This window comes from Etheostoma spectabile, chromosome 8 (genome assembly GCF_008692095.1).
Source record: "Etheostoma spectabile isolate EspeVRDwgs_2016 chromosome 8, UIUC_Espe_1.0, whole genome shotgun sequence".
In the NCBI taxonomy this organism is placed as follows: domain Eukaryota; kingdom Metazoa; phylum Chordata; class Actinopteri; order Perciformes; family Percidae; genus Etheostoma; species Etheostoma spectabile.
Genome location: NC_045740.1, coordinates 9,507,039 through 9,629,769, shown reverse-complemented (window position 1 = coordinate 9,629,769; position 122,731 = coordinate 9,507,039). Strand labels below are relative to the sequence as shown.

General features: G+C 40.4%; 2 protein-coding genes across 13 annotated transcripts; both read left to right on the top strand.

The window, feature by feature from the left end:
* Positions 1 to 8,180: 8,180 nt before the first annotated feature.
* On the top strand, positions 8,181 to 71,783 carry mef2aa (myocyte enhancer factor 2aa). Of its 12 annotated transcripts, XM_032523204.1 has the most exons (13): positions 12,238 to 12,412; positions 14,869 to 14,996; positions 30,013 to 30,217; positions 37,754 to 37,957; positions 55,275 to 55,376; positions 55,474 to 55,608; positions 56,977 to 57,190; positions 61,022 to 61,063; positions 64,431 to 64,615; positions 66,037 to 66,060; positions 67,579 to 67,708; positions 67,866 to 67,989; positions 68,180 to 71,783. In XM_032523204.1, exons 3-13 carry the CDS (start codon positions 30,164 to 30,166, stop codon positions 68,514 to 68,516), a joined length of 1,551 nt encoding a protein of 516 aa, XP_032379095.1. In that variant the 5' UTR covers positions 12,238 to 12,412; positions 14,869 to 14,996; positions 30,013 to 30,163; the 3' UTR covers positions 68,517 to 71,783. The 12 variants fall into 12 exon arrangements, with proteins under 12 accessions (XP_032379094.1, XP_032379105.1, XP_032379093.1 ...); XM_032523203.1 differs by lacking the exons at positions 12,238 to 12,412; positions 14,869 to 14,996 and adding an exon at positions 8,181 to 8,447; XM_032523202.1 differs by lacking the exon at positions 14,869 to 14,996 and having other exon boundaries at positions 12,235 to 12,412.
* Positions 71,784 to 72,464: 681 nt separating this feature from the next.
* On the top strand, positions 72,465 to 106,363 carry mctp2a (multiple C2 domains, transmembrane 2a). Its single transcript, XM_032523886.1, has 21 exons — positions 72,465 to 74,683; positions 75,197 to 76,077; positions 76,963 to 77,022; positions 77,105 to 77,216; positions 79,635 to 79,777; positions 79,881 to 79,957; positions 80,058 to 80,172; positions 80,278 to 80,301; positions 83,048 to 83,224; positions 83,936 to 84,066; positions 84,173 to 84,359; positions 84,647 to 84,740; positions 84,838 to 84,940; positions 85,047 to 85,149; positions 85,258 to 85,359; positions 85,480 to 85,554; positions 85,822 to 85,941; positions 101,711 to 101,820; positions 101,944 to 102,053; positions 103,263 to 103,360; positions 105,491 to 106,363. Exons 2-21 carry the CDS (start codon positions 75,208 to 75,210, stop codon positions 105,548 to 105,550), a joined length of 2,871 nt encoding a protein of 956 aa, XP_032379777.1. The 5' UTR covers positions 72,465 to 74,683; positions 75,197 to 75,207; the 3' UTR covers positions 105,551 to 106,363.
* Positions 106,364 to 122,731: the final 16,368 nt, after the last annotated feature.

Genomic DNA, 122,731 nt, shown 5'->3' with positions numbered 1-122,731 from the left:
TCAGCCATGTGAAATTTTTTCTACCCGGGCTAATAGACATCATGAAAAAAGAATATTAAGAGTAGGCTCCTTACACTTAAGATTTGAGTCATTTTAAATGCTGTTTCCACATGTTTGCTAAATGAATGTGTCATTATAAAAACTCTATTTCTACAGTGTTTAATTGAGTAATACGCCCTACCAGAATGGCTGCTGATGTGTAAGTGTTATCCTCATGCACCTGATTATAGGGTCAAATGTTGCACCTTCTATGCCTGAAGATATTTTTTCTTAATCTCATATGATTACGCTTTGCCACTAGGTAGTGGTCATTTATTCTTCGTCCTATAGTGAGTGACAATACATTCCTGCACTTTGTCCTAAAGACAGCACAACCATTTATCACTTGGTCACGTCTCACAAGGGACTCACTGGTTTCCATTTATCCACTGGAAAGAAATGTTAGCATCCACGACCATGTATGATAAACTAAAGAAAAAGCAACAATTGAAAACCCCACAGAAAGTGTAACATGTTAAATTTGACCTGTTAAAATGTTGCAACATCACTTATTAATGATATTTAAGATATCCATTATACATTTAGGAAAATATGAGGAAAATATGTAGAAAGTAAAGACAACATTATGGCAGGGTTTGCAGTTTTTTTCATGGTTGTTACCAGTTGCTTGATGTTTTATAGCTCACGGAGGGCTGATACCATCTCTTTTCCCCTCTCTCTTGCTCTCTCCCCCTCCGCCTTCCTCGCTGACATTCACTCTCTGCCACCTGCACATACTCACATATGCACAACGATGACATAAAAAGCCAGCTTTATGATGAATAAATTTGTATATTTTAGAACCTTTCAGCGTTTCAGCAAGTATTCTCCAGAGGCCCTGCCTTCTCCTCTCCTGAGTTCCCCTGCAACCCAGTGGAGTCATTAGTCTGCTTGCAGTGTTGAACTCTTTAATCATCTGTGTGTTACATAAAAAGAGGACTATTCCTCAGTGACACACAACGGCATGCTCGGCTTGGTTAGGGCTTGCTTTGATGTGTATAGGCTGTTGTGTCTGCACTATAGACTTCTTCAGGCTCAGTTTTTTCCATTTCTCTGTGGAGGTGAGATAAGATGTCAGTCTTCCTCTTGTTGCAGTAAAACATGTGATTGTTAGTGTATAGTTTGCTACTAAATGAAAGCAATGGGCCTTTGTAGACATACATCCTACAGTGTAGTCCCAGGTTTGTTCCTCTGCCTATGGTGCCTGGATCATGTTATTTTTTCCTTGTGTGATAGTGAACTACTTGCATGGTTCTGGTTGCCAAAAGGTCCTGATTGTAATTCACAGTATAATGTTTTACATTATATACTGTTTTCTTCTGGTTAAGAAGTTATAACCACAAATGTTTTACAAATCAATTACAACACACACACACACACACACACACCACACACACACACACACATATGCACGTACAGTATACATTCTGCATCAGTGTTCCACAGGGACAGAGGCAGGCGCCTGCTGCCATGGTATCAGGTTGCAGGTCTGTCAGACACAATGGTGAGGAGTTGCCCCACGGCTCGGCCTGAGAGGGCAGAACAATGGAGCCGCAGTGCAGACGGAGCAGCAGAGGGCACGACAAGCCGATCTGTCAGCCTGGCAAAGCTGCATAGGCTACTCCAGCCCCAGCCCCTCTCCTCGCACATACAATGGAGAGTGGGAGGTCAAGAACATGAGGAAATGAAGGGGAATTCCCAGCATGCTATAATAAAATGGAGTCCTCTATTTTGGTGACTGAAGCAATGGGACACAGTTAGGCCACACCCAGAATACAACATAACTTTCAGCGGTTACAGTGAAGTCATTTCAGCGGGTCAGCGTGCAGCTGGAGATAATCAATTCATGGGTCAGTGGTTCATTCTCTCGGACCACTGCTCATTACTTTTGCATAAAAGTAAATGGCTTGTCTGTCTGACAGCAGAACTTGTACCATGAGACTATTACCATGCTCTCGTCATGGTTATCAGAACTTGTTACTGTAAAATCTGGTTATAAATGAAATCCTGGTTTAAAAAAAAAAAGATACAAATCACATTTTAAATTGTATTAGAATAATGTGAAGCATTTTGTGGTGCAGATTTAAATAGGCAGTTCAATATGTTGAAAAATAAAATTGAATCACATCAAGCCATGAGATCCAATAAAGCTGCGTGTGTCTGATCTCCTACGCCAGTTACAGTAAGAGTCATATGACTTTAGACCAATTCTGCCATGAGTTTATGCAGTGCAGCCATAATATCTCCATTCTCGCCTTTTATCTGTCGCGCACATGTACAGTGCTTCGATCTGTTTAGGGGGACCAGGCGTTTTAGATGGGGCTGTGTACAAACCAAGGTCCTAAAGACTGCTGCCCTCAGAGTGGTGACTAAGGGGGGCTAGTGAAAGCCAGATTTTGTTAAAGCTCTTAATAAGGCACAGTGTGATATATAAGCCTGCAGGCGGCAAAGCTCTGTGTGCAAACACTTCAACAACTCGTGTGATAGGGCAATCTGTGTACGGAACAGCGGATGGCCTAACAACTCTGTTATTTTACACACAACCCTATTTGGCCTCTCTGATATCCTTAATTTGGGAGCTGAATTTGATATAGTGCAGCAAATATTTGCTTAGGCACACATTAACTCTGTTTGCCTGGTTTTTTACGATAAACAAACCGCAATGGTGTACTGAATGTAATAAATGCTAAACAGTGCTTGCAATTATATACTTCACATATCTGGCCCTCCACACTGAAAGCACACTTTGTGGATCTGGGCTCTATTTTGACAGATCGTTATTCCCCTTCCTGACCACCTAGGGTTACGTTTAGAAATGAACTGTTTATGAGATGCGTAGGGTAGAGGGCAAATTTACCTCATTTGTCAATGAGAGGAAAATATAGATTTTGACGTGAAAATGTCACAGTTTCAGGGAGCAGAGAATACGTTAAAATGCACTGAGAAAACAACAGAAAAGATACATGCAGATTTTCATTTAGATCAGAGTATGTACTGTATAACTAAGTTGTTTGTGCTTCGCTCTGCTTTCTGCTTTGCGTTCTTTTCCAGATTTTGTATTTTTCTTCTACCTGTGGTCTTTTTGTGCTCTCATCACTACTGTACATAGTGGCTAATCCGTTCCAAAATAGCCACTGCCCCAGCAATAGAAGAGTTGTTTCAACACACTTCTGTTCCTTTGTTGTCAAGCCAAACACTGTGTTATGAATGGTATGAAAATAATAAACATACTTTTAAATGTTGTACCAAAACGTTGAAGGCCAATGCAATGTGTGTGTGTGTGTGTGTGTGTGTGTGGTGTGTGTGTGTGGTGTGTGTGGTGTGTGGGTGTGTGTGTGTGTGTGTGTGTGTGTGTATGTGTGTGTGTGTGTGTATGTGTGTGAGAGAGAAAATAGATGATACTTATTGATAAATGAGATGAAAAGCCTGTGTTGTCAACTAAAGCTGGGACTCCAAACTTTCCCTCATGTTCACAACTTCCATTTACTAATTATATCATACCAATCATTACCAGCCAATTAGTGGCCTAGCTGTCAGTCAAAATAAGTGAATTAGAGTTTCAACCAAGAAATATGGAAAGTCTTAAAATAACTATTATTCTTTTAATAAAAAAGTTTTAAAAAAATTGCTATTTTGGCTCCCACACTGTACACCATGACAAATTTGATATCCTTTGTGCATTGGCTTTTTCCACCTCTCTGGTCTCATACTGTAAACTATTTTCTTCCTTCCACAGGATCGCTAATTATTCCTATTATGTTCATGAAAACAAGGGAGGTTTTTGTGTTAGATAAGGTTTGATAGGCTTTTGCTATAAGTCATCCAATTTTGAGGATCACGGAGAGTATACAGGCATAGTTTACATCTCACTCGCAACTAACACAGATCTAGTTGTTTGTTTCAAAGAGCTACACTTCCCCTTTGTTCCCATGGAAGTTGAATGCACATACTGTCTGTTGCTTTGGGCTAAAAGATCAGCCAAATGTATGCGATGTGATGTGATCACAACGTTTTTTCTTGAAGTTCAGCTATGAGTCAAGAATCACCCAATCACCCTCATATATGATCTCTAATATAACACTACTGCTGTGATTAGATTACTGTAAACTAAAGAACCAAATGGAAGAAGTGTGTGTGTGTGAGATCCGTTGAAAGTGGGGCATCAGCGGTCAGCTGTATTTGGATTACAAGTCAACATGCTTTTAGCTGTCCTTCTTGCTGAATCAGCTGTTTCTTTGTAAGGATAGGGAATTATTCTAATCCTGTATACCCAGGTAGTTTCTCTGAAGGAGAAAGAGTAGAAGAATAGTACAGACATTATAGTAAGGCAATGTCTAGACAAAACCACAACATGAAACTACTCATACCTGAGTTTAGGATTTTTTTGGTTTTATAGCTTCTCTCCCTTCAGTGACTGGTAGAGATGCTGGCATACAACAGCTGCCATACTGCGAAGAGGAAAAAAAAGTAAACCGTCCCATTTTAGTGTTGCAACTTTATACCTTTCTCTGTGGGAATACATATATACCCTGTAGTTTCAGAAAGGCACTAGCTGTTTCTCTTACTTCTTGATAGTTGTTCTGAAGTAAGCTTTTCTCAGGATGGTGACAGCTTGCAGAACTAGTTTGAGAGGAGAAGACAAAGCACTCTGTACTCTAAGGCTGTGTGTGATTAATGACAGAGGTGTGTGTTGCAGTGGGCACCCTCGGAGCAGCTACAGATCAGTCTTCCTGTAAGACAAATCTGACACTCACCAACCCACCGCCCCACCTGCTACCCCCTCACCGCCATCAAACCCTCAGCTCCTCACAGCCAAGTGCACCCAGCACGACATCGCACTCATAAATCATCCCAAACAAAGCATGTTTAATCTGTGACGCGCAGGCCTGAGACGCAAATTTATTACCTGTTGTAGGAAAACTGCATGTGCCCCACTGAGTCAAGCCTCTATTTACCTTTGAGAAAGCAGTAAAATACTGGAAAGACAAAGTCTGCAACAAAGAAAGCCGATGATGGCAGTGTCTTTCAGGCAGAATTTGGGAGACAAAGCCCTGCTTTACTCAACCAGCCCGCTGCCTTTTCATGGCGGATGACATGCTTGCACGACTTTCTCGACTGCACTTGCCAAAAAGATTTAGGGATTTTTTCTCAAGCACATTTGTAAAACATGAATACCAAATTATCTCTTGTGGATTACAGTTGGATAGCTTCTCTGTGCGCTGGTATGAGTCATAATGCTAAGTGGGAACTGGGCACCTACTACCTACAATTGTGCGATAGGGTAGGTTTTTAGAAATCAACCGAGCAGTAATAGAGCATTGTGAGTGAATATGCATAGAAATATTGTGCTTATGTCCAAATGGAGCCGCGTAGAAGCAATTCAGAAAATATGATAGCAAAAACAAAAGTTAATATGATGAAATATTCTATGTGTTTCGAAACAATGTGGACCTACAGTGTATATCAGGCCTCATTAGTGTGCCAACTATCAGATAAAAAGGTCTTTTGTTGAAAAAGAAAACAGCATTTGGAGTGGAGTGGAGAACACTGTCATCTCTAAATGCTGCCTACAGGTAAACAGTGACAGTATACTCAGATATCTTTAGCTTTCTTGCTATACAGTCTGACATACTGAATTACAGTAGTATTAGCTTGATGAGGAATCGTAGCTAAAATGCCAAAAAGAACTGGCTGAAAGGCAGAAATTACAAAGTGGTGTCTCCCACACGTTCCCTCTGGCAGTCTCTCTTGATCCTGTTCGTCCTCAACATGTCTTTACACTGTAAATGGTGGGAATGAAAAGTGATGGCACCTGCTGACTGGCTTTGGCGATGTCAGAAACTCACACGTACACACACGTACACACACGTACACACACGTACACACACAACACACACACACACACACACACACACACACACACACACACACACACAAACACATGCTCATGATGCAATCATCAAGTCAGAAAATCTGTGAAATTAGCCAACAGTGAAACGCTTAAGTACATAATGATCGTTATGCCTCGTAGAACATCAAAGTTTTATCCCCTAAAAGCCAGAGAAGCAATCATGAATGTTGTTTTTCTTTTCATAATAAGTGTAATCAAAGACATTTACAGATGGTTCTTACTTCTTTTTAAAAAAGGAAGAAATTAGTGTCTTGTTCCATTTCGCAGACAAAATGTACACCTATATTTGTAAGTAGGAAAACCGCTAATATATCCCAGCGACTTATGACATTGTGAATTATTTGAGTCATTGCAGGTGATTAATTAAATAATACTTGAAATTAGGGACAAAATGAGTAATGGTAAGAGCAGTATCATTCCTGACCTTGGTCAATTTTTAATGAGCTCAGTACGACAGAGACTACATTTTCATAAATGGAGCTATAGGCTCATGTGAATATTGGAGATAATTAAAGAGCTTATGTTATTATCTGGATCTCTGTACATCTGCAGGAAAATAAAGGGGGCCCATCAAGCAAACTACTCCACCTTGCAGTTGATAAATTCAGCGGTGTGATAAACAGAGAAGAATACTTTAAGAAACCCAAGAGAATGGTAATCCCGAGGGGGATCATCAGCACAGACACTCCACAAAACCTACTGCACAGAAGTGTACAGAAGTGTGGTATAAACAAGATGAAAAACATCACAGAATGCTTGAGAAGTCGCGCCTATCAATAAACCTGTACAGTACGACAAATGCACTGCAACTTCACCGTCTTGATTTGCAAAAGAACTGTGGTTGACCGCAAAACCTAACTGGACACCTATCTACTGAACCACATTTAATGAAAATCTCTTGGCCCCACGTTATCTGCTCCACTTTCCTCAGCGAATTGATATCATGAGGGTTTTCATTTCAAGTGTCATTCCCTCACATTAACAGTTGTGTGCTATTCTATGCTATTTGGAGACGGCAGGCCTTGGTTACTTTTAATTACAGTGGGTAATAGGAGAAGACCTCCAAATGGTGAGACATGGAGTATTTTTAGATCTTGATCTTGATTATCTAACACATCGCTGCCTCAGATAACGACTCTGTTGGAAGAGTTTTGTGCCATCAATGTGATCACAATCACTGTTTTAACACCTTGAAACCATCAATTTAATCATTCAACACATTTTAAGTACTTCACTTTAATAACCATTTAAGTTTTTTTTTTTAAACTTTTGTACTTTTAACTTAATTTACTTTAACAACTGCTTTTATTTGTATGATAAACCCAACTAGTTATGTAAGGAAGCCCTACTGCAGAGTATGTAATGGGTAACTTTATATTTCAAAGTCGTTATCTTAAAAGTCACTGAAACCGCAGTATGGCACTTGTTGGCAGTGTGTCCCATGACTGTAGTGTGCAGCGAGTGGAGGACCAGGGATGGGTTAGGGGTGTTGAGGGCTTTTCAGAAAGGCCGTTTTAATGAGCTTTAGATAATGAAATGTTATTTCAGAGCTCGATGGTCAGATTGCTGTCTCAGAAAATTGGGTGACTCAGTGATCTGTTTGTGCTTTTCTCATTTACAAAATAAACATCTATTTCTTTTCTTGCTATGGTATTGCAGATCAAACTTGACTTATATAGCCTAATAAAGCTTGCTGCATGAGACGCGTGTTTTAGTCCCTTTTATAATTGGAGAGAAAGAGTGTCTGGGTCTATTTGTGGTCTAGTGCAATGTTGGAAATGCCAGCTGTCGCACTTCAGACCCCTGCTGAAACAAACTGCTATTTGGCATGTATCTGCAATTTGTTGAAAAGCATCACATACTATGTCACAAAAAATGTTTCCCCCCCTAATTTAAAAAGGCAAACTACCTTGCATGGACATTTGGTAAATAAAGTTTATAAAACATGTTGTACTATGAATACTTATTTTACCTTAAACCAAGAAGAATCACAGATGAACTATTAGTAATTTTTTTCTTTTAAACTTTTCACTATGTTGTAGAAAATTACATGTTTACACAACTCCCAGCCTTCTGTGGGAGATAGGAAAAATCTTTAACACCTTCTGGAGTTAGGATTGACAGCTGTGGCTGGTCCAGAGAGCCCGGAGCCAAGCCCTGTCACATACCGCATGCTTGACATGTCTATGTCCATCTGAGGTTCTACCTTTCAAACCTCTTCCCCCCCTTGCTCTCTGTTGGCAGAAAGACCAAGGGACAAGAGGAGGAACAGCGTGTGAAGACGGGCCTCTTAGGGCTCTGAGGGAAGCATCCAAAGCCAGCTGGTCTGGCTTTGAGGTAAATCAATGGGCAGAGTGAAACAAAGGCAGCAGAAAGAAGAGGAAGTGTTGTAGAAGGAAAGAAAAGGAAGAGATCAAGAACGCCAAACCTTGTAGGGGGGGAGTGGAGCTTGGAACAGCAGGTTCTGTGAAGGTGTTTGTGCAACAACAATAAGCAGGTGAGACACAAGTGTCAGGACAGGTCTTGACTTCTTGCACATGATGTGATGCCAATTAACACTAATGTAATTTCAAGATTGGTTAGTTATGTTTTTAATTGAATCTAATCCAAGATTGTATCTTTTGTGTGATTATGTGGATTTGAGAGTTTATCTTACCACGTATGCTGTAGCATCATGTTGAGGTGAAACTTAATGAGCTGATGTATAGCACTACCTTAGTGCTGTTCGTATTTTTGCTAGCATCACTGTTCTTTGTTGCTGGTATCATTTTGGGAAGATGGGAAGGGGTGTTTGTTGACACAAAAGCGCTGCTAAAGGAGATGCTGAGAGCAATTTGGATCCACACTGTTGTCAATTGGCATCAGCCTGAACCCACTAAACCACTGCACAGCAGAAACTTCACTGATTGAAAACACTCCAAGAAAACAGCTGGGGACGGCTTCTCTTATTCTTTTTTTTTGTGACTATGGTTACTCACATGAAGAGGAAAGAGCAGAATATGTGAGATGATAAAAACTGCGGTCAGTTGTTTTTGTTAGAAATAATTGTCATACTGTACCACGTTTAAATAATAAAATATTGCTTATAGATTTTCACTTTAGTACCAAATACTTTAAGAAGACGCTAACTAATTTACAAATGTTGCTTAATTACTAGAATACGACACTCACATGATGTTGCTGCAGTATTAATGACAACATATGTCTTGATTTGTAGATAACAAGAAAAGCTGAATGTGTCTGAATTTTAAAAAGCCAATATTATCCATGTATCCCACAGATATACTTTTTGGACATTTAGATGATGCTTGGGCAGGGACATTGGTTTGAAGAAAAGCTATCTGAGCTGGGGTCCGGGACCAACAGTTCTTTACGTTGATACATTTTACAAAATCTGTATTTTTTGCGGTAGTTCATTAAGTACCATGTGAATACTTTTTGGTGCCACTGAATGCAATTTGAGCCACTGACATAACAGAGAAAATTAATTTGTCATAATCGTAATTACCATATGGATTACAGATATGATTAAAAATGTGCCTTCATATTCTTAATGGAAACTTGCTAAAACTCTTCTTTGTTACTGTTAAACAAACTGCCATTGGGAAAATTATAGGGAAATAAGCATAATTCAAAAGCTACCCAATAAACAAATAAAAGTAGCGCAGCGCTCTACAATGCAGCTGCAATCTTATGACACAATGTAAAGGACTGGGGTGGGTGTGACAAGCACAAGGGAGTACTTCAAATCAAGCATCACTGTGGTCAGCATAAGAACAATAACAGTTCCCTTCTGGTTTGGTATTTTGCCTACATGTTTTTTATTTTAGTTTGAATGGGCATGCATATGTGATATACACATTCATTTACATGTAATGTGCAGTTATCCTCAACTGGCAGACAGAATGAACAAAGAAACTCTTATGTCTCTACTGGCTTGACATGTGTCTTTTGCTTTTGGCGCCTGATTTTGCACAGTAAAGCATAAGGGGACCAAGGCTCGAGCAAACTACAGGAATAGTCGGCCCACATCGCCTCATGTGGTCAGAAAGCACGCCCTCTTTTAACCTGAACATACGTATACACAAGAGCCGAGAGCAAGATCATGCAGAAAAAAAGTGATAAGATATGGGTTTTTTGACAGAAAATTCTGAGCAACAGCAAACTATCATGCAGACTAAAAATGACAGTAAATAAACTTCAAGCAATCAATTTTTAAACTAGAGTACATGTGTGTGTGTGTGTGTGTGTGTGTGTGTGTGTGTGTGTGTGTGTGTGTGTGTGTGTGTGTGTGGTGTGTGTGTGTGTGTGTGTGTGTGTGTGTGTGCGTGTGTGGTTAGTAATGCAGGAACTGTGTTGGATGGCCATTAAAAGCCATTTAGGACAGTTGTGTGACTCCTTGGCTTAGAGCCCGAGGAAACAGGAGAGATGAGGAAGACTACTATGGCTTTTTCCTTTGGGACTGGGACTAACTGGTGAAAAAGGTAACACAACACACTAGGGACCTGGCTATACTAGACTAATACAAATGAGCTACATACAGCAGTATCCATGCTTTATGAAAACCCCTCCCCTTCATTGGTGAGCATGCAGTGTATAAAACAGGATGCCATCAGAGGAGGATGCCAAAATAATCAGGCAGTTTTACTATTTAGCTGTGACAATGGTGCCATCAAATCTTTGATCATGTTTGCAGAGTCACCAGATTGCTTTGACTGCTATTTCTAAAGCACAGAAAAAGAGATGCAAGCATATTTAAACTTACGCTTTGTAGTTTCAAATTTGAAATGACACTAAGGAATCAGTAATGTGTCCATGAAGTCCTGTGACCTAAATGATGAAGAAGGTCATTCGAAAGCAACATGGCATGCTCTTACCACGAGATTAGGAGCAGCCTAATGTGTGAAGCTTTTTTGCAACATGTAGGATTTAATTCCTTTAGTCCCATGTGATAACAGGCAAACTTGGCATGCAAGCTGTTGTGGAAGCAGAGGATTCAGATAATTTACTTAAGTAAAAGTGGAAATATCACAATGTGAAGATACTTCACGTCTGAGTAAAGGTCCTGCTTTTAAATTTTTACATGAGAAAACTTAAGAATTATCTGCAAAATGTACTTAAACTTTAAAGTTTTTTTTAAGTACTGATTATGGAAGCAAAATTACACCTTGTTTATGTGTTATATTATTAGATCATTTTTACTGATACATTAGTAGGTTTGTACTAAATCAATGGACTCTAAGATTTTATTAAAAAAAATCATGTATAAATAAATAAATAACATTTGTATCTGCAGTAAGGGTGTCAGAAATAAGTAGGCCTACAATATTTCCCCATACAATGTAGTGGAGTAGAAGTATAAAGCAGCAGAAAATGAAGTAAAACTATGAAGGCATAGTTTAGTAAATGTACTTTGTTACTTCCCAACACTGCATTCAAACCCTATATGTGAATATGTGCATGTCTTTATAAAATGTGTCCATGTGCATGTTGTTACTTTATCTAAACCAGGCCACACGTTCGTAAATCTAAACAGTAGATCCGAATTGAGCTTATTTTCTCTCGCACCTGCTTCCAAACGCCAGTAGAAACAGCCCAGTTGGCCGAGAGTGGACAAGGCAGGCCCACACCTCCTCTGATCCTGCACGTACACGTGACATGCTCATATGCGAGTCCACCAGGTCCCTCCTTCCTCCTCTAATTGGCTGCTTAACAGACGCTGCATATTCTCATTGGCTGTGGAAAAGTGCCCTTTAAACCAAATTCCATTACTGTTGTCTTAGAAATATGACGTCAAATGTATCTAATGTGATGAGGCCGAGCCAAGAAATATGGGAAAGTAGTTGTCCAAAAGAAAAGTTAGTGTTGAAGAGTGTAGGCTACTTCAGTAAGTGTTTCAGATAGTTGTACTTTTGTTTTTGTTGTGTCTTTTTTCATGTTTGTTCGGCCAAAGCTTTCCTAAATTCAGTCAGTTTTAAATGCTTTAACTGACTCATTTTAAGGGCTATTTGAAACAAAGTTGTTGTGAATGTAATACGAGTCAAACAACAGCAATAGCCTATATTAACAACCAATGTATGTATAACAGCAATACTCAGTAAACTATGGCACAATACATGTGGCTCAGATTAATTTTTTACTGTATTTGTTTACGAAGTAAAACAGGGAGTTTCCTACTTATTCTAATGTTTTGACGGCGGTGTGTTTGTGTTTGTGTGTGTGTGTGTGTGTGTGTGTGTGTGGTGTGTGAGAGAGAGAGAGAGAGAGAGGGATGGGAGGGAGGCAGTTTGTCAGATTAGGGGAGGAGTCTCTCGCTGACAAGAGGGACACGGGCTTTTTCACTGAGTTTGTCAGCTCCCCCTAAAATAGCAGTCAGCGTGTATATGTGAACTGAAATAACGTTTATCCACTGGAGCCACCGATATAGCGTGTCTATACACGGCGAGTGACTTGGGAGTAAAGGTGAGTAACGGAAATAGAAACAATGTTGCGAAGTGTGGCAGCGGTACTGTAGCTACAGTGAATGAGAGTAGAAAAGCGCAAGAGGGAGACGTAGAGAGGATTTGAGAGACGAAGACATTTACTGTACATCTATCTGTCTGTTTATCCGTCTTCTCTGGGGTGCGCGCGGAATTAGAGATGTAAAAGCTGTGTCGTGTCATAAAACATCAGTCTTGTTGTTAGGGTTTTAATACCGTAAAAAACAAACAAAACAAAAAAAACCAAGTATGTGTTTGAAGGGTGCAGTCAGACGCGCGCGCGCTGTTGATATCAGTCAATTACGAGAAACTTTTACTGGATTCATCGTCAACAGTGATGTCGGTCCATATGTGGATTAATGACTCCTAAAACTCCCTCACAGTTAATCCCGGGATCAAATGTGTAAAGGTCAAACTGTACTATGTAAAACAGGCGCGATGCTCTTGCATCGTTTGGGCAAAATAGTAATGTGTATATAATAACACAGTTGGGCCATCACAACAACTGCAGGTTACCGTTCACACAGTGAATAACCCGGGGATAGAAGTTGAGGTCTGATATGAAGTTCACAGCAAATTGTATGTTTGCACATTATCACAACTTCTAGAAAAAACAAGTTTGCCATTATTTTTTTTAAAATAAAGTAAATTTGTGTTTTATTAATTTGGGGGCCTTTTTTGGTGGTAAAGGGGGTTCCCATTTTTGTATTTCTTTCGTGATACTAAAATTAGATGGGCGGGGGACGGTGACATCAAATCGCTTATTGCCAGTTTTGTGTAGATCTGCCCCCCAATTCAACAAGAAAAAAAAATTGCAGCTTGGCCAAGCTATTTTATTTTGGCACTTTAACGTGATATAAGGAAATTCCTTATATTTTGATAATTTTCTTGTTTAAGAAAACCCTTTGTTTACTTTATTTAAGGATAATTTTGGGGTTTAATTTGTGTTAAAGGGGGCCCCAATTAGGTAAATTTTAAAAAAATTGAAGGTAATGTTGTTTTGATAACTTTAAGATCCCACTTTAATTTTTTTTATTAATGTGGCAGGTTATGGAAAGTGTATACATTTCGGGAGCAGTATGGTCAGTTTGGTAACAGAGTTTGAAAGAAGGGGACTTGCTGTTGGTGGTTTTTTGAACGGTAACACTTTTGGTCCCTAAACCCCTCGCCAGAGTGGGCAACGGCCAACAGTAAGCTGACCTTTTCAAATGTTTTTGAGCGTATGTCTTCACCATGCATGCTCTTAAAAATTGACAGAAGGAGCAGATTTTATTTAATTTGAGCAGAAAAAACAACTAGCATAACCAATATGTGCTCTATTCATTCCGTTTACAAATTAATATTTTTATGAAACAAGTTTTAGAAATGTATGGTTTTGGGCGTTTTCAATGTAAAGGTGTTTTTTGTTTTAATAGATAAAAAGTGGGTGTTTTTAACTAAAAAATTCCAAAATTGTGTATTTGCACCCCAGAAGGGTGTTTTTTTTACCACTATGTTAAATTAAAATTTTTACACAAGTAAAACATTTTTCTCTTAGTAACCCGTTTCCATGACAAAATTTTTTTTTTTAAATAATTCTTGGGACGGGGTTGTCAGCAGATTAAAGGATATTTTTTTCATGTCCTTTATGTTTCGCTGGCTGATGAAAAGTAGGCCCAATTCCAAAAACCAGCGGTTGTTAGTGATTTTTTTAAAACAAAGAGAAAGCACCCTTCAATCTGTAGTCATTCTTTTGGCGCCCCCGGGGCTCGCCAGAAGGGCCTTTTTGCTCTGACCCATCAGTGAGTTTATGGTTAAAGGTGGTGAGGGATCTTTCAACCGCGAAAAGAATATCACTTTTAACAATTTTTGGTGTTTTTGTCAAAGGGGAAATTTTTGGGCTGGAAAGGCCCGTGAGCCCTCACAAATGTCTCTCTCATGCATGTGGTGAACTGTTGCTCTCACCTCAGAGACCCAGATGTTCTTCTTTGCCATTACGCAAACACACATAGAGAGGTTTGATAATATGTCTATAGATTCCACCCTGTATCATTTAACCAACGATATGGTGATGAGGTACATAGATGGATGATTTTCTACGATGACTACCACTGTTTATTAAATGTTTTAGCCTTGTTACATGTTATGTTTGTGTGCCCCTGCACATCTCTGTATATGTGAGTAAGTGCGTGTTAGCGTCTTTAGCACAAGCTCTCAGTGAAAAGGGAGAAATGAGAGGTGGTGACGGTGTGAGGAACGGGCAGCTGCAGCATCTTTTACTGCACTCCTCATCCCACTTCAATCTCAGTGTCTCAGCTTCTCCTTCCAGGAGAAATGTGGAGTGTGTGGGCGAGTCGGATCTGCAATTAACGCTGGTTGTCAGAAAGAGAATGCTGGCGTTTACATGATGCCTCTGAATCACTGAGTGAAAGTCTTTCTCCTCCACTCTCCTCCTCCCAGGACATTTTTCCAAGGAGGACAAAAAACACCAGAAAGCTGAAAGCCAAGGATGTATTGAGTGAAAAATATGAGATAGAAGCTGAACATTCTTGGTCCAATAAAGAGGATAGTGTTTCTTTGATTGTTTGGTAAGCCAAGATGTTCTTTTATACTGCAAAGCTATTACTGTAGCTATTAAATTACAGTGATTATGGATATAACCATAGTTTTAGTATTCTTTCTATATTTCTTAATTTTTTCGATGATTGTGAATCTATTTTTTCAGTCTACTGGCTTTATTTAAATATTTTATTTTGCAATATTAAAATCGCATCTATATAGGGCTGGTTGTTATCTAAAAGTGAGCTTTAAGTATTGTTGAGATTTCTGGTGAAGAGTGGACAGTTTCTTGGTTGGTTTGGCTAATGAAACTTGCTATAATAAGGTACTGAAAGTCCGGACAAATTCACAGGCATATGCATTGAGATGATTGGAGACACTTCTTTTCTGTTAAATGAATGACTGTCCTTAATTTTTCTTTGTGCAGTTTATTTTAATTTAAAGATTTTCCTCGAAGATCACAAAAAAGTGACCTGATAACAATCAGTGTCACATTGTAACTATTCAGCATTCTCTTTGACTAATAAAAACATCTTAGTAACATGATTCATTGTTTATTGGAGCTCTATCATCAATATGGAGATTCCAGCGTTTTCCTGTGAGACCTGGAGGTTGGATGCAGAATCTTGAGCCTGGCAGATAATGTTTGAGTCTGCAGTACTGGAGACCGTCCCCTGTAGACTAAGAGAAAAGGCTTGTGCAAACAAATAGCTGGCCGTTGGTGTACAGAAAACCAATAATCAGACCTAAACTAAACATTTAGTGCAGAACATTTGACATAATTTGATTTCAAGTCAAGAGACACATATTTTTCTCAATATTTTTGTAATGGGTTTGGTTACTGCTATATAGGTCACTGGGCCTTTGGTTAGCACTGGTACCTCACTGCAGGGAGGTCCTGGGTTCCGTTCCTGGCCTTCTCTCTGTGTGTGGTGTTTGTGCTGCCTGTATTAGACAAGGTCTTCATGTGCTGTGATCTTGAGCCACTGTTCTGGGTGTGAACTGACAGACAACAGCAACGTGCTAAATACTACTTTCTGTTTTACATTGAGTAGTTGATTCAAAGTTGAAGGAATTTTCATTTAAACTTTATTAAACTTACAGTGTACAAACTACAGTGCATAAACTTCTATACCGTTTTTAAATATCATTGAGTCGATTAATCTAGTTCATACTAAGGTGATGCTTATCTAAATATGTATATATTTTTACTTTCCAAATATCTATAATTAATAAAAGCCCTAGTTACTGCTATTAAAAATCATATAGTAACTCTTACATTAAATAACAAAATATCACTGGTTTTAGAAACTCTCCTGTAAAATCTCCAGTATTGTTGAGTCCATCTAATAACCTGAGGGAAGCTCAGAGGGTGAATGTATTACTCGCTGAGGCACTGTTTGTATAGTGAGACAGCCAGCAGTGACCTTTCACCAGTCCTGGCCTTGACTGAGACCTCTGGTGGTAAGCCACCCCGTTTGGCTAACTCAGCACATGTGCTGCTTAGCAGGGCAGAGAGCTTAAGGCCCCCTGCTCTTCCAAACAAGGCCTGACTGGAGGTCCCTTCACCTCTACACCCTGGACCACACAGGAGAAGCAGCAGGACGATCCTCAAGCTCTAAATCCGCTGCTGATCTGCTTTCGCCACTATGATCCCAGCCTGTCTCTTGCTCCACGTCCATTCTGTACTGGTCTGTGAATCTGAATACAAACACACAAACGCGTGGTGTCATATAGCCACTGTAACCAGAGTAGTGTCCCAAAAATAACACCCTCGTATTTTCAACAACTGGGTATCGCCAATGGTTTCCCAAATGGATCCAAATCTGATTCACAAGGTCCTGATACAATTACATTTCTGATTTGTTTCTATATCAATTGGGTTAGGGAAATTTCAGTTACAATACCAATTACAGTATGCTTAGATATAAAAGAGATTATTTTAGATGATCTATGAGAGAACCTTTGCTGTAAATTGCACAAACAGGAAGCAACACTCAAACATGCTCACAATGCACCAGGTTAATGTTTACATAAAGTATTGACCCCCACAAAGTTTGTGGTGGGTCATACATCCATGGTGAAAAGGCATATATTAAAAGAGGGATTACTGCATTTTAATAATCAATTTAAGATCACTAAAACAAAGATGGATTTAAATTGGAGAATCGATTATTTTAACCCAGCTCTGGTATTTTCTAATTATTGTGTTTTTAGCCTCTATTTTGCAAGGCACCGTGCATCATGACTTCTGAGTTCCATCAGTTGCTGGCCACATTCTCTATCGAGAAGAAAGACTAGCACATACACACTATGTGGTTCGGGAGGGTAAACTGTGGAAGCATGTGGTGGATAGGTGCAAAGGTGATGACTTTGAGAAGTCAAGTCATTTAGCGCCTTTCTAAGATGCCTCATCGTCCTCTGGCTTTTTGTAGTGCAAGAAAAACCACAGTGCCGCATGTACAAGGCATATAACCCAAATGTGTGTGTCCTGTGGTTGATTAGTCATGTTTTTTTTAGGTTATTTTCTTATTGTTGTTTACATGAAACATGAAGCCTGCATGGAGACGTTCTAATAGTGAGTGACTTTGTTGCTACTCAGTACTCTGGTGATGTGAAGTTGAATCATGTACAGAGCTGTAGTTTTACTAATAGTTGAAAAGGAAGTTAAGAAAGACATCTCTTTGCTGAGTTGCATTTAAACTGAATTTTAATGTGCTTCTGAAATAAAAAACATAAATCAAAGGAATATATTATAATCTAATTTACTAGATCAAAAGATCTCCCATGATTGCTAATATACCCCACTGTATTGAATTCCTGATGTTCTACTGTAGATCTTAAAAAGCATCTCTCACTGGAGATTTAACTTCCCTGGCTTTGTACAGAGTCAATTAGGTAGAAGTATCAGGAAAAGAGAAACAATTGAATTGTGTGCAAAGTAAACTTTCAAAGTCTGGTAAGCTCTGTGTGATGAAGCTGTTTACACCGTTGTTAAGGGGTGCTAAATTAGGTGATTTGAAAACATTTTAATCTAGCCTCCTATTATGTTAGCTAAGATAACAAGAAGTAGAGTCCATGGAAAAGTTTTTATCAATGGCCGGTGTAGTAAATACAGCTGTGAGACCTGGTTGTCACATCTCTTATCGCAAATGTGATGACTTAAAGTCCTGTAGCTGCTGGAAGGAAGACTTGGACCTAACGCAGCTGGAGTAGCCCTGTGGCCTCCTTAGCTGCAGGAAGGAGCTCCGGCCCACGATATCGTTGTTTTTCTGTTTGTCTGAGAAGCTTGAACCAGGACAGCTGGGGGGGATGTGATTCCTCCCATTATTCCGCAGCTCATATCAACCATAAGAACAGGGTAAGGGAAGTGACACAGCCCCCACCACTCTCTGGAAGCCCACCACAGGGCTCTGACTTGCAGTTCAAAGTTGTCTTCCTTTCTGCTGTAAGGGCTTAGCTCTAGCAGGGTAAACACTGCAACGCCTCATGTATGTTCTTTTTTAGCTAGGGCAGCAGTTTCCGAACTATTATGCATTAAAACGAGGTACAGTTTGTTACGTTGTGTGTGCCGATTCAAGGATTACCTTGCCCACTTTAGGGGAACTGTAAGTCTTGCCAAGTATCACTTTTACTAGCCATGATATCATTTCTACGCTTGTAACAAGTTACGCTGTAACGCTTGTAAGTTCAGACTGCATCCTAAATGATAAACGTTACTCCTCTTTACTAATTGAGAGGTCACAATTTTAAAATCTTTGTACTTTGCAATTAAAATTATTCTTTTAATATCAAGAACATTCAGAAAAGTATTTTCATTGCATCTCCAGTCTTTAGATCCCAGCGCTCTAGAGTGTGACTGTGATTGTGAGTAAGGTGTTATGTATGCCCGCTGTTAGTGCGTCTGCCCGTCTATCCTCTCCCCCTTTCTCCCAGTCCACTTTCCATCTGTGTGCTGTGGGCTGCAAATGTAGTTGAAAATGGTGTAGTGTTTCCACTAGTGAGCTGTTGCCAGCCTGTATTCATGTCAGACTGTGTTGTTCTTGATTTAGTTTCCCTCTGCCCCACAACCTCTGTCACTGGTCCAACTGCCGGAGGTGTTCAGAAAGTATATAAGGGTTGAGAAGGGAGGAGCGGGGGCATCCATCACCAGCCGCTGGCCCTGAGACTCAGGACCAGAGGGCTATCAACAGTTTGACTGAGAAGATTCCTGGAGAGGCGAGCAGCAACAGGGCCTGTAGAGGTCTTTCTCTCTTTCTCTCTCTTTTCCTTTCTCTGTCTGACTCCCTCTATCTCTATCACACTGTTTGCACACAGTGTTCATGTGACAGCTAGCACACATCATCTGATTCGGGAGAAACTGTGGGCTGTAGAAATGCCTCTAAGATTATTTGCTTGGTGAATGCCGTTCATTGATGTCAATAGATTTTTCAAATTGAGATAGACAGGAGAAAAAGTCTTTCAGATTCAAGTCAATTTTCCAACTTGTATCAGTGATAAAGACATGATGATATGCCATGCACATTCCTTGTACCTTTCGCTCTCTGAAGGGGTTTGAGGTATAGTCTTCTATTGAAACAACTGTTTACTGTTAAATCCTCATCATTCACAAAGCAGACTGATTATTCAAAATGAAAACTGCCTCTCAGTGTGACATTATAGAAACTTTATAATATAAAAACCTATGACAAACATTCACAAACCCAGATTCTAAACACTATATGTATGTGTCATACTGTACACACATTTTCCAGAAATAGATGAGTAGTGGCTTTATTTGAAATGTTTTACATGAAATGAAATGTGTTAATAACCAGCCTGTGTGAGATCATTAACGGATTAATTCTATAACATGAAATTGTAAGAAAAAAAAAATCAATGCTACTTTAGCTAGCCCCTTTCACTGTTGTTATGAGTCATGGCCATCCTCACTGCTCAGATTGCATAAACCTTTTATGTAATGGAACACTGTGGGAAAGAGGCATCAAGTGGAAGATAAAAATGGGGAGAGAAAATCAAATATTTATTCTGAGCTTTTTTAATATTTTTTCCCATTAAAAGCAGACATTTGCTGAAGTTAAGCAGTAACTATAACCCTAAACAATATGGACATGGACTGCATGTATACCAAAAACGGTTGTCTTTCTGCGGCGCTCACTATTTATTTACTTAAATCTGCCGGCAGATCATCAAACATTGGGGGTTTGAGTTGAATATCTGGAATCTCAGTGTCTAATTTGGATCCACAGTGTTTACAAAGATGTGTTGAGATCGGGTAAATGTGCTGCTGCTGAGACACATTATGCATGACGTCCCTAATATCCTTACACTGTGGATTCCCCCTGGAGGAAGATCTTGGTTCATCTTTGCTGTTTACCATTTCTGAGTTGCGGTCTGCGCAACATCAAAAGGCTGCCATGGCACTTAACACAGCTCGCAGGGTTTCCTGGGAGGGTGGGGTACTGTTGTTCCCTGTGGTGTTGGCATTACTATTGTTCCCTGGTGAGAAGTCCATCTGATGATAGACAACCATGCAAATGGACTCATGCCATCGAACCACATCAGACAACAGCACGATACTGCAATGCTATGCAAATTTATAAACCTCTAGGATCATGCACGCATTAGTTTTATTTGTGCGCGAGTGTTTATTTGTGCAAGTGTTAGACAAACAGAGCGGCCAGAATATTTTCTCTACCAGTTTACAGCAAGTTATCTCTCAAAAACAAAAGTAATGAAATAGTTTAAATTGAGATTCAGATGTGTAACATTTAAATTGGCGTCACAAAAGTGTGACACAGGAAATGTTCATCCAGAAAGAGTTCTGAATACTGATACTGTGCCATGTCAAGACATTGACTTGTTAAAATGACATTCTGTCATAAGGAATGTTGGTGATGGAGGGCTTTTGCTGAGAGACATAGTTTGTTAAACCGATGGCACTGATATGAAGTGAGTAGTCAGCTATTAGTCTGTCAATTGCATTGTACTGATATATCATGACTTACGGTAGATTGGCTTATCAGAAATTATGTCTAAGGTTTAGGAGGTTAACCTAATAGATAAGGTCTGAGAAATACTGTAATAGTTTGAAACTCAAGGAGGACACTAGCCCCAGACTATGTCTCTCGTGTATCACCAAAACATTCAAGTCACAGAGCTGAGCTTCCATGTGTTCCAGAAAAAAAATACCCAGCAATTTTTTTAAATTCTAGAAGGTCTTTTAACACTTATTGTTGTTCTGAAGGTATTTTCAGAATGCTCAAAGACTCTTCAAACCATCTGGATAGAAATATGTTCAGTTAAGAAATGTTTCAGCCCTTTTCTCAAGTTGCAACTGGATTTCCTAATTTAGGAAACCGGAAATGACACACGTCTTTGCTCTTTTTGTAAAATACAAGCAAAATATAAATGCGACATTTGACATGAAAGCGAGTAAATATGTAATTTCTAACTACCATCTTTATTTGGATTAGAAAAAAAAGATGAAACAGGTTAAACACTATTTTTTAAGTTGGGTCATCTCGATGGTTAGAAGATTGGTGTTGTTAATTGTTAATTGTTGAAAAACCTTTAAGTTTTTCAAAGATGGCTGTGTAATTATCGTTCGGAAAGTCTGAGGCTTAGCTCTGTGACTCCAACGTAACGGTAATACTAGACGCATAAACCAGGGCTAGTAGGACACTATAGCAACTGGACCGTAACGTCTATGATTTCTCAGGTGTCAAGCGCATTCATTTTTAACGAGACATAATTCCTCATCCTACTCTTGCATCAAGGAAGTTATCATCATTTTCTTTGTTTGTAAAAGTTTCACTCAAATATGCAACAAGGGATTTATGTTGAGGAGGAGAGTAGCTTTTCTACATGAAATGGATATAACTGTTAGGAGAGGGTCATCTCTTTATCCTTGAGAAACTGAGAATCCATTCATTGGCTGGGCTCGAGAACCTGACTGACGCAAATGGATCATTGGGAATAGAAGTGTCCCAGCAGTAATTATGTTACAACGCCGCTACCGCACACTTCCACTGAGGTGGGATGGGATGGGCGCGGGTTGCTTCTTTTAGTCTTGTTTCCCTTACATCTTTCCACATAGTTAACACAGTCATACTGTCCTCACTCTCCCACTCTGTCTGACTCTCCCTCCCTTCCTCTCCTGTTTTCTTTCTGTCTCTTTTTCATACACACACCTGCTATCAAACCCAAACACACACATGAAGCGCAGTGGAAAGTTTCTAACGTTTATCCTGCTCCGTTGAGCGAATTCCTCCTCCCTCTGTTTAACGACTCTTAAAGTAAGGAAAAAGTTGGTAGCTGATCATGTCACCTATATGTCACTGTTGTCTTCCTGACCTCTGGATCCAAGCTGCCTGCGCCTCGAAACTGAAGCAAAAATGTCTGTTTCATTTTTTTTCCTTGGTATCCAGGGCTCTGTGGCACTAAGTCAGTTAAAAAAGAGACATGAAATTAATGTAATGTCAAAGGCGTTTTCATATGAAACCCCAAGGCACTTAGTCAAAGTCACCTTGCATAGTCCTCCTGACAGTACTGTGAGAGTGAGATGGAGAATGTCTGTCTGGTAATGCTGTCAGCACATGATGTCCTTTGGTTATTGGTTGTTATATCCACTCATTGTCATTCTGATTTTTTAGATTGGATACATGTCCAGTATTTATTTGAAGAGTGACATAATTTTCCATTCAGTTGGCTGTGTAACGTGGCCCAAAGTGAAACATTTTCTCAGTGAGAGCAGTTTCATCCTGTGGGGTTTTCTTTCCTTTTGATGTCATTTTGGAGGTGATAAGTAGCTTCCCGTCTCCTGGTCCCTGTCTTACAGCACCATCCCCCATCCCAAGCAAGGTGCTAGCAGCATGGAGAGTTGTTTGAACTTGCATCGATCCAACGTGGGATTACAGCTGGGTCATTGGAGAGTTGGACTCAGCTACCAGTCATCAGGGCAGATTAACCACTCGCTGTCTGCTTAGCGCCATTTCAGTGCAGGCTCTCACTGCTGTCATTTTGACTGTCCCTACTCTGCAGGTCACTGTCTCCTTTTGAACAGTGCATTTTTATATCTTACTTGATTGAGTTTAGGTTTGGACTGATTTTATATTCAAAAGAAACATTTTGCTTAATGAAATAAGATAAGAAAAATCCCTGACAACCTTCTTACATGTATTTAAATCTGTAAGCAATCATTGAAACATTTGCCAGTCTTGATTTTACAATGTCAACAGTTTGGCTTGCAGATTTTATATTGTGCGAACCATGTGTATGTTTGATTTTCTTTCAACATCTTCAAGGTATATCATAATCATTTAACCCTTTCCGTTAAATATTATTTAAATCATTCTCCGGTACGAGAAAAGTCACCCCAAGCCTTGCTTTACAGAGAAAGGGGAAGGGCTGCAGAAGGTCCATGTTTTGCAGACTGCCCCACCTCTCTTTCTACATTTCTCAAAGCCTCCTTTTTCACTTTTTCATTCACATGCCCTTGCGATAGCTCTTATTAATTATATCTCATTAGTTGCCTTGGAAACTGAGGTGAGGGAATGTATAACATGAGTTCAAAGAAAGAGAGAAAGAAAAAGGAAAGCAAGAAATTGAAGAAAAGAAAACGCAAGAAAGAAAGGAGGGGGAGGGATGAAAAGAAGGGATGGAGAAAGTGGTTGTTGAGGGATCAGCCGTGTGTCAGATTAGCATCAGGAGACATTAACACTAGTGATGCTGCTGGGGCCACAATCCTGCCTTTCACTGCTGGAAAGGGAGATAAGCGCGCTCTCACAAAAGGGAGAGCGTGAGAGGGCTGGCTTGCCTCCACTCCCCTCAGGCCAACAGTCCCATTTACAGGTACAGCACCTCCTGATGAAAGCGAGAACAAAGAGGTGGATGTTCATTTCCTACTGCACTGGTGTCAAAGCTCCATTGAAACAAATCTGTAAAACTGTGGATTTAGGCTGCTTCGCTTTATGTCTCCAGTCTGCCAGAAGCTAAGCACAACCGAGCCACAGTGTTGACACTTTGGGGGTTTGATACACTTAAGAACGTTGTCATGGATTATTTCACAGAATCCCAATTTGCACATCAGATTTCTGCGTGAGGCTGTTGCATCCTATCAGAAATGTAGTTCTGTCATAATCATGTTGTTTCAATGTATATTTACTAGTATTGGTGGAGCTGTGATTCAGTCTTATGCAACCGGTTGAGTGCTTGAATAACAAGGAAAGGTCTCTGCCTGCTAATTGTAAAGTGAGTGGCCGAGAGCTGGGAGCAGTGTGTGCACATCGTCCAGCCTGCATAATGATCCTTCCAGTAAACATAATAAGCACACAGAGTGAAGCAACAGGAGATGAGCCTCTGTTGTTGTTTAGTCTCAGACAAGTCAGGATGGTAATAAGGGGAAAGATCAGAAAGAGGTCCCTCCCTTTCTTTCTCCTTTCCATCTCCTACCGGCTCCCTCTGACTCCCCCGCGGAGGGCATGTAGAAGGGTCCTGAATAACAGGAAGTGGAGGGGCAGGAAGTTGAGTCTTGTCTGCCCACGGCCTGTGGTAGGATACTGAGGCTTATGCTGCCTTGCACAGGAAGCACAACTGTCACGGCTATGCTCAAGACTTTGGCGGCTGTCCATCACCTTTAAAGAAGTGGAGGCATGCCTGCAGCGCATAGTGGGGGCTTCTTAAACGCAAGTGAGATAGGATAAATCTATTGAATAAACTTTATTTGAGATGTAGAGCGGAAAGGATTATAGTGGTGTGGCTGATAGAATAATATACACGTACAAAATAACACTGGCCTCATTTTTTTGTTCGATCAGCAAAATCTGCAACATGAATCTACTATGTAATTTTATGGTACATTTTATATAGGACAACAGTTAAGGGAGTAATGCCTCAACTTTGTGTGGAGTGAACACAGGCTTACAAGCGGGGAGGGAGGAGGATGTGCTGGATCCAGTATAATTACACTGGGAATTGAGCATGTTTTATTGATTGTGAAAGGGCCAGGCCTGTCACCAAGCCTCCCAGTGTCTCCATGGTCCGTCTTAAGGGAGGAGGAGGCAGAATGGCCCACCTGTCATTCGACAAGTCTCACACCTGGTCATGGAGGATCAAATTGGCTCTGTTTAGAAACGATTGTAATAGTAACTTTCAAAGATACAGCGTGCATGTGTATTTAACAGAAGGTAGAGTGAGGCATGGACTCGTTCTGTTCGACATGTCATATTGACTTTCTGTCTAGCTGATATGGTTGTTCCTATGGCGACGTATTCTCTGCACATTGATTTATGTGTTACAAATGTTTGGTAAGCAACTTTCAGAAGTGCTGGACTGGTTTATATGAAAGTGGACCAGGTGTATTACATCAAGGTCTTTTAAAAGACTATATGACGAGATGCTGTTTGTACGTGTGTACAAACTAGGCATGTACAAATTTCTGCCCAAAAGACAGACCATCAAGTTTTTTTCTAGTACTGTATATGTAACACAAACACGCACACAGTTTGTGCTATAGGATTACTGGTGTTGTGAATAAATAGAGACCTTATAAATGGCTGTAAGCTGCTGTGAGCAGGCATGCTCAGGTGGTGCTCTGATGCTGCACTCGCTGTCCTCATAGAAAAGGCTCCCCTTAGTATAATTACATGGCGCTGCACCTGTTAGACAACGTAGTCCATTACTGTTTTTTAACTCCAGTTTCTGAAGGTTTGATAATAATAAGCTCAAAAAAGCCAGACAACGTCCATAATGTGTTACAAAAACTATATGGAGTAAATCATTTATAAATCATTATAATTAACGTTCCCAACATTTCTTACGTTAGCTAACCATGTAAGTTTCTTCTGATTTCACAGAAATGGCCGGCCACTGCCTTCATATATTGTTTGATGTAATAGTGGAAAGCTACATTGAACTTTTTTGGACGACTTTGAAGCCACATTGTGTAAGAATTTCTCCCATATAGCAGGGAAATTGTATATTACAACCAACTGAATATTACTTTTTAGTCCCTCCCATTTCTACGGTGGGCGTATTATTCCAAGGACGACTTCCTCCGTGAGTGTTCCTTCCAGTGTAATAATAGTTTTTTGTTTTTGTTATTTTGGTAACATTTCATTGCTAACGTCAGCTATCAGGTTCTCAAACAAATGCAAGTTAATGTTAGTATAGTATCAGTGAGCTCCTCAGCTTCAACAGGCCTTAACATCTGTCGGCAGATCGAGCAATCAAGTAATCTCCCCTCGGCATTCTTCACGGTGCCAATGAGTGTAAAAGTGTGAAACGTGGAGGTGTGTTCCTCTTTGGCTAATGTATTTTCAAGATGGAGGTGCAACATGGCAGAATATCAAGGGGGTAAGTGACTCTCCACAAAGCATACCTCCTAAGGAGCCATTTTGCCTTTACCCACCGTTAGCATTCCATTGACTTCCATTCATTTTGGCATCACTTTGCCAGTGAATATCTTTACATCTAAAGCATTTAAAGACTCTATTTGTCCATTGTTTATTTCTGAAGAAACACAACAATGAATAAAAGGCTTAATTACCTTGTATCTCACGTTATGGCTCCATAGCAGGCGTTTCTGTAAAAATAGGCTAACAATTGTGTCATAACCATGCAACTTTCTGTCGTGTAGTAGAGGAATTACCGCACAGGCACAAGAAGCTTGGAGGCAGTTTCGACTTACATTAGCTATTTAAGCCTGTGTTGAAGCCTGTGCCTATGTTATCTCCTAACATATACTTTCTGTCTCTGCAAGATTCGGACTGATTGAGATTTCTCTTTGCACAGCTACCAGAAGACTTACAACTTTCAGACAGGTTTCTCTCACATCTACGCCTTGAAGCTCAGTCTGCAGTTGCACAGTAACGCTCAGCCATTGATGGAAAAGTGCTTCTAATAGACTTCACTGGTCATTGGAAGTCTACGGCGTGGCTGTGTGCCTTATTTTACTGTCTATGCAGAATACATACAAGCAAGTTGCTTGTATGTATTCTAAATGATTCTGAATGGCAGATTCTACGCTTATGAGAATACTTTGATTAGTTGGTGGACGTAATTACATATGAATAAGCACATATTTGAGAAAGAACAAAGGTTTCAATCATGTGTCTGTTTTGTATCAATCAAGTATCAATCACGTGGCTGTGTCTCAATAGTCTTGTGTTGTCCTGTCTCTGCTTCCAGGCTCAGTTTGCCTTTTCTCTTTTTATGTTTATCTATTCACACAAACACACAAACACACACACGCACGCACGCACGCACGCACAGACAGACACACACACACACACACACACACACACACACACACACACACACACACACACAGAGGGCACATGATTTGAGCCATAAGCAGATACTCTGTCCCCTCCAAACACCAGAAAAGTCACCAGAAAGTCAATATCACGCACAAACATGTTCTCTGCTACAGTACAGGCATTGTCCTCCTTTGTAATCTGAGCATGTTCTGAAATGTCTATCTCGGAAGTAGTGCCAGCTAAAGTTTTTTTAATTTTTTTTATTGCGTTATTTGACCTAATATGAATGATATGATAAACACTGCATTATTTTGTTGTTTTGTTAGCGACTAACTTTTGATGAATGTGGACACATTAAGTTGTGAGCGTGGCACACCTGCCCGCTTGTCATATTGTATCTGTGTAAGAAATGTCATGACACAGTCTATTATTCCTCCAGACTTGAAATGGCCTGCTCCTCTGCATAAAGAGAGAGAAAAGGATGTGTGTAGGCTATGTGTGCATGTGAGAGAACTCAGGTTACATTGATGAACACACTTGCAAACAGAATTTGCTGTGGTTAATTCAGACCAGCCTCAACAGATGATTACAGATTAGTCCTCCTCAGATAAGTTCCTCTAAACCAACACAAGTTCACAAAAAGGTTCACGGAAACTGTAGAATACTGTAAGCCAATACATTCAAATTCAAAGGCAACAAATACAACTTTATTTAGGACCACTGAAAGCAAGCAGTGCAAACCCTCTCAATCAACACAGATCACATACTGTACTGTACATTATAATAACTTCTTGAATACAGTTAGTAATTCACCAGCATGCATCCCATTCTGGTACATTCACTGAGGGTTTTAATATTAAACAAACACAATTAAATTTAATGAAATCACTTCTTGCAACTTGAATTACTGTTGCTTTCGGGTGGCTCAGGTATGTCTTTGGGAGAGTTGAACACCCCCAATCCTCCTTTTCTTCGAACACCATTCTGTCAGTGTGTGTTTGAAATGGTGAATGAACATCGTCATTCTCCCTGGTCTGTTGTGATGTGGTTTGGGGAAATTCTTCGTGATCGTTCAGGCGGTTACTTTCCTGTCTCAGACAGCCATGCGTGGGTAGTTAGCGAGGTGATCTCAGTCAGGTTTGCCTACAGTGGAGCCCCGATTCAGACAGCCAGACACCATAATGCCAGTCCATCTGTAACCTATAATGACTGTGTGCCACTGGAACCGGTCATTTTCATTTTCACTGCCAATTCGGCCCCTGGCTTTCTCGCCTCACAACTGCTGACTGCATCTAATGGCCTAAGTTGTTAACCTTTCTACATTTGTACTCATAGGGGAAATGTAGTTGTTTAGACATTTTCTATTTGCTGGGTGTAAGTGATGGATCTGCCTCCAGGGAGAGGGCTATATCTCTTCTTGCAGAGAAGCAGAGACAGGACAGAGTTGGATGTCCCCTGGCAAACAGTAGAATCTGAACCACTGGCCAGGTTACAAGCTCATGTGGGAATACACCCCCCACCCTCCTCACCTCCATGGCTTCTCCTCCAGCCCAGGAGATTTTAACTACTGTCAACGCCAGACTGGGTGCTCTCTTAATCATCTTAAGAGCAAAGCTGGGACGGGATGAGAATGGGTCAGCTGAGGAAAAGCAAGGAAATGTGGCTGATCTGTTTCTGCAGGCAGGGGAATAGTCAAACTATTTATATTAAGGGGAACATAGCTTTTTTTTTTTAAATAGACATAGAATGAATCTATGTAGCAGCTCTGCTACATAGATACATCACACATTTGGGAAGGAATGTTTTACACAGCTCTTTATTTTGCCGACTTTACATAGACGGAGCGTATTGTGTCAGACAGATCTCACACAGTTCATTCACTCCCACCTGGCCCAAGGCTCTCAGTTGCAAATGTCCAAACTTCCCCTGTTCAGTCGCTCTAACCATAACAGTCCTTTTTCTCTTAGTGACAGCATCTTCACATCCCCCCTGCTCTGGCTCACTACTGCTTTTAAAAGGGAGAGCATGATTAGACAACTCGCTACAGGTGTGATAATCAGTCCCTCCCTGCCTGCTCACCTGAGTCACCACCTCCTTCCCACACTCTTTCTCTCCCCACACCTCCACAATCTAGTTTCAGAAGTTGAAGCTAAACATGTCAGTACAGTGAAAATGAAAGTACAGCCAGGAGTCAGTTAGCTTAGCACAGAGTCTAGACACATATTGTGTTACTGTTGGAGAGAGCCAGGCTTGCTGTTTTCCCTTTTTACCACTCTTTATGCTAAGCTAAGCTAACCTGATGCTTTCTGTAGACTCGCATTTAACTAACAAATAAAAGTGGTATAATCTTCTCAGCTAACTCTCCAGAAAGCAAATAAGAGTATTTCCTAAAATGTCAAACTATACCTTTAAAATATTAGCCTCTAACATAGCCTTTAGAATTATCAAGTTACTTTTCATTACTGGTTCCAACCAGTGGTGAAAGTATTTTTATGTCTGAACGTATGCCTTCAACAAGTGTATACAATTTACAAGTGAGTCTTGTATCGCTGCTGCCCTGTAAGTGTGAAGCCGTCTTTCAGTGACTTCAGCTGTGGTTCAAGTGCAACAGCAGAGAAGACAAGGGGACACCATGTGGGTCTCATACTTTCTGAATGTGCTTGAGAACAGAAAGCAGAGCCCTCCGGTGCTTTGAAGTGCTTAAGGAGACATTGTTGAGTGTCAAGTTAACTTTCTTCCCTCCTCCCTTCTCTTTCTCTTTCTTTTTCTTTCTGTCCTCTTGCAGATTGTGGTGTGGTCTGTCAAAGAACGCATTGCGAAGACAGAAGAAAGACAAGAAGAGAGACTGTTGCACAATGTGCTAGGAGAGTGCAGGAAGAAATCGTGTTGTTTTTCTGATATTGTTGAGGTGTCAGAGAGACTGGAACAACGCAGCCATGGGGCGGAAGAAGATACAGATCACCAGGATCATGGATGAGAGGAACAGGCAGGTGAGTGTCGAAATGACTATCTATCTGGAGCACTTATTTAGAGGTTCAAATACAGTTTCTGTACAATGAAGTAAATATTATAATCAAGTTAACTGCTACTGCATCCTTTCTTTGTGTCTCAGAAGACAATCAGTTCTGTACCTGTTTGAAGGTTACAGTCTTTGTCTATTTTCCTTCCTGCCTTGGACAAGAGTTCAGCAGCTGTCATAGTGTACATGGATCTAAACAGACATACCTCCCTCCCTAAAGTCCCGGCCAGCTGAACAGGGACCATGACATTTCTTTGTCAGTGCGGCCGTATTTACAGACATGAATCCCCTGCCACCCTGCAATTTCAGCCAGAGAAGTTGATGAGGCAGCAGGAGCACTGGGCTGAAGCGGGGGCCTCATGGCGTGGGAGTGAACTGAGGGTAGCAAGGAGCACAGCGAGCCGCCTGTGGCCTCCCCACACTGTAGGGCTTGTCCCCTGGCCTGGCAGTATGGCTGGGCCCCTTTGCTGTAGCCCTATGTGTTTGCAGCTGTTTGGTAGTAATTAGGAGCAGCCACTGCACCACAGCACCCTCTCATTTGCAGGGTGGGTCAGCAGGACACACAGCACCCTTCTCTGCCTCGGCTACACTGGTCTCAGCTAGCCGCAGAAAGGCAGAGAGCTGGAATTCACTCTGTCTGCTCATGTTAAATATAAACTCCTAAACAGCAAAACACTGTACAAAACAGCCTAGGTCTGTTTTGAAAGAAGAATGACAGGCTTGGATATCTATAGCAGGAAGGCTGGGTCCATTTCTTTTTTAGCCACGCTCTTTGATTTACAGAGCTAAGTTGAAGGAGCGTGAGCACAGTTTTTGATGAATTACGCCTATTAACAAAGATGTGTAGGTTTCCCATAGTCAAATAGAATGCAGCTTGTTAATGCTCCCTCCAAATATAATTTACATTCCTTTACAGGTGGAACAACAGCTACAGTGGTGCATCCTCTTGTGTGTGGTATTAACATGATACGGTACCAGCCAATCGGTACTCTGACCCTGTCTTTGTCTGTTACTCTGAGGCAAGCAGTTCAGCCAAAGTGCAAAACAAAAATCTACACCATGGGCCAATTATCAGTACAACACCTGGCTCTGTGTTGGATCCGAGCAGGAGAGTAATCACATTTGGCTTGCTGCTGGTATCTACACCATATACAATGACCTGGGACATCGGGTAAAAAAGGAACAGAGAAAATTACATGAAAACAGGTTGTCAAGTGTTCGCTAGGTGAGCAAGTGAACTCGTCTGACAATCCTTTCTCCACAATGCATGTACGAAGGGAGTGAGGGAAGACATTCAGCTGTATTGTTTCACAGAAAAGTGGAACTGCAGAGAGAGACGTTGGTTATTATTAATGTGTCTCCCAAAGTCGAGTGTTTGCTTCAGATTTTAAATGTCTCACTGTATAATTTGTAAGAAAGTTTATCAGCAGAACACAGGCATTTCCGTTTGCATTTAGTCATTTCTAGCTGGCTCAGCAGAGAATCTGCTGTGACAATAGGTCTTGGTGCAAAAATAAAGCTTTTCTATGAAGTGATGTATGCATTTGTATCTTTTTCTCTCTTTTTTTCCGTGGGCAATGAAGCACACACTGCCATCTCCCTAGGGCGTGCTCCTAACCAAGGGGGAATAACCATTAGCATATGGTCCCCATTGTCGGGAGACAATTTGAATCTTTATCTACGCCACTCTGCTGCTAGCTATCCATACGCTTAGCATTAAAATGAAAGAGGTCCGTAAGTGGGCTAATTAGATAGTATTGCTATACAGGATGTTATGTGGGGACAACGGGGGCTCCCTTGCATTATCACTGCAAGTGCTTTAAGAGAGTTGTTAACCTTTTAAGATTATAACACACAGTGTGGCAAAGGCTGAGAAGGTCTGTAATTGCACAATCTATCAGGAATTGTAAGTGTAGAGTTGATACAGGCAGTGAAGGTAGCTGATATTTTGCTTCAAGTCATTACTTGAGTAAAATGACATAATTCAGAGTAATGAAGTGTATTGTGCAAAAATGACAAGTAAGAATAGATAACATATTGCACAGTTGCATACATCATGTGTAAGGTAGAATGCAGCTTTTATGCAGCTTTATGTTCACACAAAAGTGTGAATCCCTATCTGCTGTGTGGCCTTGCAGAGATGTACAGAATGAGATGTGAAGGCAGCAGAGGTCATGTCATGCATACTGTAGGATGGTAAAAAGCCAGTTGCCTGAGCCATTCCCAGCATATGTTATGGCCCTACAACACAGCGGCACTCATCAGCCAGACTAACACACTGATTGCAAATGAATGCTAGATAACAACCATCATAAACACCAGCACGCCTTGGTTGATTCTCCTCATTTACAGTATTCACAGCAATTATTCCAGTTTGAGTCACAGACAGATATGCTCACATTTATTATACACTATTATCTAACATTCACATCTCACTCTGTTTCTATTATACCCACACATTACAGTGCCTTTAAAGTGGAATCATATGGACCAGTGACATTTGGCCCTAAAAAAAAGGAATATCTGTTGTGTTTTGACTTGACAGGTTTGAGGAACTCAATGAGCATTTATAGGGTCTTTTACCTTCTTCTCAGCAGCTGTCATGGTGTGCGTGGATCTGCAGGGGGGATGATGGTGGAGAATGGAAGGTACACATTAGTCTTGTAAGTTAGTGTAGGGAAGAGGCTGGTGTAGTGAGCAGTGTTCTAGTGACGTCCTATGGATGCCATTAAGCAGGCTCACTGGGGGTAATTGCCCAAGTCATTAAAGTTATATTTGCTGCTGGGTGGGTTGCTGCTTGGTGGAGGTTGCACTGGCCTTATGCCTGCCGCGCTCTCTCATCTCTTCGATCTTACTTTCGGCACTTCCGATCCTGTCAGCACCCGCTCTCTCGCCACGCTCGCGCTCTTCTCTCTCTCTCGCTCTCATCTCCTCTCTCTCTCTCTCTCTCCTCTCCTCTCTCTCTCTCTCTCACTTCCTCTCCTGGAGCAACACAGCACATACCGCCCATTTTTCAGCCTTCACCCATTCTTTTTCTGAGCGGTCGTCATTATTTTTTTGACAGGTAAAGAGCTTGTTGATAGACCATGGACAGAACAGAGAAACACTGTTAAATTGGAAAGCCAGCGCATACATTATCATTGTCAAGATTATTTGTAGTTTCCATAAAACTACGCTGAAGCAGCAAGACACAAAGTTGGGTGATGGTAATCGCATTTTTGCTTTTGAGCTTGCACCATGTAATACATCACTAAAATGTTCACAGATGATGTACAATTATTTAATATTTTATTAACACACCACACTGTCTCTTATAATCATTGCAATTTTCAATAAATCAAAAAAGCCAATTGTCTTCAAACAGGATCATTCTGGTTATTGATTAAGGATATTTCTTGGAAACCTACTTACGTTTAGTTAACTAGCATGTCATCCTCTCCAACAGAATCAGTCGTGGCTACTGTAGGTTTCAAGGTCAATCCCACCCAGTAGACAAGGCCTTTGTGCCCTCAGTTGTCCTCATGGGGATCCTGGGGCAGTCCTCTCTCCCAGAGAGAGTTGATCCAGGCAGACAGTTGCGGTGGCCCTGGCCTGTCTCCCAGGTCTGCACACTCTAGCACTGCATAGCCAGGGCAGCAGCCACAGGGCCTGGGTCACTCTGCCAGCTGGTGCCAGACCTCTCTGACTCTCAAGCCCACTCTCATGTCTGCCATGGGGGCCATCAGAGGTGACATGAGGTTCTAATAAGGCTGCTAGCTCGTCACCCCTCTGAAGGTGTTAGTGATCCAGGCATCTCCTGCCATGCCCCAGTCACAGCTGCACTCTGAGTCCCAGATGTCATGTTTGTTATCTTGGTACCCCTGCCTGAGGACAGACATTGATAGACCTTTTGATTGACACATCAACTCTGTGTGGATGTGTATGTCAAGGTTTGTTGTAGCATATGTTGTTATATACTATACAGTTTTCTGTTGCAGAGTCTGTCTTGTGGAGGATGAAAACGATACAATGAATATAGCAGTAGAAGCATGGGTGACAGGCGCATATACTTGTGCTAAAGAATTTAGATGCATTTGTTTCAGGAATTTTACACATAGATGGTTATATTTGGCAAACCCAGTTATTGTAATTAATTTGTGATTATTCTTTTAAAAAGTGACTAGAGCTAGTGAGTCTAGTTCCTCCAGTAGGCAAATTAATTTATTAATTTATCTATAATTGTGTCTGTAATTTCCACTTTGGTGTAATTCTTTCAGTTCCTGTGAATGATCAGTTAAGTGACCTCTCCAAAATTTTATTTTGGCATATAGGGTGAATACTGAACCCTGTCTATTATGTCTGTCTACATATTGACAATTTCTAAAGCAGCGCTCTGTGATTGTGACCAATATGATTTCTGGATTTTCATAGTGCACCTTAAAACACTTTTTTTAGAGCTTTGCTAGCTAAAACACGTACCCAAAGTATAAAAATAACTGAATTACCAAGCTCTATTACTTCAAATTCTGGTAATGATGATGGGGCACTTGGAGAGAAGTTGGTAGTGCAGAAAGTGCAAATTGAGAGCAGAATTAGTACTTCATCTTGAGCTTGTGAGAGCTTCTTAAAAGGTCAGGGTGTTTTCGCCTGGCACAGTCTAAATGAAATGCTATAGTCACTGATCTATCTGCTATTGTGTGAGCTGCTGTAATGACCTTATCAAAAGCAGAGAAAATTGGAATCACCCCAGTTCATTGGAAGTTTAAATCTGGCCTCCCTTCTCTTTTGCCCTGACATTAGATTTCTACGAACATGGTACAACTCAACTTTACAACACTGAGGCTAATCCTCTTCATTGTAAATTACATGAATTAGTTCAGGGAGCCTGACTACATTTGTACCACATCTTACTATAGGAGCGACTCAATTTTTTAAAACCACATTGAGTGTCTATGTGGGTGTCTTTGACTTGGTAAACCATAGGAAAGCTTCGCCAGTGAACCTCCCACTTGACCTCAAGGATGTCTGTGGGTTTCCACTGTCTCACCAGTCACCCCAAAGAAGATGTGGGTGGATGAAAGTTATATTTGTGTATGTTGATTTTTATGCTCAGAGCTGTTTTGTGTCATGTCATAACTTATCAAATTAAGCTGGTTACACTATAACAAAATGAGAAAAATAGTGCAAAAATCTCATTTTCTTATTAAAGGTAACTGTGTGAGTAAAGAAGAGTAATGTGATTGTCACCTTTAATGGTAGTGTGAGCAGCAGCTGGCTTTTATAGAGTTACTGTGTTTGGGGCTGGGGCAAGGACCAAGTCTCGGTGCTGCTGCTGAGGTGGAAATGAAGCGGTGCCTGGGTCAGCAGCCCTGCACTCAGCACTCTGCTAAGCATCCAGGTGGAACAAAGTCCTCGCTCAGCGTCTCATCCTGGGCTTCCTGTTGAAAGGTGACATCTCCATGGCTTAACAGCCACATTCATCTGCTAAAGAGCATACAATTTGTTAATCATTTTCCCACATGACGGTCCCTGCTTTCCAGTTGGTTAGGCGAACAAACAAATATGCAAGCAGGCAAATGAGTGGGTGGGTGGGAAGCCTTGCTGTTTAGTCAGAGGGAGTCTGCCATTGCCAGACCTGTCTCCACAGCACCGTGTCAGTGACGGTGCAGCAACCAAACACTTGCAAAATACTGTAGATCACAGAAGTGGAGGGACTTTCTGCGTAAGAGATGCTCCAGATGTCATGCTGTATCACAGCAATGTACATTTGTTGAGCCAGACTAAGTCCGAGGAGACTAGTATCAGCTGCCTGCTTAGAACTTTAGTTGTTCTCAGTGTTCTCACAAGGTTTGTTTCTGTTCCACCAAACTCACTTTAAGGCTTTATGTGTCTGATATTTGCAAGGACACATGTCATTTAATGCAGCGTGTATTTTAAACCTTTCAAAAAATGTCATGTCAGAATTTGGTCATATGGGCTTGACTAACATCAGTGCATTGAATACAAAATGACACGAGGACAGGCTCCGCCATGTCTAGAGCGGGTATAATGGCCCTATGTAATTACCTGTAGTGTGGAAGATTTGAAATTCATTCATCACAGTTGGAGTGACCCCACAGCCTGAGTGTTACATAGACACTGTGCAACACATAGGATTATACTGCTTTATATCGGTTAAAATGAGGGTATAGCTGCAAGCTGTGACCAATTAAAGTTGAACAAAGCCAGCTCATCTGCTCAACTCCTCTCTTAGTAGGTCAGTGAAACTGATGGAGAATACAGACGTATGCACTCCTCTGTGGCTCCAAGCACAGCTTTCACGAGTACATTCACAAGCCACGTTGTATAACACATTTGACTAGACACATGTACTAAAGAAAAAACATACATCTCTCTTGATTTCAAATATACACATTTTAAAACTATTTTCTGCAAACAACCATTACAAAACCAAAGGAGAAAACAGCTGCATTTATAGCCTCCCTCTTTGAGAACGATGTTTTTAGCTTGCAAAATGACTGTAGCATACTATAAAGAGGTGGTGTAACATAATGACATGTGTGTGTGGGTCTGAAGAGACCACAGAGACAGAGCTGCAGAGATACAGGACATAAAGTCACTTTGCAGAGAGGGTTGCGTTACCATTGGAGTGATGTATGACCCAATGTCCCAACTGAGGGCTCATGTTACAAGGCTTATGCTGCACTACAGAGATAGCTTTCCGTATATGGAGTCAGGGGCTACAGTAATGTATGGACCCCTGTTGTTGCCAAAGCTCTGACTCAGCTCAGTGACTCGTGCCTCTAACCCTGACCTCTGTCCTGATAACTAGACATTTCAGACATGTACTATGTCATTGCAATCATTCCTAAAGGAGGAATGATCTTGTTATCTGTCACCTTGGTTACAGTAACATTGTTGTAATATAATGAGACTGTTAACACTGTTATTTCCCTGTCTTAGCCTACAGCGCATAACTGTTAAAACGTAGCAGAACATTTTGCTTAGAGATTTCATACTAATTTGAAAAACATGATTTGCTTAAAGCATCCCATAGTATTACTGCAAGTTGCCACCACAAAGTACATATACATTTACTGCATTACTGTAGTTTTGCACAATTTCTAGGTAGGCCTACCTGTAATTGGAGTATTTTCCATTTTATTCTACTTTTCACTTCTACTATTTACATTTCAGAGTAAAGTATTGTATTTTTCTGCTTTATTAATTCGAATGCAAGACTTTTCTTGTAATAGAGTACTTTTTCTCTGTGGTTTTGCTACTTTAAGTTAAGTAAAATAATACTTCTTTCACCACGGACAATTGTCCAATAAACAAGGGTTGGAGGAATAAACTACTGCCTTCTGTTACATAATTTAGAATCTTGAATTAACATTTACTCTTGTGCAAATTGCGTGTAGTTGTTAAAATTTCTGTTTTGTCCACTTGACGCTTGATCTCCTTTTTAATTGAGAGAAACCATTTTTCTCTGTAATTTGATGGTTTTGTTTTCTGTGTTACTCCGTAGGTTACCTTCACAAAGAGGAAGTTTGGCCTGATGAAAAAGGCCTATGAGCTGAGCGTACTATGTGACTGTGAGATAGCCCTCATCATTTTCAACAGCTCTAACAAACTGTTCCAGTATGCCAGCACAGACATGGACAAAGTGTTGCTGAAATACACAGAGTACAACGAGCCCCATGAGAGCAGAACCAACTCTGACATTGTAGAGGTGAGTGAGCGTTGCTTTCCTATTTTGTGGGGGAAAAAAACTTATTTCAAATGCTACCTTTTCCTATTTTCTGTTCTTTATGATTTGTTATATCCAACTAATGTTGAGATAGATTGATCAGATTTAGGCTAAATTCATTAATTTAGTATTGGATTCAGACTGTAAAATAAATTGATGCTGTGACTGTAGGCTAAAAAGCTCTGTAAATGCGCCAAGGGTACTGTTTTTGTACAAACAGTCAAACAAGTGTAAGAAAGAAGTAACAGTTTCCTTTCAGTCACCATTCAGATAGGGCACAGGAGGTCTGCAGTCTCTGATAAGTTCAGCTTTTCTTGTGCGCATCAACTGACTTGGAAAACCTATCTCTGCACATGCAGGCACACAGTAGCTGCTGGCCACCATTCCTGACTCTGTTTCCCATAGATATTGTACCTGTAGGGCTCAGTTCTCTTGCTACTCCTCATCACAGACCATCAGCTTGGCTATTGCTGTAGTGAAACTACGGTGTTTAGTACATTCCATACTGCACTATAAAACTCAACAAGCACTTGAGTTTCCTGGCAGCTCCTGCATGACCGGCGACTAGCGGAAGAGTAAGCCACTTGTTATGCCAGCATACAGAACTGTCAGCCAAAAGTGAAAATGCCAAAGTAAATGAGAACGATTAGGGATACATCTGTTCCAAACATCTTTCATTGGCACATGTGTGGTTTCTCAGCTTATTCAAGATCTGCTTCAAGAGGCTGGTGTCTTCATTCTGACTAAATGAAAGCATATACAATGTATGTTAATGCCTATTGATAAAATCCTGATACCGCTAAAATACACAGTAGTGTATTTTTTTTATTTTTATTGCTCTTATTTTAAGTACCCTTAAATTAACTTCTTTAAGTAAGATACTTTTTTAGACAATGCAGACTGCTGCATCGCAATGGTGTGTTTTTTACTGCCACCTGCCCACTAAAACATACAGCATTTTTGTTACTGATGCCCAATTAAAAGACGTTAAGGGTTTAGAATGGGTGAGAATCCTAGCTTTTGGATAAGACTTTCACTTGGAGGAATTAGTGAAATTACTTGCAGCATAAAGGAGTCAGCTGTGGCCCATTATCTTTTATTCATGCTGCTGCTGCTTGTGAATTACCTGCTTGGCAGAGCTGCAGAAGAGTGCTCTGGCATCCAGTAGACTTATGCAGTCACTCCTCCATCAGGGGCCCTCAGAGCAGAGCAGGGACTCACCTGCATAAAAAATGCATGGACACATTCCTTACTTACATAACAGTGACCACAAATTTGTTTTTGCCGTGACTCTGGAAGCTGTCTTATTTTTAACCAGCAAACGCAACAACATCTTATTCTTGGAATCCGTATAGGGCTCTTCACTGACTATCAGTTGGGTCATTACCCTATATCACACAAATCACATATATCTGTGGTCCACCAGTGTATGTTTATGTTGACAGCATGGCGTAATTGGAATGTACAGTACATTATGCACAATGTAGCACCAGTAGTCTCACGCTGATTTCCCACTTAGCCCTTCTGGCTACTCTCAAGAAAGCTGCCCCGCTGCACAAAAGGCAAAAACAAGCCACTGTTGTCCCCGCTCACTCGGCCAGCATCTTTGCAGATATGCACAAATATCCCTCTGCCTGCTAGCTACGTAGTCAAGGTTCAGAAGTAAGGAAGCAGAGCAGAAGTAACCAACCCAGTCTACTAAACAACATCACCACACAACCCCACTATTCACTTGGCCCAAGAACCGGTGTCTAAAGTGGTTGATAATCTAGGAAATCTATGATTTGATCAAATTTTAAAGTGCTCATATTATGCTCAATTTTAGGTTCGTAATTGTATTTAGTGGTTGTACTAAAATAGGTTTACATGGTTTAATTTTCAAAAAACATGATGTTTTTGTTGCACATCACATTGCAGCAGCTCCTCTTTTCACCCTGTGTGTTGAGGCCTCCATTTTAGCAACAGAGTTAGGCATCTTACTTCTGTTTCATCTTTGTTGGGAGTTGCACATGCGCAGTAGCCAGGTAAGGACTACTAGCCAGTCTGAAGCAGAGTACGAGGGAGTGCCATGCTAGCATCAAGGCGAGCATTATAACGTGTGTTACAAAGTGACACACGTTTGTCACGGAAGTTAAGGCTGGACTACAGTAAAGCTGTTCTCTGGTAGATGGTCATTCCCTTTGGGTTGGACTTTGAGCTTTGTCACTTTGTAAACCTATAACATGCACAAAAATGGTACAGTATATAACACGATAAAGGAAAGGGAAAAAGCCAAAAAGCATAATATTAGCACTTTACGAGAAATCTCTAATCTGAACTGTTTTCCTCACGGCCTCTTTCTGCGAAATCTTTTTTCAGCCTTTTGGCTGATGCTGCTGTTGTTGTTGTTGTATCGATGGGGAGAATCCACCCCTCCCCCATTTATCTAGTGAAATGGGCCTCACATGAGGACACTTAGACTGGACACTTATCTCAATTTTTAAATTGTGTTAAACCAATCTTTGCCATGCAAACAATCATGTGCTCATTTGTCCAGTTTGGGAGGCCAGAAAAACCCTCTCCCGCTTTTCATTGTAAAGCTTGTTCCATGTGAGAAACTAAATCAAAGGTCACATTCCTGCTCAGTAGTACCATCTGTAGATAAAGGCTGAGCTGTGCAGTGTTGGAGAACAGTCTCCATGTTTTCCACAGATGGATGCATGCCTGGGCCACAGTTTGATAACCCAGTGGAGGGCTATGGACTTTGTCTTAAAAATTGGCTCGTAGTCCAAAGCACAGCAGTAGGCTCAGAGTGTGTGTTGGTGTGTGTGTTTGTTTGCGTCTGCGTGTGTTGATGCGCTTAACCTGACTTTGTCGGCCAACACTTCAGGCGACAGGTGAACTGTCATATGAAATCTCTCTGTTTATGCATTCAGCTGTGTCACTTTTTAGACATTTCTAACCCATGTTAAGGTGGAATTTCATTGTTTGAGCTTTTGTTAGATGTCCCTATTTCCTAAGTAAAAGAATCATATAGTAAAGAGTTACAGTGCTCACTATGACTTGCCTGCTGCGTACCTTTATACTGAAGGTAAACTGGGTAAAAATGTGGTCTTTTGTGGGTCACATTTGCCCTATCTTTATTCTTTTGTAATGCAGATAAGTAACACACTCCTGTCTCATGCTCATCAACATACAGTAATTTCTCTTTGGAATTTATGGGGTATTTGATATGGTTGTGTTGTTGTGAGTATTCATGACTTAAGGTTTTAGGGTGTTGTTCCTATTGTGTTTCTTATTGAATTCTGTTTATGCCACAAATCCAAATGCTGTCGTTAGTCATTAGATTGATCTAATAATATTTACTCCTCCTTCCCTCTCCACTAGTGGAGCTAATAAGATTTTGCTCATGCTCCACTATAATCTCACACCATTCTCCAGCAAACAGAAAGATCACTGTGTATGCAAGAGAAACCTTGATATCAGATGGTAACTTCACACACATCATTTGAATTATCTGTTCTCTCATTGAGCAATTCAACACAATTAAGGTATACGGTATAGATTAGGATTAATAAGGTTTGCCGTCATTAAATCAACACCTAATTGTAATCTTATACAATCACGGCTGTGAATACGCTTTAACCTAATTTGAAAATGCAATTTTTGTGAAATACCAATGCCTCATAATTGTAAACAAATGGGCTGCATCATATGCAAAACTTGACTTTTACACTGCACTTTTTTTGAAACGTCTTTTACCCTGATGATTTGTGAGAGTAAGCAACCCACATTCATTCATAGGGAAATTCTGCTTATCTTCCTCATAATAAAGAGGGTGGCCATTGTTGTTGTTGCTTGGGAAAAACAGATAATTTTCTTTCTACTTATGAAGAATGCCTTTCCCCCACAAGACTACTACAGTGAGGGGAAATGAAAATAAAATGATCAGGTAATTCCCATTCGGTTTTATCTCATGATCTCTTTCAGCTGTCATAATGGAGCCGTATTAATCATTCAATAAGAAATGTAAACTTTGACCATTACGGAATGTCAAGCCCTGTGTTTTCATCTGAATGTATTTTCTGTTTGAATTTCACGACGGCCTTTTGCTGCCTTTTACAGTGACTAAAGCAATCATCACAACTAAGGGTTCAATTTATCATCATGTGCCATATTCTGTGATTTAGTTTTTTTTTTATTCACAACTAATATAGGAAAACATTTTATTTTGGAGTTATGAAATGAATCCCTTACAGTTCTTTGGGCTGAATGGGCACCAGGAGTTTCAGACAGGGGATGTTTATGTTGTCAATCAAAGGCTGAGCAGTGATTAAGACTCATTTCTATCTTAATGAATGCAAATTGGCACATCTGCTATGGTGGGATAGCTGTCCAGACTCTTCAATTAGCATGATTGATCAATTATCCTTCTGCTGCCGGGGAACAGATAGGGTGGGGGTAGAAGAGAGATGAAAAAGCACAAGAAGAAAAAATGAACAGAAAACTGTCCAAAACTGAATGAATCAGATGCTTTATTTGATTAGAGTTGAGAATAATGGAATTTCATTTTGCTCAAAGAGGACTCTCACTGTAACACACCATTTTGTTTAAATAGATTACCATGAAAGCTGTCCTTTTATCGTTGACTTTTTGACAAAGATAAGTACCAGGTTGGCACCTAAAAGGGCAGGTTATCAGAAGGGGACATTCTACAGATTAAGACAGACATACATACAGTATATCACTGCAACTAACTGGTTAACAAAGTTTTTGTGGCTCTGAATGTGTGATCTCTTTTTTTTTTTTCCTTTGTTTGTTTTTTTGTTGTTGAGCGTTTGCATTCCCATTGTGATACATCAACTTTACATGAACAAAAACACAATTTACATTTTAAAAAATGCGTCGAATTCTCCATCAGCAAATTTTCTGATGAAATATTCCTGTGAGAAATGAGCATTAACCATGCAAATATTTTGTACATCAGAACTCTTTCAACTCTGAAGTCTGTCGAGGATAGTGTTATAGATAGAGTTTATGTTAGTTTTACCAGTAAGCAAAAATCCGTGAATATCAAAGCACACTGGTGAGACTCTGAGTAACAGAGGCAGATTGTCCTGAGTGTGTATTTATAATTGTGGCACAGAAACAAAACTGGACGGTCAAATGAGGCTCTGGCTGCCACAAAGGAAAACTGCTAATACCACCATGTTTTCTAATGCAATAGAGAGTATATTCTAGCTACTAAAGAAGGCAGTAGAGCCTATTTTTAGTCTTAAACGTTCCAACTCATTCATTGTGTCTTTTGTACAACATTTATAGTATATAAGTAATAAAACAAAGATGTGTGCTCAAACTGATTTGGGTATTTAGTCAAGGTCACTTTATTTAGTACATTTTGCATAATAGACGCATGAAGCTTACATTAGGGCTGTGTTTTGCTGTTTAGAGCATTCTTTTGTTGTACTATCATGACATACAAATGGTAAACATGACATAATAATAAGATTTTTCTTTGAACTACATGACTTGATTATAAGTTGACTAGAGTCAAATTTGTAGGGCGAACAGTCTGCAGGCTCATTGTTTCTCAAAGGCGTCTAGTTCAACTCTACAGTAAGATAATTAATTTTTCAGTCAACCTCAAACTGTTTCCTATTGGAAAATCAAAGAACACACAATAAGTTTTGCAAAAAAAAATCTTCTCGGGCCGTAACGCATCTGTGCACCAGATTTTTGTTTACTTTTTATTTTTGCAGACTTCTAGACTGTAGCACAGTGGAATCAAATATTCCTAAAAAAACTTCCAGCACTTAAAATGTATTTTGCAATTTATTTAACTGATTAATATATGACAAACTAATTTAATTATAAAATAAAGCTTTTTAAAAGAATAATCTGTTCACTCAGGGGGCCCCGTCAAGGGGTACAAGACAGGCGACACTGTAGGGACACCACAATGCCACATGGAAGTCACTACATGATAATAAATATATTTATATGCACTCTGTCTTTCTGCCAACAGTAAGTTTTATATCAGTAAAAAAAAAAAAAACTCTATAATTAAATGCATTGCAAAAGAGGTAGATAGTTTGTGATCTCATGAGCTCCATTATGGGGCCCCTTGGTGAGTTTGGCCCCTGGGCATACAAACAAAATACATAAGGAAAATCATTGCTCTGCTTGAAAAACACTCAACAGTAATGTTTTGTTAATACTGGAAAAAGTTGGATAAATTATTGCTAATTAAATTAAATCGTCATAGTTGTGTGGGAAAGTTATAATGTGTTTTAAAGGTGGTATTTCATCATTGTTCAAATAATCTGATTAGGTTTAGTTGCAGTTTTGTAAACAGCAGGCCACTGATCTTGAATTCAGTGTTATTTTATGAACATGTTTTATTTTATTTCAATTTCATGAAGTATTTTAGTTTTTTATGTATTTAAAATGTTTAAAGTTTAAAGCTTGTTTAATGAGGTTTGGGGTTGTGAGACTAAACGTTCACGGTTCAGTGTTTGTGCTAACCATTACAGCAGAGGTCTTGAGTGGATGTCCATAATGTTGGCTGGTTAAGTACAGGAATCACACTGGTGTTATTGTTGTTGGATATGAGGCGTAGTTTGGATTATTATATAGAGACCACTAAACATTGTTATGGCGTTAATGGGGTTTCATGTATTTCTAAAGATATTTGGTCCTGGTTCCATGTGCACAGACAGTAGTCTTTTATTTGTCTCCGCGGCAGATTTGAGCTTCTGATGTTTTTCTACGTTTATTCTGAAGAAACTGAAGCTGCTGTTGACAGAGACTTAAACAACACCACTTCCTATGCAGCATGTCATTGTTCTCTGAAAAAACTCAAGACCTGTTCTTGGGTCACATTACTTTGTTTTGATGTTTGTGGGGAAAAGCTAAGGCTGCTGCTCAGTCTATTTGTCCATACGTTAAGACAATAACAGTGTAAAAAGGCTTCGAGAAGTATGGCATCTGAGTTTAGGTTTTCTCTTCCTTCGTCCCATAACTTCTGACCTGTGAATCTGATGCATTCCCCTAATCTGCTAGCATGGTTGAGACCAGACCCTTCTCGGTTGTAACTGGGAGTGGGTCTGGGAAAGGTTCATTCACAGCCCATTTCCTGAGGGAACGTCGCCAACGGACGCCAAATGCCTCTGGGCGCAATTGGATAGACCTAAAACCAATCAGAGCGAGGAAGGCGATGACGTATAGAGAGCGATGGAAAAAAAATCTCAACCAGCAAGCATGTTGCGCTATCGTCATCTTGTAAAGCCTCAACGGTTGTGATTGGTGCCTCAATTTGAAAAAAATGGAAATGGGCTTGAATGGGCTGTTGCAGATGTACTTGCGGAGCAAATCTTAAATTTGCCGGAAGTTCGTTAGGGTTTTCCCAGGCAACTGATCTGCACTATTATCTTCAGTTTGCAACAAACACCGAAGAAAGGGCTGCAAATGCTTATATCCACATATTTAAACTCACCCCCTCCATCCCCCCTTATTTTGTTCTAACCAACTAACTCTTTCAGTGTGTATATTAGTGTTTCAGGTTTTTAGAGAAGCATGCTTGTGTTCTCAGTGTTTTATTTTTTCTTTGTCTCTATAAACTACTGAGCTGCTGTTTCTAGAAACATAAAGTAGCAATTTAATTAAACATTTTTTATCTGGGGAACATTACACGAGTGACAAGTGGTTATTGTGGTTGGAAATATCCATGATTTCTTATTGTCTGACTGGTCAAATTGCGCATTGTTTGTATATAATTATCTACATCATTATCTATAATTTGCCAGTCTATTTACAGTCGCTCGGAAAGGGAGAACAGTTGTTCAAATGTAACAACAAAATCTGGATTGAGAGTTTGTTTCTTCTTTCTTTTTAATATTTGAGTCAAATATCAGATTGAAATTCTTTTAAAAATGCTGGTGTATTTCCCTGTACGGATGGTGTCTGCCTCACGCTATAGGTGCAGGGTAGGCCATTAAGAACAAATCCCGCTGTTTTAAAAGTTTTCACTAATTACATATACTGTTTCAGTAACTTCACCGTCAAGTCTTAATATCCACCTCCAGCTCTTTATTTATATACCTTGGTCTTTCTCGCCACTAAGCCATCATCATATTACTATATTCTCCTTTTTGATATTTGAGCACACAGCAGCAATGATGAGAAATCCTTTTTAAGCTAAATCAAATGTCATTGCTGTTGACATAGACTTATTGGGTTGATGTTGATTTTTCAGGGCTTTCAATATATGGGAAATTTTCTGCCAGCCCATTTTTATTATTATGTTATTTTATAAAAAAAAGTATGTGCACTTTTGAGCTCCAGTGATTTATTGGAGTGATATTAAAATTATTTTCTATATTTTTTATTTTGACTGTGGGTCACACAAAGTATTGCAAATTATATTATAGTATAATAGTATTGCCTTAGTGTGAGTATTTCTATTTAAATAAATGGATACATTAATTCCTTGAGATGTTGCTTTGTAATAAGGAAGAGGTTTCTTCTAATCTATCTTCTGTATGTTGCCACATGAATGCTAAGCTTGTCAGTCAATTTGTTGTCTCTTGAGAGGTTTCTAATGTACCAGCATGGGCAGCCTATAATGTGTTTCTGAAATCATATTACCACCTCTTCATTTGTGGGCTCATATAAACACATGAGTGACTTCCTGTTTCCTATGTGTGTTTTGTATACCTGAGAACAGGCATTTAACCTTTGGGCCAGTGTTTCGGGCCATATCAGCTCCAGAGTTAACTTGTGTTGCTAGTCAAAACAAACACACTGGCTGTCCATACAACACCAGCATCTATTTTCAGACTAGTTCAGTAGGACACGTTAAAAATAAACATCTGACAAATGTTATAGAAAACAGAGAGCAGGGCAATCTGAATACCTCTGATAATGTTACTGACAGTTATGGTGTGTGGTGTCACAAGCGTAAAGCCCCTGTGAGCAAAATAAATCACCCTCTGATTTATTCATATTCTGTATATGATGTGGTAAAACTTTATCACGTCCTCTTTTATAAGATCATAAAGTTCCGCTTAATTTCATTTAATTACTCTCCTCTTTACATACAGCATCTTAACATTAATATATCTTATGGAGTAGACTGGTGAGAGTTGTCTGAAAAGTCTTCTCTTGCCACAGTGAGTGCAGCAGTATTAATGGTTCTGTTTCGAGCAACATGCTGGGTTTCAAAGTGCCCCTTTTTGTAGGACAAGGACTCCTTTTCCTCTGGGCTTTTAGTGAAAAAGGGTCACCAGTACTCTTCTGTAGTTTTCTGAGTGAATGAAACACTTGTGGTAATGTTCATACAAGTATATGACTGTTCTGTGTCCTCTGCTATGGAACAGATACACAGTAATTGTTTCCTGATGGCAGAGTAATGACCTTTGATCATTGAAAATGTAGCTGTGATTATTGAATTTAAACTTTCCATAATCAGAACTATCCCTGCTCTTTATTAGCTCTTTTGTCCTGCAGGGTTGTTCAACAGTCTTTGGTTTGGGATGCTTGTTACCAGGTTACTGCTAAGAGATTTTGGCTTTCAGTACATTTCACATGTATGTGTATGTACATTTCAAATTAAAGATCCCTTAGAGAGCATCAAATTAAGGAAGACACAACAACAAAAGCCATGGTTCCCATTTCAAAAAATTGGTCTCCACTGACGCTAATGAGATAATACTCTGAGGTCTAAAATTAGATATGCTCTCTTTAAAAATCCAGAATTTAACAACACCACAATGTAATGCTTTGTATTTGAAGGTGTTTGTGAAATTTGAAACTTCTCCAAAGAGTTACTTGGAACAACTGCTTAGTTAACACTTGTTGAGTTTGTTTGGCAAACTACTAAAACAGATTTAACAGTTTAAGGCTTTTGCCTTGTACTGAGCGCATAGGTTAACATATTTGAACCTCTCTGTAAATAAATCTGTTTATTCTTAAATGACTGCAGACAAGCATGACTGAACTATATATAACTAACACACTTTTTCTTTTTCTTTTTTTTTAATTGTGTGGTGAACATAATTTCTCTTAACTTACACCTTGGTACAAAAACTGAACATCCATGTCAACTGGAGCACCGTTTGACCCGCCTCTCAAAGTTATTCCATACATCGCTCGTCGTTGTTTAATTGATGTTGGTAATCATTTTAATATTGACTTTTACGTAAACTAGTACAGTGCCCGTTGGGCCAATTGCTTGGCCTGTGGTATTGCTGCGTGTAGAATTCTTCAAAACCAAATTGCACCCAAAAATAACTTGTTTAATGAGGTTTGAGGTTGTGAAATAACCCCAAATCACTTAATATGCAACTCCACTGTATAGCCTTCTACTCAGAGGAAGACATTGTACTACTACATTTACCTGACAGAGAACGTTGCAGATTCAGAATTTGATCACAGAATATCACAATGAAAATGTGGAGTTATCAGACATAAGCCTCATGGACTCATGGCAGTGCGCTTGTCTTCTGGCCCGTTATGAGAGCTTATTAGCACATATCTGCACTCATCAACCACCAGAAAGAAAGAGAGAGAGAGAGAGAGAGAGAGAGAAAGAGAGAAAGAGAGAGAGAGAGAGAGAGAGAGAGAGAGAGAGAGAGAGAGCAATTTAGTGTTGTCTTTTCGTCAATGATATCGCATATATAGTCACAGCCAGCATTTTTAATGATGGCGGTGCTGTCTTGTCTTGTATGATCGTTTAACACTTGTAGCTTGACATTTAACTGGGAAGTATGGATTTAATACAGGGGGGTACTTTGGCGACGGTAATGTTATTAGTGTTATAAGTTAGCAGCAGAATTAACGGGACCCAGGGTGAGTCTGATGAAAACTCCCCGAAGGGGTGAATGTACAGCTCACAGCAACTTAATATGATACAGTGTCTGGCTTTTGTTTGATATTTAGTGTTGGCAAAATGCCTTTTTATTGAGTTGCCTCTTAGCGAAATAATAGACACGGAAAAGATAGCATTATGTGACGCCTTTTTTTTCCAACTTCCGCTGTCCGCTCATGCTCCAGGAACGTGACGTCAGTTTGGTATATCCAGCAATCATGTAACGTTTGATGCATGAAGAAGTGTATTGGAGTCAAAGCCGGTAACCCTCTCTGTCTCTGGTCCTGCACTGTGCTCAGTCAGTCACGCATCATCTCCAAACTTTCTTAAAATGAAGATGTTGCAGCTGTCATTGTTCCCTTATTCCTGCAAGTGATGTGTGCTTAGTGTATTTATATTATAGACTGATGAACTTGAGTGACTTGAAGTGCAAAGTGTAACACAATAATGTGCTGTAATGAGTACTATAATTTACTAATTATACTAACTATTATTTACTACTAATCAACGCTTTAAGAAAAAAATGATTTTCTTTATCATTCTGCAGAAAAAAGCATTATGTAAAGTTTCTCAAACTGAGCTCAAATCACATACCTGTCATAAAGTGCGGCATGAACCACATGAAATAGGTCAGACATTGAGCTGACCTAATTTGGTTTGGACTAGTTTCCGTACAGAGCAACAGTGATACCAGTTACGTTAAAGATCATTAGAACCACAAGCCGTGAGTCCACCCACTGTGTTCTTCAGTGACCTTGCGGGCTGAGCTGCTGAAATGAGACCTTGCTTTCGCGCACAGTGGCTTCTGTGAGGTTAGCTCGTGCAACAATCAGCTTGCCCTTGTGCCCCCCTCCTCCTACTGAGCATACTGTGCGGCCAACCCCTCCTGCCCAGGGGCAAGAACAGAGCAAAGCCTGCTGGGATAAGGGGGTGGGTGGGGGGGGCGCAGAGAGGTGATGGCTGGGAGTTAGCTGGCACTGTGCCACCTTCCCCTGACTGCTTGGCCTGACTGGGGGCAAAGAGGGAGGCTGCTGTGTCTCAGATTGATGAGGACAGGTCTGTGGTCCGGGTATAGAGTGTTGCAGAACAGACGTCCTGCTGGCACATCCTGCCCTCTCCGCCACACGCCCCCCAGCCCTCCGTACTCGCCTTATCGGAACTCCTAATTGTCCTTATGAATATTTTAGAGGCAAGCAGGAATGGGAGTTCAGGGTTGGGGGTATGGTTTCAAGGGCCCTGCCAGATAATGATCCACTCAATGACCGAGAGAGAGAGAGAGAGAGAGAGAGAGAGAGAGAGAGAGAGAGAGAGAGAGACAGGAAGTAAAAAACGTTTCAAAAGATTTTCAATAATCTGTATGTTAATGTTTTCATCTGGATTTTAATTCCTTTTTGATCAGTTTGTAATGTGTGTCACCTTTTTTTATATGGACCTGGAACAGAGAGTGTTCTCATTCTTTTAAATCTGTAGATAATGATATGACATTGATTTGCCTTTATCCTCAATTTGTAGTTTAATTCCCTCTTGTCTATACTGAAAATATACAGTCCGCGGATTGAGACTGTTCACTCTGACTGTGGCGGCTAATAGCTTTGTCACATCAGTCATTCACTACAGTCTCAGAGCAGAACACTCTGAAGGGACTGCTCACTGCACTGCAATTGCCTCTTATTCAGTAACATGGATGGGCAGGCTTTTTTTAATTGGCAATCTAGTCTGTTAAATGCAGGTAATTATTTACAGTACACAATATAGAATATGATTAGTTTGTTCTTGTCTGCATTTATTGCTGGTTTAGGTTTAGTGAGCAAGACTCACTTTGGATGAGTATTGCACTACCAGACTTTGAGCTACCAGTTCATTGTGGTCTGTCCATTGCCATTGTAGTGTCAGGTCTCACCAATACAGCTACAAGACAACAATATCAAAATAAGATGCAGACAATCGAGTTGCTCCCCCCACTGTTCTTCCTGTCCACTGTGTAACTAGACAATGGAGTGAGCCACAGGAAGGACATGAATCCAGCCTCATATCCTCATATCAGTCAGTAATGTGTAATGGTCATGAGATTAAACAAGATATGTCTGGGAATTACAGAGGTCTCCCTATCTAAGAGCCCCTCACTCCTGACTCACAATATGTGATGGGAAATAAAGAGAGGGAAGAAGGATTCTTACATTACAGTAACCGAGTGCAGGTCCATCGGAAATAGTGTCTTAAGATCAACCAAAAGAAGAGGCTTTTATTCCCCTCAAGTGAAGACTACAGCACCACAGGGGAAAGGGAACATGATGGTAGAGAAAGTCTCTTAAGATGTTATATAAGAGTAGAAATATTTCTTAACAGATAAAAGCCTTCCTATCAGCCGTCTCCCCATGCTGATTTCCTAGTGCGTTCACACTCAAAGAAGCCCTTTGATAAGCACATTAGATGGAACGGCCTGGACACAATGGTTACGTCATGAGGATTAGCACGCCTTGCTTAGTGTAGCGGCGGGCACAAGGGCTAATTCACAGCACTGCAGGGCGAGAGGCTGGGAGACCCGGCTGAAATGAGGTGAGCGGAGACCGCTGCACAAAAAACGTTTACAAATATGCACTTTAGGGAAAGCTGGAATAAACACAACATGCATTAAACATTCATGTTGCACTCCGCTTTTGGATCATTTTGTGTAATTTCCTGCTGTTTGGCCATTACATGACAAGCTGTGTTGCTGTTAAGGGGGCCTTTAATCAGAGCAGTGGTGCACCAGCCATGGGTCAGGTGGTGCTCTACCAATAGTAAAAGCTGCTGTGATTCAGGCACAGTGGAAGAAGCAGCCTCTTCATGCCTTCCTTTCAGCCATCTCCCCCACAATTTTGAAGTTCAGCTTTTATACAGAACCACTCTCTATCTCCTTTCACCCTGCTTCTATTCACGTACAGTACTGTACAGTACATGAATAAGTTACGTGCAGAAAGCTCTCGTGACAAAAGAGAGGTAGAACATCAGAGTGAAATTGTTTTCCATGACTCGCAGTAGCCGAGTATGTTGCTTGTGCCCATTTCACTGAAAGTACTTCTCAAGAAACAGGTGATGTAGGTGGCTTATGCAACGGTTTTATTTTTATTTTTAATCCAGGAATAGTGTTTGCTTCAATTTTGCAGTAAAAAATGTAACTCCAAGGCTTTAAAGTAAATCTAAGGTCCAGAATTGAGCTGCCTAAATATGTCTATTTTCATTGCTGATCCTAAGGTACTCATTTGGAAGAATTGCAGTAAAAATGAATTCCCATTGATATCAAATTAAAGTGGTAAGCGAGTTTGCATTTCACTGCACTATAGCTTTTTGTTGTGAACATTTACTGCAAATCTGGAGAGGCAATTACTTTTCTGAATGTTCTCCATGGTTACAGCTAGGTTAATAGTCAGGGCTCAGGTGGAGATGACGGATATATGTTTTTTTCAGGATAAGGAAGCTTCAAGGCCTCCTGCAATGGAAAATGTTTTTAAAAGAAGGTCAAGTATCACACAGCAAACTGATGTCCACACATACATGCACGCTCAGACAATGGTGCCCAGTTGGTTTGACGTCAGCTACTCAGTCTCGTTTTTATTTGAAGAGCCAAATTTCTATCAATACAGGTTTGGACTGCTGTGAGAAAATAGCAACTGGCCTTGTTCCCACTCATCTTTGTGAGCCTCTCAGGACCTTGTGAATAGATTACACAAGTTCCCTTGTCCATACTCTCTCCAGCCCCCCTCCTGCAACAAACAGCCCATATCTTTCTTCAGAAATGCTACTGGAAATCCCAACCTTAGCTGTATTCACGTCCCGCCAACTTTACTTTCACAACTGCAAAGGCCTTAAGCTGATTCAACATTTTGAGGCATTATAAATTGCTTTTTATCAAACTATTCATAATTCAAGAAAAAAAGTTATCTTTTTTTTGGTATTCAGATTGTCTAATAAGTTTTCCCCTTTTCTAGGTCAGAACGCTGTAGTGTCTGTGTATGTAAGAGCAAAGTTGATCTGGGGTCGGGTGGCCTTCAGGGCTCCATGTGGTCCCTTCTACGGACATATCTCTGTGTGGCTGCCTCTGATTGGCCAGTGTGGGCAGCCAGGTCTTGACAGGTGTTTGGAAGAGGGACACCTGTTAGGCCATGTGCTGATTTAGTGATCCATTTACTGGGAGCTGTGGGCAGCGTCTGTGGGACACCCTAAAACATGCCAAGTCATTTAAAAAAGAATTACAGCAATGCTTTCCCAGGCCTTCAATGTTATATGCATTAGAACGCCACAGAGACTCTTGCACACCAAATCGCCTCCATACACTTTACATTCAGTGCACATTTTAAAAGATAAAATATATTGTACTGATTCATGTAATGCATCATGGAACAGATCTTATTGCTGCCTACACTTACTGCCACTATCTGGTTCCTGCTCACCCACTGTGCTTCTGCAACCCCTCCCTAAATGGCTTGGGCCAGTGGTGTGGCATACCAAAGGCTGGCCAGGCTTGTTGGAAAGTAGGGCAGCCCAGCCCATCGTTGGCCAATTGGAATAGTTTGACCAAGATATTCCCATAATGAGCAGGTTGGAACCTAAATTTGCAGGTTGAGATCAGATCTTTGACTCACTGGTGGAGAAAGTGCATAGTTTAACCCAGTAAACATAGGCCTTTCAGGACCCTAACTAAAGAGGGTTTGTTCAGTAAACAGGAAATGAACCAGCAAGGCGTTTTCTTAGAATGAGAAGAATGTCACTGCTCTGTACTGCACCAAACAATAATGCATCTGTCATACAGTGATGGCCATTCATTGCCCAAAGGGCTTCTTTCGTTCTCTCTTTTTGCTCTCCTCTGGGCATTGTGGACACTTATGTTTGAAAAGATATGAGTGCTTTTCTGAACTTCCTTATTTCTGGGCACTGCAAGTCATATTTCTGTTGATTAGCATTGTTCTTGTGCCCCAAAATGTACATCCCTAAGAAATTATATGCATACTATGAATGCATGGGGATGGAGTAAGCAGTGGGGAATCATCTGGTTTAATTATAATTATGATATGATATTAGGCTCATAAAGCCATAGCACAGGTTTTAGGAAGCGTCACTTACGCTGAGGTTGTGGTGAGCAGTGTTGGGTTAGCCGCATTGTCTGCACAGACCTAAACGTACTGTTACATTGCTGTCAGAGGATGTAGCAGCTGTAGAAATACCCCCCGCCTTCCCCGCACAAACACACACACACACACAAACACACATATGCACTACAATCCCTCATATACCTACATTCTCACTTTTTTTCTCTTAAACACACACACACACACACAAACACATACACACACACACACACACACACACACACAAACACACACACACACACACATTTTCCACTTACTTTGGTGATGAGGACCAGAAACAGAAAGTAAGGTCTCATTAGTGTGTGTAGGTTCCTCTCCTCTGCGTCACACTGACCCCTGCATCCACAGGAGTCAGTGACCTTCCTGTAGACACGAGCATCCGAGGCAACCCACAGACAGGGTTAGCGCTGCTGTGGACCTGCAGTAGTCTGATAAAGGAACCTTGAGAACCACACATAAATCATGTTTTGATGTACACTGTCTTGATATCACATGCTGTCAGCAAGTCTTGTTAACACCGCTATTCAGAGATGTAATGAGGAGCAGAGAACAGTCTGTATGAAAGTGAGCAAAAGAGCACAGTGTTGCATTTACAGTATTTGTTTAGTTGTATGACACGTTTTTTTATTTTCACAGTTAGAATAGGCTCTTTAAAACACAACAACACACCACCCTATGTAGTTATGAGCACTTTGCTTTTACAATAATTGCTCAATTTCATGCTCAAATCATCATTTTTGACCAAATTTGATCCATTTTATTTCCCATATGCATTAACTTTGAAAGAATTCCACGAGTGACAACCAAACAGAATTACAGCTTGGGACAGCCTTACTGTAAAGTGCTCTGCCGTATGATCTTCTTATGCAGGGGCTTCTTCCAGCTGGGTGGTTTATGATAACTGAAACATAATGAAAAATTCAAACACACCCTTGCAGTGAGGGAAGGAAGAACCAAGAAGGGTAGACGCAGGGAGAGGGGAGAAGGAGAAAGAAAGAAAGGAGCAGGGGGAGGACAATATTTTGTTTCTCTGAACACTTCTGAAGGGTGAAAGTATACAGAGTGACATTTCAGTTTCCCCTTGGTGCAGAGCCTTGTATTGAACTACAGTTTAGCCTAGCATTTGTGTAGCAACTCAGCTGTTCATAAAGTCATGTTGTACTCCAACAAAAGAAATAAATTGAAGGACATTCATACAGTAAATGTGGATTTTTGTACATGTTTGATTTATGTTTCCAGTAGTACATGTTAGGTAACAAGCAGAAAAAACACATTTTATTGTTATACAACTATATTGTTTCTTTTCAATTGTGCAATTTCCTTTCAGAAATTGAGAAACAAAGGCCATAATGACTGTGCTAGTCCTGATCCTGAAGACTGTTTTGGGCACAGCCCCCTCATGGACGACCATTTCGGCAAACTAAACGAAGAGAGTGATTTAATGTACAAGCGCTGTGGTGTAAGTACTTCCTTTGTTCTCTGCTGTTTTGTGTTGATTCCTGTCTTTATGTTGATGTTCACTACAGGCGCTAAACAAGAAAGAACACAGAGGTTGTGATAGCCCGGACCCCGATGCCTCATATGTCCTCACTCCTCACACAGAAGAAAAGTATAAAAAAATTAATGAGGAGTTTGATAATATGATGAGAAATCATAAAATCGTAAGTACTGTCAATGCAACATTTTTGCTTGGCTTTGTGGCACAAAGGATTTTCACTCTTTTATTCATTTAACTTTTTCCTCTTTTTGTTACCCCCCCAGAACCTCTGTCAACTTCTTTCAGAACTACTCTATCTTAAGATTAATGTCCCCTTTACTGGGTGTGCATTTGTTTTAGTTTTTTATGTTGATTTGTTTTGCAACTGTTATTTTGGCCCACCCTGATAAGATCACATTTCATGTGAACAGGTGAAATGTTGCATGCTTCTGCTAGGAAGATTACACCCTACTATCATAATCATGTTATCATAAATCAAACAGCAGTTGCTATTTAAACATATCAGGAATGCACAGTACTACTACAAGTAATACTTGTGAGTGTTTATCATAAAGATGTGCACGTTCTTTGATTTAAACTTGGGGTTTCTTTCCATCTTAAACCTAATTTTTATCTCATAACGTAGCAAAAAACTAAAATTAATTTTTTTGTTTCACAGTTCCTTATTAATTTAATGTTTCCTTTTCAAATCCTTGTATTACCTCTCTCTTAATGCATTCTAGCATAAAATATCTCCTTCTCCCGAACAGCTCCAGATGCACACTTACACTACACTATCATTTAGCATCTTCCCTCTCCTTCATCAAGTACCACACTGGCTCACCCTCTAAAATACCACAAATCTTTTGTGATCTTATCATGCGTGACAATATTAGAATTGTGCAAGAACATAGTGCTTACTAAGCAGTCGTTTTCTCTATGTTCCTGACATGAAGAACCTCACTTTGCCATTAACAAACTAACGATAACACCCAACTGGCTCACTGGATAATGCTATGATGAAACGTTCTCACTGCCACCTGTGATTCTCACTTACGCTTTGCACAGTCAGCACTTTGTAGGTAAATGCAAGTGAGTCACGATTCCTGTAGTTGTGAATCCCCGCCACTCCTCTCTGCTGTGCTGAGAAACACGTGTTTCAAAAGGCAAAAGTACGTCTCTAGTGCTGACTGCTGCAATGCCAAAGTGATCACCTGAATGCATGTTTTTTGTTTTTCTGTGTTGAACTGAAGAGTTGTGTGTTTCTGCATGTATCATGTTGATGACAATACAGTTTTTTTGACGGTTATACAGTATGGTGTCACTCAATAGCCCTTCTGACGTGGGGCAGAAATGTTTCAGTATTTTGTTATATTTCAGCTGCCGTGTTTAAAATGCACAGTGTATCCTTGTTTATTAAAGCACACCAAGGGTAGCTCTCTGTGAATGATGCCATGACAACCACTGATCATCTGACTCAGCATTAGATCTTTGAGTGGTTTTGACTGTGTTTGTGTGTAAACCTCTGTGTGTGTTTGTCTCCCTCTTGTAGCCCACAGCATTGCCTCAGCAGAACTTCTCCATGCATGTGGCAGTGCCCGTGTCCAATCCTAATGCCATGTACCAGCCAGGAGGGACTCTGGGCAGCCAAGCCCTGGCAGCAGCTGCGGCCTCTTTGAGCGACAGTGGGATGCTGTCCCCTCCACAGGCCTCTCTGCACAGGAATGTGGGCTCAAGTGGAGGACCCCAGAGGCCCACCAATGCAGGTTGGTAGACAGCAACCCACCCTAATTGGTCAATGGTGTACAGAGGAGGATCCAGACCACTTAGAACAGGATTTATTTAGTTGATTAAAGCCCCTTTGTGTGTACTTTTTTTTCATTTGATTATATTACCTTTCTAATTATTCTAAAAACATGAATGTTGTGTTTGTAGAACAATTTTACAATTCTGGTGAGAACTGATGCTAGTCAACCAGGAGGACATTAGCCTAGCATATCATGAAAGCTAAAGCTTTAGCAATCCTGCAATGGCAAATTGCATTTAATTACATAGGATCAGGTGGAAACAGCTAGCCTGTTCTCTGCAATGCTAAAAAAACAACAACAACCATTAACTCCTTCAAAGCTTATTTAACACATTAAAACATCAACAACAACAAAATTATATACTGTATATATATATTTACAGTGATTGTAAAACTACCGAGAGTTACTTCACCCAGCCAAGAAATAGTTAGACCGACTACACACTGGAGTGTTTCAGCTTGGCTCCCTTGTTAACAGGTTAGAGCTTCCTTCCTGCCTGCGTGACGCGCATGTCTCACGCGCGGCCTAAGCTGCGTCGAAAACGCGTGCATGCAAGAAATATAACTGGTGCTTATTTATCATGCAACATGCGAGCGTGTTGGAAGCGTTGCCAGGCAAATGACACAAATACATTTAATAAATTACATGTTGATGTTTGAAAGTCCTCTAGGTTTTGACAACAATGCAGATATAATGTAAAAAAAAAAAAAAAAGATTTTCAAATATTGCACCTGTCACACAGAACGAAATATTCTGTAACCTATTTTGGCGTCGTTACTGCCGACATTGTCTTGCTTTAATCAAATTAGTAGGCTATATATTTATGTTTAACAACTCTCTCCCCTTACAAACAAGAGTGATCCAAATATAAGTAACTTAATAAATGAAATAGTGTTTTAATTTTCCGTAGAAATATATGCATACATGTATTTATAAAGATAGGATGGGCTACAATAACAACATATTGTATGTTCTGAGTGACAATCCAACATCAGGTAGGCTTACAATATGGGTTCTTTACATCTACACAAAGTTATTGAAATAAACAGACAGCCCACTTATCAATTTTTCAGAGTTTGAATCTGTTGGCGCTATGTCCCGAGGTAGCACTCTTTGTACATCACCTAGCAGCAGCAGCAGCGCCGCGTCAGACTCGTTTCTGGTGTGTCGGATATAGAAAAATCCACACAGCTGCCACGCAACAGAAAGGCCTCGCTCGTGCAACGGAGCCAGTGTGTAGCCGGCCTTAGTGTACAGGGCGTAACCCCTGTAAAACCACAACACTTTAGAACTGATGCTAGATTTTTAAACTTTGGTTAGAGAAAGGCAAGCTGTTTCCTCTTTCTTCCACTCTTTGTGCTAAGCTAGGCTTATCTCTTCTTTGCTTCATACTTAGCGTACATATATGCGTTTGGTATCAGTGTTGTCATCATCTTAGCTATTCCTAAGGTGACTTCTAGGTTGTTGTTTTTTGGCTCTAATGCACATAGAGTATTTTATTTTTTCAAAATGGCATTGGATGTAAGGGGCCTAAGGTCAAGCAGTCATGACATACTTACACCCTTTAACTGGTGTTTGTTTGTGTGATATATACTGTAATATATACGGTATATATTCTGTATATATACTATATATATATATATATATATTATTACAGTCTACATAATGATGTCAGTCTAGATGTTTTTTTGCAAAATTCAGCTACACTGCATACTGTAGAAGAACAGGCAACAAGGTGTAAAATGCCTCATTCAAAATTAACCACATATCAAAATTGGCTGACACCTACCAATACACAGGGGGTTTACTTAATGGTTGTTTTCAAAATAACTCCTCTTTCTGATTATTCACCGCTCGATCTGAATAGTTTTTTTTTTATGATTCATATTGGATCAGCATATTTCAACAGCTAAAAATAGTTAGAGGCCAGGCTCATGTGGCATACTTGTGTGCTTGATTTAAGTGTATCTCTTGAAAGCATGTAAAGTTTTCATTTCCCTGTTAAGACAGGCTCCAGTAGATGATTTCCATGAAAGAATACGGATTTGTTGAAGGTGTGTCCTCAGAGTGGAATTCTGCATTTAATAACTAATCAAAACACCATGCTGAACCCAGCTTGATGTTGCCGTCTTTAATCATATATTAAAAAATTTCCCACCATTAGGACCCTGGCGAGACCATATGCCTCCCTATCTGTGCGCTGTGAAGATAGATCTACATGACATTTTCATGTCTGGTCTAGCATCTCCATCTAGCTCTGCTAGCTTACAGAAGGATGCAGATGGTTAATCATATCACATCTCATTAGGTGGCATGTTGGATACCACAGACCTTTGAGTGCCAAGTGGTGTGGGCTCCAGCCCGGCGCCCAAGTCCTCCCCGAAGAGATTCATTAGCTCTCTGCAGCTCCGCCCAATAGGCCTCCTGCTTAGCACCTGAGCTGGATAGTTGCGTATCCATCTGTGATTGGTTCAAGACAGTTTTCACTATCATTGACTGATAGTGCCTTTGCCCGATTATATTTTCACTGCACGCGAAGGAGAAAAAATATGTTTTTCCTCGCAACAGAGGCAATGTATAACATGCTTGTTAAATGCATATGTGAGAGATGGGGAATGTCTCAGCAGCAATCACACAGTGTGGTGATTTTGCTTGAAACCAACCTGACTTTAACCCGGCGAGGCAAATAGCTGTCTGACTGACTTTGGCAGGTAAATAAAGGCCGCGTTTCCTTTGAACTTGTCACCTCTATGTAGCCCCCACTCATCCTGTTTCCTTCCCTCCATTGACAGGTGCATCTGTTTCCCCCTACTACTCTGGTAGGCCTTTTAAGGCTGGAGAGGGTCTGTAAGATGCCTAGACCAGCATAACCTTTTAGGTATTCGGGCCATGACATCCAACTAAATCCTCAGTACACAATGACCGGACAGCCTGTCATGGCTGCAATGTGCTGTGTGAGAGGCGAAGGCAGGTGGAGTTTAACTCTTTCCTTGGCACTTAGCTCGCTGTACTCCATATAGTATTTCTAAATGCAGTATGCTGTTAAGTAATTGTACAATATTTAATGTTCATAGCTTGTAAACTACCAGAAGAATATAGGCTTAAAATTGGATATTTGGCTAGGTATTGATTAGAAAGTATGAAGAGCACCTCAGATTGGTTTACAACATGATAGAGAGAGCGCTGGGTGCGTTTTAAGTTTGGGGCGTGGTACTGGGTCGGGGTAGAGTTAGGATCCGCTGCCAGGGGGTATCATCGTTTGGCACAGTGTGAGCATGCTGCAGCTGTTGTTTGTACCAAGTGTGTAGAACAGCAGAAACTACAGGGTGGAGAAACCTCTTCAACCCTGCTGTCAGATGACCATTCCTGACATAACTATGATTTTTCACAAGTAGCAGCTATGACCACAGCAGAAGGCTTTCAAAGTGACCAGATAATATATGTACAGTATACTGTACATACAACCTCTGGGTTCATGTGGGTTATGATGGCAGCTGTTTTAATTATGGGATCTGGAGGAGTTATTATTTACTTAATAGTTGATAGTGAAAATTGCCTTACTTGCAAACACACATACTATGTTTACCAAAACAGTGAACATTATTGGCAAGATTTTCCTAGCAAACACATTTCAGTTGTTCTTTCTAAAATAAACCATCTATTGTTGTTCATGTTTAGTCTTTGGTTCAGATAATGGCTCTGCTCAGCAACCACACCTTCAAAAGAAAAACAATTTCTTTGTGTCATTTTATATTCTGCACTTCTAAATTAGATCTTTTCTTTCAACAGCTCATACAATTACACCTAATTACAAGCTGTGGCCCTTGACTGGTGAGCATTAAGAATGAAAGTTGTGGTGAACTGGGAGGATTTAAGAGAGAGATGTCTCTTGAGCAATATGTCTGCAAGCTGTACACATCCATTCATTTACATTGGAGCATTGCAAGCTGTTAAAACACATGTACCTTAAAGCATGTTTGTAGGTTCAGCAGATCACATCAGATAGTAGACATATTAGTTTAATGGTAAAATGTAGTTGCACCAAGATTTTGTTGGTGCAAATTTGACTTTCAAAACGTTATTTTCTTTTTTTGATGGTTGATTGAATGTGAAACATGTATTCAGAGTTGGAGGATGATGATGAGTCATAGCCACGCTGTATAAAAAACAACAAGAACATGTATTTACCTGGTTGCCATGTGCCTCTTTTCTTTACAAATCACCTTCTGCACATCTATCTGCTCTTAGTTTTTCTGAGACACAACAACAGGACTGTGGGAGGCATCTATTATTAGAGAACAGTTTTTGATTCACATCTATTATATCTTTTCATTCAACAAGACATTATCTATTTCCAAACATTTTCTATTTTTTTTTTAACCTGATGCACATGGGATGTTGGGCACAATAAGTCAGTGTGTTTTCTTCCCCTGAACTTAAAATGAACTGAATGTTTCAGTTTTAAACACAAGGCCTTATGTAATGCCCCTTCCCAAACTGTGTTAATAATTCAGGACAATGAACAGAAACTAAAACAGCTTTCAACACACGCAGGTTTCAGTCAGAGAGGATTTATTGGCACAACCGAGCCGTTAGAGAAGTCTGAATATGGAATGCGGGCAGACATCATAAAAGCCCACTGAAATGTCCATGCTGAAAGGCTGGGTCTTAACTTGTGGCTGTTACCTTGGCTCAAAATGAACTTTGTGGTCTGAGTAGTTGTTCAGACATGTGTTCACTTCTTGGCAATTATTTGAAAGAAGTGTGGGATTTATCATCAGAAGTCATCATAATCAGAGGTAGATTCCAAAGATATGCAAGTCAGATAGGTTAATCCAAGTGTAAATTAGCCAGTGAATAGAGCACTAAGTGTCTATCTGGCTTTGCTCGGTGATGCACTGGAAACGCGTCCAGTGTGTTGTTCTGTTATCAGCCCAGCAAATGCTGGCATAGAAGTGAACACAGCATATGGCTGAAATGTTATAGAAACAGGGTGAGTACATTCTTGTTTCAGTCATGTTGTATAATGCAAAATGCACCATTGATTTCTTAATATTACAGTAACAGCTTTTACGCACAATTAAATTAGACACTTATCATTCTTTGCTCTAATATAGTTACTTGATTTTATTTCTTACTAAAACGCCAAAAAGGATAATGCACAAGGCTTGTTATGGACCTACCTCAGAGTCTGAAATAAAAACCTTAAAATAAATACATATACTGTTATAATGTAAGTGTTACCAGAATTTGTCTTGTTATATTTGTAATTTTCTATATACAGTTAGAAACTTCCTAACGTAATGCTTTTTTCACAGCAGACATTCTGATATACAGTATCATACAGTAGCAGAAAAAGCACTGATGTAATTCATAAAAAACAACAGCTGTATTAAATTTAGGTTTGCCAGTTCTAGGGTATTGTGCATGCTGGTTTACTGGTGTGGCTTACTGCAGTAGATATTGAGATGCAGCCATGGTTAATGATATTAGTTAAACCTGTGCTTTCTCTGCTACAGTATGGCAAATGTTTCAGGCAGAATTCTGATAAAGTGCAGATTGTTATCAGAACATCTTAACTTGCCAAGCTGCAACCAATTCCTTTACACTAACATCTCATTCCCGCTGAATGACATCTTCACTGCTTTTAATCAGGTTTTCTATTTTTAGGGGCCTCGGACATTTAATCTGCTAATTCTGTAAACATTGTTTTCTTGCAGCAGCCAAGTCTCGTATGATCAAAGCCAGAACCAACGGCAATTGCTGCTTGTATATACTGTTGATTCAGCTGTGAGATACTATTGTCGGCTTCATAACTGTTTATTTGACCGTGAATTGTTGCTGTCCTTATCTGTCGTCAGAGGGGCTATTGTTTCATTGTGTTCCTACGCAAGAGCCTGCTCATTGTGCACACACTTTGTGTTTTACTGGGATACACTGAACGCAATGGAGAAGTCAGCAACTTGTTGAAGTGTTAGTAATCTGTCGATGCAGTGCTAGACGCCATTCGTTTTTTCTTTCCCTTGTATTTTTTTTAGGATTTTAACATGTATATATTGTAAAAGTAAAGTGTTTTTCTACTTGGGCTTACATCAAGTAAACTTATTATATCCCATAAGAAGTCACTGCCCATTTTTATTCACGTGGATTTGGTGGAATCTGCAAAATCAAAAGTCACACAGAATTTTGCAATTGCAAACAAGAGAAATTCATCTCTTTCTGAAACCTGTTTTTAAAAATGTGTCTAAATACTAAGTGAATGCAGTTTACAGTGTTCTAGCAATGTGTAAGGGATCATTTTTGGCACTGTAGTTTTGCTTCAGAATGCATTATTTTAATGCTTTATTACAATCCTTACATTTGTAATCCAAGTCACAAATATACTCATGACACATAGATACTACTATAATACATACTTTTTCTTGGGGATGGTATTTCGAAAAATCATTTGTACAGTATATTAAATTATTGTATACAATATGGTATGGTATCTAAAAACTGTGCCATGAATCAATGCAAGACATACTAAGTGTTACATACTGTACCACCTATATGTAACACCGTGGAAATGTGGAAATGTCTTTGTATTTCTTGAAGTATGTATCAAAGAGAATTTCGTCTGTCAGCTCCACACCCACTGATAGTATTGAGCCTTTGCATGGGATGGTTGTCCGGCGATAGAGCGGGAGTGAGGTGAATGGGAGTTCTCAAAATAAGTTGGTGGGGACTCATCGCTTTTCAAAAAAAGGAAATGACTGATGACGATGACATGAAACATCAGAGTGGAAATGTGGAATCAAGAGTCTCACTTTGTGTGCACAGTATAAAAACAACTTCAAGAGATCTTTTACTGTTTTTATTCCACTGTAATGGCTTCAGCTATTTCTTTTAAACAGTCACAGTACATTTGTCAGTGAACTGCTCCTCCTCCCAAGATGCAAAGAATTGACTTTGATGTAATCATTCACAATAAAAATAAAAGGCTCATCAATTTTGAAATGGACATTTTATTTTTGTAAATGTGCAGGATAATTATCCAAGTCTATTAAAACTTCCCAGAGGGTTGGAAACACTTAGCGCTGCATGCTGCTGCAAGCTGGAAAACAACGCTGTGTGAGAGCTTTGCTTGATGACTGGGAGTGTTGTCAGTCACAGTCCATAGTTTGATGATGTGTTTCTGTCGCTGTGTACCTCACAGGGAATGGTTTTGTTAACCCAAGGGGCTCTCCGGGCGTCCTCAGCACACCCAGCGGCAATGGCCTGGGTAAAGTCATGCCCACCAAGTCTCCACCACCCCCTGGAGGGAACATGGGAATGGGAGGCCGCAAGCCAGACCTAAGGGTTGTTATCCCTCCATCTAGCAAAGGGATGATGCCCCCACTGGTGAGTACGGAGCACACCACTGCACACAAGCATCACCAGCTCAAGTACCTTTAAGTGTCTCTGCTGCAGGGCAAACCAGAACTTTGTTTAGTGTCATCAAGACTTTCATAGCAGAATGTTTGGTGGGATTTTGCCACGACCATTTTTGATATTATCCCATCAATGCAGCATGCAAAGGACTGTTTAAATCTTTATCTGCCTAGTGGGACTCACTCACAGTGTGCAGGCCACACCTGAGCAACGATCTTCATGTGCTGCATTCTTCTTTTATTGTCTTTGTTAACACATGGGCAGAGACAAGAATCTGCCGCCCAGTCATAACTCGCACTCTAGTATTCACAATTAAATGAGAGGCTTTCTCTAATTGTAATACTGAAGATGCAGTACGCTCTGACCACAGCAAACACCTGAGGCTAAACTCCCCTGGTCATAAATCAACATTTGGAAAAAAACAAACAAGTGTGGGACTTTCAGACGGCAGCCAGCAAATATTCTATTTCCAACTTTGTGTGCTGATAGTGTTGCCAGCAACAGGAGCCACTCCAGGAAAATGATTGTGTTTGGTAAATAAACCTTGTGTTACTGTGGGTGCTCCTCCTTACCGGAGATTCAACTAGCCTGGAGCAATTTTTAAATAACTGTGTGTTACCATGTCGGCATGTGGAATCGGTAGAGCAGGACAGGTTGTGTAGTAAGAGGTCTGAAAGAGGTGAGGCAGGTAGGTTCTTTTGCACTGGTGGAGGCTGTGGAGGGCGCTGGCTGTGGCAGGTCTGCAGACAGCCTGTCATTAGGCCATAATGGTATTAAATTAATCACATCTCAGTGTGACAGAGTGTAGATGAAGACTTAATCAGGGGCCCAGGGTGTGAGCCAGATAATATCTTGTCGCCCTTGTCGTGTCTTCCTGCCGCTATTGATTGAGTGTGGGTATTAAGACAGCCCTGGCCTGGTCACAGTATGTCCCACAGCACAGAAAAGATGGAAGATGGCCTTCTGGTTACTCTTTCAGCACAAGGAGGATTTGAAATACACTTACTAAGTACTATGCAGTCATTGTTGGTACCAGTAAAGAAACTTCATATGTAATTTCTGTTGACTACAAGATGATTGCAGTGTTATTTAGAATCAGATGAGTGTTAGTCAATGTCCAGGATAATTCTGTTTTTGCTGTTCCTAACTTCACTGGCATTTGTCCAGGATTTGACTGCTTCTTCTTCATCAGTTACAAGATAAAGACAAGTTAATCGGGTCCCCATGCTTTGGACAGATTGGTACATGAGTAAAACAACAGACTATAGACGTAAAATGTGTGTGATTTCACAATGACTGCAGAAGTCATCCACACTTATACAGGGCGATTTACAAGCGCTCTGTTTCTTTTCTGTAACCCTCCCTCTCTTCTTCTCTTCTGTTGAGGGCAGTCGGAGGAGGAGGAAATGGATTTGGTGAGTTTTGACAGATGCCTGGGCAAATGGCTAAAATGTGAACATGCTTCCGGTAATCACACATGCAAGACTAAAGGCAGTACTCAAACCGGAGATTGGCTCTCTTAGAACTGCCAGCAATAATACATTTGAAAAAAAATATTAAAAAAATAAAACGTTTTGTCACTGCATGTTTTGGGTTTGGCCTGTGAAAATTGCCTCAGCCTGTTAAATTGGCTCCTTCATACCCAACACGTCAATGTTAGTCATATACCACCAGGAGTGTGTGTGTGTGTGTGTGTGTGTGTGTGTGTGTTGTGTGTGGTGTGTGTGTGTGTGTGTGTGTGTGTGTGGTGTGTGTGTGTGTGTGTGTGTGTGTGTGTGTGTGTGTGTGAAAATGAGAGCGAGAGCGGGGGGCTACGTGTTAATTAATGTTATATTTTTTAAAACCATTATATTATATTATATTGTTATAACAATATGAAAAGGTTAGGGATTAGGCTGGGTAGAAATCTAAATATTTTTTAGGAGATTACATCATTTTAAATGACATCATGCTGTGAGATACTTGAGGGTTTGGTGAAGTCATCTGGCTGGAGAGTGTTGGAACAATGCAAGGAAGCCATCAACTAGATCATGATGCAACGCCGCCTCAGACGTAACCGCTGGCAGCTGCACATATGTTTATTCCTTTGTTCTCTGGGGATACAGTATTGTTCTAAACTGTCTGTATTTGATTAGTGGAGTTGGAGTGTGTACATTTGTAGCTCATAGCATAGTTTGCTGCATGACCACAGCGTGTTCTGTAGGTGTGTTTGTGTGGACTGCATGCCGGTCACTGCACTAAAAACCACTCGAGCTTTACTGTACGTCACTCTGGGATTATTCCTTTGCACTCTCTCAGTTAAGAGTTGTTTATTTGATTTGAGCAAAACTGATCACTAGACTCATTTAGATTTTCACACTCTAAATGGTCAGGCAATAAATGCTGTGAAAGGCGTTTCTAACCTGCACTATCCCTGTAACAGTGTTCTTTTTCATGTTTAACAAAGTAAACTTGTTAAGCAGATTGTTGTAAATCTGATTAATAATTTGTTGTGCCTGTAGCTGCATGTTGGTTCTTGTGATTACTGAAATCTTTTAATATTGTACACTTTGAAAACCCATGGTAACCCTTTTTATATGGCATATATATATGCAGATATAGTAGTATATCTGCAGTGTGTTATATACATACACATATATTTAGTAAACTATCAGAAAAAAAAGTATTTATCCTATTTTTTTCCATAAAAGAATAGCAATGAATTAGAAAATGTACTTCCATGAAGCTACACCACCACCTAGTGGCCGCACTTATTATTACACTTATATCCCTGATTACCACCAAATGTATAGTAAATCACAAATTAAAATGTGTAGGCTCTAAATTAAATGTCATAAATATGAGAACATATGTCCATTGTACAGTATTAGAGCGGGATGTTGGTCTGGTAATGGGCTTATGCTTTTTCTTTGTTTATGTTTTGTGTCTTGCAGAATACCCAGAGGATAAGCAGCTCCCAGTCGACTCAATCGCTGGCCACTCCAGTAGTGTCTGTCACCACCCCCAGCTTACCCCCACAGGGCCTGGTCTACTCGGGCATGCCCACCTCCTACAACCCTGCTGGTGAGTCTGGCCTGGCTTTCCCCTCAGTCTGAAAACAACCGCCTTAGCCGCGACAATTTGTACTTCACATTGTTGGTTCTTGCTCTTTTCTCAGTGGCAGATTGTGTTGTAGCAGAAATGAGTTCTCACTGTGTGTGGCTGCTTTTGTTTTTTACAGAGTTCTCCCTGAGCAGTGCAGAGATCTCTTCCCTACAGGGCTTCAGCTCTCCTGGGCTCTCACTGGGCTCCATGTCGGCATGGCAACAGCATCAACTGGGCCAGGCAGCTCTTAATTCTTTGGTGTGAGTTACACACCTCCAAACAAAGGCACACTCTCCAGACACCCTCACATAAAAGCAACACGTACTGTGCACTGTGATATCATGCTGAATCACACATCTACATATTCCTGTCTTTTTCTTCACATTTCTGCACCTTGCATTTGTCATTTTGTGGACTAAACACAAAATATCATGCTTATCTTTTCTTCAGTGGTGGAGGTCACCTACCTCAGGGCTCCAACCTCTCCATCAACACCAGCCAGAGCATAAACATCAAGTCCGAGCCCATTTCGCCGCCACGGGAGCGTGTCACCCCATCTGGCTTCCCCTCTCAGCAACCACAGCAAGGGTCCAGCCGACAGGACGTTCTGGGACGTTCACCTGCAGACAGCCTCAGCTCCTCCTGTAGCTCTTACGACGGCAGCGATCGTGAGGACCACCGGCCAGACTTCCACTCCCCGCTGGGACTGGGCAGACCCCCGCCTGGCTCTGAGGACAGGGAGAGCCCCTCAGTCAAGCGCTTGCGCATGGACACATGGGTGACATAAAGAGCCCCTATCAAGCCTCCAGTCACCAGCCAGTCAGAGAGGGGGAGGGGTTAGACATGGAGATAAAGGAAAGAGCAAGGGTCCTTAGAACTATCATTATTATACTATTATTCAACTCCATTTCAATTTGTAAGACTGAGTGGCAAATGTTGTAGGACGTGTCAGGACATATCACAATTAAATTCTCAAACTGACACAGTGAGATTTAAAAACAAATCTCAGTTAGCTGGACTGAATTATATTCACAAGCAGGTGGTATCAGGTACTTCGTGCAATTCAGATGAGGTGTGCAGAAGAAAGATGTTCAAAGGATATTGTTAAACAATAGGCGGTAGATTATTGTAGTCACTGGTCTAGTCAGACACTTACATGTAGTTGCTGTATTGCTGTTGTGCTCGCAAATTGCAAACAATCAGAGAAAGTTGTGTTGCTTTCAGGCTGAGGACCCTTACATATGATGTTCACTGCAAGAACTATCTTTTAAAATCATGCTGTAACCACACAATACCTTTATCTCAAGTGGCCTCTTGTAATTTATTGATACAGAGAACACGGAGTTAATTAAGACTATATACAGTCATTTTGATTACACAGTAAATAATTGCAACAGTTGAGACAACTTTAGTGAATAAATGAAACAATACTGTTGAAAGTTAAAACAAAATAGCAACAGAATTTATTGCAATAATGACGAACGATTCATTTTATAATTTAAAAGAGTGGAATATATACATGTGCAATTAAGATAATGCGAACCTGTCCAGTTGAACTGGTGAGAACATCAACATGTTCACATTTGTGTAACAGTTCATCAGTAATATAAGCCAAAGCTGTTCTTTTGTGTCGTTTTGTACAGTTGCTACAGTTACCTAACAATTCACTCAATGCACCATTTCTTTCATCATAGTTTTATTTTTGTTGTGCTTTCTTGCAAACAGTGTAAAGTCGTGTGAACCAGATCTTGAATCGATATCTAAAGCCATGAAAATTTGCTGTTCTGTTTGTTTTAATTGATAATTTGAGCCAAACAGTTTATTGTGTTGTGTAAATAGGGACTTTAATATATATCACCAGGGGGTGAGTACATACTGAAAGTACTGTACGACCACCGTTTTCAAGAAAAGTATATTTTTGTGGATTACAGCCAAGTTTACAAGAATAGACCCCTAAATAGTACATCATTCACTGGTCAATATTTGCTATTTTGTTCATTTTACTGTAATCTCTTCTAAATTGAATTATCAACATAACCTCCCATGTATTTTACTTCCAGATAGTCAATTTGTTCTTTATTAGTGATGACCTGTTATGTCCTGAATACATTGTAATAACAATGCTGTGAGGTTGAGGTTCCACTATTTTCAAATTTGTGAAGGATAGCCACAAGGCTAGGGGAAACAGGGTTTCTTCCCTCCCATTGTAGTTGTATACCAGCAGCTGCTGAATACACTGCCAGCATTCAAACCCAAGGTCCCAGCCCCATAATGAAAAATAAACTATTGTTATTGTCAACTGAAAAGACATGCCACCTTTCCACTATCCTGTTATTGGTTCATTGAATCGCAGCAGAAGACATAAACATGGTAGAAATGGCTGCTGAGCCTCACACAAAACTAATCGTGCCTCTGCTCATATGTGGTTGTAAATATTACAGTCAGTCATAATTATGTACAAAAACACTCATGTGTTTCCTTAATTGGCCCCAAACATTTTATCTTATATAAATTCCATATTACTAGGCAGACTACTATATGCCTAGGAACCTTAGGAGCCAGAAAATTGAAAATCTGAAAGGGTTAAAGTCATGTGACGCTGAAAGTGGTGCGACCCTGTTATCACACCGTGCAGAGACAGAGGGGGGAAAAAGGGGCTGTGACTTTTTTCTTCTCCATCATCACAGAAGCAAATAATTCAGCAGCTGATTTATTACAACAACAACAACGCAATGTCATTGTCAATGACTTCAATCTCACTGCTGGATTGCACACATTCATATGAGATGTTTGCTGAAAGGCATCACTCTGCATTCGCCGTGGCATATCTTGTGTGTCTTTCTGAGGTTTCTCCGCCCCATCATCAGCTCCATGGTAGTTTTCACTATACAATATACAACGATCTATGCAGTTTTTGCTCCAATTCACACAACATATAGTATACAGAATATGATGTCATTTCAGGTGACATTTATTCCACAAAGCATCAGGAAGAAGAGCATCTGAGGATTGACTGTTATCCTGAAGTGCCACAGGTTGCTGGACTACAAGTTACATATTAAACATTTTATTAAATGATTGATTTGAATACCCTGGGGCAATCTCTTCATGTTCATATACATTGGTTGATATACTTTACATGATGTATAATAATCCATAATGTAATCCAGTTTAACACAGCAGGTGAAAATAGCAATAATAAATGACTACAACTAAAATAGTCTGCCTGTAATGGCAGCACCACCTCATAGTTGAGCACATACTTTAGCACTTGATAACATATCAGGGAATTTTGTAGTTTGTATATCTATATGCACGGTTAGGAAATGCCTTATCCCAAAGACAAATTATATATACCATTTTTATTTTATTTTCTCTTGGTTAAAAAAAAAAGCCAATGCAAGATATTACTCAAACTTGACCAGACCTGTCTCTTCTCAGAAAAGACCCGCACAAGAACATGCACGGTGAATGAACTGTGATACACTTTGCTCTTTTCGTCCATGTCCAAATTGTGCACAACTGATGAATGTGAAAGGAAAGGGTAATCAATGAACCTTTGTAAAGGACTTTCTTCACTTTGCTGTGTAAAAGTACACTGCTTTGCTTCATGGCTTTTATAAACGTGTTTGGTATGTGTTTGTAGTTGATAATTCACTTAACTAAAGAAGCTGTTTTCGGTTTGAATGCTCAGACCGTTTGGCGGCACAAGCTGGACTTTGTTGCCAATAATGAAATCATTTGTTTCAAAATCGAAAGAGATTTTAAGTTCATCTACATTTTCTTTCCCTTAAATGTGTTTTATTTTCATCATACAATAAATATTCAAGTGAACTTTTTATTGAACAATTAAGATACTATGGTAGATATTGTTGTACAAAATTTGTATTCACAAAAGTACAAATATTGGCTTTCAATGTGTAATTTAGATTATCTCTCTTATTCTGTATAAAATGAAGTAAACAACTCTTACATAGAATTTGTTCTCCTGTGAAGTCCCAAACAGTAGAAACTGTCAACTTTATTAAACACCTCAGTGTATGCTCAATCTGAACTCAATGTCTATTCATCTTTGAAGTTTGCCTAGAATTTTCATTTTATTTACTGCATGAACTAGTAGCCTACACTGCCCTTGTCCATCACACAGTGTTACAAACTTCAATATGGTGTTAAATAATTATGTAAAAGTAGTAGTAGTACAAGGATACTACAGTGTTAACACTTTTCATTTCAAGCAAAAAAAAAGTAAAAGTCGAAAAAGTATTATCACTATGTGTATCAGATTATATAATTGGATTATTTACATGTAAGCTTCAAGATCTGCAAAGTAATTATTAACTGTATGATAAAATAACAATATTTACATCTAAACTAGTGGTAGGTAGGTCTTCTTAAAATATGAAGTATAGGCCAACCGTAAAATTTGTACCGTGTAGTTGACTTTTTTTTAGCTTCTTTTGGACTACATGTAATATTGATGCGTATCCAGATCAAATGCAAGCAAAATCGATTTATGTTTTAGGCTACAGGTGACATCTAGTGACATTTCCCTTTTAGAACAGTTTTGAAAAACGACTTCGTGCATGTCCACAACATCGCCAGCAGAAGGCACTCTAATATTATCCAATCAATGCATCAACACCAATGACAATCAGCACAGAAGAATACTGTAGGTTGTTGTTGATGTCGTGGTTGTGGTTGTTGAGATATCTTGTTAGCTGAGGTAAAGGTAAGTTGGAAAACCAATAGTCTCGCATTGTCATTAAAGCCAACGACTCCCAACAACTGGAGAGAATTCAATTTCCTTTACAGTGTCCAATCATAACAGACGTTTTCTCAGGACACTTTACAGATAGATGGTCTTGGTCCAACGTTGGACCACACTATACAACGTTAGAACATTAGCTAAGCTAGCTAAAACTAACCTCCAGGTACCGTAGCGTAGCTAGCAGGTTATTTTAACGGTATAACCTGAAAATAATTTGTTTTAAATATTAGAAGGGTTTCATCACTTAAAAAACAAAAAAAATGTAACTCATGGTAAAATAACAATTAAATTCTAAGGTAAGAAACATTGTGAATGCTTATAAAATGATGCATTGCTAACTAATTCAAGCTAAAGTTATACAAAGTTTAAGCACTTTATGTGTTTAAGTAGATTTCACTACTTAGGCCTACATTTGTTTGCTGAAGTTCAATTTTGAATGCTGAATTTTATTTGCATTTTCTCAGTTGTGGTATCACTAACCTAACGTTAGCTAACTAGGGAACGTTCCCTGGAGGTTATTTCAAGGTTCTACAAAAATAACCTTAACAGAACCTATAAGGAACGTTCAGAGAAGGTTAGCTGAAGGTAAAAAAATGTAACCTTAAGAGAACCTTTAGTAAACGTTCCCTAAAGGTTCTTTAAATGTTGAACAAAACAAGTTTATGAGAACGTTCCAGGGGGTTCCAAAATGTTTTACCTTCAGAGAACCTTTAGGGAACCTTCCCTAAAGGGTATGTGTTTGCTGGGAGGTTACTTATATTTTAACTCAATTAAATTGAGTAAGAAAACATACCGGTACACTGTGAGACTAACAAGAGCTTTAGGTTAGCTGTGTAGTTGACAACTTCAGTATTTCATGGTTGTTTTCCAGTGTATGGCTTGCATGTGCATCACTCAGTATATTTGTCCCAAAGTGCATGTTCTTGGCTTCTTGTCCATCAGACCAGCTGTGCTGTAAGCTGGCACAAGTCCAGTGTGCATGTGTAGAGTAACTATGCAGGGTTTTGGGCTTTTTGAGTTGTGTGAGAAGGAGGGCGACAGGCCACCTGCCATAGGGGCTTGTCCTGTTTTGGATCCCTGGCCCTGCCTTTCAACTGGAAGCCAAGTTGAGGTTCTTTCATGTGGGCCTGATCTCCTTAAGACATCAGCAAATATTGAACAAGACTCAGTCCAGACTCAAACACATCTGTTGTCATATAGTCTCCACTGTTAGGCACAGATAAGGAGAAAGAGTGTGAACATCAGTGGGTCTGTTGCATTAGCTTTAATGTGTGGACAGAAAGCTAAAGTTTATACTTTGCAAACACAAATGCTAACTTTTGACGAGCTTAAGCTAAACCATGTTCCACTGTAAACAAATATGGGGCTGGGTGAAAGAAATGGAGTTTGGTATGACAAGACAGCCACTGACTGACAGATTTGGACTGAAGATCAGAAATGAGATAAGACAAACAGATAGCCAACATTTAATATCCCTCAGTCATGTTGTAGAATCAATCAGCAGTATTTTGGGACCGTTTTGGACAAATAAGAAGGACAGTTGTATTTTAGAATTAGGATAGATTATGGAATTAAGTACTTTTCTGAAATACTTGGAGCTATAAGAGAACGCATATTAGAGAAATTGTAATGCATTCATAACTTCAAACAGACAATAAGCCTTACAAATGCAAATACATATTCAAATCAACAGTAAACAGCCTGATAGACATGCAACAAACAGGCTCATGAACTTGCTGTACTGTGAGCTGAACGGTTTCATCATAGTTTTGGTGTTTCTGTGTGCATTTAATATCCTGCAACTGTGTCTTGATATACTTAATATTTGTTGTCAGATTTTCAGGTTTTCTGATGCCACATAAAGTCATACAGCACTATCCATCACAAAAAAACTTGGGTAGGAGTTGGGTTGGGTCAACACTCATAACATTCTCATAGTCGAAACTCACCCTGTGCGACTGGTATGGCTAGTTAGAACCAGTCTAGCCTCTACACCAATTGCCTGCCTTAAAAGTTGTCTGGAAGCAGGAAAGGGCACTAACTACATGTTGTGTTGCCTGCAACCCTTCCTTATTGACATCATAGTGATGATGGTTGTGCTACCTCTGAAATTTACTGGTGCTCTCAGTGGAAACTGATTGAGTCTGTGGCGTTAACTAGCTGTTCGGTGGAGGTCGACTGGACAGGTATAGTATCATGTTTTTGTTGTCTAAATTATTGTAGAATAATCCAGGAGGTAATGTCATGTGGAATTATTTAGGTAAAGTAGTTTATTGAGAAACGTTTGGCTTTGCTGATTTAATGTAGTTATAGGTAGGCATTGTTTGTGTTTTATTACAATATGTTAAGGCAGATAATTGCCCTAGATAGCAGACAAACAATATATTTGACTTTACTTTTGTCTGTGTATGGTGAAAAATCCTCTGAAGCGCTTAATCTACCACTGTGTTACTACTTTTTTGGCCTACTGTACACCACCTAGAGGTGTAAGTCAGGTGTCAGACAGGAAATCTAATGTACTAGGACAGAATTGAAAAAATATGCTTTTAAAATTGATCAATGGCCACCTTGAATACATTTTAAATTTGGCCTTTGTAGTTGATATAATTTTGTATAGACTGAGTGTACTGCAGATAGGGCACCTTGGTGCATTTTCTTAAGCCTGTACACATCTAACACAAGGGATCTTATTCTCACAGTTTCACTCAAGATGGATGTCAAGAAAAAGAACTTCTTGGAGAACTTCCGTCTCAAAACTAAGTTGGTCAACCTGAAGAAGCCAGGGAAGAAGGCCTTTGGAAAGCGTGGAAAGAAGCTGGCTTATCGGCGCAGTATTTCTGTACCAGACCTAAGGTTTGTGCCAGCTGAAACAGTTTGTACAGACAGCGTCCTGGTGTCCACTCCTTCTGATGCCTTCTCCTTAAGCAACTCCCGTGGTGAGAGCGATACTGATTCTGTTGCCAGTGGTTCTGTCGTTGATGGACCCCTTTTCCCAGAAAGTAGACTCAAAGTTCCTATAGATCGCACAGCTGTTGCTTTGAATAGAATAAGTTCAACAGTGGGGACACAGAACCTTCATGAGGAAAATGAACAGGCACATAAAACAGCCATGGGGAATGCACCTGAATTTACTTTTGACCCTATTCTTAAACCAAGAAGCGTTTTTAACAATGCACCTCCAACAAGCCCAGACATTGTAGGGAGAGGGAATCTCTCTGGTGAAGACACGCCAGTAGCCATAGTGCCTAACGTTGCTGCAGTATTGGCTAGAGCAAGCTCAATGGGAGAACAAATGAAGCCTTACACAGAAAAGAGGATCACAGCCTTTGAGCATAGAGAGTCCTCACCTGAAAAAGGAACTCCGCCACCAACCAGAGCAAATGGTCAGGGTACTTCTTTGGAGAGTGCAGATGGTACCTCTTCACCTCCTTCCTGTGGCAGTCCCAGTGAGGAGCAAGTCAACATGCCCTGGACAACAGACTCGGAGGATCTTGACCGAGAACTTTGCTCTCTCGCTTTGACGGAAGATGCTCTGCTAGAAGAAGCCCAGCCTGGGGAGGAGCTAGAAGAAACGACAGAGGTCAGTTAAATTACAAATTTATTTTACTAAATGTATAATAAGACAAACCTATTCTTATTTGAAGTTTGCATATAATGTGTGTTATTTTAAATTTGTATGCATATGTCAAATTAGTGATATCCTTTCACAGGGATAAAACAAAGAGATGGAAAGGTGCATATACTGTACATTCACTTTTAGAGCCCCTACTGTTGTAGAAAGTGTCCCATAGGAATTGGATAAAAGTATGTTAGCTCTAGTGCTCTAGTCAATAGCATGTTATATATTCTTACACCGGTCATATTTACATTCTTTAATTTCACTTTCAAATAGTGTGGTTTGGTTTTTTTCACACGCTTCAGCTGTTATGCTGAGAGTTATCTTCAGCCTCTTATATGGTGAACGTCATGAAATCAATATTTCTTTTCAAAACCTGAGCTTAGGTTTGTGGTTTTATTACACTTAATCCCTGTAGTACTGACATGTTGACATAGTGTATATTCTATATCCCATTGTGACGGTAACTATTCATTCTACTGGTGCTACATATCAAAAAGAGCCTCTTATGGTTCGTGTTAAATGTGAAGTGACCACATGAGATTTGACTTTATACAGCCCTTGGGTATAGCTGAAACTAAGACAATTGTGCCCTCTATTGTCGAGATGCTTCCCAGCAACAAAAATCCTGTTTTACTAGTTAGACACAATGTACCGTGGAGTGCTTAACAAAAAGTACACAAAAAGACTGATTATATCTCATTATGCCTAACATTTTTACTGCTGTAAAAACAACAACTTTTTTTATTAAAGCCATAGACACACAGCCCTCTCAGCTTGACTGTACTATTTTATTTTTTTTGCATTCTGATGGTTCATAAAATGTCATTACAAACGTTTTCTATGTAGGCTTCCAGTGGACCGAGTTATTTCTTTGACGAAAACATGCAAGATCCTCCTGAAAATTATGTGAGTACTCCTTAGACTGCCCATTGAAGTAAGTATGGGCAATAGTCTGAATGCATATATTTATGTGAGTTGTTCTCCACAGCCGTTTATGACAGCCGGGCCTGACGTCGAAGCACTTGAACCATGCCAGAGATACCTCCTGAACATCAACCTAAAGCAGGGAAGGAACCTGGTCATCCGAGACAAGCGCTCCGGTAGGTCAACACCCTGCAGGCGATCCATAAAAATATGCTATGTCTTTATAAGCTAACATCAAACAGTTCTTCTAAATGTGATTTAAAAAAAAAAATGTGGTTGGGTCAGTGCAGATCAACAGATTCCCTATCCGTTTTATTTTACATTCTATAAGAATGCAGTTCCTTTTGTGTTGTGTGCCCTCTATGAAACACTGCACATAAATACAGAACATTAACATCTTGTTAATCTTGCTGTGTTTATAAACCAGTCAGTGAAAAGTTTTGAATGCGAATTGTTTCATTGTGTTAGATGGGCTGTGTTCAGTTAACACATGTGTTTACTAATGAGGATGACGTGTCTTGTCAAGTAGGTGCAAAAACACTAGAGAAGTATGCAGTCAGACCAGTATGACAAAAAGCAGACTGGGATAAAGAAATCATGTTGTGTCCTGAGAACACATGACTTGTACATTAAACTGCTGGTATTGCAACTTTTTCTATTTTGAAATGGTATTCTAGGTGTGGTATGGTATGATAGTGGATTCTTTGCTAAATTGAATTGAAAATCAGATGGTCATAATTCTTTCCCTCATGGCTCATGGGCTTTTTCAAAACAAAGCTTGTGGCTTGTATTGTTTAAAGAGGAATACTTATCATATCCCAAATCACAAATTTACAGGCCCATTTTTACTTTTTAATTATTTTGTTTATGTCTTTAGGTTTGATGTTGGAAATGAGTCTTTGATTTTCTATGGGAGCATTAAACTTGTATTATTATTTTTTATTATTTTGTTAATGTAATTATCCTAAAGTGGTGCATTTTAATCTGTAAATATCTTGCAATTGATTGTCATATCCAGGTATAAACTACAAGCATCAATTTAGAAAGATAATAAAACAAATAACAATTTAATTTCAAACAAATTTTCATAACAGGACGATCTTTTGAGAGTTGATCAATGATGTAGATCTATAAAAAAGAAGGACAGAGGGACACCATTGTGTAATACAAATTGCCACTGATCTTGACTCCTCCCTGACGCCCAGGCCCAGTAGAGTGTGCTTACGGAGAGCAACGACCTCAGGTGGCCAGAGGAGGAAATACATTATTTATTACGTTACATTTTTTTGGCAATTTCTTTACTTTAGTTAGTTTTAATTTAAGTGAAAAGGATAGTTAACACTGGCCATTTCAGATTAATAAGTGCATTCCATAAATGACAATTGTTTTGACAGTATTTCAAAGCTAAAGCAATCCTGTATTTGAAAATGTAAACCCTTCGCTATGCTGTTGTTTTAACCACTATTATATATTGCTGCCCCCGCGACCCGACCCGAGATAAACGGATAAAGATGGATGGATGGATGGATACATTGTTGTAGCTCCCATAGCTTTGGGAAATAACCTTACAGCAAAATAGTGTAGACTTCCTTCTTGGAATGATGCTTAATTGTTTTTTTTGTGCCTGGTGGCAGAAGACCCTCCAAGCCCAGTGCCCTACTCCCTGCTAGTTGAGACCTTACTTTCCCTGACAAGATGGCACCATGATGATGCAATCCCCACACGCCCCCTGTCTCTCCACTGTTTGCCCAACAATCAACACCGTGCCAAAGGTTTACCAATGGCATACATTGTCATTACATATTCTGAAAGGACCCACGCCACCAGCCCCCACTCCTTGGTTTTTGTTCTCCCCTTTTTCCCATTAATTTCCATCGTCACCGTTCTCAGTCATGCCAGAGCTTTTCTCCTTGCTAGCTGCCACATTCTCCTCCTGTCAAGTTGCCTGGAGGTTTCCCTGTCACAGGCTGGCAGGGTGGAGCTGCTGTGGGTCCTGCCTTCCTTTGCGAGATGTTCATTTGGAGTGGGGAGCTGACAGGCCTGACAGCCCATCCCCACAGGGCCTTTGTCATATGATTCAAGCCTCCCTGCAGGCTCTCTCAAGCACCCCTTTATCCCCTATACAAATGAAGGCATGGGACTGGCTTTTATTTTTTGGCCAATCTGCATGCAATCGCAGAAACAAAGAAGTCCCATACCCCCACCTCACTCGCAGACAGACTTTTTTAACAGGCTTGGGAGATTAACACTGGTTGCTTCTAGATTTTGGTTTATGGTTGCCTCATGCTGGCGAGTGTTTCTACTCTTTCATAATTAAACAGCTACATCCCTCTGTTTTTGCTATGTGTGGGGTGCACCTCCTCCTCACATATTTCAGTCTCTCACGCAACCAGTATGGGGGAAGGGTGTGTATGTGTATGTATGCATGTGCGTGTGTGTGTTTTCATACACAATGTAGATTTTTATAGGTGACAATATGTTCCACAAAAAGAAAACATAGTTTGCATGAAGTTACTCACTTTCATCATAGATTTGAAGGTATTTACCACATTTCATTATCTTTCTGATTTTCTCTTTCTTGTATTTAATTTTAGGGACCAGTGATCCTTATGTGAAGTTCAAACTTGAAGGAAAACAGTTTTATAAATGCAAAGTGGTTTATAAAAGTTTGAATCCACGGTGGAATGAGTCCTTCTCCCATCCTCTTCGAGACAGAGAGCATGTCGTGGAAGTTCGGGTAGGCGTTTGAATAGAAGTTTACTTACAATGTAAAAGTTGTCTTGTATCAGAGCACACTATTTCAATTAATAATCTTAATCATGTTTCTAATATTGTTGTAGGTCTACGATAAAAATCGAACTGCTGATGAGTTCATGGGTTCCAGCACTATTTCCCTAAAGCATCTTCAATTATACAAGTGAGGGATACATTTTAATATTATATTTTAGGGAATAGATTATCATAAGGATATCCAAGGGTGGTCATCAGTTCATCATGTCCTTTCTGTATCTACACAGAACCTATGAAATGGAGTTGCGTCTTGACGATCCAAAAAGTAAAGAAGATGACATGGGAGTTATTCTTGTTGATGTCTGCTTAATGTTTAGAGATGCCACCATCAAAAGAAGCCCTGTAAGAATATTTCTGATATAAGCAGTATTTGTTCATGCAGTTCTTTGTCCCCAATCTTCCCTGAATTGTTAGTCTTTTATCAACATGTATTTTTTCTTTCCATAGAGATGGCGACCAAGAAAGAATAAGGTATGGATTTCTATACCATTATATTTACTATTTTAACATAACTTAACCCTTGTATTGTCTTCACTTTAGGGACCCTCTTGTATCCCTTGGGTCAAATTGACCCGTGACTTATTTGGGGTTTTAAAAACAATTCCCAAATAATTTTTATTTTTTTATTTTTTTAATAGATTACTTCATAATCTATTAACAAACAATTGAGATAACATACATGTTTAGGGAATGCAATCAGTCTCTAATAGAACACAATTAAAAATGGTAGTGTGGTTTGTTTTTTGTCATAAGGTTATAATTAATTTTAAAAATCCACCATGGAAAAAACATAAGTGGTCATATCCAGAAAAAAATTCAGAATTGAGTCAGGAATACATGTTTATCACAGACAATGTACTGAAAAAAATGTAATGTACTTTAAATTTAATGTTAATTTGAAATGGGTGAATTTGACCCAAATACCATACAAGGGTTAATCAATTCCAAATATCCAGAATGCCATCCGTAGTTCAACTTTGTCATTTCCACGGTAGTGCTCATGGTTATCCTGATCTAAAGCACTAGGGGGCAGTAACTGACTGTACTATGGGGCAACAAAGAATGAGAGGTATGCTCTGGACTCAGGCTTTTGTGTGTAACCTTGGTTTCAGCACAGCCTATTTCTTTTGTGTTTTTTAGTGAACCTTTTTTGCAATGCTTATTATTATCAGTGGTGTAGCATTTGCTGTGAAAAAAACATGGTACAATATTACATCCAAAACCAAAATAATATTGAGTGAATACATTGTCATGAAAGAGCCCTTAAATGAATATTATAGAGCAGTTTTTGGTTTTGTAGTAAACAAAGTTCCATCTCTTCTCAAGTGGTTTTCAATATATTGCAGCTGTAATTAGATTCAGAGTGAAATAGAAGGGTTGCTGTTGGGGACTCACACTGCAGCGAGTGGGTTTATATTCACACCGATGTAGTCACTACATCTGCCACTGTTCAGTCTCTTGATGGTCCAGTAGACAATCTCAATTTGAAATTAGATGACAAAGGAATGAAGCCATTTTCATACACATTGTAGGTTATCTGCTACAGATGGTTAAAGATACTCTAAGGGAGACAGAAATGTGTGATGGGACTCTTCACAATGTTCTGCTGCCTAAATCACAGTGCTAATTTAACAATGTAACAATGCCATTTTTTTCACCATTTCATTTTTGACAAACGTACAATATCTTATTGCATTTAACACCTATCCTGGAAGTGCTGAATAGCCAGCTCTTACAGCTTCACTCCCCCTCTTCCAGAACATCGTTTTCTCCCTCTGTGTTACCACCACAGAGACAGGGAATGGCAAGTGCCTAAGTAAAACTCTGCTTTGTGATAGTGTTTCAAACAAGAGGGCGTATGGGAGAAATGGGAGAGGGGATCTGCTGTTCGAGGCATGTTGCCAGTGTGGGATGCCTAAGATCGGCAATGCTGATAATTCCCAGGCATAGCGGGCAATAACCCAGATGTTAGGATGTAATATCACAGCTGTGGATGGACGGCGCTGAGGTACCAGCCAAATGGACCTGGGTCTGAGCTCATCGTGCTTGTCCCCATGCTGTCCAACCATATGGAAGCAATCGCACAGCCCTTTTAGGACCAGGAATAGATTCTCTTTAGGGGCCACTTACAGTTAAGTGGAATTGTTTTATTGGCCGCTGAGATAGAAATGTGTCCAAGATAAACACTTGGGATGACTTGGCTGAGGCCTGTTTTATATCGCTCCTCCACTCCCTCTGTTCCTCTTCTTTTGAAAGAGCTGATATTTATAGGGCTGTGCCTGTGGTATTCCATGTTAATTCAGGTCCCTGAGATGTGCTTTGATCCCCTCCGGATTGGGTGGCAATGTGGGTTGTGACCCCGTAGTGAGGAGGAGGGGCCGGAGTGGCAGGGGAGTAGTAGTGGGGCTGTTTGAAGCAGCGTTGTTGGGGCAGTCGAAGGAGCTGGGCAATCAAAGAGGCTAGAGCAGATTACGGGCATGCTCTTTAATTACAGTCAGCCCTACACAACCTCTCTGCTGTTTGTTTTTACAGCCCTGGCCTATCACCGCATGGCCTCAGGGGAACTCTAAGATGGAAACATATCAAGGCCTCTCTCTCTCAGTCTCTCTGTGAGACACAACAGGAGAAGTGGATTATTTGGTTTGCTTGTCCTTGATTTCTAAAGAATCCTCAAATGCACAACATCTATTTGAGTTCTCTCAATTCACTTAAGTAGAAAGTATTTGTTATTTTGCTGGTTGAATAAATAGTGGATGAATTTGCCATCATGCAGTAAACTGGTGCTGGCCATACATACTGCATGTATGCATAATTTGCTGATGAGAGAGCTGTGCGGTTTGCATCATTACTCACTGCTGCCTGCTGTCTCTTGTGCAGTATGCCAAGTGTCCTGCCTCCCCACTCTCAGTCTGGAAGCCAGTGATGAGTGGGACTGTCACAGCCAGGGACATCTGGCTTCTCGCTGACGTCCCTCTCTTTCTCGCTCTCCAGGAGCCTCCATGGTGTGGCTTACCTGTCAGTAGAGATGTGCTAATGTGCTCCAACATAGATGTGCTGTATAGTATGGACCTTTGTCCTACTTTCACGCACTCTGTGAACATGATGAGGTGCCAGGCTGAGGCAGGAACAGGTAAACATTGTGGAGAGCACAGAGCTTCCACACATGGAGCTTTTAAAAAAAAAACTGTCACTGTCTGTGTGTATCTTTGCCTTGCAGCAGAACCAGGCCGCACTATCCCCACGGCCAGCTGAGACACAGAGGAATCAGCTGAAGAACCAGATATGGACTGGGGTGCTTGGTATCACCTTGGTGGAGGGACAGGACCTGCCACAGTATGGCCGTGGGGACATTTATGTCCGCTTTCGCCTTGGTGATCAGAAGTACAAGAGCAAGGTTGGACTAGTTTTTTTTAAAAGTCTTTCTCTTTTCCCACTTCTCCTACACTCACTTTTCTCATGCTACTCTGTCTTTTTAATGTCTGCTCTTTATACTTCAAGTCTTTCTTCCCAGCCCCTATTTCTTACTTCCCCCGCTTCTCTCACAGCAGGTGCCTGTCAGTGACTCACCTCCACCTTGGCTCACTGGGCCATGGCAGAGGCAGCTCATTAGACTGGGTAAGGCTGCCACTCACTTTTCCCTGTGCTTTGGATGCTGGGCTTCATTGCCTTCATTTGCATACTCAGCATGGCCTGTTCATCTACCTGTACTTGTTGGCCTCCCCCCTGATGAATCCATGGTGCACTTGTCTTGTGTTGTCGTGTCATTTCTTTGTAAACCTCTCTGCTTTCCTCTCTGCTTGTTTGTTTGTTGGACAAAGCTGATTCTAATTGGAAGCTGTCAGTGTTAACAATCCCAGAGTGGCTACTGAGGTGTACACATACAAGCGCACATAAATAGAGGCACATACACACAACACACTTCTTTTTCTCCTCTCCTGCCTCATTCTGGTTGGATTGAATAAAGACTTTATCCACATGTCATGCAGGAGCTACTCAGTCTGATAATGCATTATACCTGACATTGCGTCAAAGTGCGTGTGTGTGTGCGTGCGTGCGTGTTTCCATGTTACTGTATGTGCTGAATCTATGACTTCTCTGCCCACAGAACCTTTGCATTCAGGCCAATCCACAGTGGAGAGAGCAGTTTGACTTCAATCAGTTTGAAGATAACCAGGAACCTCTCCAGGTTGAGGTGTACTCAAAGAGAGGAAGGAAGTGTGAGGAATCATGGGGGTTGTGAGTATTTCCTAGTGGGTAGTGTTAATTTTGCTAACATTGACTGCTCCACAGAATGAGTTGGCCTTATGTGTTTCAATGGAACTATTTTTCTTTTCTCTCTCAGGTTTGAGATTGACCTATTGAGACTTCCACTTAATGAGAGGCAGCTCTACACTCATGTGCTGGACCCAGGAAAGGGCAGGCTGGTGTTTCTGGTCACCCTGAGACCCTGCTGGGGAGTCTCCATCTCTGACATTGAAACAGCTGCCTTGGAGAACCCTGATGAGAGAGACACAGTGGTGGAGAAATTTGTAAGTTATTTCTTGTTATGGATAATTTTTACCTAAAAAGAGAATCCACACATATTGGTATAACATCTTGCTGCCAATTAGAGTTTAGTCATGTCAACTGATTCAGTAAGAAATACAAATATGTCATATGGATTTTATCAAGTGCTGGTGGGCACATTTCCAATAACATGAATATAATTATGTTATTTGCCAGGTGTTAAGAATCCAATTTCATGTAGTACATTTATTAACCATGTTCAGAAAAGGTGTTTTGAATAAGTTGGTTTTTATAATATTTATTTTTTCAGAGCTTAAAGAACTCACACAAGTGTGTGGGAGAGGTTGGCTTACTTCAGGTCAAAGTTGTAAAGGCAAATGATCTTCCTGCCACAGACCTCAATGGTAATATGTAACAATTTATTTCTCTGTTTTCTATCCTCATGGTCATGGCTTTTTGTTAAATTTACATTCAATAATAACATTTATTTGTCATTTGTAGGAAAAAGCAACCCTTTCTGTGTTGTTGAGCTCGGTAACAGCAAACTTCAAACTCACACAATCTACAAGACCCTCAATCCGGAATGGAACAAAGCCTTTACGTTGTAAGTAAGACATCTGGAAAAAAAAACCAGCACATCTGTCTTTTTCTGTTGTGTATTGTTGTATATTTTAATGTGCATAACATGTTTCTTAACTCTTATATTACAGCCCAATAAAGGACATTCATGATGTGATAGAGTTAACTCTCCTTGATGAAAATGGAGACAAAGCCCCAAACTTTTTGGGGAAATTAGCAATCCCGTTACTTAATGTAAGTTTGGGTATGATCAGCAACTACATTACTACTGTGACAGGATTTAGCGTGTCTTACATATTAATATCTGATATACAAAATATATTTATTTTTTAATTCTTAAAGGTTCAGAATGGGCAGGAGATATGTTTGTTCTTGAAGAAAGAAGACTTGGGAGGTACATCAAAAGGAACCATCACACTCATCCTGGAGGTTATCTATAACAAAGTAAGGATCAAACTAAACATGTTCAAGCTTGTTTAAAATTTAATAATGTTCCATATCGTATAGTGAGAAGTAAAAAAGCAGTTAAACTGCAGAGTTTATTTTGTTCATTTTGTGTCCCAGGTCAGAGCTGGAATCAGAACCTTTCAACCAAAAGAGACAACATTAATGGAGGAAAACGTGAAGTTCTCCAAAAAGGTTATCGCTATTGATTTTTTAGCAGATGGAATGAAAAGTCTTGCCAGTATGTTCCCCTCACATCCCAATAATATAGTAGCCGCAACAAAGCTACACATGGTCGCAGTGTGGATCAGCCATTGTCAAACTAATTTATTTAATTGGCTTCAAACATCTAACTTCACAAGTTGCAAACAAGGGATTGTAAAGCTCATTGCAAAGTCATAAACATTATGTCCAGTATCAAATGATACTAACCAGTGTTTTGTTCCCATTATTTTCTATTAGGTTCTTGCCCGGAATATTTATCGGGTTCGAAAAATCAGCACAGCAGTTCTGTACACGTTACAGTACATTAAAAGCTGTTTTCAGTGGGAGAGCACGCAACGGAGTCTAATAGCCTTTCTGGTAAGTCATTGCCTCACGTTAATGAACTCTCTTTAAGCCTCAGGGCAAACAAGTTTTGTCCCATTTCACTGCAGCCCAGTTTTAACTCTTTCACTTTATTAGAATTAGATGTTGGGGAGAGTCTTTGGTTTAGTCATTTTCTCTTTTGCTAGTCTTTTTCCCATGAAACACAATGGCTGCCTTCTGTTTTTATCCCGTGCGTATGTGATGGATGTGCTTTATCCTTTAAATCAAACCCCACTTGGCTTTCCTTCAGTTCTGATGACATTAGAGTATATTTGAAGGGGTGGGGTTTGGGCGTTTGTACATCTGACTTCTTAGCAAAGCCTCCTGGCCCGGGGGACGGTGTAAGCAGGATCACAGTCTCAGCTTCCATGGGTGGAGGAGTGACAGTCTGCCTCCAAGATTTGAACCTTGTTTAAATGTCTCTGTTTAGCTGTTTTTAATGAGGGTATGTGATCTAAGGTCCTAAGCTTAAATAATCTTAAATCACCCTGTGAATCCCCCTCAGTACAGCACATGTAATGTCATGATTAAGAGTGTACACTTGCCATGAAAGCCCTGCCAGCGCCGTGTCAGGGTGAGGAAGCGGTCACAGACAGGGTGTGTGAAGAAGTCTCTTTTCACCGCCTTTCTTCTGTCTGCTCTGTCTCAAAATGACATGCAATTCATACCTGGTGTATTCTGTAAGCCCTTCTCACTGATCCTAAGGTGCAAATCCCCCCAGGCAATGGCCAGGCTCAATGTATCACAGCCTTTAGAACAGCAAGGCACACAGACAGGAAGACAGAGAACAATGCAGGCGATTGTATAAGGATAGAGTGGGAGGCAGGCTACTATCTGGGAAAGAAAGTTAGAGCAGAGAAAGAGGAAGACAGTTGGGTAAGAGTGTGGTCTACGAAGGCAGATAGTGAGAGACTTGGAAGTAGGGATATGGGCAGGAGAACAGGAGGATAGGCAGGCTGACAGGTGACAGGTCAGCGGGATGGGGCCATCTTCTTCCAACTATAATTAGATCCTCCTCAGGCGATGGGAGTGTGTGGTGGCACACTCTAATCTTTCATTTCCACTTCTACTCCACCTGCTGTTTAGGAGTGCAGCACACAAATAGAAATCTTAGAATGAAGGAAAAAGCCTAACACACTTACTATTTCCATCAGGGTCATCATTGTTACTGAAGTATAGAAGTTATGAAGTATATATTCCAATTCTTTTTTATATTTTTGTCAGCTGCGTGTGTCGTCTGCTCCCTGCCAGCGAGAGACTTGGACTGTAGCTTCTTTGTCCTTTTTATTTTTGTTTTCGGACACAAACATCAGCACACTGGTTGATATTTTTAAAAGTAGACAGTAACAAAGTAGTCAGTGTACGCCTTTGTCCTCAACGGGGTGTGCTTGAAATAGTAGTGTCAAAGGTGCATTGCGAGAATTGCCCAAACAGAGTGAATCTACCACTGTGTATTCATCACCCACTCATTAGCAGACTGAGAGTTCAACAAGTGAAACATTCTTTTTTTCAATGAGTTATTAAATTCTCAGCAAGTAACAAGCACAGTGAAACATGCAAATCACATAAAAATAGTGCATGTGATGGATAGTTACCGGAAAAACTCTGAACTTCAGTCAGTGAGGGCAACAACAAGGTCTTGACTGACTGTCATTACAAGCCTAGTGCCCTAGTGCCATGCCGCTATCCACAGTAGTGCCCCTGCACACTCCAAGGGTAGCTGTACAGCCACTCCTCCTCCTCCTCCTCCTCCTCCTCCATGTCATCATTTGCAATTAAGTTAGTGTTTGGAGCTGTCTGAAGCAGCATGCCACCATGTGCCTTAATGAAACCAGCTCCCACTCCTATCTTTATATCTTTAGGCAGTGGTAATAAGGTAACTGATTCAGACATTGACAGATGGCCTCTGCTTGCCTCTCAGATGTGCATAATTATACCACTAGTGTCTGCTCTTTTCCACAGTGGCAGGCAGCGCAGGGCTTCTCAGGGTATGCCGGTAGGAAACGCTGCACTGGTGGGTCTAGCTTTAATATACATTACAATACATTATTTATCAAGCAGGCAGACCGGGTCTACCCTTTTACATCATATACATCCTGTAATGCATTACCGCTGTTGTGGTTTCTACTGGGACTGCGGGATGCTCGCTAGTGCTTTACCAGGAATACTTAGCCATTCTCAGTCCCACAGGCCAATTTTCTGACCTCCACACAGCATGAAGTCTACATTTGTATCCTGTTTATGTAGATTCATGTATGCATTATGAAGTGGTTGTTGGTGTGTGGTGTGTAAGATATTCAAATTTTGCATATGGGATCACTGCTTTGGTTCACGTTAACTAAGTGACTGGGATTAAAAAAAAAAAATGGAATTTTTGACTTTTTTTGTTTTTCTTTGGAGAAGTCTTCTTTGTTCTTTTTAAGATAACTTTTCCCTTTGAGTGGCAATCAGAAAACTGCACACCCAGGAACATATACATTTTGCATTTACAGATTGATGGTTTGTTTGGTTTTATGCTGCTGTTATTGTTTGTGGAAAGTAGATTCTGTACAAACTCCTTAGTATTGTCACTGTTTGCAAGTGCGGGAGGTTGCTTGTTTTGATTGTGCAATCTCATCAGCAGAGCCCATACTGTTTGAAGTCTCCTTAAATTTCCCACCAATATGTAGCAGTTTAAAATAGAAGCTCTCTAATTAGGTAATGTAACAAAAAAAGTCTTTCTCACACATTTAAACAAACTTTTGGCAAATCCTCAAACATTTTCATCAGCAAACGGAATTACAAACAACAAATTTTGAGGTTTTTTTTTCCCTCTCTTCTTGTTTATGCTACGGTAATGAGCCTAGGATCCGCACTTTTTAAGAGTTTGACAACAGGATGCTCCTTTCTCTGAGAGAGAGGAAATGTGACAGCTAAAATCTTCATAAAATAATGTCTTTTAGATGTGCTTTTCACTAAGACTGAGCGAGATGAATGTGCTATACATCAGCAGTGACTGCAGAGGGGTCACCCAGAGTTCTTTGCTGCACACAAGAATAGGACCTGTAGATGGAGCTACAGCACTGCTGGAAACGTAAATGGAGGCACTTAGGAGATCAGTTACTTTTCCCAACAGGACCCATTCGTGGGAACAACTTGGAGTAAAATCCTCCATTCTGTGCATTTTATACCCAGGAACACAAGTTTCTTTAACAAAAAATAAATAAAAATTGCTAAATTAGCATGTATTAGCCAGCCAAATTAATCTTTTTCAGAAGTTTTAAGTTGAGAACAATTTTGATTTAGATGAAATGGATGAAAGTTAAAAAAAGAAAAAGGATCATTTACACTTAAAAGCTGATTTTGAGCTTTGCTGTCATTAGACCGCTTTAAGTATTTAAGTAGAATTAATATTTTAACACATGAGCTACCTCATCTGTCAGGAGTTAGACTAGAAAGAAACCTGTATACCTTATGTGAGTATTTGAACCGTTTTCTTTTTGTTACTGCCAGGTAGCAACCGCTTTAGACATCATTTGACAGCCTGTGAAATGCTGATTGCCTCACATCACACACTGTAAAGATGGCATTTGATGAATGTTTGATGCGATGCAGCTGTAAACACACTTGGCAGCTGCAATGGGTACTTTTTTGGGGGCTGATAGAATCCTCGTCTCCCCAGATGAGGGCAGGACAGGGTCAGATCTGGCTCCAGAGGTCTCAGGAGACCACCTGTGTAGAGCCACATCAGTCGGGGCCATTAACCAGAATACCAGCCCGACCGAGATCAAAGCCATAATCAGAGTTGTCATAATTGGTCTTGTTAACACTGTCCCTGAAAATGAGATGCTTTGTGATTCTTGGATCTGCCTATTTGTGGTTTACTGCATTGCAGTGTGGTCGAGCTTTTGTGAGAACAGCGAGAGGACTATGCACGCCTGTGAATTGTCTCCGTGTTTCTGTTCTGCATCTGTTTTCTCTCTGTTTGAAAAAGTTGGAGGCCTTAAAGGAGTGGGTTTCTTCAATCTCATGGGGGTTACACTCTCCGTCTCCATGGCTGAGGGAGTCCTCACAGAAGTGGGAATGTGTCTAGTAGGAGAGAAAAAAGATGACAGTGATGGCGATTTGTGTATTCATGGTTTTGAGCCTGAGGTTTATTAATTATAAAATGATAGGCTATGACTACTTGCAAACTGCTCAGTAGTGTCTTCTGATTGTACACAGTGTTATTATTTAGCTGCCCTGAATATGTCAGTTGATGCAGTGTTTAACCTTGAAACAGGTCCCCTTATTAGTGGGCTTAATAAGCTTTCTTTGCTTATATTCACTTCATTAATCTGTGAAATTTTCCTACTTTTACATCTTTTAGGATATGCATTTAGTCTTGAGAAGAAATTTAGTCAATTTGAACAGACTAAATTCATCATTATTATTTATTAATAAGTCATTTTTAAGTAAAAAAGTGTCCTCAGATTAATTATAGCAAACTGCACTGAATAAACATGTAGAGCTTCATCTGTCATACTTGGTCGTGTGTTTCTTGTATGCTTTGTGTTTAACCCCATTGTGTGTGCGCCATATCATAATGACTGCCTTTAACATACTCGCCACCTTCCGAGTCACAGAGGACACTTCTCCCTAGGCAGCCGAAGCGGCGACCTGCCGGCCCCTGTGTGTGGCTGTTCCAGGGCCAGCCTTGGCCCCGGCGCGTTAACATGCGTGTGAGCTGAGCTGACAGAGAGAGAAAGTCCATGCCACTCCCTCCCCACCTCCTCAGGGGAAAAGGCTCACATGGCAGATCTGTCACCCAGGAGGTCGCTCAGTGTTAACGCTCCTGACACGGATTAAACACTAGTGGCCAGTGCTGGAGTGCAGGGTCAGTGTAGCCACTACTGACAGGCACCACGGGGCCCCCGCTGACTGCCCTGCTCCAGCCTTGTACTGGTGCTACTCGAGCCCTGGCATGTGTCAGACAGGCGGGGAGACAACGGCCAGAGCTGGCCCTGTGAGCAAATGCTAATGCTTTGCCTTGCACGGCTGCTCTTCCTCAGTGCTTTGATAAGAGCTGCTATCACCAATTTTAAAGAATTAGTTTTAGTTTTTGAATTACCCAAAGAATGTAATTGTTTCTGCTAATATTTAGCTTTGGCTTTATAACTTAAATGTGCACTCTTACTGTTACTTACTGTTACTTTTTTTAACTAAGCTTTTATAGAGCAATACATTAGTAATTGTAGTAGTAATTGTAATAATTGTAAACAAAGTGGTAAAACTAACCACTTAACTTAAGTTACACAAACACAGTAAATATCAATGTTACTATACTAATAATATTAGATTTAAAAATGTAATTGTGAATTGCTTCACACTCTGAAACTGTTGGAGCGGATTTCTTCTCGCTGAAGAGGGACATGAGATTCCACATTTTATTGCTCTCACTCATATGTAGCCTCTCTTCCCCCCTCCCCTCTTCCTCTGTCTCTCTCTCCCTCTCCCCAGTTGATAAGACTTGAGCTGAGCTTATGTGAAATATTTATTCAGCGTTAGCTCAAAGCACCATGGTTGCCCACACACTCTACCTGCCCCGAAGAGAAATCTTATCTGTGCTTCCTCTGCCTCCGACACCCCCTGAAAGCCTGTCCCCACACTGGCCCAAGCTCAACACAAATTACATGTCTCATTGCTTTGCGTTTACAACTACTTTAAAGCCTGCCGCTTCTGTCCCAAACATAAGCCCTCAGCCAGACTCTGTTTCAGCCAGGCTGGAAAAAAAAAAAAGACCTGCGTGAGCTGAGCTGCTACTTTGATTCATTATTAATCTCTTTTTTAATAAATTTATGTTTTAATTGAGGAAGTAATGTAGATTAATTTTACTGCCCCTGAATTCACCCAGAAAAATCTCTATTAAAGACTATTCCAGTTTTTTGTAGAGGATCATATTTGTTTGTTTTTTTAAATTATAATTTTGATTTATTTTCTATATTTCTATATTCCATTTTTCCACATAGTCACATGCACAGACTGGCCTTTTTTTCTGCCCATTACACACACAAAACACACATACGCAGACACAACCATACACATACATATACAAACCCTGCAGCCTGTTGTCAGTTTTGTTAAACTCTTTCAGTATATGTTCACGTAATCTGGCATCCATCCACAGCCCCCATGACTGACCCTCATAATGCTGGCTGCCGCTATCCTCGCTTTGTTTAGCTTTCCAAGTGGAGTGCATCTGAAGAGAGTAGGGAAGATACAGCCAAGATTAAATCTTCTGTGTTTTTGGATGGTACATAGTCTTAAATATAAGGGTATTTTTGAAAGGTACCACGTTAGAAAAAGTTGTTGTTTTTAGTTAGCAGTTTTTTTACAGCAACAGTAATGGTATTGTATGGCCCCATGTGCTCTGACATTACTCCAATTAACAGTATTATGTGTGTTATACTGGTGTGACACCTATATTTATAGCCTGTTATCTGCAATAATGTATAAGGAGAGCATTTGGCACCCTTGCAGTCTAGTAGTACGTCTGCCAGTCAGTGGTTTGGGTTGGTAGACTCGGCAACCCCCTCCTCTGTTAATCAATTTACAGGATGGTAGCAACTCTTATAGAGGGTGTCTTTGTCCCTTTGTTCCTGCTACGATCCCTTCTCCCTCTCCTGGGAGAGTGTGGGTGGTGGGAGTTGCCATGCTTGCTCAGCTTTAAGTTATTTTATTCACACTTTTAATCGCTGAGTGCTTTATTATTAGGTACTGGATTCTGCTGGCCAGGGGATCTGCATGAGGAGGCGCAGAATGCATTTAGTGGAATCATATTAATGGCACTATAAAACAAATCTGTCAGGCCGTTCTTAACCCTGCTGGCAGAATTGCTCTGCTCGGGGTTGCCCCCTTCTCCAAGCGCTTACAGGTGGCTAAGGAGAGTGCATCTCCATCATCTACTCCACCGTGTGCTAATAATTTTATTAATTTATTCTTTTTTTCTCCCTAGACACCCTGTGCATAATCATACACACATTTTTCAGCTAAATGGTGTTTGTCAAGGGAGGTTTCCTATATTAGAGACACTCCTCCTAGACATACATACCAACACTTGTTCAATTACAAGTCGTCCGTTATCCAATTCTGCCGTGTGTAAACCTAAATGCTCAGGTATATCATTAATTATTACGTCCCTTGCTTTTGTTTGTTGCTTTATGACCTTTTTAGTTAAATAAATGACCACCACTCGTGCAACATATTAGCTTTTTTGTGTTTAAAAAGTTCTACAGTTTTACTTGTCATGCTTAATTTGTTGACAGGTAAAAAAATACGCTGTCAGGCCCTTAAGACTGAAATGGAGCCTCTTTAATGGCAATTAAAATGTGTATTATTTTTATAGAAATTTACACTTGCGTCTGAAAGGTTGCACTTTGTCTAACATGTCCTTTAATCACTCAGCTGCTTGCTAATAAAACATAAACCACTTAGTGGGGAATTAGTTCTGTCTCCATTTCACAGAAACTCCGGAGAATATGTGGGGACATGGGGAAGGTTTAGTCCTGCCTCTGCTCATTACTGTGGGATGTCTGACGGCAAAGTCTCAGTCTGTGCACCTGAGTAAAGGAATCCGAGAGCTTTTCCCAGATGTTTCTCTAGATCGGTTAAAAAAGCATGTAAATCTTGAACACATGGGCTGACATACCATGAGGGAGGAATTGAGAAGATATTCCTGACAGTTTTGGTTTATACCCTCATTTAAGCACTCAGCTTAGACACAAGGCATTGTATTTCTGTAGGCTTTTATCTTGTCCACTGAGCCAGAACACGGTGAGCAGAAATTTGCATTAGTGGGCGATTATGAATACCTGTGACAGATTCTCTCTGCCGGCTCCCTGGGCGGAAATGAATTGGCTCTCTCTGTTGACTTGCACAGGAAGACAGAGACCAAGCAATTAGACTTTAGTGGTTAATGTAGCAGCTTTTGCAGGGAGGGCAAGGAGGTTCAACATTCCTGCTGGGCTCATGTCAGTTTTCAGGCACATTTCCCCCCCTCTCTTTTTCCTTTTTTATGAGAATACTGGGAATATGACAAGCTACCTGTCTGCCAGCCAGCTGAATTCCTCTGGGGTGAGGGTAGCTTCGCTTTAGAATTGCCTCATGGGAACTGAGGTGACAACACATGACGTAGGTTATTCATAACTGAGAGAAGATGTACGGCAGCTACCTCTGCACATCATGCATATTCATTGTTTACATGTTTTTATCCCCCACCAGCTCTAGTTTGTTGCTGTATACTGTGCATCAAATGAGTTCTTTCAAAAATTAACAATGAAATATTGTTTGTTTCTTTATACCTTGGTCATCCAGCTGTGTTTCTGCACGACACTTTGGCTCACCTACTATCTCCCAGGTTGAATTGAGGGATAATAAGCAGTACAGTGGTAAAGCCTAAGGCATTTTGGCCACAGTGTTGTCTGCATTACTCATGGTTCACGTTTCCCTGGTGGCTGTTTGAACCTAGGCCTGGTGTGGCAGTAGGTAGACTGGCCCCCAGAGCAACATACACAGGCTCTCTATGGTTGCTATGACAGGAGCAGTCTGCTGTTTACAGGCCTTCTATTGAGGCCTGAAGGTCCCAGTGGTTCACATCCTGTCTCGGGCTTAACTCGAACATATTGTTCATAGTCTAAGCAGCCTCCAGCTCTTTGAGTCAGACTGCACAGTGCTACCATCGTGTGGGTCCAGCTTCTCAGTTATACTTGACGTTTTGAAATAAACTTTGTAAAAAAAAAAAAAAAAACTGTTGGAAAAGGATGCATAAATTATAGAACAAATGTACAAAGAATGAGGAAAAATTGACATTGTTAAAGATGTCGGTGGTAAATAGAAGTGGACCATATGTTGGATACATTGGCACATAATCACACTATAATGGATTTCAAGATTCAACTTGCTGTGGGGGACATTTTTATTTCATCCCTGTCAACCGGTTGGCGTGATCCTCCTCACACATTCCTGATCATTTCAGTTGGAGACAGACTCATTAGGCTGTCACTAAATGGGTTTAAATGCAACCGTCCAATTAGTGCTCTGCTGTGAAATGCAGTGGGTGTTGTGCAACGTGCTTAGCACCACTCATTTACAGAATTATGAGGGATTACTCATTCAGTGTGATCCATCTTATTTCTACTAGGGGTCTTGGCTTTTCTCAGTATCATCGCCACGGAGGGGGTAAATGTTGCAAATGCTTCTCCAGTTGCCATATGCGCCTCGTCAGAGAGCCTCGCTGCCTCTGAATATAAGCGGATTTGATGTGCTAGTTAAAAGACAGCATACCATGCCTATCCATGTCATGCTTTCTGTTCTGCAGTAAGGCACTCTGCCAGCACAGTGTTATTGGTGTATATAAATAGGATTTCAAGATATTAAAAGTTGTCCCTGAATGTCTGTTACTTTCAAACCACTAAGAGTAAAATCTGTTGCCATCGGCTGTAAATCTTAGAGGCTTTACAGTCTGTAGTGCTTTTCATGGATTTGAGAACGTGTTAAACCTTATTTGATTTTGGATAGAGGCTTGCTGAGATTTGAAAGCGATACCTCTATCTTGATGCTTTGTTCTGAACGGCACTCTGCCCATGTTTATGGTACTTTATGAGGTTTAGGTAACTGGTGCCTTCAATGTCTGTTACCTTTCAAACCACTAGTAATCTGTTGGCAGATCGGCTGCAATCGTAGAGGCCAGTCGTACCATGGACTTGATGAATGGTGTAATCATGTATATTTGCTTCTAAATCTGCTGATTGAAAGCTGTCCCTGCATGGTGAGGGCTCCATTGCAACACTTGTCAAATTCTGTGGATCCTTTAGCATCCTTGTGACGGTGCAATGTGACTTTTATGCCTCTTCACACTCTCCTTGCTGCGGTACTCCAGCTATGGACGAGGCGCGCGAACTGCCACTATGAGGTTGTGCCTGCGGGACATGTGTTTCCAGAATCCGCCTGATGGCCCTTGTCATGCAATTCATCCCATATGCTCCCACCTTCAAAATACGATGAACCTTTGCACACATAGGGAAATTAACATTTAAATAAATACTCTAAAAAAAAAAAAAAACTCTTATGCATGTATATTTCTAATATAGGAGCTGGTCTATAAATGCACCTCACAGTAACCAATTTAGGAGCATTCCAATGTTTTATAGCGGTTAAACTAGTTTCAACATTTTCTCCAGAGGTCCAAATAAAAAAAAAAAACACCAAGCAGGAGCCCTTAAATCAAATCACTGCGAATGCATGTGTAGCCTATAGTCTGTTGATTTAGTCTCATTGTTGATTTAGTCTCATCACATCTGTAAATGCTGGACTGTGGTTCTCTCCAAAACATGCTACTATTTTCTCTCTATCTACTGTTATGGAAATTATGTTTGCCCTACACATGTCTGTGAAGGTTAATGTTGTTCACACTTCTAACTGCCCTCCAATTTCACTGTGTTGTAAGCCTCAACACCGGCTAGCCAGGGGCCTGGCCTGCTCACACACACGCTTCCCAAAGCAACATCCTCGGTCCGGTGATTGTGTTTATGGCTGCTGGCAAAGATGCCGTCCCTGGGCAATGTTAAAGCCCAGGCTCACCCTCATATCCAGTGTTGAGACACTGCCACCCCTCTGTGACCCTCTGGCCGACAATGACACAGCTCTGTTCCCAGGCAATGTCACAGTGTGCACCACATTGGGGTCAGGGATGACTTGATATAAAGTGATCTAGGCAACCGCATCCAAATTAAATGTTTTTTTTTCCTCTTTCTGTTTTTCTGTGTGTTTATGTTGTTGAGAAATGAGATTGCTTTGGTGTGACAGTGCTTCTGTGAGGAAGGCCCTCTTTCACCTCTCCTTTTGTGTGAGGTCACCCCTGTGATGCAGTCTCTATGGAAACAAGCCTCTCCCAATAGGGGTGAATGTACTCAAAGAAAATTTCATTACTAGGTGTTTGTTAAAAATGCTCCAGTGCCCACGTGTCCCGTTCATTTGAAATCACCCTCTACCCTTTATTTTCTCTTAGGTGAACATGAGCATGGGTGACGACGAAGAGGAAGACGAGAAGGTATTGTATCTTGTCTCTTTCTAACAATATAAGTGATAATATGTTTTGGTGGAATGTTAACGCTTATCAGTTTTCACTATAAACATAAATGTTTTTAGGTTACCATAAAACATAGATGGTTTCAGTATTCCATCCTGACATTACTCAGTCACGTCTAAAAATCTTTTTTGGTCTTACCAGAAGGGTAAACCCTGCTAATATTTCTTTCTGAACATTGAAGGTTAAATCAAACCCATAACAATGTTTGCATTGCCTCTGGTGGGTACAAATTCCTTGTTCGGCAAATAGCTTTTATTATTATATAAATGAACATTTGCTTCTGAGAAAATAGAAAATATTTTAACAAAGAGCCATACACGTTCTAGTCTGTATTTTAGCATAGTCACATTGACAGTTGATGCTCAGAAGCTCTTTTCTAACTAAGAATAGAAATAATTTCATGCATCCCAAATGAGGCCAACATCTATGAAACAGTATCTAGATCTCTATTCTGTTCCTCTGAGTAGTCAGTGTCACTCTACACATGCACTCCGCCGAGAAACTGCAGCCCTTTGAAAATATATAAATCAAATTTAAACAGCGCTGTCAATTAGATTTTGCACAGATTTTGCCCAGCTGTTTGGAGATAAAATCAGTAGATATTTGTTTTGTATCATTGTTTTCTAAATGGGATAGTTGTGTTGAGAATGACCTTTTACTAACAGAACAAATGAACAAAGTAGAAGAACACAGCAGTAATCTTATACTTTGCCCCAAAAGGTTATCATCAGTCATTTTCACTTGTTTGTTTTTTAGAAATCATAAAGGATAATGTTTATTAATGTATCTCTCTAGTGTCTCTTGAAAAACAAAACAACAGGAAATCTTTAAGTAGCCTGAAAATTATACTTCCCCACAGCACATAATATTCAATTACACTCATCCTGCTGTTTTCTGTAAAGAAGGAAGAGTTAACAGGGATGTGTATTATTGCTTTATGGCAATGAAGTGTGGAAATAACGCAAAGCCTTCAAGCAATGACCCTTGTGCTGCATGTCTAGGCCCAGGATTCATATCCATAATGCGCTCAATATATTCTGTTGTGATGACCTGGGGCTATGAAAAAAAGCCAGCTTCTTTTAAAAACACAGGCACATCCACCAAATCCTGTCTGAAAGGATGGGCTAATTCACAGATGAAACTCGCATTATATGTCTGCAAACACAAAGTTGGAAGCTGCACTTGCTATCATTGTTAGAAACAGGCAAACTGGTGCTTAAACAAACAGCAGTGACACTGAAAATTCTGTGTATTTATGAATATTGAATTGAGCAGGATTGCCTTCATGCACTGAATGTAAAGCCATTGCTATATAGACAGATTATTACTTATTTGTCTTTACCTTCACACTTCAATATATAATAAAGTATGTTTACTTTCTTAGTTTAGGAAATGTCAGTGATTTTAGAAAGGTTTAAGATTCTCTCAATATGCTGCGTGTGTTTCCGAACTCTTAAAGCTTTTTGAAAGGTTTTCCAAGAGCCTCCCTAAGCCCTTTCACACTCTGAGGAAATTAAATATCTCCTTTCATTTACTAATTAAGCAGTCACCCATGTTTGTTTTAAGCTGTCAGCTTTAATTTAAAGTGGCTTTTTTGAAAGTCTTGTTATGGTCTTGCTGTCACTTGAATGTGATATCATGCAGTTAGATCAAGCAGTGTAGCTTTACACCTCCTATCAAAGTTGTCTTTAGAAATATTTGGGGTTAAAGAGTGATCAGTGTTAAATTTGATGACTTCAAAGCCTTTGCTTTTTTCCCCTAGTCTTTCCTCTAACATGTGAATAAAGGCTTTTCCCTCGGAGAAGGTTATGATTACCACTCAAATATGTTTTTATCCCCCTTTTTCCCCCTTGAGGAAAGAAATAGTTAAACCTCAGACAGAGCAACAAGAATGTGAAGGCATGACGTTAAAGAGAGACGAAAGGCAAGGCAGTGTTACAGAAGGATAATACAGAACAGATTCTCTGCCTGTGACAAATCTGTCCTCAGGGAAAGAGACAGCTTACAAATTATGTGTGGGCAAAGTGACTTCCCTTTGGCCTTAGGTATCAATTGTGCAGATAGACAATATTTAATCATAACATAAAGAAACAGAGAGGCAAAACAAGTCCATATATATCTAATAGAAATGAAAAGGGAGGTTGAAACAGACCTTTCATTGCCCCCTGGCTGGCAGTGCTGGTCTGGGGTTGACTTTTTCCCAGAGCCTAGCCCAGGGGAGACGGAGGGAGGGGGAGGGGCTGGTTGTGGGGGTGCTAGACTGGGCTGGGGGCTCCATCTCTCACCCGATAGTCCATAGTCACCGCTGGGTCTCCTTGAGCACACCAGTCAGACAGACTGCCCATGTCATGATCTGTACAAGAGCTCCCACTCATAGACACACCACCACATTACAGCCTATCAAAGTTTTATGGGGGGTTTATTGTAGCTCCGTGTGAGATAATTTGCCTGGAACACAGGTGTTTTTCATTTAGATGCACTTCTTATCTTTTTCAAAAAAGTCTGTAGAAAAATATTCAGTCTGAGAATTCAAATTTGGCACCGTTTATTCTAATTAGAATGATGCTAGATGAGCTTTTTCCAGCCTTTGATAACACTCCACACGTCTGTGAGAGTCTGTTTACCTTTGTGCAGGAGATCAAATTGGTTCTCCATTAACACACCTTAAAAGGAAGCTTTTACAATTTTGTCTGAAATGAGAATATGATTTCACACAGGTTTTCTAATCAGTAGACATTTAGGATTCATTTAGTCCATCCCCAGTTTACTCGTCCTTTTCCATTTCAGATGGAGATCTTTTATTTATTTATGTTTTCTCTGCACTCATGTACATGCCGAAAGAGAAATGAACAAAGATAAAGAATACCGTCAAATGATTAACACAGGAAGGACTTCAGTTTTGGTCGCTAAGGAGATAAAGGATTTCAAGAATCTTAAAGCCCATGAATAATGATAATCATGAGAGCTCTGCCTCTCTATCCACACTTCAGAGAACATCTATTTGTCTGTTTTTCCTGTTAGAAATGAAAGCCATTACTGTTTCTTTTCCTTTTTGCCGGCGCTGTATTTCTGGCTAAATTTACCTTGAATGTTTATCCAGTGCAGTTAAATAATGTTTCATAGCTCTTATTAGATTTAAATTCTAAATTTCATGTAATGTAATTCATGTAATGGAGCCTGATGAGGCATCTGTTGAGGCTCTATATTGAGTGAGCTATCATTTCTTAGTGTGTGGCTCTCTGCTTCCATCAGGAGCTCACAGACACGGATTGTAATGGCTTTTAGCAGAGTATAACAGTGTTCACCTCTTTCAAAATAAACTAAGGATAAATAGCTTAATTGCCACCTGATGTGGAGTAAAGGACAGGACACACATGAAAGTTTGCTCGCCTCCCCTCAATGCAGTAGAGTGGAGTAAGATGATGCATAAACACAGATAGTCCTCTTTCCCCATGTTGAGACCATGAGATGGTAATCTCAAAAAAAGCATATTTGTGATAGTTTTCCCTTTTTTGGACAGTGCTGAGTCTCCAGTGTCTGTCCAGTCCAGAGCCCAGTGGGGGTGGCTCTGCTAGTGTGGGAATTGCTCTCTTCCTTCGCCTTTCGTGGAGAAGAGTGGGCCTGACAGTGGGGAGTCTCTGTGTGCTGGCAGACAGTGTGTTCCCAGGGGCTGCCTCATGAAGCTCTGATAAAGGCATTTTGTCTGGACCCTGTCAATGCACACAGGCTGTGGCTTCGGCTGACTTGTAACATAAACATATAGACATCCAAGCCTCCTGCTAGGGTCCAGAGTGCCCTCCCCCAACACTCTTACTCCCCTTCTCCCTCTCACTCTTCCTCTCCTGCCCTCTGTCATCATTCCTGTCATTATTTCCTTCCTTTTGATGTGAGGCTTCTCAGCCCTCTTTAGCTTGTGTAACTTGTGTTATCTCTAGTCACTCCTCTGCCTCTGGAAGGCTTTACACTCACATTGTTATTTCCATCCTTGATGTGATTGCATTTACTGCATTTCATTTTGAGAGCCTCCAACCCCTTCACGTGTTGACATATTGCTTTGCAAGACCCCGTCATCAGTGCATTAAAAATGAAATAATGCTCTATGTGCAGTGTTAGTTGTGACAAGAAGCATACAAATGAAAGAGCAAACACATCCAGCTGGTGTTCTAAGCAGGGAGAAGTGTTTTTCTCATACAGAGAAAGTGTTAGGAAAGGTTAGAAAGCCTGGCCTGACAGATTTGTAAAAACATGTTCAAACTTGTCCTGTGCAGGCTGCTGGAAAGGAATCTTTCCTAAGTTGTGAGGCCCCTGCACTCCTTGTCTAGGTTGTCTAGTCTGCCTGATTGCGGATGGCCATTTTGTGTACTTTTCATCTATCTCGAGAGTCTTGATTGTACTGCACTTGTGCAACAGCTCTATTGTGTGTGGCGGACAAAAGCTGAAATCTCCCAGCCATCCACATAACAGCCTCTGAGCACTGAGTCTGTCTCATCTTCAAAAGCATAGTCTGAAGATGTACAGTGTTTGCTCATTATGGGCCATTCAATAGATAAATCACACATAATAGCACAGCAGAGATAAACTGCTCTTTGTCTACCCTGCCCAACAATTGACTTACAGTGTACCTCATCAGTGTGCTTTTTTTTTTTTTTTTTTTGTTAGGAATCTGGGAAAAAGGGTTTGATGGATAAGATACATATGGTGCAGGAAGTAGTGCTGGCTGTCCAGAACGTTTTGGAGGAAATCGCAAACACTGGAGAGCGAATAAAGAAGTAATTTGAACATTTTATATCTATCCCACAAAATATGCAGTTTTTTTCGTTAATCAACGGTAATAGTTTTGTTTTTGTTTTCATAGAACTCCACATTAATCTGAGAAAATTATTCTTTTATAGCATATTCAACTGGTCTGTCCCATTCGTGTCGTGCCTGGCCTGCTTGGTGCTGTTTGTGGCAACAGCACTATTATATTTTATCCCACCACGGTATATTGTGCTGATATGGGGTAAGTTCTACATCTATTCATTCATATAGTAGTACAGTGAATAAAAGAAAAACTTTTTTTTGCATGAAAGTGTATATGACAAATATCTCAAGCTGACAAACTCCCACTACCTGTTTCTTGCTAGATCCTTCATTACTGTGACCAAAAAATTCTGACAAATTGTATAAAAAATCAACACCCAAACCACTGTTGCAAAACACATCTATACACAATATTATTCAATCTTCCGAACTGCAAATCCACAATTTAATGAAGTACAGTAATTTGAGAAATCTGCCATGCCTACACCTCTGCAGATGCTCAGAGATCAGACAGCTGCAGAGGTTTGCTCTGCTCAGTGTGGGCTGATGTAGCAAAGCCTAGCAGAGGCGAGGCCTAAGGTTTGTGTGAAAACAAAGCAGAGGTATAGTAGCAAGCTGTATATAATACATGATGTCCTTGGGCAGTCTGTAGGCTCCTGGTCTAGCCTCTCATTATCTGCTGTAGTCATACAGAATAGACAGTCATCTTAGTGGTCAGGGAGATATGCTGCCCTTAACAGGCTCTCCTCCTCCAGCTGTAAGCCCACAACCACTGTACTTCCACACTGCCTTCAACACAATCAATACCAAAAAACCATCATATCAAACAAAACACGCATAGTCTGAGACACTCCTCTGCCTCCCCAGTTAACCCCCATCTCTGTGGTTGCAAGGCAAGCCTTTCAAGTTACTTGCACATATTTAAGTCCTTAGGTTCTTTGTCTGCATGTTGAGGTACAGGCAGTACCAAGCTGTGAATATAATGGTCCCATTACATGACCTCAGAGTTATATATGTTCTTCTCTGGTAAGCAGCCATGTGCAAAGTAAATATAGATGTGCTAGAAATAATCTGATTGAAGCAAACAAAAGTGAGGAAAAGTTGTCATAAATGGGTGCCTTTTTTATTATTCCTTATCATTATTCATCTGCTTTAATTGATTCAGTATCACTTTATTCATACTTGTCTCCATTATATTGGTCTGGCTTGAATTCAATTCTCTGAAAGGGATCAATTGAAACTGCATCATATAATGCAGTTACGGACACACCGGTGGGAACTTTATACTGTACAGTACCTAGATAGGGTTACACAACACTTTTTCTTATTAGTATTATTATTATTGTGACTGTAAAATATACTTGTTTGTATGACACCTTTAATTATTAATGTGTTCTTGTTTTCACAGGCGTTAACAAATTTACCAAGAAGCTGCGCGACCCATATACTATTGACAATAATGAAACACTGAATTTCCTCAAGAGGGTGCCTTCTGATGTTCAAAAGGTAAGAGTCCAATTTTACATACAGATAGGGAAGAATTCCCTGAAGATGTCTGGATTATTTGCTGTACCAGAATTCCCAAGTGTTGCAGAAATATATCCCCTGGCTTTGTTTGATTATTAATGGACTCGCGCCTCTAAAGCAGCCCTGGCCCAATTATTCCTCAGTGCAGCTCCATGTAGTCGCCTGAGTGAGGACATGCTCAGATCTTTCCTCAGCAATATTGCTGCAGCCTTGTCCGTTATTAGCAATTTTGTCTGTCAGATTGAAATGGTGTGACATTAAAGTTGGTGATTGGCCGAGGGCCGGCGTAGGGCTCCTGAGGTCTTTGGCCGTTGTGTCAGCACAGAAACTCTGATGTGGCCTCAGTCACTTCAGGGTGGTAGAGTCAATTAATTTAGTCGTGAGCCCCAGTCGTCTTGCTGGGTGCCATATGTGATTACATATTAGCCATGGCTGATATGTCATTTGCATTTACATCACAGAGCTGAGGAGAGCTGTCAGGGTGTAAGTGGTACTGGGTGCTCGCCGTTCTCTGACTGAGAATTTTGCTCGGCCAGGAAATGAAATGCCACACAGTGCCTTCATCTCCCAGGTGACTGAATTCAGCAAGAAATCCTGACAGTCTGAATCTGGGAAGACACTCTCACCCCAGTCTGTTTCTCTGCTGCACCCTTGATGTCCTCCTGCAGCAAGCCATTGCTGACTTCTCTGTGATGTTGGAGGTAGCCTGTGTTGTTTGAGATTTGGCTGGCTGAGTTGGCAAAACAAGGTGGTGAATACATTTTGATTCCGAATCCTTTGTATGTGTTCTTCCCCATTGGCATACAATGTTTGAGCTTTGAAAATGATTCACTTTCAAATCTCATGGAGACAATACTTTTTAGCCTGGTTTAAAAGAGAAACTACATCTTGAAAATAGCTCCAATCATAAAAAACAAAACACCCTTAAGATTCATCATAAGTACGTTTCATTATGTACTGTAAAAGAAAACCTTAACATCATATACACAGGAGACCCAAAACAATAGACCACATATTTTGTTTTTGTTGACTTAGAACTTCAATCCTCAGATAGGTGTGGACACAAAAACACCACAAAGGCTGAAAATTGACTCCTGTCTTTCTTGCAAATGTGACTTGGCAATTAGTGCCTGTGCACATCTACAAAGTCTGCCTCAAACGGGGACTTCTGACAGCACTGTGTCTGTCCTGAAATAAGAAGCATCTGTCAGTTCTGAGGACAGTTTCATGTTCTGATGCAGAAGGCAGTCACTTTGTTCCCACATTCCATCTCCCATTCTAATAATGGAGACCAGCTAATTAGCATAGAGTTCTTACCTTTATTCAACAGATTCACCGTATTGTTTGAGCTCAGCAAGCATGCTTCAAAAGCAAGTTTTCAAATTCCAGCTCTTCTCCCTTTCAGTTTACCGTATGATCAGTCCTCTTTGGATTATGGTGGCAGTTTGGGGTAAAAAAAAAATACGGACAATTGAATGTCAAAGAGAACATGATTCTGTAACATACATTTATTTTGTAAATCCATTTGAACATCAAATAATTTCTGGAAAAAGAAACAGTGAAACATGGGTGAATCTATCTTGATTCTACAGATCACCAACAAAACAAGGTTGTAAGTTCAAACGTCACATCTCAGGTCTTGTTTTCCCTGGAGAAAGAAAAGTCACACCAAAGGTCTGTAAAGCCGCCAAGAAAGTTACGCGTCAACTGATGTCGGTAACTTAAACAACTTAAACTCGCTTTATACTATTCACAGACTTGAACAAAGTTTTTCTTTAAGAAACACATCTTAAGAGTGAGTGATTATGCAGTTTGCAACTCCCTCACTGGCCTGGCAGGTCATCTCAACAGTTGATGTCTGTTTCTAATATTGTGATTGTGGTGCAAAATGAGAGGGGGGGGGGGGTTACACTGGTACGGAACCCTTGACTCTTCAAATCCTTCCTCCCTGTGATTAATCCCCTCTGCTCCTGTGTTTAAAAAATGATTCATTACAGGCGAGCCCGCCTCGCTTTCCCCTGCACCAGCTCTCCTCAGGGGAGCCATTACCGTGCGCTCCACTGAGCTCGGATTACCTGCCTCTGACCAAACTGCTGTTTGTTTTTACAGGTGCAGCACAGCGCGCTGAGAGCGCCCACCAGCCAGAACCAGCCACGGAAGAAAAGGTAAGCTCCGCGGACACGCTGGATGAAAGGCTGGTCTCCCTTTGAATTTGGTACGACGCAGTCCACCTGACAACCATGCTCCAGTGCCAGCAGAGCCCATGACCCTGTGCACCCCCACCATACCACCCTAACTCTGCCTCCTGCTGCTGAGGGGCAGCCAGCCACTCTCTGGCTTGTGTGTTTGCCACCCCCCTGACAGAGGCTGTGAACTGCAGCAGCTAGGAGGGCAGCACATGGCGCTGTCAATCACAAGCCTGGAGGTAAAGAAAAGAGAGTGCTGCAAGGCTCAGCCTTCATCTTTGGAAATAATTTAGAAAAGGAATGAAAAGCTTCGGGTTTGGCTTACCTTGGACCTCCACGGCTTTGCTTTGCTTTTTTTTTTTTTTTACTTTGGTGAAACTAAGAAATTTGACTTCAGGTTAAGTTAATACAAGCAGTTTATAAAAAACAAACCATCGCAAATTTTTTTCTTACATCCACGTGTTAATATAAATAAAGGTTATGTATTGCAATATATTTTTAAATATTTAAAATAATATGTTTTGACACACATTCAAAATATCGGGACAAATTACTGAATGTTACTATTCTTTTTGTGGTAAGGATCTACTGAATATAATGCTCTCAGCTTTCCTAATTTATTCCCAGCAACAAAAATACATTCATGTACTGCACGTTTATTATTTCCAGGAGACTTTATTTGTTACTATATGTTAGACTGATTAATTTGAGAGTTTTATTTTGACTCACTATCTTGTCTGCATCATTAAATAGGGAATTTGCTGGAATCCTGAATAAAGAGTCTTGATCAGTTTGAGCTCTTGTTTTTGGCCATGGTTTTTCAATAACTGCACTCTAGTGAGGATGGATTACACCACTTCTTTACTTGAATACACAGTAAACACATCTGATTACACAACACAGCCATTGAACAGAGCTCACACACCGGCCACCGCTGCGCCTTGGTTACCGAGCTCACATCAAAGCTGTGTGGCTCCAGTGTGCTTCCTAATGCATTGCTTTGTTGCCTTCTCACAATAACAGGGTCCAGATGAGAGAGAAAGAGCTCGTCTCACAGAGAGTACTTTCTCCATCCTCAGCATTTGGTGCTTTACATTTCCACTAAAATCACCTGGCCTATCTAATGGTTACACACACATTTTTCCATCTGTCTCCCCACAATATTTTTTCCAAGAAGAGGGGTGTACTATATCCTCTGTCAATTTTCTCATCCATATTTAGTTTACATACAAGAAAATAATGATTATAGACACCTTTGGCCATTTTTGATTTTTACAAAACATTTGAGATTTTTTTGATTATTCTTACATAAATGCCCTATTGAGAGAAGGAAAGTCCCTTCAAAATATGTACAATTCAAACTGCACTGATTCTATATATTAGCTAGTCTACATAAGAGGCAGTTCACCACGCTAATACATGTTTGCATGAAAACATTTGTTATCTACTTATCCTGCTTCTTGTCTTTCTGATAGTAGACAAATAACAAAGGACTTTTTTTAAATATACATAGTAAGAACTGACGTTGGGCTCAACTGAGGCTTGGACCCCACCATTGGGAGTTTGTTCTAACTGATTGGGAGACTGAGCATTGCTCCCCTCCTCAGCAGTAGCACGCTGGTGAAAGAGCATCCATCTGTGCTTTGTGAAGAGTTTGATTGGCTCAGGGGGACCTGGTGGAGCCCCGGGCTATCTCTTTTGACAGGCTGATAGAGACATCACTGGGCTCTCCCAGGAGCTGCCACCAGGGGTCCATTTCAAAGTAAGAGGGTGTGGAGGTGACCCTGAGCTTCTGACGAGCTAAATCCCACACACCGGCTGAAACACTCCGACATTCTTGGCTCCATTGGGGCTGGTTTTGGCTGTGCTGGGAGGAGGGCAGAGCTGGGGAGGGAGGGGTGGACGGTACAATGAGATCACTGGCAAGAGCCGATGAAGTGTCCCCAAGAGGTGAAACCAATTAAGCAATACTCCCAGGGTACTTGTAATCGACATTTCAACAAACATCCAAATTGTAGCACCAGGACATCTAAATCTCTGACAGAACATGTAAAATTAAGAACGTGGCAATTAGTGGGCACATAAATCCAAATAAAAAAAATTAGATTAAAAAAAAATTCACTGGTAAAAAGCTAATTTATAAGTTACAATAATATTGTGTCATGGGCAGATATATAATTGAGCCAAATGCTACCAATGACATTCCAAGAGGTCATCTGGGAATACGGTGGCCTGCCTCCGAGCTGTCAAATCTTTGGATCTGTGGCACTGAGAATGTGGACATGGATATAACCTGTATCATTCATAGTCACTTGATTATACAGAATAGTCTGACAGGGTTACAACCATTGTTGATTCGGCTCTGCATGCACTAGTGCACACTCATGCTACCTACTTGTACACACAAACAAACAAAAAAGCAGTTATCATATTTAGGGAATTATTCATCAATGTATTTTCTCCTGGGAAGGCTACAAATCTCAGCAGAGGAACGCACTGTGCAATATGGTCCCTGGATGCATTGGGGAAAATCCCTGGATGTTTTACAAGCTTGCTAATGAACATTTGAGCCACACAGCAGTTAACATTGTCTGATCACATTTTTTCTCCAGTAGTTGTTGTTGTTGTGCATAGTGTGGCAGTGATGTCTTCATCAGGCTGTCAAAAAGGAAGTGCCTGCAGCTGTGGCGGATCCCCCCAGAGCCTGTCACACTCCTTGTTTCCATGGCAGTCCTTCAGGCAGCACCACAGGCAGGCTGTGTGCAAGGACCCATACAACCTGTTTTTTCAGCAGCCGCTCCTCTGATGTTCAGCCCCGGAGCGGGCGTCAAACTACCAAGTGCAGAGAGAGAGAACACTGCACGCTTTCTCTGTGTCGCAGATCTGCGCTGCTTTACAAGGAAATGCATAGTAAAAAAAAAAAACTCATTTGAATAAGCCACTATTCCCAGCCCCTCCTTAGTAATTGTTACAAGTGCAATGTCGTTAAGGTTCTCTGACCTCCTCTCTGAAAGACATAATGTGCACAGTAGGACAAAATAAGAGAAGTACGACTCCTAGTTGACTTACATGTGTTAAAGCATTTGTGTGTGTGTTATTTGCTTTGCTTGTACCACCTGAGAAGCAGGTTATGGAGATCAGTGGTTGCACTCCAAGTCCCAACTGGCCTAAATTAAAGGTGCAGAGGTTACAGGCTGCCTCCAGACAGGTTCGAACCCTTATACCAATAAAGAGCAGAATTGCCAGGGCATCATCTCAGCGGCAACACAATTCAAATGACAGACCAGACTGACTTTGCTACAGTTAGATTGTTTGCCTGTACTGCATTGCCCGTTAAAAACGTGCCTGTTTAAAACAGGCTGATTGCTTGGCCTTCGGTAGTGATGCTTACAGCTTTCTCGAGAACCGCTCATCCAAAAAACGTAACGCTGCGTTTCTTTGGGTCCTGAGCAATACACTTGCCATGACAGAGTTGTGTCTCCTCGCAATGCTAGCGCATACAGGTTTTTTGCTAACAGCTACTGTTGCTATTTGGGACCAGGCTATTTCCGGAAACGAGAGCGGTATTATGAAATTCATCTGTTCTATAATGTACTTTAACAAGCAACAGAGTTTGATACATATATGTAATACTAATACATATTTACCATAGATCTCAACAGCTCACACTCAACACTGCACTTCCTTTGGTCCTCAGCAATACACCCACCCAGTGTGAAGGTGATCGGAACGGTTGTCGAGAAAAACAAAGGACAGACCGAGACCACTTCCGTAACGCATCTAATACCTGAGGAGACTGTATGGAGAGCTTTTAAAGCCTGTTTGTTCCAGATTGTAACTTAACCAGTCGGCACATTGCTTTATTCTCTCCCGATGATAGAATATATAAATCATGGTAACCAGGATTGATGTTGTCTCAGGGAAAAGGGGTGGGAATATGACTGAGATAACAACAGAGAAAAAAATGGTCGCTAATAGCAGCTGTTTTCAGTAGCTCCAGTTTACTAATAATTCATTTTGTGGCCCACAGTACACACTGGTGTTAAGACATGGCAAAAGCCATAATTCTTTATAACATCAAGAATAGAAGATGGCCTTTTAGAGCTGAAATTAAATCATTGGCCTTTAAAAGCATTTCTCCAAGGGGCAAGCTGCATTAATAAATTCAACTGATTCTACTTTAATATTATTCAGAGTGCATTAAAATGAAGACAACAGCTGGGATCATGCCCAGTCTCGGGAGTATTGCTCGGGCCAATGAGAGCTGGTGAGATGCAAAGCATGTCTGAGCACAACCCTGCGTTGTGGACGGGGGGGAGACACAAGGTCTTAGTGTTACAGGTGCAGGCCTGACAGTTGCTGTTCCCGGATCAGAGGTTGTTGGGTACTGACACCGGCCACAGGACAGGTACTGCTTGCCTCAAAAACAATGTCACATGGGAACAGACACCCAGCCAATCAGGCTAGCTACTGCCACAATCATGACAGGACTGCTTATGAGAACTACAAGAACCTTCAAACTATTAAATACTTTGGTTTATTGCTTCTGTATGGAATAGTTATGGGCTCCCTTTGTTATGTTAAAACTGCACTGGCTTTGAAAAAAGGAGAGGAAAGAAAGTGTTTAGCGTTTTAACATTTGGTCTTACTGTACATCAGTGCTCTATAGATAGCAAGAGCACATGCGTCAGGAAACAATACAAAGAATAATTGAACTGCATATTTCATTCTAATTAACAGTGATATAACACAATGTGACTCTCAGCCTCCTGAGGAAAGAGCACCATATTTTGTTTGATGAATCTGCTAAAGCCACAGCTAGTCTTGCCACTAACCCCTGGGGAATCAGGTATCATTAGAGATATGAACAGATCTGCTTTTTGTCTCGCTAAAAGAAGGGGAAAACACATTTCCTCCATGCTGGCACATGGGTGAATGTGAAAGTGTTCAATATTAATAGCCTTTCATCAAGGACACAATTAGGACCCCTCTATTTGACACATTCTTTAGGTTCTGAATGAATATGGCTATGTGCTCCCAAGGAAGGTGCCACTGGCTGAATAACAAAGTGAAATCTCCGGCAAACCGAGCTGAATGAAGAATGCACAACACGACAATTGGGGATCTGATGTATTTTGATCCAATGTGAATTAAAAGAAGCAAGAGAATAAAAAGTGTATTATTGTTAGCCCGATTTATAATTCACAGCCAAAGGCAAGTTATATATTTATCCAAATTAGCATACATGCCTCTATACAAACACACAAATGCAGCACATATTTCTTTCATCTGGTACACTTGAAGTATTACTCTTTATACTTGGAAAACACATAGACACTACTGTGTGTTTTTCAGTATCTCTTTTACTTTCAAGAGAATAAAGAAACGATTAAACCTTAACACTGGTCACGGATCAGTCAGAGGTTCACAAAGAGCCGATTTGATTAGTGAGTGTGTTTTTGGGTATGTCATTTTCTACACCGGAGGTTGGTGTTGCTGACTGCAAAGCTAAGGTGTGAAGAGGGCTGTGGTGAAGTGAGGAGACTAATCACATGTGTTTCACCCCTGAGCACCGTCTCCTCCAAGCTCTGCCATATTATGACACCAGAGAGTCATGTAGCACACACGCACAGTTAGGCCCATTAACCAGAGCGGCTAATTACCAGCTTCTACAAGGTCTTCAAGCTCTCAGGCAATGCATGCTCTCATTTCTGATTAAAAACACAAATGCATGCAGAAAAAAAGAGGATCAATTACAGCGAGGCAGAATAGATAACAGCCCCATACCAGAGGAATTATGCTGGGTGTTTCATCTGAGCCGCTTGCTCTGTGATGAAGGTTTAAAGAGTCCAGTGGCAGAAACACCACAACTGTGTTTGTTTTATTTATGATGCTGCAGTGTCACCCACTGGGGCCCAATTAGCCTGCGACTGATGCCTTGAAAGCATCTCGCTGCGCTTTTTTGACAGGAAATGAAAACTGTACTTAGTAATGTCCTTCTAGTGACCCGTGGGCTTCAACCCGTTAAGGGCAGACTGGCCAACAGCAAAGATTCGAACAAGGTATCTCAACTTCCTTCCTTCTTTCAGGTTTTTTTGCCTGTATATTTTATACCATTTAACTGTGTCAAATGAGGACATCATGGGGATACAGGATAATGTGTCAATTTCGGAAGTATTTAGGGTATAGATTCATTTCCACGCCATTTTCTCCTGGCTGCTTTGATAGTGATGCTCTGTAATGTATGCATCCTTCTCAGCCTTCTTACCCACATGAGGGAGCACCACCATAAGGAATGGACCTGATTGCAATGTTGGCTTGAGCTCTTACACCAGCTTCAAACAGTTTCTCAAAGTAATTTTCTTAATTAACTGCGTTGTGCTCTGATTAAAACAGTATTTACCAATTTACGTCATATCAGGCAGCACTGGGTTTAAATTGGCTTTTCATGGACTAAATGCATATGACAATAGAGAGAAATAAAGCAGTAAATGATCTAGTCAAGCTTTGATATGGTATTATAAATACTCTCAGATTTTTTAAAGGACATGCTTTTTAACAATAACAACTGTTCGTGAAACCTCAGTCATAGCAGTCCTTCACACCTTTCTCTTTTCTCCATTAGACGTACACAGTGCTTCATGTAATCCTTGAATTATCACACACACACATACGCGCGCACGCACACACACACACACACACACACACACACAAGCACAGCACACTGCACACAAACACAGAGAGACAGTTTATTAGTTTCAATAGGCAAATGAAAAAGAAGTCTATGGTCCTTTAAGCAACCAGCAAGAGACCAATTAGCAAGTATCTCTATTCACTTTCTCCATATATCTACTTAGTGAGTGTGAGGGAGAGAGGACTGTAGGGGGGTGTGTGGGGGGGGGGAGGAGTTTGAGCGGCACAGACAGGAAGAGAGAAAACAAAGCCATCATCTCCCAGTGCTTGCCCTCCTCTCCCCTCTCCTCTGCAGCTCCAATTACTTGCTTCTCTCCCTGCCATCAGTATGCAGCAGGGCCGCTCTTCTCCTCCACTCGCCCCAGGCCATTGAATACGTTACCTCCGCTATGGGGCTCGGGGCTCAGGGGCACTGCGCCCCCTAACCCCCTGGATAATTTCGGATTCCTGCTCCTGCCTTGGAGAGCTGAAAACAAATAAAACACCTAGATAAATAAAGAAATACGGTTGCCTCACAAATATCCAGAGATCTACTGATTTATTGATTTGTTCATTCCTCTACTTATTATTTGTAAATCATTACTGATCCGCAGCCACCCACACCTCCATCCTAAACCTACGCGAGAGGATGAGAATGCACTTTACTCAAAGTTTTGAGCAGTTGGGGCAGATGGAAGATAGTTTTTAAAAGTTTGTAATGTAATGCAATTGTAGATATTCAAAATTGAAATGTATCATTTCAATAAATATATTTAGCTTTTTTATGTTCCACATTACAACTCACATAAAAAAAACATTAATAAACTTTGTAACATTTGATTTTTGTTTGACATTTGACATGCTGATTTTCTATCTCCTCAGTCATCACTTTGTTTCCCACAGAATGAAAACATCCATCTAAAATCTCCTTTACTTGAAGCATTCTGCAAAAACACAAACCCTTTTTTGTTTTAAGCAAAGATTATTGTCAGGTGAGAACAACTATTTCCATTCTTTTGCACCCTAAAATCTGCACAACACACTCGAGGCAAGTCTATAAAGCTGTTCAAACTACACCGCCTTTGGCTCAGATTTCTTTTCAATCTCCCTGTCTTTGTCCAAGGTTTAAGGTTTAAGATAGCTCACAGCTACAGACCATACAATTCTTATTAACTCACTTCAGGTTTCATGCACAGTACAAAAAGGTAAGTTTTAAAACCCTTTTTTGAAAAACAGACAAAAAATATGTTATGGAGAACTAAAAAAGCCCCATAATCTATCCCCCTACATACCATCAGTATCCAGTGCTTAAGTGGAGCTGAATGTACTGAAAACGCATGCAATCATGAGGTGGAATGAATAGCCTTTTACGTTGATAAACACCTACACTGTAGTTCTCATGCAGTGGTCTGTGTCCACAGCTGCTCTTCCCACTCGCCTGCGAGCAGATGCACACTTCGCTCTTTTGGGTCTCATGACTGACTGAATTGTTTTGGGAGATAGGGATAACAATGAAATGCAAAGAAATAGGGTGGAAATGGTGGCGTGAAAAAGGGAGATCTTCCACTTCATTGTACAGCTCGAGGAGGTAACTGAGAGCAAAACCCCAACGTGGGCCGTCCAAGTCAGATAGCACTCACATCGCACTCTATTCTACTCATAGTGACATTAATGCCTGTTTAATATGCTTCTGTTTCTCCAAAAAAACAGTTGGTGTAAATGATTACTAGATTACTTAATGTAGCGCTGAATCAATTCTCAAATGTGCCTGTCCCTGCTATACAGAGCAGGCAGGCAGTGGGAGCAGAGAGAGATAGTGAGTATGATAGAGCCACAGGGGGAATTATGAGACTATTATTTTGTTAGTCTTGGCTTCTTACAGGATTTTTTCAGTGGATGTATCTCCATTTTAATAGTTGGCAGCAACTGGTCAGCCGATGTTAAATCTGCTGGCCACATGATTTTATTTTGTGATATTGTCAAATAATGTGTTCACAAATTCAACCATGATGTAATGTTCAGTGAGGTAATCCACTTACAATGATTAAGAGACCCCGTTTTCTTTTTTTCTTCCATCACCAGCATTTTCCAGTTTGAACTTCAAGGCTTGTTGACCGTAATGAAGAGCTGCTCCATAATGGGCCATATGCAAAAAAATTCAACATTTGAAACAAACCACATACAAGGTGGAATTTGACAAGCTCATAATGTATCATCTGCTTAAATACCTTATGACAATGTAAGATTAATGACAGTCCATTCAGTGCTATAAGCAGCAGAAGTAGAAGAGGCACCTGCTCCTCAAAGGCCAGCTCTAATCATTGTCATCTGGACTCCCCGCTGACATACTAACCTGCTGCTCCTAAGGAAAGGAGATCTGCCTCCCAGATCCTCAAACGCTTTCCTGGGCCCGCCGTATTACTTTCCTAATTCAGCCCAGATGTGACGTCCCCACTCTGCCATCCTGTTTTTCCCCCCACGCTCTGCTTCATCTCATTCCCACCTGCTAGCTGACCTGGGGACCCAAGGCCCAGACTCTCATTTGGTTTGCCTCTCTCAAAGTAAAGTCCTGTTCTTTGAATTGCAGCAATCTTTTTTTTTTTGCTTCAGCCTGGAGGGTCTGTAGTGAAGTGTGCGTAACATAGAGAGTACTGGAATCTTCCTACTGTCACATCCTTGGATGTCTTCTGTTGTCTTAATAAGAACCCCTTGTTCATTGCAGAGTGGTCAGCTATACATACTGATGGTAAATGATTGGTTTGAACTCTAGTCTGTTAGGCTGCATGCATTCTGAAACATCTCTACAACTATTCTTCTATACCAACTAATATTAAGTGTAATAAATGTGTTTTTGACCATTTCAGGCTTTGGTCTTCTTCTGTTCTTGATACAAACAAATGATCCTGCATACATTACAACATAAATTAAAATAAGCCCTTTAAAGGATTTGAATCAAAAACAATTAAAGCAATGTCCTTGTTGGATGATAAACACCACTGGTTAGCACTGACCGTCTGAAAGATCTCTACTTTAATTGGATTGCTTGGCTTCCCCAAGCTGATGGACATGCTTGTCTCTCAGGACCACTGAGCGTCTGTCTCCACTAGATGGGCCCCAGTAAATAATCTCTCTCCCTTAAACGCTAACCGTTAATTGTGTTTTTTTTCTTCTTCTTCTTCTTGAGATGTGGTGGATGGTGGGTTGGGGAGGGGGATAATTAAGACAATGCCTTTGCGCTTCACTTTGGAGCGGGGATCCCACCAGGGCTGAGGCAGGTGCCTCTTACTGGAAGATACTTACTGACAAGGCCTGCCAATCAAGCCCGCAGAGCTCTCCATTTCTTGAGCTCTTAGGTGCTCTGTTCCCTGTAGTCCGTTTATTCCAAACACAGTTTTAAAATGCTGGGGATTAAGCAGGTAGCAAACAGGTCCAGTCTGTCGGAGGGAATCAGTTTTCCCCAGCCAACAAGTACATTGTCTGTCTCAGCCCGTCTACAGCTGCACTCATGGTGGAAGGTTTGTATCTTGCAATTGATTAGAGAGCTCATACTTTAGAAGTGGAAGTGTTACACTGAAATAAAAACACTGCTACAACATCTCTGCGTTTTGATAAAAGCTACTGGGAATATGGATATCATATGGCAGTACAATGTATTTTTATGTCTTTATGAGCCAACTAAACTCCTTGGTTCTAATGCCAAACATTGTTGTTTCATTTTTGTTTTCTTCTTTGTTTCTTAATTCTTATTGAGCATTTGCACGGAGAGTAGTACAACTATACAAAAAAAATTTGAGCAATAGAGAAGGAGACTCCATTTTGTTATTCTTATACCTGGCCTGGAGGCCATTGTCAAACTGTGCAGAACACATAGCAAATAGCATAATAACATAATCAAGGCAAAAACATAATGGATGTGAAAAAAATGAGTATCTCTTTAAACTTGGTCCTCATCTAGTAGACAGGCTGGAGAAAGGTGCCAGCAGCTATTCACGACGAAGCGGGAAAGCAGGTCATGGAGTCACGGCCACTAAGAGACGCTGTGCTATAGAGTGCCACTGACAGGCTTGTACAAGGCCAGGGCCTCATCTGGCTGCAATGCCAAAATTTAGGCAGTGAATATGGTCTACTGTTGAGACATAGAAAAGATATCCTTGCACAAATGAAAAAGAATATCCATATCCATCCAAAATATTTGCACGTGTTGAAAATTAATAAATGTTTCACAAATGCAAAAAAAACCATGAGAAAACCAGGACTAGTATGTTTAACTCACATGTTTCGTTTGATTCTCATGTACCATATTTTTATTTTTGAAAAATGGGCAGCCTCTCGCTTTGTGCTAAATGTGATATGGAAGTTAAGTGAATGGGAGAGTGGGTCTGAATTCCCCAGCAACCATAGCCACTCGTCACACACAGACAGGAAATGGACAGCCACTTTGGGGAAATTCAATTCAGTTGTCGTCCACTGTGAAAAAGATTGAATCATGTAGACATTTGAGGTGATTTAATGGTGTTAACATACGCACAGTGGAGCTCCATGACTTAAGCTGCACAGGCTTTGGATTATTGAGTTCAGTGTAAAATCAGTCACTTCTCCAGAGTCCATTTGACTGGAAGAAATGGATAGACATTAGCAGGAATTCTGAAAGTGATCCACTTTTTGGGAGGATAAACTAGTGATGGATTTTGTTGCTTGAAATTCACTGGATCAAACTTCTACTTTGTCTTTTTTTACAAATGCATTTGGGTGACGTCAGAATTTGACTTTTTTTTATGGTGCAAGTTCAGACATGCTGTAATAGAATGGGCTCGTTGGGTTGAAGCTGCTTTTATCTTTTCTTGATATGAAGAGTCAGAAGTTCTGGTGCATTGGTGAGTCTGGCTAATGAACATCAGAACTTGTTTTCCGTTTGAAAGTGGTAAATTGTAAGCTTTGTGAGAGACCATTTGTTAAATCAGAACTCATAAAAAGGTCTCTGTGAAAGATGGAGGTACAGTATAGGCACAGCGTTTTCACCATAAATGGACAGCAGCCCCCCCAAATTTGGTCACACCACATAAAAACAATGTAAATCATGATGCTCACGATGTATGCTGTACCTTATGTCATGCTATATTTTTGTACTTGCTACAAAGCACGATGGACCAAAAATAGTCAATGATGTCATCGAGGACTTTGACATTCTTTATGGACATAATGCAGTTTCTGATTTGCCCTGCCAACCTTTCTCCATTAATTGTTGTCATGTATACTGTATGTGCTAGAACAAATGTGGCTGAAGGTTCCTTGGCTTTAGAGTAGGCTAGACAATAAATTCTCCTGTGATGGGTGCAGCATTTCTTCTGAGGAAATTCACCTGAGGATGGGGTGTGTGCGTTGTGAAATAAAATATTTGCAATGCGTAATGGACAGTGTGCGGGACTTCTTTAACAAATGCAAATTTCTTCTGCCAATCAATCAATGTTTGAATATTTATTTGGCATGCATAGTTGCCATAGTAGACACAGTAGCTCTAACCCTAGGGTAGATGAATTTGCTTTGGTCCAGCTGATCACAGCAAGTATTTCAAAGAATTGAAACGTTTGATGTCAGCACTTTGGTCATGTAGTGTGTGAGAACGACGGCCTCTACTGTAAATGGTGCTAGCAGGGAGTTTCCACTTGTGCTGTGTCCAAAATTGTACATTCATTCAGTATTGAGCTATGAACTATAGTGTGTAAGTTTATTTTGTTACTACTTGTTCACGCTACATGGCTGCAGGGCTGTTGGTGTAATGCATAATGTTAGACTAGTTAGCATTGGTTTTGTGGCCATTACACGCACATTACTGTTTACACAGTCAAGTTTTAACTGTATGTAGCCCAAAATCACAAATAGCAAATTTGCCTCAGAGGGCTTTACAATCTGTACAGCATAAGACACCCTATATCTTTAGATTCTTGATGAGGAAAAATTCCCTTAACGGGGGACAAAAAGGATAAATACCAGTAAAAATAAACTGCATAAGCCATTGTCTGGTGGAATGGTTTGAGTCCGCTCTTTACACACATACATAAGACATAAGATCTAATGTAAATTTTATTCAATTGAATTTCCCCTTGCAAAGATTAAAAAGTATACCTTCTTTTTCTTCTTCTTCTAAATATTTGAAAAAAAACTTCTCAGTCTCATGTAGTCAAAAAATCGAATTAAAATCTTAAAATATAATTTTGCTATTTTTGTAATTTTGTTAAGTAAATATTCTCTTTCATTCAATAAAAGGTCTTTAAAAGATAAAGAGAATGTATCAACACCAACTCCTCGCACTTTATATACCGTGTAATGACTCCCACCGAATTTTTCTGAAGAACAAACTAACCAGCAGGCTTGACCTTAAGCTTCACTTTGTACACTTGCAATAAATCAACATTATTATAAGACAAATGAACTTGTTATAGTCAGTTTAAGTTTGCCTAGTGTGGAACAGTTTTGTCCTCCTCACCAGCAGAGATATGAACAATGTCCGTTTCTAAAGACTTCCTCATCAGCTGCACAGAGCGTGGGAGTTCTGGTATCTGGAAACAAGCTTTAGCTGACTTTTTTTCAGACTATAACAACATCCTCCTCCCTGTGCTCCATGCACATGTCCTCTCACTCCATGCATTATAAACCTGATGAGCTGACCACATCCTTGGAACACTTCACAAGATAAATAATTGAACCCTCAATAGCCCTTGATGGACAAAAATTGCTCCTCCAGCTGCCACTTCTTCTTTTGCTTTGTTCTCAAGAGCAACAACAACAAATGGGCCTCTGCAGAATCCCAAACTAAGAAAACACATTTCACGATGATAACACATTAGAGCTGGGGTTACATTACTCTCCTGCTCAGATGATTTGTGCCATTAGAGGTAGCCTATGTGTTGTACAAATAGTAATAAAGAAGCTTTCAAAAGAAATATGTGATCTTAAAAGAGTGTTTTATCCTAGCACATGACTGATGTCACCATCATCGGTTATCTGTTACCAGCTAACTTGTCTTTTCAGCAATCAAGCAAGAAGGCAGACAAAGGTTTCAGAGCAAGACATGAGGACTTTGAACAATAGGTGGCAGTGTGCTACCACAGAAGGCGGCTACAGTATCTGCAAGTTGTCTGAATCCAGTCTTGGCAGAGGAAGGCTTGAGGCTGTTCTGCGGATTTAATTAGAGAGAAACAGATACTCACATGTTCATTTCTCAGCTGCCTCCCATCCATTTCTTTACAGTCTGTTGGGGAAAAACGCTTTATGGTCCAATTGTAACTTTAACTGTGAGCACAGAAAGAACCACACATTCATTGTGAAAAGCCAAGTGTTAAGACCTTGTTTCACACCTCCTGGAGGCGACCATTACAGCAGGTAGAGCTGTCAGAATCACAGGCCAACTGTTAAAATACACAAAAGAGAGGGCAGACTTTTTTTTCCATGCACAAAGAAAGTATTTAAAAAAAGAAAAATTGAGGTGTCCTCATGGCTGAAGACCACACCCATGCTACTCAAACAAAGATGTATAGAAGCCTTTGTATTTGTGAAGACAGAAATACTCATCATTTGTAAAGTTATAATGATATCAAGACACTAAACTTTGTCTTTCTTCTGGGGCAAGCTTGTTTATCTTAGCAGGATTTTTTATTTCAATATATATTTCAACGTTCATCATATTTCATGAACCGTTTGATACAGTATATTGTTCTGGTTATCAACAACATTACTCATAATCAAACAAAACCTTACAGTCAAAGTTTTATTCTATGTGGCAGTGGGGTATGCTAACATTGTGTATGCTAACATACGTGACGAATGCCAGAAGATGAATAAAGCATAAAAAAGAGGGAAAATGTGGCGGTGTTAGTGACAGTAGGGGGACAGGGAGCTGGACGAACAATAATTAGAGCAATGGTAGTTGAGAAAGTGGCTTGGCCTACTACTAACCTTCACATCCATATTAAAAGCAAGGTGTCGTTGCATGCAAATTAGAAGTAGCTGGGTAAAGCACTGTTAATGAACCGAGCCATTGAACTCCGTACAGCAGGCTTGTCGTTAGATAGGTGCACCATAAATAGTCCATTTGGCCAAGAGCCAGAGGGAGAGGCTAAGGCAGAGTTACCAGCAGTAGGATAGGGCCTTTATTGTGTTATGACAGACAGAGGGGACGATCAGACAGGATAGAGATATGGGCTTTCCTTTCCAGATTAATTAAAGAAAGGATCAATTAACAGTGATGAAAACCATGGCGGCATACTGACTAGCTGATAGGCCAATCAAGCCTTGAAATGCAGAGTAGTTGGCATGTTTTATCTCTCCAAACTTAATTGCAATTTTCCAGAGGGAATGACGTGATCAAAATGGCGGGGGGAAATTAGCTCCACATGAATAAAGTATTTATTTGATGCATTTGTAAGTCTGTATTATATTTATATAGGGGACTTTTTTTTATTTTTTTGCATTGCCATGCACACAGAAATTCCTAATTTCACAATTTATTCTTCCCCTGCTCACCTTTATCATGGTAATTGTGAACACGGTTCCACTCCTCGACATTAGCTTTTGCTGAGTAGCAAAATGCCTTGGCTGAGGACAATTTGTCCCACACTGCCCAATCATGCCAGATGCATGCGGTTATACAATATGGAGCATTCATGAATTAATTTGCATATTAGGACATAAATTTTGTACCCCCTCACCGCTGCTGCTCTACAGCACATTCAAGGCAATAATGACCTTACAACAGATGAATAGAACAACGATTTGACAGCTCACTTGTGGAGGTAAAATGAATGCATGTGCAAAGAATTAAAGGAGGGAAAATCATGCATACAAGAATGTGAAGAGGAAGTTTACTTGAAGAGTAGGAGTTTGTGTAAGTAATGTAGCAATGGCCTATAACCCAAGACAACAGAGGTTATATCTCGTATCTATCTAACCCCCCCACACAAGGCTCACATTTGGGCAGTAAAGGAACCTCCACTGTACTGTTAAAAGTAAAATAATACAACAAATTTAAGTTACACTGGTGGACTTCAGAATGTAACCATTTGCTTGTTTTTAATAATTTATCTGGTTATTATAACAATATTAGCTAAGATTAAACACACACACACACACACACACACACACACACACACACATTGCTCATTGCCTTGGGAACACAGCCCACCAAAAGCTCATTTCCTGTTGAGGAAGACTGCCTAACCCCGATTGACCCTCAGATATTCCCATTACCATGGGCCAATGTTTAAGGGAAAGCTTATTGAGCTACCTCAGCTGGAACACCCGCCAATGATTTATGTGCTGGAGACTACTCTGCTTTTAATGATTATCTGTTTATTTTTCCCTCCACAAATCACATCAGAAACAAGGAATCGGAAAGTATTATTCATGTGCCAAAAAAGGAATCAAAGGAATCACAATATTGGAGTCTTCTTGTTGAGAAAAATCTGAAGTGCAAAAATAAGATGTTCAAAAAGAGAATATATTCTAAAATGCCCCCTCGAGGAGGGGGGGATATTTTTAAGTGAATTCCTAATTTGTTTTCATTTCTATTTTGTATTAGTTTTTTATTTATGTGAATGAAGTCAGTAATAAAGACATGCCAATGTACCTGTCCGCCTATATAGTCTATGACTAATTAATCTAATCCCTGTCAGTCTTTGAACAGCATCCCAGTGGAATATATTCAGTCCACCTACGTTTCTCTGACACCTTTCATTACAAGAACAAGGTCTAAACTGTAGATGCCGTAACCTTCCTGCTTTTCCTGCCGGTGTATGACCATAATGCACAACAAGAATCCTGAGATCTATCCATGTCAGTAATACTGCTGGATGGAGGAGAAGCTTAAGTGAGTCTGTCATGGTAATTATGGTGGATAGTTGAGGACTATCAGGTCCTCAGCTTGCTCACTGCCAGTCTGATCTATCCTGAGCATAAAGAGTCTCCTGTGAGCTTGGGGGAAATTGAAAAGATGCACTTATCTACCTAATGGCAATAGCTGAGGCAAATCACATGCATTTCATGGCTAATAACTGTATTTGAGGTATGGTATCAGCGTGTGCCCCTGGCCATATTCAGCTGCTATGTTTGATTATCCATCAGGCTGTGTCAGAATGTGAGTGAATGCCACTGTAACCAGCCAACTGGTTAAAGCAAATGCAATGTCACAGAATTGTCATTCATTTTATAATTTGCTTACTAACAATCCGTTCAGTCTTTGACAGAAAGAGTGTCTGAAAGCAGCAGCCAACATTGAAAAGTGACTTACTTTTTCCTGCAATAGTAGATGGATCGATGGATTCTGCACTGACTGCTTCCATGCTATTGCTGTGTGTAGTTAAGAAGTGTTTTTTTAATCTACAGTGATAGTATTGTAGCACATTATCTCAAGTATAAGTTACTTAAATGAGACAGTCGGACTCTATGAAACCAGAGTAAGCCAGTATATGTAATGTGTTTGTGCATGGACATCAATGGT

What these genes read in the sequence shown, in the direction of transcription:
- mctp2a (XM_032523886.1), top strand. Translation starts at nt 75,208, where the DNA reads ATGGATGTCAAGAAAAAGAACTTCTTGGAGAACTTCCGTCTCAAAACT. An exon ending in AGCTAGAAGAAACGACAGAG is followed by an intron (nt 76,078 to 76,962) that starts GTCAGTTAAATT and finishes TTTTCTATGTAG; the next exon opens with GCTTCCAGTGGACCGAGTTA. An exon ending in AAGCATCTTCAATTATACAA is followed by an intron (nt 79,958 to 80,057) that starts GTGAGGGATACA and finishes GTATCTACACAG; the next exon opens with AACCTATGAAATGGAGTTGC.
- mef2aa (XM_032523203.1), top strand. Translation starts at nt 30,164, where the DNA reads ATGGGGCGGAAGAAGATACAGATCACCAGGATCATGGATGAGAGGAAC. An exon ending in TGGATGAGAGGAACAGGCAG is followed by an intron (nt 30,218 to 37,753) that starts GTGAGTGTCGAA and finishes GTTACTCCGTAG; the next exon opens with GTTACCTTCACAAAGAGGAA. An exon ending in CACCTCCTACAACCCTGCTG is followed by an intron (nt 67,709 to 67,865) that starts GTGAGTCTGGCC and finishes TGTTTTTTACAG; the next exon opens with AGTTCTCCCTGAGCAGTGCA.